This window comes from Oryza brachyantha, chromosome 12 (assembly GCF_000231095.2).
Source record: "Oryza brachyantha chromosome 12, ObraRS2, whole genome shotgun sequence".
Lineage (NCBI taxonomy): Eukaryota > Viridiplantae > Streptophyta > Magnoliopsida > Poales > Poaceae > Oryza > Oryza brachyantha.
The window spans coordinates 712,791-827,867 of record NC_023174.2 but is presented as its reverse complement, the minus strand read 5'-3'; the positions used below and the strand labels follow the sequence as shown (position 1 = coordinate 827,867).

At 41.0% G+C, this 115,077-nt stretch overlaps 17 protein-coding genes, 1 non-coding gene and 1 pseudogene across 29 annotated transcripts; 10 read left to right on the top strand and 9 right to left on the bottom strand.

Moving 5' to 3' along the window:
• Nucleotides 1-3,740: 3,740 nt before the first annotated feature.
• LOC102708666 lies at nucleotides 3,741-5,008 on the top strand. The gene has a single exon (XM_006663695.3). It carries the CDS (start codon nucleotides 3,994-3,996, stop codon nucleotides 4,672-4,674), a length of 681 nt encoding a protein of 226 aa, XP_006663758.3. The 5' UTR covers nucleotides 3,741-3,993; the 3' UTR covers nucleotides 4,675-5,008.
• A 648-nt stretch (nucleotides 5,009-5,656) lies between these two features.
• LOC102704935 (cytochrome P450 714C2) lies at nucleotides 5,657-14,516 on the bottom strand. Of its 4 annotated transcripts, none has more exons than XM_040529271.1 (9): nucleotides 13,926-14,516; nucleotides 13,403-13,814; nucleotides 12,662-12,888; nucleotides 12,289-12,536; nucleotides 11,279-11,642; nucleotides 10,764-11,160; nucleotides 9,541-9,788; nucleotides 7,702-7,816; nucleotides 5,657-6,730 (listed from the first exon to the last, which is right to left on the bottom strand). In XM_040529271.1, exons 2-9 carry the CDS (start codon nucleotides 13,707-13,709, stop codon nucleotides 5,955-5,957), a joined length of 2,682 nt encoding a protein of 893 aa, XP_040385205.1. In that variant the 5' UTR covers nucleotides 13,710-13,814; nucleotides 13,926-14,516; the 3' UTR covers nucleotides 5,657-5,954. The 4 variants fall into 4 exon arrangements, with proteins under 4 accessions (XP_040385205.1, XP_040385206.1, XP_040385207.1 ...); XM_040529272.1 differs by having other exon boundaries at nucleotides 14,371-14,516; XM_040529273.1 differs by having other exon boundaries at nucleotides 13,403-13,808; nucleotides 14,371-14,516.
• A 260-nt stretch (nucleotides 14,517-14,776) lies between these two features.
• LOC102707725 (cytochrome P450 714C3) lies at nucleotides 14,777-16,709 on the bottom strand. 2 transcript variants are annotated; one of them, XM_006663691.3, is made up of 3 exons: nucleotides 16,146-16,443; nucleotides 15,511-15,871; nucleotides 14,777-15,398 (listed from the first exon to the last, which is right to left on the bottom strand). In XM_006663691.3, exons 1-3 carry the CDS (start codon nucleotides 16,397-16,399, stop codon nucleotides 14,964-14,966), a joined length of 1,050 nt encoding a protein of 349 aa, XP_006663754.2. In that variant the 5' UTR covers nucleotides 16,400-16,443; the 3' UTR covers nucleotides 14,777-14,963. The 2 variants fall into 2 exon arrangements, with proteins under 2 accessions (XP_006663754.2, XP_040385524.1); XM_040529590.1 differs by adding an exon at nucleotides 16,489-16,709 and having other exon boundaries at nucleotides 15,241-15,871; nucleotides 16,146-16,393.
• Nucleotides 16,710-18,543: 1,834 nt separating this feature from the next.
• LOC102707444 lies at nucleotides 18,544-20,798 on the bottom strand. The gene is made up of 2 exons (XM_006663690.3): nucleotides 20,501-20,798; nucleotides 18,544-20,362 (listed from the first exon to the last, which is right to left on the bottom strand). The coding sequence occupies exon 2, from the start codon at nucleotides 20,286-20,288 to the stop codon at nucleotides 18,771-18,773; it is 1,518 nt and encodes a 505-aa protein (XP_006663753.1). The 5' UTR covers nucleotides 20,289-20,362; nucleotides 20,501-20,798; the 3' UTR covers nucleotides 18,544-18,770.
• A 302-nt stretch (nucleotides 20,799-21,100) lies between these two features.
• Nucleotides 21,101-25,479, bottom strand: LOC102704663 (2-hydroxy-6-oxononadienedioate/2-hydroxy-6-oxononatrienedioate hydrolase). Of its 4 annotated transcripts, none has more exons than XM_040529831.1 (7): nucleotides 25,240-25,479; nucleotides 23,648-23,893; nucleotides 22,979-23,453; nucleotides 22,549-22,891; nucleotides 22,167-22,265; nucleotides 21,948-22,068; nucleotides 21,101-21,769 (listed from the first exon to the last, which is right to left on the bottom strand). In XM_040529831.1, exons 2-7 carry the CDS (start codon nucleotides 23,787-23,789, stop codon nucleotides 21,549-21,551), a joined length of 1,401 nt encoding a protein of 466 aa, XP_040385765.1. In that variant the 5' UTR covers nucleotides 23,790-23,893; nucleotides 25,240-25,479; the 3' UTR covers nucleotides 21,101-21,548. The 4 variants fall into 4 exon arrangements, with proteins under 4 accessions (XP_040385765.1, XP_015698439.2, XP_040385764.1 ...); XM_015842953.2 differs by having other exon boundaries at nucleotides 23,648-23,880; XM_040529830.1 differs by having other exon boundaries at nucleotides 23,648-24,030; nucleotides 25,240-25,303.
• A 3,972-nt stretch (nucleotides 25,480-29,451) lies between these two features.
• On the top strand, nucleotides 29,452-32,845 carry LOC102704382. Of its 3 annotated transcripts, XM_040529453.1 has the most exons (7): nucleotides 29,452-29,580; nucleotides 30,222-30,404; nucleotides 30,509-30,634; nucleotides 31,134-31,322; nucleotides 31,566-31,733; nucleotides 32,140-32,201; nucleotides 32,286-32,845. In XM_040529453.1, exons 1-7 carry the CDS (start codon nucleotides 29,512-29,514, stop codon nucleotides 32,527-32,529), a joined length of 1,041 nt encoding a protein of 346 aa, XP_040385387.1. In that variant the 5' UTR covers nucleotides 29,452-29,511; the 3' UTR covers nucleotides 32,530-32,845. The 3 variants fall into 3 exon arrangements, with proteins under 3 accessions (XP_040385387.1, XP_006664286.1, XP_040385388.1); XM_006664223.3 differs by having other exon boundaries at nucleotides 32,140-32,845; XM_040529454.1 differs by lacking the exon at nucleotides 29,452-29,580 and adding an exon at nucleotides 29,692-29,752 and having other exon boundaries at nucleotides 32,140-32,845.
• Nucleotides 32,846-37,704: 4,859 nt separating this feature from the next.
• Nucleotides 37,705-39,699, top strand: LOC102707168. The gene has a single exon (XM_006663689.3). It carries the CDS (start codon nucleotides 38,149-38,151, stop codon nucleotides 39,136-39,138), a length of 990 nt encoding a protein of 329 aa, XP_006663752.2. The 5' UTR covers nucleotides 37,705-38,148; the 3' UTR covers nucleotides 39,139-39,699.
• A 5,302-nt stretch (nucleotides 39,700-45,001) lies between these two features.
• Nucleotides 45,002-47,210, bottom strand: LOC102704108 (L-type lectin-domain containing receptor kinase SIT2-like). The gene has a single exon (XM_006664222.2). The coding sequence runs from the start codon at nucleotides 47,208-47,210 to the stop codon at nucleotides 45,123-45,125; it is 2,088 nt and encodes a 695-aa protein (XP_006664285.1). The 3' UTR covers nucleotides 45,002-45,122.
• An 844-nt stretch (nucleotides 47,211-48,054) lies between these two features.
• LOC102703826 (L-type lectin-domain containing receptor kinase SIT2-like) lies at nucleotides 48,055-50,406 on the bottom strand. The gene has a single exon (XM_006664221.3). The coding sequence runs from the start codon at nucleotides 50,404-50,406 to the stop codon at nucleotides 48,364-48,366; it is 2,043 nt and encodes a 680-aa protein (XP_006664284.1). The 3' UTR covers nucleotides 48,055-48,363.
• A 6,876-nt stretch (nucleotides 50,407-57,282) lies between these two features.
• LOC102706892 (BTB/POZ domain-containing protein At3g08570-like) lies at nucleotides 57,283-61,711 on the top strand. The gene is made up of 4 exons (XM_006663688.3): nucleotides 57,283-57,427; nucleotides 58,310-58,376; nucleotides 59,326-60,474; nucleotides 60,981-61,711. The coding sequence occupies exons 1-4, from the start codon at nucleotides 57,333-57,335 to the stop codon at nucleotides 61,602-61,604; spliced, it is 1,935 nt and encodes a 644-aa protein (XP_006663751.2). The 5' UTR covers nucleotides 57,283-57,332; the 3' UTR covers nucleotides 61,605-61,711.
• A 2,148-nt stretch (nucleotides 61,712-63,859) lies between these two features.
• On the top strand, nucleotides 63,860-66,335 carry LOC102703540 (root phototropism protein 2-like). Its single transcript, XM_040529206.1, has 3 exons — nucleotides 63,860-64,203; nucleotides 64,324-64,393; nucleotides 64,533-66,335. Exons 1-3 carry the CDS (start codon nucleotides 64,022-64,024, stop codon nucleotides 66,180-66,182), a joined length of 1,902 nt encoding a protein of 633 aa, XP_040385140.1. The 5' UTR covers nucleotides 63,860-64,021; the 3' UTR covers nucleotides 66,183-66,335.
• LOC121056076 lies at nucleotides 64,880-65,016 on the bottom strand. Its single transcript, XR_005812979.1, has one exon. It is a non-coding gene; the product is annotated as a small nucleolar RNA Z248 (small nucleolar RNA).
• Nucleotides 66,336-68,038: 1,703 nt separating the features above from the next.
• LOC102706610 (mannan endo-1,4-beta-mannosidase 8-like) lies at nucleotides 68,039-69,994 on the top strand. Its single transcript, XM_006663687.3, is given in 5 exon segments — nucleotides 68,039-68,364; nucleotides 68,641-68,835; nucleotides 68,974-69,096; nucleotides 69,187-69,398; nucleotides 69,525-69,994. Coding segments are annotated over 5 exon segments (1,197 nt in total). The 5' UTR covers nucleotides 68,039-68,046; the 3' UTR covers nucleotides 69,874-69,994.
• A 198-nt stretch (nucleotides 69,995-70,192) lies between these two features.
• Nucleotides 70,193-72,255, bottom strand: LOC102706335 (annotated as a pseudogene).
• Nucleotides 72,256-72,482: 227 nt separating this feature from the next.
• On the bottom strand, nucleotides 72,483-73,783 carry LOC102706053 (methylesterase 17-like). Its single transcript, XM_015842705.2, has 3 exons — nucleotides 73,553-73,783; nucleotides 73,270-73,410; nucleotides 72,483-73,069 (listed from the first exon to the last, which is right to left on the bottom strand). The coding sequence occupies exons 1-3, from the start codon at nucleotides 73,781-73,783 to the stop codon at nucleotides 72,797-72,799; spliced, it is 645 nt and encodes a 214-aa protein (XP_015698191.1). The 3' UTR covers nucleotides 72,483-72,796.
• A 3,779-nt stretch (nucleotides 73,784-77,562) lies between these two features.
• On the top strand, nucleotides 77,563-81,954 carry LOC102705581. Of its 2 annotated transcripts, none has more exons than XM_006663685.3 (3): nucleotides 77,563-77,698; nucleotides 77,863-78,069; nucleotides 79,165-81,954. In XM_006663685.3, exons 2-3 carry the CDS (start codon nucleotides 77,958-77,960, stop codon nucleotides 81,663-81,665), a joined length of 2,613 nt encoding a protein of 870 aa, XP_006663748.2. In that variant the 5' UTR covers nucleotides 77,563-77,698; nucleotides 77,863-77,957; the 3' UTR covers nucleotides 81,666-81,954. The 2 variants fall into 2 exon arrangements, with proteins under 2 accessions (XP_006663748.2, XP_040385200.1); XM_040529266.1 differs by having other exon boundaries at nucleotides 77,841-78,069.
• A 297-nt stretch (nucleotides 81,955-82,251) lies between these two features.
• Nucleotides 82,252-86,890, top strand: LOC102705300. Its single transcript, XM_015842700.2, has 3 exons — nucleotides 82,252-82,476; nucleotides 82,795-83,076; nucleotides 84,299-86,890. The coding sequence occupies exons 2-3, from the start codon at nucleotides 82,965-82,967 to the stop codon at nucleotides 86,524-86,526; spliced, it is 2,340 nt and encodes a 779-aa protein (XP_015698186.2). The 5' UTR covers nucleotides 82,252-82,476; nucleotides 82,795-82,964; the 3' UTR covers nucleotides 86,527-86,890.
• A 4,973-nt stretch (nucleotides 86,891-91,863) lies between these two features.
• LOC102703265 (WRKY transcription factor 44-like) lies at nucleotides 91,864-96,002 on the top strand. Of its 2 annotated transcripts, XM_040529660.1 has the most exons (4): nucleotides 91,864-92,160; nucleotides 92,378-92,488; nucleotides 93,329-93,862; nucleotides 95,968-96,002. In XM_040529660.1, exons 1-4 carry the CDS (start codon nucleotides 91,886-91,888, stop codon nucleotides 95,972-95,974), a joined length of 927 nt encoding a protein of 308 aa, XP_040385594.1. In that variant the 5' UTR covers nucleotides 91,864-91,885; the 3' UTR covers nucleotides 95,975-96,002. The 2 variants fall into 2 exon arrangements, with proteins under 2 accessions (XP_040385594.1, XP_040385593.1); XM_040529659.1 differs by lacking the exon at nucleotides 95,968-96,002 and having other exon boundaries at nucleotides 93,329-94,024.
• A 12,092-nt stretch (nucleotides 96,003-108,094) lies between these two features.
• Nucleotides 108,095-109,723, top strand: LOC102702992 (WRKY DNA-binding transcription factor 70-like). Its single transcript, XM_015843082.2, has 3 exons — nucleotides 108,095-108,685; nucleotides 108,836-108,940; nucleotides 109,052-109,723. The coding sequence occupies exons 1-3, from the start codon at nucleotides 108,291-108,293 to the stop codon at nucleotides 109,500-109,502; spliced, it is 951 nt and encodes a 316-aa protein (XP_015698568.2). The 5' UTR covers nucleotides 108,095-108,290; the 3' UTR covers nucleotides 109,503-109,723.
• Nucleotides 109,724-115,077: the final 5,354 nt, after the last annotated feature.

Here is a 115,077-nt window from a genome sequence, read left to right as displayed (position 1 = left end):
ATATTTTTACCAAAAGATTTTGCCAACTAAACACCACCTTAGACATGTCTGACATACTCAAAAAAAAAAAAACTCTAGGTAGTACAATGTGTGGCAGTTATTTGGAATGCTTACACATTTTGCTAGCCGAAGGAGACAAATCTTCAGTTGCTAGTAGTCCTTTCATGTTGTTGAAGATGTTGGTGAACCCAGTCCATTTGGAGAATGCTTGGAGTTGTACCTTGTTGAGACATTGATGAAGGATAGCTCTAGGGACAGTTCCAGGCTCCTGAAGGTTCCAGCTGACTTGTCATAATGATTAACGAGTAGTTGAGTAACTAAGGCATTGTTTAGTTTAAAAAACATCACATCAAAACTTTAAACACACATTTGAAGTATTAAACATAGTCTAATTATAAAACAAATTTCAGATTCTGCCTAGAAACCGCGAGACAAATCTTTTGAGTCTAATTAATCCGTCATTAGCACATATTGGTTACTGTAGCACTTATGGCTAATCACGTCCTAATTAGGCTCAAAAGATTCGTCTCCCTATTTTCTTCATAACTGTGTAATTAGTTTTAATGTTTATATATATTTAATGCTTTATTTAGATGTCTAAAAATTCGACGTGATGTTTTTAGGAAAAGTTTTTGGAAGCTAAATAGGGCCTAATGTCAAAGTGAGGCTGCACTTGTGATTATGAACTCTACTATGAATTGGGACTGGATACAGGAGGTATTGGTGCCAATTTGTCTTTCCAGCTGAAACTTGAAAGGGGCCCATAGAACTTGACTAAAATGTTTTATTTGATGTGCTTGACAGGGGACTGCGTATGGGGTTGTAGGTTGAACTAAAAATAAACACTGAAATACTTACAGAAAACTCCCTTCCTGATATTTTATTGTAAGCTCATTGACTGAGGCAGAAATGCCAAAATGTCTTAACAGCCTTGAAAAGGAGTTTTATCCAAACTAGTTGATAGACTAAAATTACTGAACTAACAGTACGTTGCAAATTGAAGACTGCAGCAGTTGTATTCAATCATTTGTTTTTGAGACGAGGAAATGGATGTCCTTGATGTGGTTGTAACTTGTAAGTCAGATTTGCTTGGACCTGAAGAAGTGACCAAAGCACTGTTTGTGACAAACTAATCAGATGGTGAGGTATGTCGAGCAGGGTAATTCAGCTGCTTAGATGAACTTGTTTTGTAAAAACTAATTGTCCCTTCATTCCAAAATATAATTTTTGAAATTTTAATTTTTATCAAACATAAGTATTCGTGGCATTATTTATAATATTACTTGTCACATTAATCTCCTCCTATTCAAAATTCTCCATATTTATCCATATGTACCCTTCCACCCATCATTTTCTAATTTACTAAGAGACATCGTATTTTTTTCTCTATCTCAAATCATGTAAATAATTTGAAAAAATTTATATTTTAGGACGGAGTAGCACAAATTTATATTAAGGGGGTCTTTTAGATCCTCTTGACTTTTTTTTAAAGTCTTGAATGTTTGGACCCTAACTAGAAATATTAAATATAGATTATTAATAAAATCCAACCGGTATTCAGGACTATTTTGCGAGACGAATCTATTGAGCCTAATTAGTCCATGATTAGTGAATATGATGCTACAGTAAACATTTGCTAATCGTGACTTAATTAGGTTAAAAAAATTTGTCTAATGAAATAGTCTATATTTATACAATTAGTTTAGTTATCAGTCTATATTTAATACTTATAATTAATATCAAACATTCGATGTGACGTGGGACTAAAATAAGTCCAAACAGCCGCTAACATGCATATTGTGCAGGCAATCTGAAACGAAAACGAAAGTAGGAGTATGGATGTGTTAGGGCCAGCTCCTGTAGTACGATGGCCCTCTCGGTTGATCAAATATGGAAAATATGTTAAATAGGTATTAGCATAAAAAAATATGTTAACCACGTGTGCGCGTGCGTGCGGGTGTGTATTTTCAGTGGCTTAAAACGCTAAAGCTATGACGAAAACTCCCAAGAACAATTCTAGTATTACGGTTTTGTTTGTCTTTTTTTAAAAATTAAAATAATTTATGAATTATATATATATATATATATATATATATATATATATATATATTGATCTGAACTCAAAGTTGAAAAATAAACTTTGATGAAAAACACTAAATCGACTCTGAAAATTTAAATTTTAGATTATAAGTATAATGATTTTTTACCATTCTTGAAAAGTACCTCAAGATACCACACATTTTACATTAGAAAGTGTGATACCTTGAGATACTTTTACAAGGATGATAAAAACCTCTAAGTATAAGTACAAGCAAAAATGGGTATGCACTTATCTGTGAAAGATGGGGGGAATTTAACTTTTTGCCATCTTTAGGTTTGGCAATTAGCCAAATACCCTTCTTAGAATTGTACTTATTATTTTTATGACACTTTGTGTACTATAGGCTGCCACATGTGCATGTCAACATGGAATGGACATGCAAAATTACCAATCTACCCCTAATTGAAATCCTATATAAGCTCGGTTTAGTGGAGATAAAATTAAAAAATAAATTAAAATATAGAAAGTAATTGGTAAGATAACTAATAATATCATCTAATTATTTAATTTTAAAAATATCATATTATTATTATTTAATTTTGACATTATAGTATTATTATTTAATATTATTTAATTTTACACTATTATATTATCATCTAATTATTTAATTTTATCATATTATTAGTTGTGTTACCAATTACTTTCTATATTTCAATTTATTTTTCAATTTTATTTGCACTAAACCAAGCTTACATAATATTTCAATCAGGGGCAGATTAGTAATTTTACACGTCCATTCCATGTTGGCATGCACATGTGGTAGCCTATAGTGCACATATCAAGGATAGATTGGTAATTTTACACGTCCATTTCATGTTGGCATGCACATATGGCAGCCTATAGTGCACATAGTGACAAAAAAAATAGAAAAGCTTCTCTCTAATGGCAAATTAATAAGTGCAATTCTAAGAAGAGTATTTGACTAATTGTTAAACCTAAAGATGGCAAAAAGTTAAATTCCGGGCATGAAATTTTCCAATGGAGAAGTTGATTGCGGGACGGATACGAGTGTGGAAAGGGCAACCGAAGGTGAGGGGACTGATTAGTGCTGGATGGTGACACGCAACGGAACATGAAGACCGGAGGTATGAATGTGTGGTCTGTGCCGACTCCGACCCGACCGACGCTGATGCATTAAGGGGGGGCTTCCGATCCGCAGCTACATGTATATACTCCTGCTTAGAAGAAGGTAGTCGGTTGTTGTCATAGCAAGCAATCCACTGCTTTGTGCTCGTAATTATGTAGATGCAATTTCTGTTAAAACAGAAATAGAACAAGTAGACTGATGAAACAAAGTGTCCATGACATCTAGCACAAGCAAAGCCATGATGTAATTGTTGTTTAACATTAACAGCACAGCCAGCAGTAGTGCAGTATTTTCCACCGGTGCAGAAGCGAAATCAAGTGCAACGGCTGCGTCAACGAGAGGAGATTCACATTGATGCCCCAACCAAACACCCGCAAACTCATTAACTTCCTGCACTTTGCTTTCACGCCACGCGCGCAATGGATTCCCGAATTTCGTGTCTTTTAGTAGTTCTGTAGACGCAAATTCCGTTTAGCCGTTTCGAATTAAAAAAGAAGAAGTACTAAGAAGTAAACTGATGAAGCGTCCAGGATTGTATAAAAAAGAAGCCATCGTCGTTGTTTAACGGCGAACAGTGGACTAAAATTTCAGCGATGACGGTAAGGAAGAAGGCCAAATTCAGCCGAACGCAACGGCATCGCATCACATCACGCTGGTTACGCGTCAACACTCCTCAATTCCATTGATGCCAACCAACTCCAAACACCCGCTGCCTCATTAACTTCCTCCACGGAAGTTGCTCTTGCTTGCTTGCTACTCATATAATCCAATCCGATCCACGCGCGCCCAATTAATTCCCGACGACATGGCTATGGCTTCCACCACCGCCTCCGGCAACGGCAGCGTCCACACCACCACGGCGGCGCCCTTCCGAACCCACAAAGACTTGGAGGCCGCCAGGAGGCAGCGGCGGCGGCGCTGCCTGTGCTGCTGCCTGGTGGCCACCCTGGTGGTGCTCCTCCTCCTGGCCATCACCCTCCTAGTCCTCTTCCTCACCGTGCTCCGCGTGCGCGACCCCACCACCCGCCTCGTCTCCACCCGCCTCATCGGCGTCGCCCCGCGCCTCTCCTTCCCGGCGGCCTCCATCCAGCTCAACGTCACGCTGCTCGTCACCGTGGCCGTGCACAACCCCAACCCGGCGTCCTTCGCCTACGCCTCGGGGGGCCACACCGACCTCACCTACAGGGGCGCCCACGTCGGCGACGCCGAGATCGACCCCGGCCGCATCCCCAGCCGCGGCGACGGCACGGTGCAGTTGGCTCTCACGCTGCAGGCCGACCGGTTCGCGGGGGACCTGACGCAGCTCATCGGCGACGTGATGGCCGGGTCGGTGCCGCTGGACGCCAGCACCAGGATCCCCGGGAGGGTGGCCATCTTTGGGGTTTTCAAGCGGCACGCCGTGGCCTACTCCGACTGCCATTTCGTGTTCGGCGTGGCGGAGATGGGCGTGCGGAGCCAGCAGTGCAGCGACCGGACCAAGCTCTAGCGAGCTGGTTGATTCCATTTCACAGCGACAGCATGTGAGAGTGAGACAAGACGAGACGATACGAGAAGCCACTGCTGCCGTGTTCGCTTTCTTCTTTCTTTTGTAAAGGAGGAGTTCACGTGCATCCGCGTGTTGCACACCACGAATAACACGGGCGGCACGTCACGTTATAGATATCAGATCAGGAATTCATAGTTGTACAACTTTTAATTAATCTTCTTTGCTAATTTTGTAATTGATTTGATTCTATGTATAAACATATGGCACTTGTATGTCAGTTTGGATACACATCATGTATACATACATATACAGTACTATGCTAGGTTAAACTGACCTTTTCCTCAACAGTATGCGCACGGCTACAAGTTGACAAACATACAAATAACAAGTTGCCAACACAGAAATAGCGAACGATAACTTTTGACCAGATAACACAAAGTTAGGAATCTAACACAAGTACAAATATGAACGTTATTACAAGCTAGAAAAATAAATAATGAAACTGCATGTATAAACATACACAAAACAGTACTTGTTCAACGTATGAAGCCATCATGTTTACACTAGAGTTTACTCCGAGCTCCAAACTTCAGTTAAACATACCTTCCTGAGTCTGACGATCATGCGCACACGGCTAAAGCTGCCAACACACCCGAAGGGGAAAAAATAGCCTCTTTTCTCACCTGCTAATGCGAGTTAGGATCCCTCACACAATCAAATTACAAATATGAACATCATTACAAGTTGGTCAAATTTCGAAACAAATAATAAAACCATATCTAAACCAAACGATCTCTATTCACTGGTCTCTGTTTAACCACACCTATAACGGAGGCATCAATCAACTAGAGATACAGCGCATATTTGTTCACCGCATGGTTGAAATATTTAAGCACATCATCTCCCAGTTCATATGAACAGAAAAGGCAACTGATCCATATGAGCAACATCCAGACGACCCAGACAGGAATAATTAACCATGATGAAAATGCAACAGATTCACTAGTACAACCAGACATCTACTCATTTCAGACTTACAAAGGTACATGGTCAAATACCACAACTCTAATAGTATGACTTAAACTAACCCAGCTAAAAGGAAGACTGACAAAAGCTACATGTATAACTTAAACTGTCTCCTAATTCTTTTGCATTACTACCTACATGTTCAGTTAGCAAAGTTAACCATATTGGCACAGGGCAACTGAATTGGTAGCCAAAAACTGCCCCAAAATGTTGTTCCCGGGCAGATCTTCAGGGTGTCATGATAGGCAGGCCTATCACTTATTCTCTTTAGCGAGTAAACACCTTGGACTCACCGAATCAAAGTCAAGCTTTCGACAAATGCTTGGGCTAAGCTGCACCACTTTAAGAGATCGCCTCATTGGTGCATCTGGGCAAGCATCTGCGATGCCTGTAAGTAGAGGTTCTGATGAAGGGGTTTCACAGCTTCCAGGTGAACTAGAATCTAACAGATCCTTTCCATTTGTCTCTAGCGCTTGATTTGAGATAATAAGATCAATAAACATCTTGCAGATCCGTTCAAGAAACTGATCATCCTCCTCACAATCATCAAATTCATAACTTAACCTTTTAACAGGGTAATCACCTGAATCAAAACTTAGCTGCCTTCGTGAAGGAAGCTCCGGTGCCCTGATCACCTTCTTCTTTGGTGCACAAGCTACCTCCTCTGCTCCTGGCGCAAAAGGATCAAAGATGCTTTCACGAGGTGTCTGACATCCATATGAAGGATTTTCATCTGCAACCTTTATAGAGATAGAAGATTCAATTGCTTCATGCTTTGGTGAGGTAATGGCCTTAGCAACACCACTCTTGTTATTTTCAGGATCACATACTATGCCAAGGGATTTTGCATCCTCCTTATTTTCCAAGGGAGCCTGGACAGAAGATTCTTCACACACACACTTTTCCAACTTTTTTACAACAGGTAAATCACAGTTAGAAACTAGTGAATTTTCAACAACATTCTTGTCCACCCCTTGGTCCATTGGGAGTATTGTGGTGTTAACCCCTAGTGTGACTTGCAGATTAAAACCTGCAGCGAAATAAGAAATAGAAAAATTAAAAACCACAAATTACTCAGGACATAACAGAGAATGATTACCAAACAAACAAGGGACACTCAAAAAGAGTCCAAAACAGGTCCTACCACCCTAGGAGATACTAAAGCAAAATATGTGGTTATCAACGAAACACTAGCCCTGCAGGTAACGGCAAGTATTATGCACGTAAAAATTGTTCTGAAAGACCATGCAAGGCGCCAAGTTATTTGTCAGCCAATAATAAGCTGTACCCACACTTGTTAGAAACTGAGTGAAATTACTATACATCATCTAATATAATCAAAGCCATTTTTGTCGATAACAGTTTTTTGTTGGGGCCAAAGTTCAAACTGTTCAGCCATCACTCTGAGTCAAGTATAAATACAGCAATATACACATTTTTTATCATTCAAATGCCGAATATGTGTTCTTGAACATGCTGTGGACATCGAGACCTATTATAGTACTATTGGGACTTGGCAAATACAACACTGTGCGTTGGCCGCTAAACAAGAACCTAATCAAACCATTCTGCAGACAGATTAAATTAAAACATGCCCAAAAAATCCTCCAGGTGTATACACTACAGCAGCTAGAAAAAAGATGATTTTATCCCTCATCCTACAAACAAAAGAGAACAAGACTAGAACAACAGAAATGTAACCAACCTAACTATTCCTTATCAACAATAGCAGAAATCAAGCCCCAAAGTATTTGGGGGTCCAATCCAACAGAGGGGCTGAGGAAACGGAACAAAGTTTGCGAACCTGCAGAGTGGAATCACATGGTAAAAGAAGCAAATTTAGGAATTTAACAGGTGGAAGAAGCCGAAAAATCACATTAAAAAAAAAGGGAGACAAAACTAACTTAACCCTAACATCAAAAGGGCAAAAGGCTATTTACTAGATCTGCTGGGAGAACAAGATTAAGCAGCAGAAATTGTTAAGGAAATGGCAAGACACACCTCGCAGCTCAGTTTGGTGAAGACGGAGACGCGCTGCTCGCACAGCGCGAGATTTGGTTTTGGGAGTGCGACGAACAAGATGAGGCTGACACTCCTGCCGCCAGGAACAAATCCCCTATTAAAACAAGGGAACTTTTCAAATAACACCCTATAGAATTACTAATTTGCTAATGTCATTCCGGTGCACACTGAGTAAATAGATACAGCCTCCTCATGTTAAAAACAAAAAAATCTATGGGCTGGGAAATAAAATAGCCAGCGAGGGAGAACAAAAAAAGGGCGGGCAAAATGCGCGCGCGTGTAGCCTCCTTGCCGCGAAATAGGCGAGCTTATCATAATTTGGGTGAAAAATTACCATTCCACATTAGTACTAGACAACTTTCCTTTTTCTAAAGGAATAAAAACAGTTGCACTAATCTTTGGCAAATCTCTAGAGGTGAAAATTGAATCCCAAAATACCATATAATTGATCCACGTAATGAGAGAACAAGAGAGAGAGAGAGAGAGAGCAACGCTACATTGCTACCTCAATGACGTTGATTTGATCTGATCCGACATTATATGAAGTTTCATAAAGCAACATGCATACTGTAAAATTCTATAATTTGGTTTTTATGGTAAATTTATGTATTGTGCTGATAATATTTATTTTATTACAATTCAAGGTAAATCAATTTCTATTGTACCTAAACTTCCTGCTTAATATGCTCTCTAAGCACCTATTCAAATATGTACAGTAAATTTAAATTGCTAGAAGTAGAGGATAAACAAAATGTAAGAGGAGCCAGGAGGATATGGAAGTCATGCAGCATTGGTTATGGCGGTAAGATGTCAACTAAAGTAACCATGAACAGGGTGGCAACGGCTGCATGGATTAGGAAGAAGAAACGATGGTAAAGAAGATGAATAAAAACCATAACCGTAGCCACTGTGTTATGTTAAGCTAAAATATGGTCTGGGCAATTCAGATTAAAAGATAATTTATTCTATTGCTACAAATAGCACATTACAAACTGGGGTTATTCCATAATTGATCCTATTTTTGAAAGCTAACTGCAGATTTGACCCTATTTTTTTCGCTTTGCAGTTTTGACTCCGGTTTTCAAATTTAAAGAAGCCGGTTGACCCTAGTCCGTTAAGTGAGCATAACGGTGTTAAATGAGACATGAATGGATGTTTGTACCCTTGCATATTTGACCCTACTTTATAAATGTTTATTGCACATTTGGCCCAATTTTGTATATCTATCCCTTGTAACAAATAATTCTGAGATAGCACTAACAAAAGCATTAAACTCATTCTCAGATAACACAAACAAAAGTATCAAACTCATCAAAGTAAACTATAGCACAAGATAGTACTGGTTATAACGATAATGCAGGTAGCATACTGAACTTCATCATAACGCCATAACATGGATACAGTTATTAACAAAAATGTTTTTTTACCAGAAACGAGAAGTCAACATGGGGTTCAAACCCTTAATGTCAAGTCATGAATTTACAAGCAGGTATGAATAAAACGAACACGTCCAACTTCCCCGATAGGAACAGCTAGTCTGGGGAATCTCCGAACTGATAACCCGAACAAAGAAAATCAAACCACCAATCACTTGATTTTGGGCAGAAAGGTAGAAACGCCGAACCTTTAACCTTCACACGATCACACGATTCAAATGTTTAATCTGAGAACAGTTTCCAATCTGTAGTGCCAACCAGTTCCTGCCTCAATTCAACTGCCCTGCACCGTATTGTAGACTTGGCTTGCAAGAAGACAGCATGGAATGTGACACTGATATTAGACCTTGGCTATAATTTCCAGCAGATCCATCTCTCTTACCGCTGCTGCCGCCACGCGCGACGGGGCCGGGAGTCGGCGCCGGCCTCTCCGTTGCTGCTGCACGGCCTCCCACTGCCGCCTTCGCGCGCAGCGAGCTGCCGCCGTGAGCCGCCGCTGCCACCTCGCGCGCCCCTGCCCGCGGCCTCCGCGCGCAGCCTCCCCGCCGTCGCGAGCCGCCACCGCGCCTCTGCCTCCCCGCGCGCCGCCGCCTCCCGCTGCCCTCCGCCGCTCGTCAAGCTTCCTCCTCTCTAGACTGGGAGAGATAGATTAGATGAGGGTAGTTTTGTCGTTTTGCTTGTTATTTTCTTTTTTTCCTTGTTACTTACCGTATCCTAACACGGCTGCTTTAAATTTGAAAATCGAGGTGAAAAATACAAAGTGAAAAAATATAGTCAAAAATATATAGTTAGCTAAAATATAGTCAAAAATATATAGTTAGCTTTCAAAGACGTTATGCAATAACCTCTAAACATTTCATCAATCTTCATAGGCTGATACGTAGGGGCGGCAATTCAGGTACAGATACCGAGTAACTGTCGGTTACCCAACTCGATGGGGACAGGCATGAGTACGATTTTTTACCCGTGGGTACTACTCGGACGCAGGTATGGGTGCGGGTATTTTCCCCACCTACAGGTAACCCGTCAGATATCCAAACATAGCCCACATATTGAATTTTGTCTAAAAATTTATTATGTTATTCATGTAATAATATTTGTGATGCACTTTCGTTTAGCTAAAAACATTGATATGACATATGTCTTGAACTTTTGATGTGTGATGTAACATTGAATGTTTAAATCTGAACATCAGATAATGTGCCATGTGTTGTTATTATCGCTATGATTAATTTGTTGTATTTGTTGAAATATTTTATTATGAGCAATATGTTGTATTTGTTGAATTTTTCATGTGTGATGCAATATTGTATTATAAACAATATATTTAGTTTGTTTTATATGTTAAAATGGTTATTTTGATGTGCTCTTGACATGTAAAATGGTAGACCTAATGGGTACCCGATACCCATCTGGACCCAAAGGGTACGTGTATCAGATTTTACCCGTGGGCACGGGTACGGGTAGCAGGGCGGAGCTAGAAAATTAGTTTATCGAAGTCTTCGGGGTTAGAATACACTAATATTACTTATTTTTTAGTACCATCTTAGCTGCCTAAACTATATAACAATGGATTTCGTCAAAAGTCATGGGGTCGAGTGATACCTTCCCCAGGCTCGACGGTGAGCCTGAACGCAGGGCAATGCACATAGTTTGGAGAAAGCGTGAATTCAAACTTGGACAGCAGGAGTGACAGAACAACCTTGAGCTCAACAATGGCTAGATTCTGGCCGGCACATGTCCGGACCCCAACGCCGAAGGGCATGTACATATGAGGGGGCTTGCAGGCTCCCGCTATGCCGTTGGCAAACCTGTCCGGATCAAACTTGTCGGCACTAGGACCCCATACAGAAGGATTCCGGTGAGCCATTGCGATCGGGATCGAGATGTTAGTCCCTTTCGGTATGTCGATGCTGCCAAGTTTGATGTCATTCAGAGCTTCCCTAACGACGAAAGCAGCTGGTGGGTACAAGCGGAGCGTCTCATGGATCACCATTGTCAGCTGAAACAAGCATCATTAACACACAGCCGTTAGCTGCGGCTAGTATTTTGCTGCTTTAATCTAATGAACAATTGCTTTCTATTCTATTACAGGAAGAGAATCAGAGGAGAAAGCATACCGTTTTCAGCTTCCGTAGCATGTCAAAATCTAGTGGTCTCCCTTGACAAACGTCCAGCAATTCAACCCGCGTACGGGACTGCCATTCATGGTGTGAAGCTAGAAGCATCAAACACCATGCAGCCGTGGTCGAGGTTGTCTCATGCCCTGCGAAGCAGATGTTTTTGCAGTTGTCGACAATGAAATCCTCACGTGTGCATGAAGTGAAGGGGCCATCCTTAGAACCCTGAATGATGGCGTGCAGGAGACCCTTGTTCGCTGTGGTTGGTGAATCATGTTCATATTTCTTTGCTATGTTTAAAATGAGGGTACGGATGCTACTATCCAGATTCCAGATCTCTCTATTGCTCCTTGTTGGTAAATACCTAGCCAGTCCAGCACAAAAATAAAGGAAAAATCCTTAAATAATTAACCAATTACAATAAGATGATAAAAAATGAGAAACCACCTATTAACCCCATGAGTTTGTTACCATTTCCAAAACTTCATGGATGTAATGTTCATATAATTGTGTAATGGTTTCTATCGGAAAATACATGTTACAGAACTCTCTTGGATCTACTATCGTGTTTACGGTTTCTAGATAAAAATGTTAGGCTTGATATCTGTTTAGAATGATGCACGTGCACGAGAACTGACAAATTGCAGGTATATGATATCAGACCAAAATGAGAAATGTAAGTTACCCTAGAGAAAATAGAGGCTGTATATTTCTCTCCCCATAAAAAGTCAATCTGATACTGGAGCAAACCAAGAACAGTAACATATATTTTCTGACTTGTAATGATTTGAGAAAATCAATGTCCATTCTTTGCTTCGAATCCGAGTAAGCTAGTTGGATATTGAAAACGGTAAAAAGAAAACAAAAATACTGTTCAGAACCAAGTTCCAAGCACAAGTGCTCAACAAAAGAATTTGAGTTCAGTGACAGTATTTCTTTTGAAGTCTTAAATATTCTAAATATGAGAGACACACTATTATATGTGTCAATGTGTAGTTTCTGCAACATACCTACTTCCAGGAACACCAATAAACATATTTTGTTTTGCCATTGTTGTCTGAAGTTGCCGTATTTTTATAAAAATCTCCTTGCCTTCACTAAAGCTGCTTCCAAAACAAGCCCTTGATATGACATCAGCTGAAAAGTTTCTCAAGAACTCATCAACCACAATCTCTGCACTGCCTCCCCTGTCCTCAACATCGTTTTTCCACAAGTTCAACATTGGCACTGCAGCCTCCATCATCAAATTCACCATTCCCTATGGATGTTGTTTTAACAACAAATTTAGTTTTAGTATATGCTACATGTAGTAAATTGCTCCAGAAAATATTGTTCTTGGACAGATACATGGCCTGCAGACATAAGTATCAAAGTTTTAATTACCTTAACCTTGTCCATGAAGAGTTCAGGTGCGATTGCCTTTCTCTGGTGTACCCATAGGTCACCATTTGACGTCAAAATTCCCATACCAAGAAGAGCTCCACGCTCTTTTTGCAAGAAGCTAGACTTCCCGACATCCAAAGACTTGCAGTTGGCCAGCTCCTTCACAATGTTTGGATCAATCACACTTAAAGTTTGTATGCTTCCGGTGGAATACATGTAGATGGGGCCTAAACAACATCAATGTTTCAGGAACACACGAGCTTTAGTTTTAAATACGAAATGCAGAAGGCATCTCTCCATGTTATCAAAAGAAAAAAAAAAGCACAAGTCTACAAATGGTTATAGACCACATAACAAAATAATTTTCAGTAATTTAAATAGCTTAATAGCTTAAAATGAGAGAAAAAATGAGACCTTTTGACAAAATGAATATGAAACTGCAGGAAAGACCATGAGCTATCCATAAACAGGCCCTACTGAAAAACCATCTTTCGATGGTTGCGGAGAAAACTACCATCTGAAAATACAAAAGGACCTAAAACATTCTGATTATAAGCTTGTGTCCCCCCAAAATAAAAGCAATCCTGTCATGTGAGAAAAAAGAGATATTTTGAGGAAAACAGGTCAATATCAACATTCCTTTAGAAAGAATCTAATGAATTGCATTTAACATCAAACGTAAAGAGTCTAACAAACTTTCTTTTAATAAAGCTATTAAGCAGTAAAAGTTTCTTAACATACCGTATACTCTGCTCCAGTGGAGGAAGTAAGGGAAAAGAGTAGCCACATAATTTGAGGAAACCCGGTCACTAGTCCCTGCATCCTGTTCCTGCACAGACTTGGTCAGTTGCTGGATTCTCCTCATCTCTGGTATGTTTCCAAAGAGAAAAGAAGGCTTGGGACCCTTCACTCCTTGGCTCCTCAGTTTCTGCCTCAACCGCTCTGGTCTTAGCCACAGAATGGTGTACAGATAGGAGAAGAGAAGGATACAGAGGATGACCGGAGATAGAACCGGTAGCCATTGCAGCGACGAGAAGAAGAATTCCATGTGTGTGAGACAGAGAGATAGAGATTAGATGTTCATAATACCATTCATATTCTGACATATATTTGATGGGTGATACATGTCCATGTGTGCAGCTGGGGCCTGAAACTGAAAACGTACAAAATTGCAAATAAGCTCACCCACTCTGTAGTTTTTTAACACATGTATAAACCATAAAGCACTGCAAATTTACTAATATACAGGAAAGAAAACACAGACCTTTCAGGGAATCATTGTCAGCTTGCAATAGCAAAGTATTCGCACCATGTCATGACAAGAATAGGTCGGGACCGAATCAATATATCTTCAAGAGATGAGATTCTGGGCAATAAGATAGTACAGCTAGCAAAGGGCTTTCTTTTTTTGCCGGGTAGGCTAAGATAGCATACCAAATATATTAAGACTGGAAGCAAAGGGCTTTCCGCCGCAAACAAAAAAACTAAGACTTTTGGGCATGAAGTTGCGCGATAGTTTAGTCCCCCAAAATGAAACTCTAGAAGACTAGAAGCTGGATTGGAATAGTACAAAGAAATCACCAATTGGTTGGTTAAAGAAGTAGAGGTTTGTGCTAAGAGCGGAGATTGCTTTCATTCCCCGCCCGAACCCTAAAAATTCTGAAGGCTTCACTTAACTCAGATGAGATGAGTGAGGTGAGGGCACGCACCGTGGCATTAACGCCGCGGTCGACAGCTCTGAAATCTGACGCAATTCCATGAGAAGACCATAGTGAATTATTGATTGATGGGTTATCACCACCACCAGGAGACGAGAGGATGAGGAAACCGTTTTGATAGAGCGGCGTACGTTCCAGAAAAATACTGACTGATGAGTGCTTGTCTGTTTCACTACCAAAAGATATGGTACTACCTTCTTTAAACGTTTCAGGTTATAAAAAGTTTTGGTTTTTTATATTTATATAACTACTAATAAATTTGATATATAAAAAATAAGTAATTTTATTATTCTTAAAAAAATAAAGATGTACCATATTTTATAGCATAAAATTTGATACTTCTGAGTACTCTTGTATCTATAGGTATTTTTTTTAAAAAAAATAGTAAAATTGCCCTTATAAAACATATAGTTGTTTCTGCAATGAATCTATAAAATCATATAAATAGAGGGGTAGTACATTTCCTTTGGTTAGAATCAACGCACTTATAAGTGCTGAAATCAAGTCTTGCTGTCTGTGTGCTGAGAGCTGAGATGAATCGACCGCCCAGGCCCAGCTGTATAAACAAGTAACGAAGCACTCGCTCATGGCAGCCTCGCCACCATGAGCGGCAGGCCGAACCCGGGCTCAATGGTCAGCCTGAACGCCGGCGAGTGGCGGTACGTCGGCGACGGCGAGAAGGCGAACTTGCTCAGCAGCCTGGCCAGCACCACCTTCAGCTCCACCATCGCCAGGTTCTGCCCGATGCATGTCCTCGGCCCGTGCCCGAACGGCACGTACATGTGCGCCGCTCTGCACGCCGCCGCCGCCACGCCGTTCGCGAACCGCTCCGGCCGAAACTCGTCGGCGTCGGCGCCCCAGGCGTCCTTGTCCAGGTGCAACATCAGCCTGGGCACCTGAACGATGGTGCTGCGAGGCACGTCGACATCGCCGAGCCTCACGTCGTCTGTCAGGGCCTCACGCATCATCATTGACGCCGGAGGGTACAGCCGGAGCGTCTCCTGGATCACCATCGTCACCTGCATTTTCGACATCAATATCAACTGTCAAGTTGCAAGATGAACAACGTAGTTGATTAGTTTCTGTCAAGTTGCAGGATGAACAATGTAGTTTAGGTTGTTCATTGCTCACGATCTTTAGCCGGCAAAGGGCGTCGCCGTCCAAGGGTGTTCTTCCCCGGCAAACCTCCATTGCCTCAGCCCGGGCGCGTTCCTGCCATTCAGGGTGCGTGGCGAGTAGCATCAGGCACCAGATGGCGGTGACCGCCGTGCTCTCGTGCCCCCCGAAGTAGATGGTCTTGCAGTTTCCGACGATGAAGTCCTCGGCCTCTGCAGCGCTGCGACCATCCTGCGCGCCATCGATGATAGCGCTCAGAAGGCCGTTGTGTGGATCTTGGTGATGGCGGTGTTCCTTTGCGACTTCCAGGATCAGTAACCGGACTTGTTCATCCAGCGTCCGTATTTCTTGGTTGCTCTTCGTTGGCAGGTATTTCCTGCAACAGTAATATAGCATGAACCATTTTAGAAGCCGTGATCACATATATCTGTCACTGTGACATGTAATAAGTATCATGTTTAAACAAGAACAACGATTTAAAAACAGTTTATGGTGAGGTTCTCTCCCAATTTCTACCTACTACTCTCAAATTAAAAAGGAGTATACATAAAGACTCCTGGTTAATATATTGTAAGACGCACGTAGAGGTTCTCATTTCAAAGGGATTTCAAACTGTTCTCTTTTCATTGTGACTAATTTCATTTACTCACCACAGTGCAGACAAGCCAACAAACGCATCTTGTTGAGCAATTGCTTTTTGGAGCTGCCTAAGCTTGCAAAATATCTCTTCTCCTTTTGTGAAGCTACTTCCAAAGCAGGCCCTGGCAATTACATCTGCTGACAAGTTCCGCAAGTAATCATCAACAACTATTTCCCTACATCCTCCTGAATCGTCGATCATGCATTCCCATGCTTCTAACACTGGACCAGTTGCATCCTCAATCAGCTGTATCATACCCTGCATGCATTCAAATAAATATTGCAATCATGCATGATACAAAGTCTAAGGTTTTCAGTCCATGAAAATTATAAGCAATCACACTTCAATGGTACCTTAATCTTCTCCACAAAGAACTCTGGTGCAATGATTTTCCTCTGATAGGCCCACTCATCGCCATTCACTGTAAATAAACCTCCTCCAAAGAGGGCCTTGCGGGATTTCTTCAGATAAGTAGGCTTACCAAGCTCTGATGGTGTCCAACGGCCTAGGTCCTTTACCATATCTGGATGAGAAACTTGTAGTATCTCCATAGCTCCTGTTGAGTACAGGAACACTGGACCTGGTCAAAATTCACATGTTAAGAAGAACTTGAAATATGTATTCCCTCATATTTGACATGAATATAGGGAAAATGATACAACAAGCATAGTATTCTAAGATTGAATTCATATGCAAAATTAATGTTTCAAAGCAAGCAAATAATAGATATGATAGTTATTGTATAAAAGGCCCTAAGCAGATGAGATCTTGCTTACGAAATAGTTAGTCAGTTCAACACAAAACAAAAGAAAGCATATAAAATTAGTGTGTGGAAATTTTAATCACGGGTCAACTACTGAATCATTTATGACTGTCAAGAGTTGAAAGGCTATTATTATATTAAGCTGTAAAGGGCCCCATGATCTAAATAAGTTATTCATCAATACTTATCAATCTGACAAAAAAATTAGCAATGCTCAGTACAGCATGTTGGGCTTGTTTAAGAACTGAAACACAGTAGCTTCCAATGGAACTTTGTAGGACAGTAAATGGAAACCACAATGTAATAAAATAATATCAAAGAAACTTTTGTAAAAAGGATTATATTTATTTTAAAAACGTGTGATGATACCATTTCTTCGAAAATGGCTGTTCATAGAATTTGATATCCTACTAACAGTTGAAAAGGAGTAAAAACAGGAGACATTTAAAAAGTTAGTATGATTGCCCTCCAAATCCCTACTAAATGATCAAATCAGGCTTATAAACTAGATCTTTAATAGGAGGGACATTTTGGGGCCCTGATTCTCCATGGCAATTCATTAATTCACTTATAACAGTTGTATGGGATCACTAATCTCCAATATATGCCATTATTAAACATCAGGATCCGATCATCAGTCTGATCTACTCATGGACAAATGAGTAAAAGAGTCAATCATGGACAAAGTTAAGAAACACTAGAATACATACCATAAGTTTCCCTCCAGAGAAAGAGATGTGGGAAGAGGGTGGAGATGTAGTTGTTGGTGCCTTGCTTCTGCGAAACCTTGAGCTCTTGTTGGATTCTTTTCATCTCCCTGGTGTTGCCATAGAGCAAAGTAGGCTTGGGACCCCTTATGCCTTGCTTCCTCAATATCTTCCTTATCTTCACAGGCCTCAGCCATAGGATGTTGCACAAGTAGAACAGAGCAAAGTTAACAAGTATGACAAGAACACCAATGAGTGCAAGCAGTTTCTCCATGAAGGATAGGGAACCAGAGAGGCAAAGTATTTCTGTCAAATCTTCAGACATCTACATTAGGTTTTCCATAGACTAGCTTTATATATTTGTTTGACACCTCTAGCATGTGGATCTTTTGTTTGACCTTTTCTCCAGCAACTGATTGTTTTGTAGGTTGCTTTCACATATTGGGATTAACTAACAATCAGCTAAGACCTTCCAGTTCATGATAACACGAATTCAATAAGTGTATATTACTAAAAGAATATTATATTGAATCCCCGGTTTACCGATGAAAATTTAAGAATCAGTCTTAAGTTGTCATCCTGTGCTAGGCCTACTGCATTATGCAACAACCTAGTTTGGTTACCGGAAGCATTTCAGGAGAAAAAAACAATATACCATGAATTAGTAGATAGTAAAACAATTACCTCACCGCTAAATATTAGACATTTTCTTTTTGTAAAAGGAGGCCTGTTCAGTTTCCAGAGTTCAGACAGCAAATTTGAGGCACAAACCAATGAAACCTACACATGAGCTTCAAACAATAGGAGAAAAAAATTACCTCTCTACTGGGCTCTAGGTAAACTTCTGACAGAAACCATTGAATGCAGATGGAATCTTCTCTTCCATGGTGATTTAAATATATATGGCAACAACCAACAACAGAAGGAAACATAGGACATCCAATGACACACATATATTAAACAAACATCAGGTATCAATACACATTGCTGGACTGAGCAAAGTGGAAGAAAAAAGTGGGCACTAGAATTGTTTTACAACACTCAACCGGTCACTGCAACAACTACAACATTTGAATTTTTTTTAAAAAAATTACAGAAACGTTACTGTAAACAATCATGAGCCACCATATAGTCAGTTTGTCATCAGATGTACCCGCGGGACACTCTAGAACATAGACCACCAACTTCTTTTGGTGTCTACATGTACCACAGTGGCACTTGGGGATCTACAGTACGGTTGCCTTCTACCAATCCTAGGAGGATTTGTAAAGCATAAAACTAGAGCTAAACTAACAAGGCTTACAACTGGAGCAGCTGCAATAAAAAACCATCCACTGCGCCTGTGTGCCCTGTTTGGTTGTTCTGCAGCCCGAACACTGCGTTCACTTGAAATAGTCTCTCCCACTGCACCAATAGCCATATGACGAGTTACTTCGAGCTCTGGTTCATCAGAAATTTCATCCATGCTTTCCTGGAGATGGGTGTGATCCACAACCTGCATGTCTCTTTCATTGGTTGCAGTTCGCTTGGACCTTTCATATTCCGCATCATCTGTAGGAAGCTCATATCGGCAGACAGGACATGTATTCCTAGAACCAAGCCATGACAAGATGCACGATGAATGATATAGATGCGTGCATGGTAGTTGTTTTGCTCTTGCTCGGATAGGAATTGGGTCTTTGCAGACTGGACAGATCACATCACCATTTGTTTGATAGCCTGTGGAAATAATCACAGAAGGAAGATTTTCAACAAAGGATGTTGCAGCTGGCGGAGCTCCTCTTCTGGAATTGTTGTCCTCAGCAAATTGCTCAAGGAGCATCTCAAACTGCCTTGCATCAACATAATCACCTGGGTTCCCAACAAAAGCTGTCCTGATTTGTGACCCTTCCATGTCTTCTAGCAAGTTAGTCATATTTGCTCTTTGACGTACAGTCATACTCCAATTAAATGCATCTTCAGATTCGTCCTCACTCAATCCACTCAACTGAATATCACGTGATTGTTGCTGGTGATGGATCATGATGTCAACTGCTTCACCAAAATCAGAATGTTCCGATTGCACGTCTTCTTGGTCATCTGAATCCCACTGATCTAGTCTAGCATTCATGGGATCGATATCGGTATCTGTGTTGGCATAGCCATCATTGTCAAGTTGAATGGAAATCCTCCTGGCTGTCACACTATGTTGGTCTAGAGAGGTATCTGAATCACCACCATAGTCACCAAAACTGATGGTTGATTCAATTTCACCAAACACAAAATCAACATAATTGGGGCCATCACTCTCATCATTGGAAGCATGCCATCTTTGAGAATGGTTTGGTGTCGAATTATACGACACATTTTGCAGCACGACCGATGAAGAATCGGTATCGCCTTCACAACCTTGCCTCGCTAAGTTGATCAGCTGAGAGAACTCCTGCGAAAACGCATCCTCGATGGAATCAATACTTGCAGTCCTGGATCTCCGCCTTCTTCGTGCCATGTGCCGAGAAGTGCTGGTTATTTCATCGTCGACATTAAGTACTGTGGACTTGCAGTCCATGCATATGGCTAAAGCTTCAAAGGTATCGTTGACCTCGGCATCCAAAGCAAATGGTCTTGTACAAACTAGGCACTGAACATCTGGTTGTGTGGGAACCGGAGAATAATTCCCAGCGTGTCTCTGATGATCAGACATGGATAAAAATTGAACAAGCAAATAGGACACAGTGGGGTTGGTCAGCAATGCGGCAGGAGGTGGTCGAGGTAGACCTGCAAAAGAAATGAAAAGAAAAGAAATTGTGTTGCTAAGATGTTGTCGCATGTCATGTGATGAACAAATTAGAAAGAGGAATACCTAGGCTAGGAAGAGATTGCAGATCGAGAAGAAGTGTGAAACAAGGAAGCTACCTTGTGAAGCGTTAGTGCAACAGATCGAGCATCCGGTTCCTCAATCTCCCTTCATTGAATCCAGGTAGGATTGGAGCTAGGGTAAGGAGGAGGGACCTGGACTGGATCACCAATGGACGGGTTGATGCGATGCAGTGCAGGCGATCGACGCCAATCTTTAGCTGGAAATGGAATCACTCCGCTGTGGATTTGAGGATTTTTTTTTTCTTTGGAGGTTGGTTGGTCAGTGAAGTTCAGAAGAGGGATGAGAGGAAAATGAAGACGAGGAGGACGAAAGGGTTAGCCTCCTCTGCCAGGTGAGTCTATACCCCTCTGCCTGGTGGGCCCACCAGCAAAACTCATCCATCGCACTCAATCTCTCTCATTATTACTCACTAGATTTGCTATTCTCCCGTTTAACTGCGTTCTTTTCTTATTCTACACTTTTGGATTTGATCATTCTTTTTATTTATAAAAATTTCACAATTATTAGTTACCTTATTGTAATTTATTTTATCATTAAAGATATTTTAAACATGCTTTATAATTTTACGCAGTTACATAAAATTTTTTAATAAGATGAAATGTTAAATGTAGATCCAAATATCTAATGGCGTCCAATTAAAAAAGAAGAATCAGAGGAACAAATGCATTGTCTGAATCAACTGTGTGTATGCTCCTTGCTGGGATTATCATCAAAGTATCAAACTGGATTTTGTTGCTAGCCCCTATATCCTGTAAGTAATGGTAAACCACCAAGTCGATTCTCTCTGAATCAACACATACGTGCACCGCAGGTTTCCAGCAACATACAACAGAGATGAATTCGTTTCTGAAAACACCATATGTGATATATGGAGCTCTAATTTCACACAAAATAAGAAAAAAAGGGCAATCCAGTGAGTTCGTCACTATATACTTTCCTATATATATACATAAAGGTATACTGCTACTACATGACCAATTCGGCATGCTTATCATGTTTTTTCCTCTTTCACTCAAACCACTCTTGTATCTCAAGTTTCAAGTCCAACTCTCATCTGCTTCTGTACGTACTGGGATACTGATTTCATACAGCTGCTTGGAACATTTGATCTTGTTCGTTGGCTCTTCCAAAAGCTTTTCTTAGGAACCTTTCAATAACAGACACGAATTCTTCAGGTCGTTCCTCCTGGGGCAAGTGACCACAGTTCTTGATCACCTCAAATTCTGCACCAGGTATCGCACGTGCTACGCGCTCGGTGTTCCAACGAGGAACAAGGCGATCAGTGTCTCCACTCACGATTAGCACTGCGATGGTAAGACACATAGATCATTCAGAAAGTAACATCCTTTATGAACCATGTGCAAGATAATTCCAACTACTTCACATCTAGACTTATAAATAAATGCAAACATGGATAATAAGTAGTATTTCACTTATGTATATATCATCAAAGGAGCACAAAAGAAGTGTGTATATGAAAACCTGGGCATGAGATCTCAGAAAGCCTCTCTGAGACTGGCACTTTTGATGTGGATGTAGAATCCATGATCATGGATACAGTGTACTCCAAAAGAGCCATCTCCCATCCTCTGGATCTTAATGGCTGAACAGATAACGTAGCTTTTAGTTTTTGCATAAAACAACATAGTATATACTAATGAGCATCGAATAGTTGCTAAGTTTTCAGAAACAGATAATCACCTTAGTGTAACCTTGAATGACATGATCAGTCACTTTGCTTGGGTCGTACCATGCATTGCGGACAGCCAATATACCAAATTTATCCATGATCAATCTTACCTGTCGCAAAGACCAATCAAGAAAAAAATGCAACCTGATTTTTTTTTTCAATGCATAAAGAATTGCTTGTAAACTGTAATAGCCTGATATACAGTGAGGCAGTTAGAGTTGATTAAAGTTTCTTCTTTCAAGTTGAGTTTATTCATCTTTACTTGTGTTGATTTGTTTTAGATAATGAACTTGTATTGATGCATTTACTACCCCTAGATAACTAAAGTATACATTGAAGAGACTATGAACTAAAGCATTAGAATTTCCTTTCTCTTTTAAATAAAAAACTTACCAGCATCACTCCTAATGATGATCGAAGAACAGCAACAACAGCTTTACAATACAAAGATCGAATCAGGCCACCTATTGCGCTAATCATATGCATAAGAAACCCTGCAGTGCGCAAGCATAGCTCAAGGAATCCTTCCCGGATCCTAATGAATGAATTTGTAGGCAAATTTGAGCCATTAGAATCGTTCTTCTTCTGCCATTCTTGTTCAGCTGAACCATAGTCCTTCACACCTTTCCTCTTGAAAACCGGCACGAAAATCGATGGTGCAACCAGCACAAGTGCAGCTACCCTTTCTGGCGCCTCTAAGTATGCATCCACTGCTACAAGGCAACCAGCTGAGTGCCTGAAACCCAAACCATCACACTTTTTTCATTTATCAGATTAAGTAATGAACACAGATAGAACATTATATGTTGTGCTGCAACCATACCCCACAAGGACAACCTTGTTGGTACCAAGTTGGTCAATGAATGCCAATGTAGCTATGACTGAGAAGGCCATGGAGTAGGGGTTGAGAGGTTTGGTGTCATCAGCAGACCAGATGGTCCTGGACGTCAGACCAAAAGCAGGCCGATCAAAGGCAAGCACTTTGGCACCAGCAATGCGGGCTAGAGGGCGCATGATGTGGTTCCAGGAGAAGACTGAAGAGCCAAACCCATGCAATAGCAGTATTGGCAAACCAATTTGGTTTTGGTCAGCATTTGTGATGGCAGAGTCAAGAGATTGGTCGCTGGAATCCTCATGGCTGCAAACCTTGTGGTGGACCCTGATGCCATTGATCTCGTAGAAGCTGCTGTCTGGGTCGGCAAGGGCGTCCGGGTCAAGGAGATCATCCTGGTCGATGCCAGCCACACTCCGCCGGCGGCGCCGCCGTGGTGGCATCTGGGCACTGTCTGGAACTGAACCTGCATTAGTTGTAGAGTTTAGTAGTGCCAAAGCTGCGCTGCTAGTTTTAGAAAAATTCCAGCTTTTGGTGCGCCAGCCATTTTAAATGAGGAAAATCACATATTCTGCATATAGAGACCATATCAAGGTCACACATCCCATTTTAAGATCTATCCAAATGCTGTAAATTTTTCACAAGGGAGAAGATAGTTACCCAGGAACTCGGCAGAGGCAAAGGCTGGGGGAGGACCAATTGGCCGACGAGCACAGGGGCTGCAGGAGAAGGCAGAGGAATGTAGAGGGTGTTGAGCCGGGGGTGGGGTTTGGATGGAGGGTGGGAGATGGAGCATCTGCATTGACTTGATCAACCCCGGGGCAGGAAGCTCACATTGTCTGGACTCAAGAATTGCATGGGTCCCAACCGAAGAAGCAAACTGGAAAATCAATCTGCATCCACACGCTGCAAATTTGCTCATGTTGGATAACAACAAAACCTTGAGCAAAATCCTCGTCAAACAAAAAGGTGCTCCCCAAATAACTCATTCAATATGAGCACATTGCATGCTACCATGCTTGGCTCATACTCCTTGAAAGTAACTACATTAAACAAGAGTAGGATGAAAAGATGGCCAAAGAAGAAAGGAACACTTCAGCATGTCCAGTACTAAAATGTATGTGTAGCCCATTTCAAGAGAAAAATTGTGTGGAGCCATTAGAGGAACATGGGGCAGTACAATGAAATAGTGGATGTGTAAATTATGTTAGTATCATCGAATGGAAAATGGAAGCATTTTAGAACTTTGCAGAGAAAGTGTAAAACTAAAAGGCATTATGGATTTTCTATCTTCAGCAAAAGTATGAAGTAAATTATTCAGTCATTCCAGGTGGAAACTTGGACTTGATCAAACTAACTGCAAAGACAAGAAAGTTACAATTGTAGACATGTCGCAAAAGATTTATAGTGTGCTTCCTAAATTATAGCGCTGTCATAATCAGTGGGCAACAAAATATCCGGTCTTAATTTCACTAGAAAATATCCAATCTTGAAGCAAGCAAAACAACTGTGAGTTGAAAGCATGTGAATCATTCAAGTACAGAAAAAAATGATACTAAAATTGAAAAGTTTGGTTCTAGTAAACCTAAAGGGCATGTATACGATCTGAGACAACTATTATCTCCCTTGCACTATAGACCATGAATTAAATGAAAGTTACACTCATATACTACTAGTAGGCTAGTAGCTTTGTAAAACTTATGCCCTGCATCCCTCTCTTTTTTGATTCAGCTTATGCATATAAGCCAAAATTTGAATTTTCAACTTTAAATTTAGAGTAAATTTTGGAATTTTTCATCGTACTTTATTTTTTAGCCTTGGCTTTTATCGCTAAGAACACATACATAAAAGTTCTACTCACAAATTATTTTTCATTTACAAATATATTGTTTAGCTTTTTTCATAAGAAAGCCAAACAATCACCCCACTAGTCTTTTGTTGGCAAAGTCCTTATGGCCTGGCAGACAGTGCTCAAATATGATTTATTATTGCCTTAATTTGTCAATGTCTTAACAGTACCAGATTCTAGAAAATGCTAGTAGAGCATCAGTAAGCCCGGTCCCCTCTGTTGTGTGGAAATTGTAGGGTTGTAGCTGCATCGTGCAAGTTTGACCATTTGAGCAAAATCCACATTAGCATTTCTAGTGTGGCGATTGGTCTGAACCAGCTAACACAATTAATCTTTACGAATACACAGCAGCTAGTATTCGGGGAATCAGCTGAATAGAAAAGGAGACTAGTGGGAGGAGTACCTTGCAGTCCGCTTGCATCCACCGGAAGACCAACGGCTGCGCGGCCATGGTGCTTGCTCCTGACTGAAGTCAGAGCACTACCAAAATATGGTGGCAGAGGGATAGCATGCGCAGGAGCTGGCCGGCGTCGAGGGCGACGGCAGTAGAGGGCGGCGGCGGCGGCTGCGCAGCAAACCAACAATGCGTCAACACAAAAGAACAAGGCAGCACCGCAGCAGAACGCCAAACAGCCAAAGAAAACATCCACGTTGCAGATAAGGAGAGCTTTTAGCTGGGCTCTATCAGACATAGCTAGCCCACTTGCTAAACCCTTCGTTGGGTCAAATTTCAATTACATTCTGAATACGAGGAATCCTCCAACTATAACAGTATAAATCGGATCCTTCGGTAGCACCCACCTACGTACAAGGAACCGACCGTTGTTTGGGTGGCTAGCCACGTACCCGCCGCCCACGCGAGTTCGATTCCTAGATCAAAACTCGCATATCTCATTCGGGGATTTTCCTCTCACATGTATGTACACCCTAAAATTTTAAACGTGTAGTACGGATGCGCACGCGTGTGTGTTTTGGTGTGAGTGTGGTGTGTATTCGTGTGAGTTGTACTCTCCCAAAAATAGGACTTGACCTTGTTTGGATCTCCAGAAACTTTTTTTAAAGTCTCTATCGCATCGAATGTTTGGACACTAATTAGAAGTATTAAATATAGACTATTAATAAAACCCACCACATAATCTGGACTATTTCACGAGACGAATCTATTGAGTCTAATTAATCCATGATTAGTGAATGTGATGCTACGTAAATATTTGCTAATCGTGGATTAATTATGCTTAAAAAATTTTGTCTAATAAAATAGCATTTATTTATGCAACTAGTTTTGTTATCGGTCTATATTTAATACTCCTAATTAAATCTCTAGATCCAAACAGTTACTTAGTCGTCGTGCTATGTAGTACATACATGGAGCTTACGTGGCACCTAAGTGCAATTAAAGCCAATTAAACAAATAACAAAACAATAAAAATGGCTATAAACCCATATATAAGTTAGAAAAATAATAAAAACTAATGGACCCCACAAATTATATTCTCTGCTTGCTCTTCTCCTTTTTTTTTTTTAATGAGCCGACGATGTCCGTTGCTCATTGTATTGAGTGATGTGCATCTATGGGGACTGTAGGAGAGAAATGAGAAGATTGGAGGAAGGAAACCGAGAGAAGAGGAGAGAGTGGTGAGATGTGAAGGGAGTGAGACCAACTGATAGGTTAGTTCTACTATTATTTATTTATTCATGTAACTGTCGTGGATGTGTTTTATTTATTTTTTAATTTTCTTTCAATGTCATATAACTATCCTATCACTGTCATACTGTCATATGGTATAAAGGACAAACAAGCCATATTAACTTGATGTGCACTATTTTTTAAGGTTACGAGATACGTATATGGTTTTGTGGTTCTAAATGATAAAATAAATATTCGAATTGTATAGACATATTAGCTTAGCAACGCTCAAAAGGCTGGCAATTAGTTAACATTTTTAGTTATTGGATGTAAATGAATCTCGATCAATAGTTGAGAGGATGTATTTATACTTGTTTTAAATGAGCTAGTGGCGGTGAAGTGAATCTGCCATACCACCTCAACTATTGATCACTCTTTGAACTTTTTTATACTAAGAAACAATCAAATCCAAATGATAGCTACATATAAAATTAAATTAGGTGAAATATTCTCTAAAGAAAAAACGGTACAAATTTCATAAAAATGTATCTTTCTATTTTAGATAATATATATCGTTTTATGCATAGCAAATCGAGAGCGTTTAAGCTAGTTTTTGGACAAGATAGAACGCAGTTATTATGTTGGCCCGGTCCACGTCGGCTTGGGTACCTTGAGATGAGATGGAGCCCCACCTCCCAGATTCCAGCCCTCGCTGTTGCCAGCTTCAAAAGCAACCGGCGGCAGATTAGCAGAGTTGGCATTGTTTTTCCTTTTTTTTTCTTTATGTTTATTCATCTGCACCCACTAGTTCCTCGTATATATTGTTGCATTTGCAATTCTATATTATCTCAACTTTCATATATTTCATATTTCTATGAAACAAAATAGAATAAATAGGTGTTGCGCTAGCTGAGATATTCACCCTATCCTTAAAGGTACGAGATTTCAATGATGAATGGCCCATTGTCCAGGTTTATCTCCAGGATAGATTACATTAAAGGATCGAGAGAGTAGTACATATAAACAAAATATGGATGAACTGAAATGACCATGGTCAACCTACACGGTGTTTACCAATATATAATATTCCTTTTGCAAAAACAGTTAATGCATTCTACACCATTGACCAAACATAAATTTGTCCATTTTTTTAATATTACGATTTGCAACGGATATGTCCATGATAATGCTCAATTCTATAATATACCATCAAACAACTAATTTTGTTTCTTATATACCATCATCATTAGTAAATTCTGTGTAGAATACGAAAAATGTCCATTTACCCCGAGGGCATGTGTACCAACATGACTCACTAGTTTTCTTGTTGATAAAAATAAAATCACTTGATTTTTTCCATCATCCCAGATTATTCTGTGATATGTCATATGTGGCATGGTGCGAATATCTCAATTTTATCCCAGAGGTAAACGGTTGCTGACTAACGACGATGCCGCGTAATGATGTAAGTAAAAAACAAGTTGCTCCATACTATATCATAGAAATTGAGTTTTGTTAGTGGTATAGTATAGAACACGTACTTCGTCAATTGTATAATAAATCAACTCAAAAAAAAGATTAATTGCATCCATGCCACTGCTATTATGCCAGTTTAAAAATATACCATTACAATTTCAATATTCACATACATGCCATTATAATTCAGTTAAAATTAGATGGACGCCACTGTATACACCGGAATCGGCTATATTGACCATGGTTGACTGTCAGATTTTCTTATTGACCAAAATGCCCCTAGGGCGTGATGAAAAAAATCCCCATTCTGACGTGTTCAGCGGCTGTGGCGGCGGACAACCAACAACGGTGACGATGACGAGGTCGATGGCGCGGTGTGTTGCTGAACACGCGCTGATTCCCAGAGATTGACGATGACGAGGTCGACAATGACTGGACGAGATGCTCGCCGACGTGTCCGACGTCCACATCCCGCACATCAGCTAGCCTCCACTGTGCCGACCTCGTCGTCGACGTGCTCATCAAGAACCCAACCCCCATCCAGATCCCGCTCGTCGACATCATTACCTCGTTGAGAGCGACGACCAGAAACTCGTGTCCAGGCTCATCCTGGGCGCCGGCACCATCCACACCCACGGCGAGCAGACGGTCAAGATCTCCATCTCCCTTGTCTATAACCTCACGGTTCTCGAACAGAAGGCGGCAGTCCTGGCGGCCGGCGGCGTCCACCTGACACGAGGATGCTTCGGGGCAGTTCGCCGTGATGCCGCTCTTGTAGTTGCCGTAGAACGCCCACGCGCAGTACACCTTGTCGCGGTCGTCATACAACCGGTGGCGGACGGTCTCTCCGCTGCCCACGGCGAAGGCCTAGAAATCGCCGTCGCACTAGAGATAGATGGTGTCTCCCATCCTGTACGTTCTCCACATAGCAGAAGAAGACGACGGTGTTGTTGGCCTCCTCCGGGTCGGCGGCAGAGCACGGCCATCCAAACGAGCACATAGGCGGCAGCTCCACCAGTGGTTGTCTTCAACCACGCGGCTGGCGGCTGGCGTGGTGCTCTCCGGCAGCGCTCCCCTTCGGCGGCGAGATTGCGGCTAAGGGACTCTAGTCGTTGGCACGCCAGGGACCGGGGAGAGAGCCAGAGCTATGGAAGAGGGGCCCACTTGTCAGCGAGGTGAAGATAGAGATATTTTAGACAATACAAAAATACGGTGCCCTGCATGTGGATCCAATGGTCTCTAATACGTAGAAAATGGCATGTCTAAAATAAAGGAAGAATTGCAATGGTATGTATGTGAATAGTGGAATTATAATGACATATTTTTAAATTGACATAATTGCAGTGACATTGATGCAATTAACCCAAAAAATCCTGTGTCATAGGAGAAAAAAAGAGATTTTAAGAAAGGAATTAAGTACAGTATGGCCTGATTTCGGTAGGTAATTTCTCCATAGTGGAGGGTTTTTTATGCGAAAAGCAGCGACCATGGCTGGAAGGTGGCGAGGCATCAAAGTTGGTTGCTCCTCGCCCTCTCTCTTCTGGTTCTCCTCTTCCCCTGCGCCCCTTCACCATGGCCTACCGCCGCAAGCAGGGCCCCGTCGCCGCCGACGATCGCCGGAGCTCCTTCCCCCAGCCGCAGGCATGCACTCCACTTACTCTCCTCACCTCTCTCTTCTGTTTGCTTGATTCAGTACATAAAATTTCTTCCTAATACAGGTTCTAAATCAGTGTTCGTCGGATCAAATTAGATGGATTTTGCTGCCTTTATTCAACTTATTTTAGTAAAGGACTGATTCTATCTAACCAGTGAAGTAACCACTTGTCTTTGAGATTTAGATAATGAGTAAATGAGTAATCCGTTGTTAACGGCATATTACTTTTTTTTATTGTGAAGAAATATTTTGCCGGGAAGGCCAGAAGGCCAGCTGGAGAAATAACTGCAAGATTACTTTTTTTTTTGTTGTGAGATGATTATAGTACCAAATTCTTATAGGCTCATGCATCAAATCATCACATTTCCTTAAAAAGAAACATCTGATTGAGTGATTGACCATCTTCGCTGGATGGTTGGTCGCTTGGTCAGTTTAGCCCTTCATGTCCAAACTCCTTAAATCATCACTTTTTTTAATCTCCAACAGATAAACAAAACATTTGTTCCAAAATTTTGAAATAAATCACTACCTGATGTTTGTCATTAATGATTTTTCTTACTATCCATTAAGATTGTCTGTGTGAGTCTGACAAATGAAGTATCCTAAGCATGCCAATTTGTCTGAATAGGGTTCTTCTTCATCATTCAGTTACACATCAATAAAAAGTATGAACGAGCCCAAGGTTGGGCTTTGGGGAACTTTGGCAAGAAAAGCCAAGGGAATTCTTGATGAGGATGGCGTGGCACATAAGTCTGACAACTACACAAAAGAAAAGACCCCTCACAAGTTTGATTCATCCAGTGGAGCTCAGGTGTGGTAACAAGTGTTATAAGAACAAGCAGAATAATTTGGATATCTTGATGTTCCAAGTTGCATTTATGTTCACATTGTTTTCAAATTTGTTATATTTATCAGGAATCTCGATCTCGTTGGTCATTTGAAAACCACAAGAGGACAGGAGATACTGGGTCCCTGACAAGGTCAGAAGCTCTTGCTGCTTCTGTCAACCAATTTGGTGGAAAACTCAGAGATGCCTTGGAAGTAATGTCCAGTTTTTAGCTCTATCCAGCTATTTTTAGTTAGCATAGCTAATGGCAAAAGCGACCTGCTTGATTTCTTAACTCTACACTTCTCTTTGCTGTAGTTCTGGATGTTTCTAGGATTCTGCTCCAGCAAGTTCCCATTTTAGTATGTATGTATGTAGATCGAATTATCATGGTTATAGATCATGCTAAGAATTTGTGTTAGATGAAATAGGCTGTTGCACTATGTATTCTTTAGCTTTTACTACCTGGGATGCTTTAGTCGTAGATATCCAACAGTTTAATAGTTCTTAAGTTTTAAATTAATCAATTTGAAGTTGTATGCATCCAACGCTCTTAATTCAATTCCGAAATTCAAAATTAATAATTAGTGGGTTGTAAAGTTGACATATCGCTCTAATTTTAATTTAAATCTCTCTAACAACAACTAATGCATTTAAATATTTTTTCTAGCTCACTGGTTTCAATAACATCTTGTTCTCTTCTTTCTTCAACAGGAAGGACTCACAATTGTGGACAATAAGGCATCCAATATCATTGAGGAGACAAAGAAGATACAAATTAGAAGGAAGCAAGCCAATTCAAATTCTTATATGCCAAGCCCAACGTTCAATACATTCAGACCTCCTAATCTTTCACATGATCGAGCTGCAGCGCAGGAAACCCAATTAAAAGCTTCCCGTGATGTAAGGTGCCACATGTTGGGTCTGTTTGTAGAAAGTTAAATATAGAGAAACTATACCTTTTTAATATGGCAAAATATTTCTATGTTAAAAGGTATTGATACTTATTTTCGTTTTGCTAATTTCTTGATTATTGGTTTTATTGTTAATGTGGCTTGTAATGGGACATGTCTTTTCTTGCCATGCATTTGCATAAATATATTCAGATTACGGATGCCTTTCTCGTTAACTCCCAAAATTTTTCAGGTTGCTAATGCAATGGCTGCTAAAGCAAAACTTGTGCTCCGTGAACTAAAAATGGTAAAAGCTGATCTAGCTTTTGCAAAGCAGCGATGTGCTCAGCTAGAAGAAGAGAACAAGTTCTTGCGAGAAGCAAAGCAGAAATGCAGCAAAACTGAAGAGGATGATGACCTGGTATGTTAATGCTTTCCAAGCCAGTTTCCCTGGAATTATTTCATTCTCATGCTAAAGTTTTCATGAATTAGATTCTTCTTGAAGGTAAATTTTTTATGATATCCCAAAAAACTGGCTATGATCATTAAAAAGTTTGAAATTGCTGTTTTCCTTTCCATTTCTGGTCGAGTACTTGCATAATGTGGTCAGTTGATATGAAAGAATATTGTACTTTGATGAGAATTTCAAGCCACTATATCTTAGATGAGCTTTAACCATTGATACCTTAAGCTGGTCATCAAATTCATATTTAAATGAGTTCCATTTATCATACTTTATTTATTTTTTTAGCTATCATTGTGAAGTAATAAGTAAAACATGTTTTCTACATATGTAAAATCTCTCTGAAGAACCTGTTGTTGAACAGATTCGTGTGCAGCTAGAGACCTTGTTGGCTGAGAAATCAAGGCTGGCGCAGGAAAACTCCATGTACGCACGCGAAAATCGCTTCCTGCGTGAGATAGTAGATTTTCATCAATTCACCACCCATGATGTTGCCCCCTTGGATGATAGTGATATGGAAGAAGATAACAAACCAGGAGAAGATAGCAACCAAACCTACTCGGAAGATATGTTTCCAGTAGTTGAAGCTTATTTAGATCGTGAAGAACTATCCCCTGTCCCCTCCAGACCGGAATCTCCAATCCTCAGCTCGCATGAGTCGTCAGCCCCCAAATCCAGCAATTCTCAAATTAGTGCTGCCAATTTACCGAACAATGTCTCAAAGCCAAATCAATTGGTGCATGGTACAAATTGACGCATCTTATTGTCTTCTCTGGTTCTGGAATTGGTTTGGTTGCGACTGCTGTGCATATTTGTTTTTGTCTATTCTTTATCCACATTGTTTTTCAACTGTAGTTTAGATATAGGTTTCTGGTTTTGTGTATGGCATGGGTTCTGTGTAGTTTTGGTGAGATTGACTGGTGTGAATACATAGATAAAGTTTGCAATTCTCAGTATAGGGTTTGATGGCATGAATAGCCAAAATGAGAGGGAAAAAAAGGGTTTCAGGAGTGAGTTTACCACTTGTATACTGAAGTTGGTGCATCAAGCTAATGATGAAATGCAGTTTTTTGTCACTTCATGTTATACATGACTCTAGACCTTTGATTTATATTCTGCCATTTTGGTGTTCAATTTCCTGTTGGTTATCATATCAAGTGGCATGATCCGCTTGTTCTGTTTACAAGAACATACAAAGACCAACTGATTGCCGCTGTGCTGGCATTGCTGATGGCTGCAACCCGAATTTCCAAATGCAATTATGCAAGTATTGGGGCAAAAAGGAGAATACAGGACTAAAGGCCATATACATTTTTACACGTACTAGCATATTACACCTGCATTGCAACGAGATTTTTGTTAAAAAAACATTAGCATGTTATTAATATTTTTATATTTATCATCTCTTAATTACTGCTTATATTTGTTAATACCATATGAGATTGTGAGTCTATTAAAAAAATAGACTTAGTAGAGGTGGTTGATATATAGGTCTCTAGTTATTTTCTTTCTTTTAAAAATCAGAGAGTCAGTGGGCTGGGTGATAGATTACACACATGTGCGAAACGAAATACTGCAGCCCGTCCAAACCAAACACAACTGTTGATGAATTATTTGCCGACCGGCCGACATTCAGCACATCTAGAGGATGGATCAGGTGGAATATCAGATCGTTTGCGAAATCAAACCACTCCAGTGCCATGCTAACTAAACTAGCTAGGCTTGCCAACAATACAACCACCTGCTTACTTCCTTCACTATGTTTACCATCAAAAGGCCCATTTGTGCTGTGTTTAGCATACTTCCATCTTAATCAACTTTTAAGAGCAAAGAAGGCGATTGTTTGGCTTTTTCATGAAAAAACAAACAAACGCTATATTTATAAATAAAAAAAATCTGTGAATAAAACTTTTATATACATATCCTTAGCGATCTAAAAGCCAAGTCTGAAAAATAAAATACGGTGAAAAATCATAAAATCAACTCTAAATTTAATGTTAAAAATTCAAACTTTTGGCTTATAAGCATAAGCGGAAACGAAAAGATATGGTTGAAAGGGTTTTCTTTAAATTCCTCTCACTGTTTTGGTGGCTAGCTTGTATACATATTTATCATTTATGACTCTCACAAAGAACAAGAGGCATGTGATGGTCCTTGCCAGCGTGTATGTTTGAATCTGGCCAAGAATATGATAAATTGTGATCGATCACCCTGCTATTGCTAGCTAGCTAGTAGCTATAGATTGCACCCACAAGTCCACACATTGGGGATCAATGTATTTTACATTGATGAGTGCAATAACACACCACTATCAATTCTCCTCCTACACGTTCAGGACCAGTACTGCCGAATGTACACATGCGGTTGGAAATTTTACTCTCTAATGTCTGAATGGTTACAAAAGAAAAACCCAGTGCTCCTGAATATTGCATCTGACAAATTCAGTGTCTCCATTTCATAGATAAATTTCAGTTAGTTGTAATCCTCATATAGACATCGTGATCCGATCATTAGTTAGTTAATTGCATGAATAATTCAGCACGGGCGGCAAAGTAGGACCAGCTCCTGTACTCAACTGTCATTATCAAGAGCATTGTTGATGTTTAGGATTAGTAATTGATTGCAATAATTGGGTTTCATCAATGTCATTGACTTGTGTTTTCTAAGGGCGCTTCAAAGACATTTCTCCTTATCGCCCGAAAATATGATGCACAACATACCACACATGCATGGTACTAGAGGATAAACTAAAGTCTACAGTAAGAGCCTTACTGCAGATTCTCCACAAACCAGTACAGGGGGACTACCTGACTTTAGTTTACTACTACTGTAATGACCGTAGTTAAAGCTTTTTAGACAAATTAGCACCAGAGCCCCTCCAAGCAGATAAATTTTATGACTTTTACCTGTGTGATTTGAAACATTATTTTGCCTTTTTAACTACAACTTGTAAGTCTTAGCTGATTTTGAATCTTAGAACTTAATTTCTAGAATTAATTTATGAACTTTTTCATCATTTTTTTCACTTAGACTGAACTTTTTTACTGTTTAGTGGTACAAGTGCAATAAGTTTTGCTTTTGAAAGTGCATTATACCCCTAAGTACGTTTTGGTTGATTAATAACAAAATGGTGGAGGAACTAATAATTTGTGTGAGATAAGTGAAGAGATTAGTTCCAGGTATACTGGTATGACAAACCCCTTAGAATAAATTAAAGAAAGGTGGCAAAAAGACTAAAGCTTGTATAAATTTTCTGTCTTTTGTATTTGAGTCTTAACAAAGTCAAACTATTAAAAAATGTTGTAAACAGTAAACCAAAAGTTGACATTTGCTCGAAGATCATTCTTAGAAAGAGTGATGCAATTGCACTGGTTTTGGGGTTGTTGTTCTCTCTAGGGCTGAAAGTTCTGGTCTACCAAAGTTTGTCAGGTGCTAAGTGTTATCTGGAAATTCCAGCCCATAGATGCCGGAACCTCCGGTGATCGGGTCGTGACTAACTGCCAGCTAACGTAGGGTGCAGGGTTATTCACCCCTGGATCTACCTCTTGTGTTGCTTTTTGACGATTCCAATTTTGTTTTTCAACCCTCCCTTGGTTCTCCTAGTTAAGTACTTTGAACCTTTCACATATTGCTCTTGACCTTCTTGAGTGATTCCTTGTGAGAATAAAAAGTGGGTTGGGGCTAAATCTTGCAATAATGAAGGCTAGAGTGATCTTGAGTACATGTAAATCAATCTAGGATGTTGTTTGTAGCTTATTGCTCTTAGAGAGTGACCTTCTAGACGGTTAGACATCTGCACTGTATCTTTGAGTTGTGGATTTGACATGAAAAATTTACGACGGTGGACCTCGCGTTTGTAGGCTACTTCTTCATGCTTTCAGCTATAACTATTTTCATTGTATTGGTTAGCGGGCGAATCCAATTCCCGAGCAAGTTAGATGGCCTCCTAGGCTCCGCCACTATCACCTCCGCTACAAACATTGTTGATGTTTTAAAAATTAAAATTAGTTTATCAATGAAAATCATTACTAATTCCTCGGGTTTGATCACTTTGCTAGTTCTGCCACTAGTATCGGTGATGTGTCTTTAGCTTTTAAGTTGTAGTGGTTACCAGTGTTTCAATTAGTCTGTGGGTTGCAGCGCTTTATCGGTGTGATTTTTTTCCTGATGTAAACCTCGAGAAAGAGGACATAATGTTCCTGCTTTATTAGGAAACCGGTAAAAAACATACACAGATACAATTAATTAATGGATGTGAACATTTAGCACATACAGCTATTGTGTGAGTGCGTTAAACCTTTTGTCAGTGATGAGTGCATGATTACTCATTCTTTCAGGCCAAATGAACTATGGAATATGGTTCAAAAATGATCCCAATCGTAGCTATGCGTCTATATGCGCATGTTCCATTTGCTAGTAGTGCAGTCCCTTTTGATCGATCCCTTGAATACCAAGTGAACAATACTTATTTATTTATTAGCACTGAAAAAGGAGAGGAAAATCATAGACATGAGCAAGATGAAAGGAAGAGATGATGACAAAAGGCTGATTGCGTCATGGTTAAGACATCATCTCAGCATGATAGTATACATTGATAAGGGAGGAGTACATAACATTGTGCATGCTTGACAGCTTGAACTAGCTTCACTCCTGAGCAAATACCAATCTGAAAGTTGCAAAGAAGAGCAGTGGCAATCAAATAGATCATTTCCAAGTGCTGATGGTGTGGCCATGGTGGCATACAACCAGCTAGCGATGGATGGCACAAGAAGAAGGAGATGGAGCTAGCTTGTTGCCACATATGGTTGGAAGCACGTGTATTTTCCAAAAGACCCTCGACAGTAGACGTTGGGAAAGAGATTGTTGCAGTGGGCCCACAAGCCAGCGCCAAACGTTGTTTTACATCGGCAACAAAGCAAAGACAAGTAGGTGTTGCTGAACGTACTCCATGCTGGGCCTACATCTCAGTCTCCTCTCGACCTAGTAGTAGCGATCTTATAGTTTTGTCGTTGTAATTGTTTATAGGAAAAAAGTTAAATTTTAAAACTTAATTTTAAATTTGATTTTTAATCATGGCTTATTTGTTTATATAAAAGTTTTATCTATGTATTATCTTTTTCTTTTTTAAGAATATCATTCCAAATAGCGAAATGACGGGAGCTTAGAGCTATAAAGAAACATGGAAGAGCTTCCTCTGACTTAAAGTCAGAGAGACATTGAGGGATGACATGTGGACCTCACTGTGTATATGTTAGTGACACGAGTCCCCTGACTTTATGTCAGATGATCCTGTTCCAAGAAACATAGGGTAGGAGTAGAAGAAAGAAGCTTGAGTTGCACGAAAGCCCCTCGAAATAATCCAAACATTAGGAAGCGGGATATATCGGATTAATCATGTCTTTTAAACTCTTAACCTTTACATTTTTAATATTTTTCTCTAGATCAATGTTTTTTATTTATATTTGTTAAATTTTTATTTATATCATTACATAGTCATTATAAAAATTATTATTATTAATTTATATCATTAAATAGATATTATAAAAATGCTAACCATTTCATAGAACACTGAACGAGCGAGTGACATATTTACAAATAAAAATAATTTTTGAATATACTTTTTATATATGTTATTACTAATATAAAAGATAAGACCGTAAAATAAGATGTTATTCTAAAATATAATTTAAGATTAAAAATTTAAATTTTGTTACAGAAGAATAGAGGCAAAAAGCATAATCTCTCAACCCCTGACAACCTGGACCCCACCGCTCAGCGAGAAGAGACAATGAGGGAGACTCACGATTCTGAGGCGTCCAAAGGGCACAGCAGTAAATTCCGGCGGTGTGCCAACTGTATTCCAGCGTCTTTTACTCAGAAAACGTAAATATTTGCATATGAGCCCCTCTTAAAAATCAAGAATTACATCGAAGACCTCGTCACATCCCCACTCTGACCGCTGCCATCAAATCCCCCAAACCCCTCCCGAGTAATCGTTAATCCCTCCCCAAATTCTTGATTACTGAGAGATTTTCTCCCAACATTCATCGATTTGCTCCCTCCCAATTCCGATTCTTGTTTTCGTCTTCCTCTTCCTCCCTTCCTTCTTTACCATATCATCTTGGACTCAGTCCGTCCTGTGTTCTCCTAGTTTCCGTCGCCATTGTTGCTCCTTCTCCTATCTCTGTATCTCTTAAAGCCTGCTTCTTTGGAGCTAGCTCGCCCGCCCCGGCCCGTCAATGCGCGTCCGTGCTCATGGTCCCGCCATTTCCTGCCCCAAATCTCGTCCTTGCTACTCCCAGTTAAGACCTGCGGATTCCGGCCGGTGGTACGCGCGTCACCCGCGGTCGTAGATCATGAGGAGGGGATCACCATGATCGACTCTTCTTCTTCTCAAGCTCCCGGTTGCTGCTCCACTCCCATGGATTTCTTGACCTGCCTCTGTCTCCTGCAGCTGCTGTATCTAGCCTCTTCTGGAGTGGCGGCGCAGGCGGCCACGTTGCCGGCGAGGGCCCTGGACGCAATGCTGCAGGACTACGCCTACCGGGCCTTCGTGCGCCCGCACACCGGCATTGTCTACAACGCCTCCGTGCCGCCCAACCTCACCGGCGTCGCCGTCTCGGCCGTCCGCCTGCGCAGCGGCAGCCTACGGAGGAAAGGGTTCTCTCACTTCTTGGAGTTCGCCGTACCCACCGGCATCGTCGTGGAGCCGTACGTCGAGAGGGTGGTGCTCGTCTACCACAATCTTGGCAATTGGTCTCACTACTACTACCCGCTCCCCGGGTACACGTACCTCTCGCCGGTGCTCGGGTTGCTGGTGTACGACGCGGCCAACTTGTCGGCGGTGGGATTGCAGGAGCTCAGCCTTGTCGCCTCCGGGAGCCCGATTTCTATAAGTTTCAGCAATCTCAGATCAGTGCAACCAGGCGCGCCAGCTCCCCGGTGCGTGTGGTTTGATTTGGATGGTGTGCCACAGTTCCGGAACTTAGAGGCAAGCAATGTGTGTTCGACATTTCGCCGTGGCCATTCCGCAATAGTGGTGAACTCCAGCGAGATTGCTCCTGGTCCACTGCCTCCAGGCACCATTACCCCTCCGATACCGACTCAAGGAGTTCATTCTAAGGGCAGCTCGAAGGGGTGGAAGATTGCCGTCGGTGTTGTTGGGGGAGTCATAGCATTGGTGCTGTCGGCGTCACTTGTGGTGTGCTTGGCGAGGTACAAAAGAGATAGGAAATTGGAGGTGATGGAACGGAATGCCGAGGCCGGGGAGACATTGCGTATGTCACAGGTCGGGAGGTCACAAGCGCCTGTGGCATTGGGGACAAGAACACAACCGGTGATTGAGAGTGAGTATGTTGCATAGCTGTTTTCTAGACATTTCAGCAGAATTCAGGCAACAAGGCATAAGTGATGCCTAGATGCATGGAATTGCCAATTTGCCCTTCAGTTGGTAGTTGATGCAACAAATGTTCCATATCAATGAGTGCGTCGCGAATTGCTTGGTTGGCATAGCTTCAAGCTCATGCAGGCTCAAACATATTCTTTTAATTGTTTTGTTGGGAAGGTTATTTGTTCTGCAATGGCTCTGGTTGATGTTCATAGTGGGGAGCTCTTTTCATCTCCAAGCAAGCAATGGGGACAAAATGGTCGTGTCAGATTTGGGATCCCTTATTTTTTGGATTGCTGTATTCAAAAGGATTTGGGCTTGGCAATAAAGGTGAGGGATTCTATTGTGCATCACATGGTGCTACTTTGGTGAAATTCATTTGAGCATATGTTCAATTTCATTTTGTATGTGTTTTGGCTGATCATTTTGAGAGACATTATAAGAGATGCAAAATTGTACATGTTTACTTGTTTGACTTATTTTAACATGCAGTTTGTATGCAGTGACAACATTCCATTATATTATTCGAAGCATCTGCAGTCCTAGCTGTATATCTTCTTGTAGGTCAGATACTGTGTCCAAACTCTAAAGTAATAATGGAACTCTAAACATGCATAATACTCATTGGTGTCATTGTTTGCCACTAATAAGTTGTCCTTTTAGTTTCTGCTGGCCCGAGTTCTATAGATCGTGTTTCACTTTGTAAAGCAGAATAATAAGGTCTAGTATATGCTAGTATAGCCAGATGTTAGATGATGAGTTCATCGAGGGGTTTAAGAAAGATCTGTTCACAAAATGAAGAAGTTTGCTCTTTTTTTGTCTTGGTTTAATTTTGGTGGGCTGTTTTTGTCAAGCTAATCAGGAGCATTGCAGTTTCAACATAGAGGTATCATTGGGGCTTTGGATATCTTCAAGGAAAAATGCCTTTTATCTATATAAAATTAGTGGTAATATGTTACAAAATTCTTTTTCGTTTCTTATTGTCCATCATGTTCCCACCTCACTGAAGTACTGAACCATGAAAGGGGAAAATTTACTGAATTTGGTTGTAGCTCGAACAAAATGTTTGTCATGGAAGTGGAGAGTATCAATAGAGCACATGTACAATCTATACAATGAGAACCGGACAATGTTCTGATTTTTTTTTTCGGGGGGCATGAGCTGCCTTTTTTTTTTTTTGCATTTTGAAATTCATGCTGAACATCATCTTAGCAGCATGAAGAATGAGCTGTTGCTTGGAGATTGTCTTGTATCGGTGGAATGCGGTTCCCAATTCAAATTATGTGCCCACATTCTCAGAAAGGTCCTTTTTATAGCTGTACGGTGCTTGGGGTGATATGTAGTGTTTGGCAGATCTAGCAACCTGTAGTAGTAAATTAGTAGCGTCTGCTGGTCTTACAAGCATGTGTCTAGGGTAATTAGCTAGCCCTGCACACATGTGAATGGCATCTTTGATAGCCTTTTAATTGAAAGGCAGGTCCAGCCAGATATGCCAGCTGAAATGGATTATGGATCAAACAAAATGCTTGGGGGCCTAGGAAAAACAAAATGTATCAAGCTTCTGGTTTTCTTGTTTGGCTGGAGAAAACAGCAGCTAGCTAGAGGAATGTTTGTGCCAACTGCATAGTGGGTTGGTAGTTTTTGTGTTTGTATCAGGTAATTTTTGAAGGTGGTGCGTCTCAGGCTCTCAGCTAAGCAGAATCTTTTGCTGTCACACAAACTGATCACAGCTCACAGACCATGTGGCCGCCTATTTCGTCATGATTATGTGTGTTTTGTATTGTGACTTACCCCCTTCGCTTTGTAACGCTGTACTGGAGTGCTTAGTTAACATAATTCAGGTGTTGGAGTATGAGCTGTTCTTTTTGTGTGTTAAATTATCACTGCAGCTTGTTTGACACGTTGTTGGACAGACAATGAAACCATTGGATGGTAGCTGCGTAGTACCACAGCTTCAGAGATATATTTTTTTCCACAGAGATTCAGAGAGAAAAGGCGCCATCTTCTTCTCATAAATTTTCAGTAGTTTAACACATGGACTGGTTGGTATGGGGATAATTTGACAAACCTCGGATTGAAGATTATAAGGTCGGCCTTGTCTGATTGTGCAACGAATATGGAAATTAGTTTCAGTAGTTTAACTCATGGACTGATTGGTATGGGGAGAGACTTCTGTTTTGAAATTAGTTTGTCTGAAAGTATTAATGTGCAGGTAGTGTACGGTTTTTAATAGAAATGGACGGTGTAGGTGGAGTGATCCATTATGCTATCCTCAATGCAAGTTTCATGAAGACGATTATCTATAGTGACATGTCATCTAAAAAGTTTAAAATTAGGATGAAACACCCCTCTCTCAATGCATAATTTCATCTATTATTGTTTCCTAGGTTATATGCAAGACACAAGCTGTCTAGGTAACGGTGCATAGAAGGTTTTATCCCCATGAAACTCATTTCATCTCTCTCTTCATTAATACTTTGCTATATCATCAAAAATGCCTACGTGGCACTCTATTTATTACCTATGAAACTTCCATTGAGATTGGCCTTAGAGCAAGTTCAATAGTATAGTCAACTACTAGCTATAATTCATCTATAGTCAATCTAATAGTCAATTTATACAATAGTTATTTGCAAAACATTAGTACATAGTCCTATATGTCATACACACACTTTGTCTTGAAGTCCATGTTTAGCTAGCTACAAATTAGTAGTCAACCTCTTTTCTCTCTCCACTCTTATCTATTTAAAATATGCTTATAGCCTGCTACTGTACCTGCTATTACTATTACTAGCGGCAACAAGACAGTGAGGATCGTAGATTCGGAGTGGTTGTGCATTTAATTAACTTCACTAAATGATGAAGGCCTAAATTTTGATAGTTGGGTGAACCCAATTCTTCTTGTGTGCATAGGACTTGCCTCTCTTAACCTTTCTGGCCCAGATGACTTCACCTCCTGAAGTGGGCCAACTCTGGAGCTCCCTCTTCAACTATTTTGTAGCTGGGCCGATGCTAATAGATAGTTCAGCAGCTACTCATGGTAGTAAACCTGAGCAATATATGCCTATCCATTTCTTGAGAAGTGTCACATAAACACACCCTTCTCAACTGTTTTTTTAAAAATATATATATAGAAATTTATTCTCCCATCTTTCTAAAGTAGTTTTTCAGATAATATATGGTTTATATCATTAAATACCTATACCAACATATCTTTATTTTATATGTTATTTTTGTTCCTTTTCTCATTTAAACTTCTATCGATTTTATAACAAAACACCAACATCTAAACCATCAAATTAATTTTGTTAAATCCATCATAAAATATATTATGATAATACACTTAGTTATATTAGATATTTATTGGCGCTAAAGCTCTCCAACACCGTTGGTGCATTTTTTCTATAAATTTGTTAAGTTAGATAAGTTTGAATTACTTGAAAAATATTTACAGTGCACTATAATCATTATGCGTATGCACACCCGTTTTTATATCGCGCACGCACATGCACGATCTTACTACGCGCACACACTAATTATCTGAGACATTGAATTTGAAAAAACAACACTGGGTCTGATTACACCTATTCCTAATCCTAAATAGAATGTAAGGAGGTAGAGATTTCTATGTAAACAGAGTATCATATTTTCATAGGCTCGAATGACCCCTTCTCATAATAAGAATGTGCACGGTCTGGTCCTAGATCTGTAACACACATCATTTTCTAAATTATCCATAAAAGTTACAGATAACTATATGGTTAGCTATAACATTCCATATCAATAACATTCTTTATCCGTATCGGCTTCCAAATCCATTCTCCACACTTGGGAAATTATCAGCGCCTTCCTATGGAAATTTATCAACACATCGGCTTTTGATTCCACTGCAATGGTCGAAAATATTAATAACCACTAACGCTATCAAAATTTCATCGTTAATAGATTTGTCCTTTATACCTAAGTATTATTTGGATGTGTCAATATGTGAATGGGGGATAAACTGGGGTCTGGCTATATAGATATCTGCTATGTCTTTTTTAGATGGCATGGCTATATTATTTTTTTTCTAAATATACATCAGGTGTAAAGAAAAAGTCGTAACTAGTGATAACTACAAGTTAGGTTTTACAACAAACCCTTTAAAAAGGTGAACTTGACGGGTCATAGACTTGTAGCATACATGTCAAAGATGACTAAGGCCACGTTCGCAGAGAGGCTAACTTAGCGCCCTCGTTTTCCGCGTGCACGCTTACCGAACTGCTAAATGGTGTATTTTTACAAAATTTCCTATAGGAAAGTTATTTTAAAAATCATATTAATCTATTTTATATTTTTTAATAAGTAATAATTAATTAATCATGTACTAATCTATTACTATATTTTCCGTGCTAGGTAAGTTAACTTATATCCCTCCTCCCCGAACGCGGCCTTAGTTTTACAAGAAACCCATCAAAAAGGTGGAGCGAGTGCAGGCGAAAATTCCCAAAGGAGGTGAAGAAAACGTTTAATGACCTCGTGGTCTACACTGTCTGGGCAATTTGGCTAGAGAGGAACAATAGGAATTTTAATCACATCTACGATGCTCGACCGAGTGATATTACCCAGAAAGTGTTGGATCTGTATGATGAGAGACACTTAGGATGTGTTTGGTTCGTGGACGAGATGAGTTGGATTGAATCTATTCCTGGATTGTAGGATGGGTTGATTTCATTATTCTGTTTGGTTAGATGAATTGGTTGGATCCTATTTTTTTGTTTGATGGGAGGGATGAGATGAGATGTGTTAGACCTATTTTTTATTTGGTTGGAGGGATGAGATGTGATAAAGTTTACCTATCATATCCAAAATAAAATATTAAATACTGGGATTAATATATGAATAGCCTAAAGTAATTGGATGTATATTTATATAAGTAATATATTTTAAATAAATATAATAAATAAAATGGATACCCCCTCTGAGCATCGTGTTAATCCTGGGACGGATCCATCTCACCATTTTGGTGGGATGGGTTAGACCTAGATTTAAGAGGAATATTTCTCTACTGGGTCCAATCCATCTCACCCAGCCACCAACCAAACAAAGTCAGGGATGGGTTGGCTCTATCCCAACCCATCCCATCTCTGAAACCAAACACATCCTTCGCATTTGCTAGAGTGTAAATGACCATGTCTACTTCCTGGGGATGTACCGAATATTTCTCCTCCTTTTATTGATCGGCAGCGCTCCCGCCTCTTTTTCAAAAAAAAAAAGGTGAACTTGATGGGTCATAGACTTGTAGCATACCCATCAAAGATGACTAAGTTAGCTTTGAAAAGGATATAAATTAAGGCACATCCAAGGTAACGTACCTGTGACAGGTTATAATAATACAAAGGGCTTTTTTATCATCCTTGAAAAGTATCTCAAAGTATCAAGAATTTTAGTATAAATTTTTGGTACCTCAAGATACCACCCTTTTTACACTAAAAAGTGTGGTACCTTGGTAAAAAAGCTCTAATATAAAATATGTGGGTAATAACAGACAGACATATAGTAAGGTCCATCAGAGGTAACAAACATAAGATGCGCGATAATAATATAAAGTATGTTGGTAAGTGATTACATGTGATGGCCGTTTGCTATGGCCCGTTACATGCCACGAGGGCAAGACCCGTCTAAGATGAGCCTTTGGGCCTGTCATTGTTGGCATGTCCTGACGTAGTGTTTTCATCCTAAGTTTTTTTATATTTTGTTATGAATGAAAAATAAAAACAATGTGTGCTAATTTTTTTCACCATCAAATAAAAATGAACCGGCATAGCTTTTTTTTTTTTGGGGTCACGTGCTTGTCCAGATATTTTTAGACACGACTAAGTTAAACGGTTTTTTAACCAATATAGAGTATAATTCAAAACGTGCATGATTACTACATAATGAAATACATGAGACATAGAATGTTTAAGCCTTAAATTAATTTACCGGCCACTTGGCAGTGAGTCAGCTGACATGGACCCACAAGATGTCCATGTCATGGAGATTGGTGGTCCAAATAATTGAGCCGAATGATCTGTGCTGGATAACAGCAGGGAGTCATCCGGCTGCAAGGTCTCATCGCCATTCAAATAATTGCAAACCTGTCGCATGCTGGGCCGGGCCTCTGGGATAGAGTGGCTGCACATGAGACCCAACCACAGCACCAACGTCACCTCTTCCTCGTCGTATGAACCGTGTAGCCTTGGGTCCACAGCTCGGAGAAACTGCCCGTGGAAACCACAGTGACGAACCCAACTCACCAAGTTGTGTGTGCCGCCACCGCCGCCGGCGCTAGTAGGTCGACGGCCGCATGTGACTTCGAGGAGAAGCGCACCGAACGCGAAGACATCCGTGGCCGTGGTGGGGCGGCTGGTGACGGCCATCTCCGGCGCCATGTAGCCGATGGTGCCGACCACATGCGTGGTGACCGGGTCGGCGCCGTGCTCGTAGAGGCGTGCGAGGCCGAAGTCGCCAAGCCGAGCACCCATGTCCGCCCCGAGCAGCACGTTGCTGGCCTTCACATCACGGTGCACCACCACATGCTCCCACTCCTCGTGCAAATAGACTAGCCCAAAGGCCACACCTTTGAGGATATGGAGACGCTGCGCCCACGTCAGCGTCGTCGTCGTCGTCGGTGCTTCTTCTTCTTCTTCTTCCCTTTCCCTTGTCCCCTTGCCGAACAGGATCGCGTCGAGGCTACCGTTTGGCATGAACTCGTAGACGAGGAGCAGGTCTTGGCCACGCTTGCACCATCCCCGCAGCTCGACGAGGTTCCGATGACGCACGCGCCCGAGGCTCGCAATCTCGGCCACGAACTCTCGCATGCCTTGCCCCGCATTGCTGGATATGCGCTTGATGGCCACCACGTCGCTGGCGCCGTGGAGCACGCCCTTGTACACCTGCCCGAAACCGCCCTGGCCAATGAGCTGACTGTCGCTGAATCCCTTCGTGGCTCTGTGCAAATCCTTGTACGGGAACCTATGGGGGTGGTTCACTTCCCAGTCTTCCAGTGTCTCCGCTAAAGCCGCCTTTCGTCGCAGCCACAACACGCCAACCATCACCATGGCCATAGAAAAGAGTGTTCCTGCACAGGCAGGAGCAGCAATCCTGATGATGGCTGACCTTGGTGTCGACCGACCACGAGCAGGTGGCCGTGGTTTTGGGACATCTGGGAGACGGGAGAGATCAATGTCCTGCGCCGCTCCTTCGCTCCGGAAACTCCAGGCTAAGATGTAATGCGAACTTGCCAGCTTTCCGGTTGCTGACGAGAAACCAATATACATGCTTTCCCTGAAAACCGTTGACAGATCGAGCCTTGCTGATATGAGAGGCCGGTGAGGCTTGTGCGTCGATAGCGCAGCTGGAGCAATGGTGACATTAAGGACATGGGCTCCGCCGTCATAGTCTACCCATGCCTGAATTGGCTGTGCACTCTCAAGCTTTACCGCTACTTTCTTCTTGTCGTCGTCAGTGTAGTATGCAGCTGGCTCGGATACATTGGACACAAGGCTGTTTATGTCGACGCCAACATGGTTGTAATTCGTGTCGTTGAATCCCTGAACCGACAGCACCGTGTCGAACTCAATGGCGAACACATGGTTAGATGATCTGCCGTTGGTGCTAGGCCCAAGAATGCCAAGGTAGTCCTCGCGGGATGCACCAGGTAGCACCTTGGACGGCGCTACCACGAAAGCCAGGCCATAGCCGCCACCGGTACCCGTGGCAACAATGTCGAAAACGAAACATGTACTGAAGGACACGGCCATCTTGTTGATCCCGACCATACGCACCGGGGTGTCCAGGAACGCATGCCCCATGACGTTGTTGTTGCCGTCAGTGAGTTGGAGGGCTCCACTTCTGAGAACAAGCGCCGAGCCATCAAGGCTCAAGTTGGACGCTTGTTCAAAACTGTTGAACAAAAAGTCGGCGACTGACGAGGAATCTGTGCAACAAACAAGAAAGAGCAGCATAGCAAGATGGATCAGAGCAATGGATGGAGCTAGTGCTACGGAAGTATTCTTCTTGGCCATTGCTGTGGATATTAATTCACACACAATCAAGCGCAGCCTTCTTCTTGATTCGTAGCTTTATTCGCATGTTACATTCCAGCAATGAAGTGTTTTTTTTGTACATATGAGACGTATTCTGGTACCAACGTTGCCATTACTCATAAAACCGTAAAATTCACTGTCAGAATTAATTGTTCACTGTGAATCCAAACCAATGGGATAGCATCCAATGACCTAGCTAACAGGTCGTTTATCTGAAGGACCAATTGAGGGAGATGTAAGAAAATGATGCACCAGTATAGAAGGGAACCACTACCAATTAATCCGGCGTCACATCTATTATATATATATAAAATAATAGGAAAAGGACTCATCGTGTTTACTCTTTATGGGCTAGAAAAACCTATATTAATCGAAGAAAAATAAGACATAAAAAAGAAAAGATAATATTTTTTGGAATCACGCAAGCAAAGGAAAAAAATCCGTAGCGTTACGAGGATTAAACTGGCCACTTATACGGATAATACATGTATATCGCAATTAGTGGAAAACGATTTTGGAATTTGATGAATGTATATAATTTATTTATGTGTCTAGATTTATTAGCATATATATGAATATAGACAATGTTAGAAAGTCTTACATTAGAGATTACAACGATACTAGCCATATAAGATGCCACCATACTAGTTTTTCCTTAAAAGTCCCGAACACGAAATATGCCACCATACTAGTTTTTCTTTAAAAGTCCCGAACACGAGAGAAGTTCTCGTTGATGCATAGGTGGCCAACATGCAAAGCCAAATATGGATTCAAGATCAATACAAATAATCTGAAGAGTAAAAAATTAATAAAATTTTGGATATTATAGCATCAGCCTGCATACAGATTATTCTTTTGTCCTTCCTATCTAATCTAAGTATATCTACTAAACTTAAGTACCTTTTATACAATAACTTTTGTTGTTGAACGTTTGATTTTTACCTTTTTTTTAGAATACAAACATGAAAAAGGATTTCAACAAAAGATATATAAAGTACAATGCGCGAGGCCAAGCCAGGGCTCATGATGGAGTCGCATGCTCGCTCGTGACATCACTTTACCAGGTTTGTGGTACTAGTAACACCCAGTGGCAGAGGTTTGGAAGTCTGATTGCCCGAATTGGTAGGGCACATCACCGGCCATCTCGGAGTGAAGTGAACGACATGGTCCCACACGAGGACCATCCCAATCCCATGGAGAAGTCGGGCGTGTTGGAGAATATGAGCGCGGCGTCTTCTTGGACAGTTAGCTCACCATCAAGGTAGCGGCATACCTGGCGCATGCTTGGCCGGGCGTCCGGTTTATCCTGGCTGCACATCATGGCGAGCCACAGCACCAGCTTTGCCTGATCTTGCTCCTCGTAGCGCATACAGTGCAGTCTGGGGTCCAGTGCCAGCATCACGTCACCCCTGAGCGCCAGGCGTCGAACCCATCTGACCAAGGTGACGTCTAGACCGGTCGTGTCGTCGCGCTGGATGGGGCGACGGCCGCATGCGACCTCAAGGAGCAGGACGCCGAACGCGAAGACGTCCGTGGACGTCGTGGGTCGGCCGGACGCAGTCAGCTCCGGTGCCATGTAGCCGAGGGTTCCAACCACGCGTGTGGCGGTGGCGAGCTGGCCGGAGGAGGAGCCGTGGTCGTACAGGCGGGCGAGGCCAAAGTCGGCGAGCCGCGCGACCATGCCGTCACCGAGCAACACGTTGCTGGGCTTCACGTCACGGTGCACCACCACCTGATCCCACTCCTCGTGCAGGTAGGTCAGCCCCGAGGCGACGCCCTTGATAATCTCCAAGCGCTCGGCCCACGTCGACAAGGAGCGCTCGCCGTCGCCGAACAAGTGTTTGTCGAGGCTGCCGTTGGGCATCAAGTCGTAGACGAGGAACATGTCCTGTCCACGCCTGCACCAACCCCGCAGCTCCACGAGATTCCTGTGGCGCATGCGCCCCAGGCTCGCGATTTCGGCCACGAACCCCCGCATGGCCTCCCTCGTGTTGCTCGACGACATCCGCTTTACCGCCACCTCATCCCCGCTGCGTCGCAGCACGCCCTTGTACACCTGACCGAACCCACCCGCCCCGACGAGCTCACTTTTCTTGAACCCTTTGGTTGCCCTGTACAGATCCTTGTATGAAAATCTGTGGGGTTGCTCTAGCTCCCAGTCCTCCAGTGTCTCCGCAAGAGCGGCCCTCCGTCGCACCAGCAAAATCATAGCCCAAACTGCTGCTGTGACAAGTAGAGTTGAAGCACATGCCAGGGCAGCAATCTTGATGATGGCGGATTTGGGAGGAGACGGAGAGGGTCTCGGAACTTTTGGCAGCCGGGAAAGATCAATGTGCTGTGCTGATCCGTTGTTGGTCCGGAAACTCCAGGCTAAGATGTAATGTGAGCTTGCCAGTTTCCCGGTCGCTGATGAAAAGCCAACATACATGTTCGATTTGAAGACTGGAACAAGGTCAACTTGTGTAGATATAAGTGGGCGCTGAGGTTGTGGCATGGGTACAGGAGCAATGCTCACATTGAGGACGTTGGTTGTACCATCGTAGTCTATCCATGCTTGGATTGGCCGCCCGCTGTCAAGCGGCATGGCCACCCTCTTGTTGTCGTCTGTGTAGTACGAGGATGGCTCAGACACCGTGGAGACGACGCTGTTTATGTCTACACCAACATGGCTGCCATTCGGCTCATTCAGAGCAGCAATCGATTGTGTGTCGAACTCGACTGCGAAGACATGGTTGGAGGAATTCCCGTTGGTGGTTGGCCCAAGGACGCCAAGGTAGTCTTGATCGAACGCCCCAGGGAGCTGCTTTGATGGGGCAATCACAAAGGCCAGCCCATGGCCGCTGCCACTCTCGGAACTTGTCACGATGTCGAACACAAAGATTGTGCTCCAGTGGGTTACTTCCAACGTCGACTCGCTCTCGCCTTGGAGAATCTTGATTGGGGAATGGAAGAATGCGTGGCCCATAATATGGTTGCTGCTGTTCGTCAGCTGGAGAGCGCCACTGCTCAAGATCAGCGCTGAGCCATCAACGCTCAGGTTGGACGGCTGGTGGAACCCCTCGAAGATGAAGTCTACTCCACCGGGACAGGAGGAGGAAGCAGGACACTGAACTAGCACTAGGAGGAGTAACATGGCTACATCATGGACGTGCGCAGTGGGTGAAGCCCACGCCATGGATGGGAACCACGGATTACGGAAGGTTTGTAGACGTACACAGCAACAGGCCGGCTATATATCACGAATCACAGCACTGTGTAACCGTTAAACGAAAATTACATATTTCCACAAACATTAACACTTACGATATCGACACTGCACGGTCTCCAATTTACTACGTTGAATAATGATATCTTTTTAGTTACGTATTATCACAGTTTGTTTCATGTTAAATTCAGTAACATCATTCTTACGTTGTTTGTCTTTTTTTATTGGCATTCAAAGATAAAAAGATTTGATTTGCATAAACCTAAAACACTAATACTTGTGAAGTGGGGGACGGGGTGTATATTAACTAACTGGAATACTTTTCAGAAGTATTTAGAGACACTCAAATATGTGGATGTACCGATCCTGCCGATGAACGAGGTAACAGGCCATATACACGGCCTATAGCCTGCGGAGCACGCAACAGAGTGTGAATGAATTTGTTACTAACAAAAAGGATTAATTCGTTTCATACCACTATAAATATGACTATTCAGAAAAATATCAATTCATCTATTTGGATGGGTGCCACTACTATTTTCCTAAATTAGATCCATACTACTGCCATGACTTTTTCCATCCATCTGCCTTCCTCCTTCCGCGTTCTTCCCTCTCCTCCTTCTCCATCGGACTCATCACCACCTCGCAACCGTGGAGGTGAAGACGACGATGAAACCGGTGGCAAGCGGCGGGGAGGGCGGCGACGGCGAGCAGCGAGGCGGGATGGGACGGGACGGGGCAGGAGGTCGGCGATAGGGCGGGCGGAGGTTGGAGCATGCGGGACGGTCTAAGGCCGCCGGCGGGGCGGACTACACATGCGGAGGCCAACGGCGGGCGGGGCGGAGGCCGACGGCAGGCGTGCGGGGCAGCGGCAGCGGAGGCCAGTGACGACGACGACGTACTCCCAAACGGAGACTCTTGGACTATGGCGGCGACCGACTTCCGACTAGATCTGGACGACGAAAGCGACGGTCTAGCCCGACACGGCGGCGGTGGTGGCCTGGCCGGGTGGCGGCCAGACGGATGGCGACTTCGGTGGCGGCTAGGAGGGAAGATGACGTGGTGGATGGAAAAAGTCACGGCAGTGGCATGGATCCAATTTGAGAAAATAGCGGTGGCACCCATCCAAATACGCGAATTGTAATGACATTTTTCTAAATAGCCATATTTACAGTGGCATGAAACGAATTAACCCTAACAAAAATGCAGCGTAGATGCGAATTTAAATTTGGGTTTTCAATTTTCGAAATTGATAAGAGCATCACCAAAACATCCTTCAAATTTAATAATGCAAATAAGATATTATAAATTCTCTTAAAAGCAACCATATACAAATCAAACATTCAAATTTGTTTTTTATATCAAGCATTTATTAATCTGATTATTTAATCAAACTCTGACAAAATAACGGCAAACCACCAGTTAACGGTGACTATTGTAACTTTGCATAATAAATTATATGCTGGACCATATTACAATAAATTATAATTTTTCAAGTTTGGACGGTATTGCAGAACTTGCAAGACCAAGTTTATATACTATTTTCAAAAATATTGCAACAACAAACAAAAACAAATTGATGCACTAATTTCATAATCACTGCAATATCAAGTTCACACATTGCATAAATAATTTTAATTAAATAATTTATTCACATTATCTAATATTAACATAAAATTTAAACTCTATAAATCTAAATTTAATAAAAAAAACACTTTATACAAACATAAGTTGCATCCCATACAACTTTCCGTCTTATAATAAATGAAATTTTGTTGATTTTGTATATATCAAATAAACAAACTAACCGTGTAGCTCTTGAATAACACATAATTCAAATTCTAAATTTATTATGAGTTTAAAAACAATTTTCATCGTGTCTTCTTATATTATATAAAAAGATATTTAAATAAAGTGATTATATAATACCTAGCAAATATTTATCGCATGAGTTCTTTATAGTTTAAGAATATATACGCAATTTTTAACAAAGTGAAAAATACTAATGATATTTTTTTCATTAGTTGTGTTTACAATTCGTTATTATTAGGAGGCACACGTATCTTTTAGTGATTTAAAAAATATTTTAAATTGATGCATCATTTGACAGATGAAAATTTGTACAAAGTTGTTCTTGTACATGATAAATCATCCCAGTAAGTTTTAGTCAAATTTAGTAAATTTTTACTTTTAGGTCTAAGTTTATACATACTTAATTGGTACGAACAAAGTGGGTGAAATTAGTATGATAGTTAGAAGGATCGATCCATAGATTCTAGTTTATTAAGGTTAGAGCTATTTGGTTCATTAAATTCTAGAGACACCATTTTAAATCCATTAAAGCACATTATGAATATGGTCCAATAGATAAATGGACTGAACCTAATCATTCTCACCTTTAGGTTATGTATCACCACATCTTAGCCTGCCGATTCTATCGAATGGCAATGAAATGTCCGAATGCACGTTTCTGCTTCTACTCATAACTTTCTTTAAAGAAAATCTAAATATTACTCTCTTCGGTTGCAAATGTTTGTCGTTGAACCAACGGCAAGCAAAAAAGATAGGAGAGAGTAATTTATTTAAGGATAGAGAGTATAACTCTAAAAGTGCTATAGGCAACAACAAACATTGGATATACATATGTCGAAATTTCTGATAGGGGAAAAACGGTAGCAGTCTTGTTTGCCAGCACATGATCGAATAGAAAGGAGTGGTAACAACTGAGTAATGATGACTACCATATATTCGCTCTTACTTTCATTGATTTCTGTGCTCAACATGTCTCAGGCTCTCAGCTAGCGCGTCTGGCCTTCCAACATTTTATTAGGGCAGTGATATAAGTGTAATCTAAAAATTGTCATGTTATATTTATTTTTATACAAAGAATAGAGAAAATAAGAGATAAAAAACGAGTTACATATTTATAGTCAGTTATAACATTGCTCTAAGATAATATATTTGTATGAGAGGTGAACCATGCATGTACTACCTTCGTTTTAGTTTATAAAACTTTATAGATTTACCTAAATTCATCTATATATCTATGTATATGTTTTAGATATGTGTCTATATTCATTATCGCACAAATGAATCTAGGTAAGACTAGAAAGTCTTATAATATGAAACGGAGAGAATATATGTTTGTGCGTAAATATTGTATAAGTTAGGTCCTTGTTAATTATTAATGGCATAAAAAGATTTTAGAGCTAATAGTTAGCTCTTTATTGACCTTGCTCTTGCCTGGCTACGCTATTATCGACTTGTGGGAGTAACCAATCTATACTCCTATAAATTTCCTATTGGTGGTGGCTAGTGACAGTGAATTTGCTATAATCTATACTCTGCTTTTAAAAGAAAATAATTATAGATCTCACATGTCAACCACTCACACCAAGACCGCATTCGTGTGAGTGGAGGTAAGTTAACTTACCCCGGCACGAAAAATGTAGTAATAGATTAGTAATAATTATTAATTATTAAAAAAAATATGAAATAGATTAATATGATTTTTTAAAAACAACTTTCCTATAGAAAATTTTAAAAAATACACCGTTTAGTAGTTCAAGAAGCGTGCGAGTGAAAAACGAGAGTGATAAGTTAACTTAGAGGGGGTGAAGAACGCGACTCAACTCTACTTTTTACGAGAAAAAAGACCATGGGGCCAATAGATCCACATATCAATAACAAATATATGTAGCAGTTAAAAGATGATATATGCCAAAAAATAATGTTAATAATATATTAATAATATTTTAAAAATAAAATACCGTTACAACGCATAAACAATATGCTAGTTTCTATCAAGTATAAAGCATAGGAGTAACTGGCGGTATGTGATAGTAGTATATGTGGTTTTTGATCTTTATATAAAAAGAAAATGCAGTTTGTGATATGAGATTTTCTCCCGTACAGTTTTTTACCTTGCGGTGCAGAACAAAATCCATCTGTCCATACTCAGAAGGGCACGATTGGGAGAGATAAATCCATCTATCGAGGATTCCAGGCTGACGCTTGCCTCTCCGCAGCGACCAAGCCACTGTCAGCATTGTTGAACTTTTTCATGCTTGTTGTGCCTCATGTGCAGTTTTTCGTACATCATAGACAACACTTTATGGATGGCAAATTGAACTGATGCTTGATATGAGTAATTTAGGTGGCTGTTCAAAACTTGAAATAATTATACTACTATCTACCTCTGTCGTAAAATATTTAACGTCGTTGATTTTTTCATGGACGTTTGACCATTCGTCTTATTTAATTTTTTTTATAAAATATGTAAAGCTATATATATATGCACAAAAGTATATTTAACAATAAATAAAATAATATAAAAATAATGAATAATTATGTAAATTTTTTAAATAAGACGAATAGTCAAACATGTTTTAAAAAATCAACGACGTCAAACATTTAACTACAAAGGGAGTATAAGGTTCATGTCTCGTAGGTAATCAAGAACTAATTATGTGACTAGTTCGGGTGGAGACAGCCACCACGACCGCCGCCACCTCCCCGCCGGCCGCCAACGCCTTGCTTTCACTGGCAGGCGACTGACGACGGTGGAGCGCTGCTTGTCGTCGATGGGGTTCGTCGCCGGTGACGATGGCCGGTCGTCGCAGATGTGGGTGCTGATGTAGGTGATCTCCAACCGGGAGGGGTCATCGTTGGATTGCTACACATGCTTCCTCGCCGAGCAGCCAAATGACCATCTCGCTTCCGCCGGCCCAAAACCGACTCGCACTGCCGTCGCGGCCTCCTCGCTTCCACCGGTCGGGACCACCGTGACCGCCACCACCTCTCCGCCGGCCGCCACCGTCTCGGACTGCCGCCGCCGGCTCGCTTCCACAGTTCAGATTAGAGGGAAGCCGTCACCACGCATTAGATCAGAGGGATTGAAAACCCTAATTCCCTCACCTACCGCGAAAAGTCAAAAACACCCTTCCACCCGTCTATGTGTTCTAGTACAGCAACATGGGTAATTTTGTACCTGAAGGTACCACATAATTTCCTATCATCGGGTTGAGTTGTATGAACAGTCTAAATCTGGGACTGACCTGAGTGAAATGTACCTGCTGTATGAGAGAAAAGCTCTTGTGATATATAGGCGCCATGGAAATAGATAATTAAAGTTCGTGACCCTTATAGTGCATGCAAATTTCTTGTCTCAGAAAGTCATTTAAAAGCATTGATCGATCAGCAGCAAAAGAAACAGCTCAAAGCTTTTATCGGATTTTGCGTTTTGCTTTGCTGTCCTTTGATCCTTTCCCCATCTCTATCTAGCTCATCTCTGAAAAGAAAAACTTGACAACAAAGTTTGGAAGAGGGAAAGAACACACACGGAGAGAGAGTGTGTGATTGAGTGAATCATAGTCAATGGCCTGGATCATACTGTTGATGATCAAATGACATTCGCACGAGCACAACACTAGCCTGAATGCTTGATCTGCAAAATCTGTAGGAATGCAAAGCATGATCGCAATCTGTGAGAGGGTGCGAGAAATGAATCATCAATGGCAGGGTTGCGAGCTGGTGCTTCTGACGAGCAATGGAGCATGAGCAATGCAATGGAGTAATCGAGTCGGGTTGTCCCGTGGCTTTCCCATGGTGGACCTGACCAAACAAAGCTCTGACTGAGCTCTCCTCCTCCTCCTCGATATCCTCTCTGCAAAAGCAAAAGCAAAAGGAAGAAAAGAAAGAGCTGTCCATTCTCTTTTTAGTTCCTCTCACATCAAATATTTAGACACTAATTAGATCTATTAAATATAGATTATTAATAAAACCCACCTCATATTCTAGACTATTTCATGAGACGAATCTATTAAGCCTAATTAGTCCATAATTAACGAATATGATGCTACAGTAAATATTTGTTAATCGTGGATTAATTAGGCTTAAAAATTTGTCTAATGAAATAGTCTTTATTTATGCAATTAGTTTTGTTATCAGTCTAAATTTAATACTCCTAATTAACATTTAAACATCCGATATGACAAAAAACTTAAAAAAATCCCTAAATCCAAACAGCCCTAGTCTTTTTCTCTACTCTAGTAGGAGTAGTACAGTAGAGCAGTGGACAAAGCATCCGAATCATTTCTTTCACCGACAGCCTTCCACCCCACTCTTCTCTCCACTCTCCCACCCTACTCTCAACCAGCCAAAGCGAAACCTGCAGTTACAGCTGCTGCTACTACAAACCATGGATTTACTACTTGTAGCTACAATTACATGGTGCTTGAAACATACGGTAGTACATTGTGAAATGTGACCTCCTAAATCACGCACAAATGCAGTGCATAATATACTTTGGAGCCAGTAAAAATTAGACCCTCAGTTAGTTAAGGAGAAAAGAACGAAGAAATATGAGCAGAGTACAAACAACATGAAGCAAAGGCACTAGAGAGCAGGCCTTCCTTGAACCATCCAGAGTCTGACAGTAGGCCAGCCTTTGTCCCCTAGTCACCCAACTGTTCCTCCATCAGTCTCACTTTCTCAGCTAATCCAACACAGACATAACCAATCCTCCTTGTTGATTTACACCTTGAAAGATACAAATTTTCCTATCTGCAGACACGCAGACATGCAGGTGAGGGGCCTGTGCCCTGTACAGGAAAGGGAAAGCACCTGCTGGCAAATTGTAGATGAGTGCAATGTGCAGAGCGAAAAGAAGATGGAAGGATTAAAGAATGGGTTTTTGGAATGTCTGTCATTGAAATGAACAGTGTCTTAATGATTTGCAATTAAAAATTAGTAATCTTAATGATGCCAGGCCACACGTCCATGACTACACCGGCCGTTATTCTTTCGTTTCGTCCTCACTCATCGCCTCCATTGTCCACATTTCGAGCTTTTCTACACAAAGGGAAAGGAAAGAGAGGGGGTTTGGTAGCTGAGCAATGGGGTTGGCCAGCGACAGCCCTGCGTTTCCCTTCTCCACCGGCAAGCTCTCCGCCGCCAACTCGCCGCGCTTCTGCAACCCCATCAGCAGGAGGTACCATTTGCTGTTCCTTTCTCTTCCATTCCTGAACTCGGTTTTGACGTTGTTGCGGAAGAAAATGCAATGGCGAGTGGTAGCGCTAGCTCCTAAAGTTCTTATTTTTGCCCCCTCCTTGATCGAGTGATTCGAGATGCATTGCGATTTTGGTTAGCACCCTTGTCAGTTTAGGTTGGTTACAGGAAGTTTTCTTTGGTTTCATTTTGCTGGGCGTGTTTGGATTTTTCGTTTCATGTTACTGGTATCGGGAACTCCGACCTGAAATGCTTGCAATATCACGCAAAATCGCAAATGTCATCTCCATAATCTCAGATGACATCTGAATTTCTGAAGCATCCACTGTCGAACTGAAGAATCCAGTGGCAAACCTTAAAATGCTCGTCGGATGGTCCCGCCCGTCACAAAACTTCTTGATTTTTTTTTACTCTCGTCCCATGTCTTGTCTAGATTCAGGTCCCTACCAAAGAATCCCCTTTCTTATTAAGCATTTATGCTGTATCTGGTTCTGAAGTTCTGAACAAGTCAATGATGTTTTTTTTCTTTTTTTTTATGGAAGAGGATTAATGCAATTTTGAGAGAAGAAACCACAAGCATCCGCAGATTTAACTCCAAAAATATACTTCTTAATGTTTAATTAGTTTGTGATTGAAACCTACATTGACGGTATGTCTTGCTGGACTGAAAGAATCTGCTCCGGATATTTGATTGCTGTAGCAGTTTCCGCTGCCTTCTCCAATTCCTTGGTAAAAAGGGATGTAATTTCCAAGTATTGCATGTTCCCAGCAGAGTGTAGAAAATTAGTATCATACTTTATATTCAATGCTGCAAATGCAAATGAAGTTCTTGGTGTCTACTTAAGGAATGTTCCTTGCTGTGCAGGATATTTTCTGATGTTGCTGGGGATTTAACAGTATCTGTAGATGGCCAATCTTTTCTGCTACACAAGGTGCTTTATCTATTTTAATACCTTCATCTTACCCATTCTCTGCATTTTCTCTTTTTTTTCTGTTGCAATTTTTTTTATCATTAGTTATTTAGTTATCACCTAATGCACAACAGGAGCCTGCCAAGTATAGTTTTGGGGCTATTGCTCAGTTGGGCAGTTGGGTTTTCTTTGCAGGACGTTAATTACCTGACAATGTTACAAGTGGAATAGGAATCTAACTTGTCACTCTGTATTTAAAAATGATTACCCATGGTACCAATGTGATTGAAGTGAACAACTTGTTATCATTTGTGGACATAAAAAAAATTATAATGTGTATCCTTACTGATGTTATAACTACACAAGTATAGAATTCTGTAATCTGTATACCATGGCGTCTGGTTCGATAACCACAATTTCTTAAATGTAGTGCTCTTCAAAAGGTATAGATCTATTTTAGGGGTTTTGTTTGTCCTGGGATCCTGGCAAGGATTTCTGATCATAATAAAGGCTGAAGATGCTAATAAATATCAGTGAATAATTTTTTTGGTGGGGACAGAGTGAATAATTGGAGATGGGAGCAGTAAACAATTATTGGGCACAACAGTGGTTTGGCTTTATATGTTCTTTGAGGTGCTTTACAATGCTCTCGTAGAATCAATCTAGAATGTTTTTTTTAATCCAATGAATCATATATATTTATACTACCATGTCAACTACTGATAGTATAACTCATAAATCAATGGCTGAGATGACTTTTATGGGCAGCAATACATGTTTTGCACATTACTAATGCTTGTTGAGATTTAACAGGGAAATATTTTTTTATTAAAGGAGTTTTCATAGGAAGGTATTAGGGAGGAAAATGTAATTGATATTTCTCTCTGCATGATGAGTGTAAGATTTTATAGACTGAAGTAAAGTCGCAAAATGGGTTTAATCATAGTGTACTTCTGTAATGGTTTTGCAGTTCCCTCTAGTCTCTAGGTGTGGAAGAATACGAAGAATGGTAGCTGAAACCAAGGATCCAGATCTCTCAAAGTTGGAGCTAGTAAATGTACCAGGGGGAGCTTTAGCATTTGAACTTGCTGCCAAGTTCTGTTATGGGAGTAATTTTGAGATTAATACCGTCAATGTGGCTCATCTCCGGTGCATTGCAGAATACTTGGAAATGACAGAAGAGTACCAAGAGGAGAATCTCATCGTCCGGACAGAAACATACTTGAATGAGATTGTAGTGAAGAACCTTGATAAATCCCTAGAAGTCCTATGTGCATGTGATGGGTTGGATCCAACAGTGGAAGATGTTGGACTTGTAGACATGTGTGTCGATGCAATTGCGCTAAATGCAAGCAAAGAGCAGCTGGTTTCAGGCTTGGCTCATTTGGAATGTGATGTTGGATCAGGAAAATTTCGCATGCATTGTCAAGATTGGTGGGTTGAGGATCTTTCTGCACTGAGAATCGACTACTATCAGCGCGTTATCGCTGCAATGAGGAGAACTGGGGTGAGGCCAGAGAGTATTGGCACATCCATTGTGCACTATGCTCAAACAGCTCTGAAAGGTATAGAAAGGCGCCATGTGTGGGACTCTGGTCCTCTTGTCGGCGACAATCAACGAGTCATTGTGGAAACGCTCATCGATCTGTTGGCAACAGAAAAGATCACATCGGTTACCTTGTCATTCTTGTTTGGTATGCTGAGAATGGCAATAGAAGTTGATGCAGGCCTAGATTATAGGATTGAAGTTGAGAAAAGGATCGGCCTTCAGCTTGAGATGGCATCGCTTGATGATCTTCTGATCCCTGCTGTGCAGACAAGCGACTCAATGTTTGACGTTGACACTGTCCATCGCATATTGGTGAACTTCTTGCAAAGGATTGAGGAAGATGATTCAGGAAACTTGTCACCTTGCGGATATGAGTCTGATGATGGGCTAAAGTCTCCGAGCCATAGCTCGGTCCTGAAGGTTGGAAGATTAATGGACGGTTACCTCGCAGAAATAGCACCAGATCCATATCTGAAACTGCAGAAGTTCATGGCTCTCATCGAACTCTTACCGGACTATGCACGAATTGTTGACGATGGACTCTACCGTGCCATTGACATATATCTGAAGGTACAAGTCTCTCTCCATTCGATTTTTAGTAACTGACAGCATTGATTCCTGTTCAAACTTTGATCAATATTAATATTTATGTTCAAAATCATATAGTTAAATTCATGTTGCATCATACTTCCATAATACTCCCTCCGTATTTTCCATAATACTCCCTCTGTATTTTAATAGATGAATAGTGGTTAAAGTATTGGGAAATTCATTGTTAGATAAATAGTGGTTAAAGCTCAATCAGATTATTAAAGTAACAGGTAAAGTACAATTATTGGTCATCAGAAAAATTGGCATTTCTGATTACTGTGAAATGGCTAATCCAGTAACCGACAATGGCCATCCTAACAGCAATGGCAATGCTATTCCTTCTTGATGAAAATGTGACATTTTCTTACACTAGCAATTGCTAGATGTGATCACTAGAATAGTTTGCAATCTGTATAGTAGAATCTGATGATGTAAATACAGCTTGTGTTGTGTGTGTGTGACACTGACTGACTGATGACATACAGGCTCATCCGTCTCTGACGGAGTCGGAGTGCAAGAAGCTGTGCAAGCTGATCGACTGCCAGAAGCTGTCGCAGGACGCGTCCAGCCACGCCGCGCAGAACGACCGCCTCCCCATCCAGACGGTGGTGCGGGTGCTCTACTTCGAGCAGCTTCGCCTCAAGTCCACCGTCTCTACCACCCACCACACCACCACCCTCACCATGTCCGGCGGCGACGGCTCGCTGTCGCAGCGGATGATGCCGGGGGGCAGCGGGGTGCCGAGCTCGTGCGTGTCGCCGCAGCGTGACAACTACGCGTCGCTGCGGCGGGAGAACCGGGAGCTGAAGCTGGAGATCGCGCGGATGCGGGTGCGGCTGACGGAGCTGGAGAGGGAGCAGGGGGTGATGAGGCAGGGCATGCGGGACGGCCGCGGCGGAGGGGAGCACGGGAGGGCGCTGCTGGCGTCGATATCTCGAGGGATAGGGAGGATAGCCACGCTGGGGGTGGGGGCGCAGGGAGGGGAGAGCAGGAGGAGGAAGAAGAAGAAGAGCTCGCAGTCGCAGTGGTCGTCGGACGGTGGCGGGAAGAGCAGCAGGCGGAGGCACAAGTCGGCGTCTTCCACTGTCACCTACGCTGCTGCATCCTGAATCAAACTGCAATTTTTAGAGGCAAAAGATGACTTAAACTGCAGGAAAATTGTAAAATTATACATTTAGGTGACGATTAAAATGTACTGATAGTGCTCACTAGCTAAGCTAATCTAGTAGGAGCAGGCATTTTTTTGGTGTGGTTTTTTCTTGACGGCGTGGAGGCCGCCGCCAGCAAGGTTGAGTGATCTTGGACGCCTGTCAGAAAAAAAAGAACTACTAATGACGTGCTTGAACTAAGTGATGCAACAGAGGACGAAATGATGAACACAAACGACTCAATTGTTCAAGTCCGTGATAGGTTTTGGATGGCAGACAGAAGTCAGTAATTTGTAGCCTATGTCATTCAACCGTTGGTAACGTTGATTAGTGTGTGACGCTGGGTGATGAGTGGGGTTAAAAATGGTTCGGAATTTTTTTGGAATCCAGACCTGTTTTTAGAAACGGAACTCATCTGTCGAAATTTTTTGAAAACGGTATCAGAATCGAAATTTTTTTTGGAAATGGCAACGGATACGGTCAAAGTATTATCGTCGGAACTCGGAATACGGAGAGCGAGGAACCGAGGCGAGGAGGGTGCGATGCAGCGACGGCCGACCGTCGTTGGCTAGCGGCGTGCTGCCCTCTTCCAGCTCTGCCGCCCCCTCCCACCCCTGGCACCGGCGTTCCCGCTCCCTCTGCCGCCCCCTCCCATCCCGGTCCCCGACGCCGCCTCTACTCCAGCCACCGCCACCGGCCCCCGTCGCCCGGACCACCGCCTCCAGCCGCCGGCCCCTGTCGCCTGAGGCCGCCTCCAGCCGTCGGCCATGACGCCGCCAGCCCCCGGCGCCGCCTCTAGCTCCCTCCAGTCGTCGGCCACGACGCCACCGTCCCCCGGCGCCGCTCCCAGCTCCCTGCCGCCGGCCACGACGGTTGGTGTGAATTTGTGCAGGGAATATGAGAAATAAAATGAGATTGTCTCCAATTTTATTCTACAGTCATAAATGTTTTTTGCGATGGTATTTTAGAATTTATGATGTGTTGTTCTCTTCGTTACTTTGAGAAGTTAATATATTGTTTAAAAAAATTTGTATACATATTTTGAGGTATTTTTATATTCCGATAAATTTTTGATACCGTATTCGGTCCGCTTCGTATTTGATCCGTTGTCATTTTTGATATTATCCGATTCTGTTTTCTTATCCAGGGTTTCCGTTTCTGGTTTCAGTTCCAGTTCATTTCTGATCGGAAACTGACGTGTGGGATACGAAAACGGTAAAAATAATTTTCGTCCGTTTTCATCCCTAGCGATGAGTCAGGATTGAAAGCCAAGTTTGTTTGTGTAAAGTTGAATGAAAAGCGGCAATGCAGCAGGCAGTGAGCATCTTGCAGGCAAAGGAGAAAACTCCAGCCGAGAAGATGATGTCAGCGTCTGGACTCTCAATCTGCACACAAGTATTCGTTCGTAGAGAGTACGCAATAGAGGAGATTGGTGTATGTATCTTTTGCTGTTACCCCGTTGGATGAGAGGATACCCGTCCCCACCTTTTCCTTACGTGTCCGCCTTCGACTGGTGTACGGATTTTCCGTGGGACCCAGAATGTTATCCTCCGACGTGGCAACTCCCAAGCCACGTAGTCCCTCCTTCAATTCTTCCGTAGCTCGATGCGTTTGCGTACGTGGACGGAGATGAGCCTAGCGCCACTCCTAGTCAATGAACACTACAGTAGTACAGAATGCAATGCAACACTGTAGCTTTTGTCCGTGCAAAAACTATTCATTCCATTCCATTCCATGGTTTACAGGTGATTTAAAGACATATTTATAAACAAAAAATATTTAATAAATAAAGAAAGTTATATATGTATTTTTATTGATCTCAAAGCTAATGATAAAAAATAAATTCAGTAAAAAAATGTCAAAATAAACTTTAAATTTAAAGTTAAAAATTTAAAATTTAGCTTATAAACATAAACATAGGTATCGATCTCTAACGCTAAGTCTGATGCTGATGGCACACACCCGTGAACATGACCTGTTTGCAGTTTTTGACGGGAGTGTTGCCATCACCGAAATGGAGGCTAGCAAACAGTGGTTATCGCAAGAGTTGCACGAACCGGAAAGTCTCGAGACCAACTAAAAGCAGCAACAGCAACGTAATACTACGATGCAAGTACGTAGCGGCGGCCGATGCACGACTTGCTGACGAAAACGCATTAACACCCATGCAATTTTTGGATGAATACAGGAAATGGCGTACTCCTATTCTGTTCCACTTGTTATTGCCGGAGTACTCGAGGGAGTTCCAATATTCTAATGAGATGGACAATCTCTCTTTTTATACAAATTTATTTATAAAATATATTTTTGTTTATAAATTGTTTTGTTTTTTCTTTAAAAAGCCAAAAATCACCCCGGAATCTTTATAAATCCTATCAATGAGGATCAGATATTCAGATCACACCAACTCTTTCTGCCTTGTTTATTTATTCGAAATCTTTGATATGCCCAAGCTCACTGCGTTGCTATTGATGCAAGCTTCCAGCTTCAACGGCGGAGGACACATCTCTTCTCTTGCGCCTGCATCTGCTTCTGCTTCCATGGATCGGACGTGCCAGTGGTACGTGTATGCTCTACCTGCCTTTGCTCAATTGCTGCTCTTGTTGTCACTCTTTCATCTGAATTTACAATCTTAATTCTTTCTTCTTCTTCTTCCATCCAAATCGACGGATCAAACCAGGGTTTCGTCGCCGGATGCCCCTCCCGATCTTCTCATCCGGATCGCCCACGACGTGTTCCCTCTCCACAAGGTTACATTTTTTTTTCTTCTCCGTTCACTTCACTTGTTCTTTAATTTGTTCTTGTAAGAGCAAGAAAAGACTGCTTTGCTCTGTTTTGATCGAAGTCTGAACTCTGACGTCGACAAATCTTCTTCCTTTGTGCTGTCAGGCGGTGATGGTGCCCAAGTGCGGCTACATCCGCAAGGCCGTCGCGGCGGCGCGCGGTGGACCCACGGCCACCGTCGAGCTCGACCTCTCCGCGCTGCCCGGCGGCGTCGACTCTTTTGAGAAGGCCGCGCGTTACTGCTATGGCGCCAGCTTCGAGATTTCCGTGCGCAACGCGGCCGCGCTCCTCTGCGCCGCGGCCTTCCTCGACATGCAGCCGGCGGAGGGTGGCCTGGAGCGTCGCGTGGAGGAGTTCTTGGCGAAGGTCGGGCTCCGCACGCTGCCCAGCGCCGTCGCCGTGCTGCGATCCTGCGAGGGGCTCCTCCCGGCCGCCGAGGAGGTCGGCGTCGTGCAGCGCTCGGCTGATGCTGTAGCGCTCAGGATCGGCAACGAGGTGCTGTTCTCGACGAGGTCGCCGCCCGCGTGGTGGACGGCGGAGCTCGCGGCCCTCTCGCCGGCGTCGTTTCACAAGGTTATCACGGCGCTGCGCTGCCGCCGAGCGGAGCCCGAGGTGCTTGTCGCCGCGGCGACCGCTTACGCTGAGCTTTTGCTGGCCGAAGTGATCGCCGACGTCCATGCTGCTGACTCCGGCGGCGTGCACCGCGCGCTTGTGGAGTCCGTGGTGGCCGTGCTCCCTTCCACAGACGACGCGCCCATCCCGGCCGCGTTCCTCTGCCGCTTCCTCCACGTCGCCGTCACCATCGGCTCATCCGCCAAGACGTGCCGCGACCTGGAGCTCCGGGTCGCGGCGGTGCTCGACCAGGCCACCACGGGCGACCTGCTGACCCTCGCGCTCGACAGCGCCGGTGAGCGCGTCCAGAACGTCGACACCGTTCGCCGCATCATCGGCGCCTTCGTGGAGCGCGACGCGTCGTCGGGCGGCGGCGGGAACGGGCGGAGCAGGAGGGCGTCCCTGAGCGGAGCCGGAGCGCTGCAGGGCGGTAGCGCGATGCAGACGGTGGCGAAGACCGTGGACGAGCTGGCGGCGGAGATCGCGACGGAGGAGTCGCTGCCGATCTCCAAGTTCGTCGGCCTCGCCGGCGCGGTGCCGAAGGAGGCGCGGGCGACGCACGACTGCCTGTACCGGGCGGTGGACATCTATCTGAAGGCGCACCCGGCGCTGGACGAGATCGAGCGGGAGAAGGTGTGCAGCGTGATGGACCCGCTGAAGCTGTCGTACCAGGGGCGCCTCCACGCGTCGCAGAACAAGCGCCTCCCGCTGCAGGCGGTGCTCAGCGCGCTCTACTACGACCAGCTCAAGCTCCGCAGCGGCAATGGCGGCGGAGCCGGTGGAGACGAGAGCGGCGGGTGGGACTCGTATGGTGGGATGATGAGGTCGGCGCGGATGCAGGCGAAGGCGGAGGCGTCGCTGGCGAGGGAGAACGAGGAGCTGCGGTCGGAGCTGGCGCGGATGCGGGCGTACATGTCGGGCATGGGCGTGCAGCAGAGCAAGGGGGGCGGGTCATCGTCGAGGACGACGGCGTCGTCGGGGAAGAAGGGAACGACGAGCTTGTGGTTGCTGGGGTCGGTGTCGCGGACGTTGAGCCGGCTGAATCCGTTCAAGGGCGGCATCTGGGCCAAGGACACGTCGAGCATCGGCGACAAGAAGATGCATTCGGTGAAGCCCAAGAGGAGGAGGTTCTCCCTTAGCTAGGCTACCTTACATATGATCAGATCATGCTCGTACATGTGTCAGTGACAGTGAGTGTATATTGATTGGTTGGTTAATTACTCGCAAGAAACATTGCTGTTCTTGCGTAGTCTAAATTGTAATATTGTGCCGGCAAAACGATCATATGCTTGGTTATTGGATTGGTCCAAAACGTTTCTTCCATCTTGAGCATGTTTCCTGTCTGTGCCTTCCCAAGTTTTGTTCAAGGACAAGTAATATCCAACGCAAGATTTGTGCTTCGTCCCCATCCTGAGCCTTGAGGTGGGGGAGAGTAGGAACTCTGGCTGGTAAGGTAAAATAGATCAGATTTAGATAGCGGTATCATACTATATCTTATACCATATTTACTAGTCAGTCACACAGATATAGATGTACAAGTAAATTGTCCTAGATGTAAGAATTTATACGGACTTCACTCAAAAATAGATTGAAATTGTTAATTTTTATTTCTATATGTAACTAATACACCGTCAAGTCAACACTATGCAATAATAATAGAACACATGAGTTTTAAACATAATTTGAAAATTCGTAACATAATAACCTAACAAACATATTAATGTGTGACGAGAGGAGAGAAAGAAGGAAGGTGGTGCTTAGTGCATTCCTATGTTCCATCGGCGTCGGTGTATAGCAATGCTAACTACACAAGAGTGATCACGTGTATGTGAGGCGAGATAGTGACTTTAGGAGGGCCTAGGTTAACTGATGGATATTGGAGCATTGGATGGGCTGATCGATGTTGCATGGAGCAAATAGAGTAGTCACATGGATTAACAAAAATTTAGATTGTCTGACAATAGGCATATAGGATAATCTAATAAAAATGTTGTATCCATTTTCATTGGACTTCTATAAACTTCTACCATATCCTTTTGTGCTTTCAATAGATCTGGATCCTACTGTAGAGAAGCATTGTTCATGTGAGAGAAACAACGAAATAATGGCATGAATACTATTTGGACTTTGTCACTACAATACTTCTAAAATAATGTTCATTGTTGTAGCGATGAACCCAAGCCTTTTGTTTTGATCGGAATATCTCAAATGTCCTCTGTAGTAGTTGAGTTTGTTTCGCTTTGGATGAATCAAAGCGTCTTGAATCTGACACCTGCTCAATGATGAGTTGGCACCTCTCCATGTTGTCAACTACAAGGCTAAGCATTTAGGTGATGGACAACCCTATCTTTTCGCTTATGTTTATTTTATAAGTTAAAATTTAAAATTTTTAATCTTAAATTTAAATTTAAAGTTAATTTTGAGGCATTTTCATCACAGTTTATTTTTAGTCTTTACTTTTAAATTGCTCAGAACACATATATAAAAAAATTATTCTCAAACCATTTTTTGTTTACAAAAATATCGTTTGACTTTTTTCAATCACCCTAAAGAGTTAGCAGCGTCAACAACGATGTGAGGAGGGGATGAAGAGGGGTATGACTTTGAGTCGCATGAGTTGCATAAGGGGTAATTGTTTGGCTTTTATACGGAAAAAAAATAAATTATATATTTACAAATAAAAATAATATATATATATATATATGTGTGTGTTTATAGCGATCTAAATGTTAGGACTGAAAATCCACTGCAACGAGAAAATCTCGAAAACTACTCTAGATTTAAGATAAAATTCGCAGCAATTCTTGGAGTACGAAATTCAGAATTTCTAGGGAGTGAACTTCACATGGGAGTGGGTTGGTGGGACCTACGTGTCGGTATCTATCAGTCATACGAGCCCGGGATCAGAAGGACGCCGCGTTGACCACCGACGTTGACAATGGACGTGCAGACGAGCGCGACTGTGAGTATGGGCATGTGCCCCATCCCGTCGAGCTGGAGTGCGACGATGCCACGCCTTCTGCTCCTCCACCACCTGCTCCTCATCTCCCTCGTCTCGGACATGGAAGACGCACACCACTGGCCAATGGTGGAGCGCCGCGGTACTCACCTCTGGGCCTCCGGCCGCCCTTTCATCATCCACGGCTTCAACACCTACTGGCTCATGTCCTTCGCCGCTGACCAAGCCACGCGCCCGCGGGTCACCGCCGTCATCGCCGAGGCCGCCGAGGCTGGTCTCAACGTCTGCCGCACCTGGGCCTTCAACGACGGTGGCCACCGCGCGCTGCAGACGGCGCCCTTCCACTACGATGAAGAGGTCTTCCAGGTGAGAGCTGGACCCGGTGACTCCTTGGCGTCTGCGCGGGAAGCACTCCAGCTGTTTGATGAAATGCGTGGTCGAGGTGTCAGTTAGATTATCAGACAGTTAAATGTCTCGTCCTTACATTTACTAACAATCTTATATTGTGCCCGGCAATCATTTGATGAGATGGCTGCGTTGTTTGCATCCCTGGAAGATGGAGAAGTCTTGACAACTTTGATCTCTGCCTTTTTTTTCCCATTCAAGATACTGACATTTTATTACCATGCTATTTTCTGTCAGGCATTAGACTTCGTTATCAGCGAGGCAAGAAGGCATAACATGAGGTTGATACTGTCTCTTTGTAACAACTGGGAAGATTATGGAGGGAAGGCACAATATGTGAGATGGGGAAAGGAGGCTGGCCTAGATCTTACTTCTGAAGAGGATTTCTTCTCTGACACAACAATTAAGAGTTACTACAAAGCTTTTGTTCAGGTAAATGTTCTGCCTGAAATGACTAGCAAGTAGCAATGACCGCTAATAGTCATTGCAAAAATATATTTATCACTACTACTTCTATGATCGTACAACTGTATTATACACAAAAACATAACTTGAATACCATTTGGTTAGGCTGTTGTGACAAGAATAAACACGATTACAAATGAAGCCTGCAAAGATGATCCTACTATTCTTGCCTAGGAGCTGATTAATGAGCCACGCTGCCCTTCAGATCCATTGGGTGATACTTTGCAGGTTCTTATTCCATTTTGCTTTTGGTAAAATTTTGGTTATTCCATATTTTGTTTGGCCACAACATATTTTGGGGACACGGTTTTGTTGTAGGCATGGATAGAGGAGATGGCATCTTATGTGAAGTCTATAGACCCTGTGCACCTCTTGGAGATTGGCATTGAAGGCTTTTATGGTCCATCCACTCCAGAACTTTTCCCTGTTAACCCAGATGAGTATTCAGCTCATGCTGGAACAGACTTCGTTAGGAACCATCAAGCGCCTGGAATTGACTTGGCTTCTGTTCATGTTTATTCTGACACTTGGTATGTCATCAATCCTCATATCCAATTCCATGTTTTTAGTTACATAGCTGGGCAGCTACAAGAGATGAATTTTATGTATTATTGAAATGTAACTATTATCATGACTGGACTGAGATCATTTCCTAGGTTGCCTCACTCGATAGAGGAAAATCACCTTCAATTTGTGAACATATGGATGCAAAAACATATTGATGATGCAGCCAATTTACTTGGGATGCCAATTGTGGTTGGGGAGTTTGGGATATCAGTTAAGGATGGGAAGTTTGGTAGCGAATTTCGTGAAGCTTTCATGAAGACAGTTTACGGAATTTTCTTGAGTTCTTGGAAGGGAGGAGTGATTGGAGGAGGTTGCCTTCTTTGGCAGCTCTTCCCCGAGGGAGCAGAACACATGGATGATGGTTATGCAGTTATTTTTGCAAAATCACCATCCACATTAAGCTTACTTGCAAATCACTCAAGGAGTCTGGAGTCTTGAGACTTGAAGAGTATGGTGTTTCCTTTCGTTGTATATTATAGTGTCTGTTTTACTATATTTGTAAAGTGAAGAGCTTTTCTGTAAAGTTGAATATGTTTTAACTTTAACATATAAGGCTCTAGTTCTGGTCTTCCATTTTAAAAGAACAACCTGATTTCATCCAAATAAAATATATATATTCAATGTTTAAATGGAATTCCATCTTTTCACCATGCATTTATGTAGCCTCTTATTTGTTTTACTGACACCTATATATATATATATATTTACTTTTTAATGATTAGCAAGGATCTAATGGAAATATAATATTGAGTTGAGTTTATTGTTTGCAGATTAGAGTGCAATTATTTTTATTAACTTTTTTTTGCTTGCAACCATTCACCCTTATAACATGCAGATGTGCCATGATGATCCTCTAGAGAGCATGGTTCACAAAGATGATGTCCTAATCCAGCATAAGGTTGTTGTGTATACGCACTCGTACAATAATTTAGAGAAATTTCCCTGCCCTGGATGTTTGAGTTGTTTGCAGATTTACATCATAGGGATTTGACTATTAGATTAAAGAGTTGTTCTGGTGCTGAAAAAAAGGGGCTATGATCCGTATCTAGTTCCAAAACCTCACTGGGTGGCCATTTCTTGATCATGGAATCTTGCTGCTGAGGGTCTAGCATATGGTCACGTTCTGTCTTTATGAAAACCCGTTTGATTCGATTTAGTCTCTCATCATCTCCTTCAAAGCTTGCAGTGCTAATAGCTGCCACAGGCCACGGACGCATCAGCATTGAAGCGAGTACTGATTCCTGACCAGATAAAAAAACAGGTATGTATAAGTATATTTTTAATCATTGTTTACTTCATTTTACTATGATCTTTAGTTGTTGAGGAATTGGTTTCTCAACACATTTGAAAGGGGAATAATAATAATTTTTTCAGGAATTAGCTCTAATTTAGTACGGCAGAATCAACATTTTATGTTTTTAGGCATATTTCCCAGTTGATAGTGCCACCTAAGCTGAGCACCCTTAGATATTTTTCCATTCTTTGGTTCTGAATCCTCTTTCGCTTGATATGAGAGAGAGCACCTTGTGGTGCTAGCTGGAAAACCCCCGGGCCTTTCTCGTTCTGAATCCTCTAAAACAAATTCTGATATAGTCATATGGTATAATACCTCTTCAGGACTTTGTTGGGATAACCGATCTCTCTAGAATTCTGGTCTCAGGGCAGCAGTTGTTGGAGGATCATCTACTCCTGTGCTAAATGTCAACTCGATCTCATTCTTAGGCAATGTTGGTAAACCCTGTTAAACATTATTATTCACTATTAAGATGTTGCCATTGTTCATAAATAGTACTATGAGCTTAGAATTATGATATGCGAACAAAAATAACGAATATTGAACAAGAAAAAGACATTATGCTTATGAACATTACATCTTTCTTATCCTCGTCAGTTTGAAGTCCAAATGGTAGCATCGTAGCTGCCACAAAAATTGCTTGTCTAATCCTGTCAATAAATTGGTGCATTGCATGAATAAGACTCAGCCCTCCAGCACCATGTCCAACAAGAATAACCTGAAACTAGATTGAGTTGAGTTAGGTAGGTAAACCAAATCTACCTTTGATTTGTATCTGCAACTAACATTCTGCACTTTTGGTAGTTTTTCCTTACGTAGCTTCCACACTACCTTAGCATTTTGTACGCTTCAGAATTGAATGAGCAATGAATTTCTAATCAACATAAACTATTACTACTTCAGGTGAATACATGAATCAATATAGATTTATTCTCTGAAAGGTGTTTGATCCAGTATTTTTATAAATATGAAGAACACTGAGATTTAGTACAAACAAGTTTGATCTGAACCTATTATAACTATAGCATTTCATTTAGTCCAATTTCTCCATTGTTTAGAAAAAAATGTGTGGAATGATTATATTTTCATCATTTCCATGGAAATGTGGTGGTATGCTAACAGTAATAACATGCCATTTAGGTTGAACTAGATGGTCTTATAAATTCATGTGAATTGCATGAACACACAAGAGGGTGTACCTTCTCGCCCTCTGGCATGGTTGAGATGAGGTCCAGGAGAGGCTTGTCATAATGCTCGAATGATCGAACCGTGTTGGGGTCGGTAGGGTCGACACCACCTCCGGCAAGGTCTATGCATGTTACTCGGTAGCCAGAGCTCTCAAGGAGCCAGCGAAGTTTGAACCAGCACCAGGCACCATGCCCTTCCCCATGAACAAGCACAAAGTGCTCCTTTGCCATGGCCATTTGGTCTCTGCGTTTTGAGGCCAATTACCGAAGGATGGAGGGGAAGTATTTGATCGATATCCACCAGTGCAACTAAACTTGCACTTGAATGCCAAATGCCAAACCAAGCAGGTTGTTCAGTAGGTTCTATTTTAAATGATTCTCTCATAGGAGACGTCCACATTCCTGGCATGTAAAATGGCTGAAAATATGTTATATGGTTCAGGAAATAGCGTGCGGACCAGCTTGTTTTTCTCCCTGCATTGTGCTTGGCGTTCAGCCTCTTCTCCTAATGGACGAACTAACTTATCGGAGGATGTTTTCCTTTTTTCTCCTTACGATCCTCTTGCTGTTTTTTTCTCAATAGATGTATGCTCATCATGATAACAAACTCCCCAGAATACATATCCTGTTATTATTCCTGTGTGCATATTTTCCCCGTGATATATGTCCATGTTGATGTACAATAATTGGAGCGTATATTTTGAGGTGGAATAAAACGAATTTAAACCACTAGACCCTTGTTGATTTGCATGGTAACTGTCTTGACTGACATGTGAACATCACATATTGCAGAATTGTGTAAGACGAGTCCTGGGAGATCAGCAGTTACAGCATGCAGCAGAGAATTGTTTAGTTTGGATTGTGAATATGCAAGGCGTAGTCACAGCGACTTGATGATGAGGTTGCAGAGAAGCTCAGGCGCGGAGAAGGGGCTGTGGTCGGTGTCCATGGTCATCACCTCGCTCGGCGGCCACCGGCTGATCATCGCCTCCTGCTGCTCTGGCTTCACCATGCGGTCGTTCGCCGTCTTTATGTAGACGCGCGGCACCCTGTTGATGACGCTCTTATCGCCTTCACCGGCGGCGCTGCCAAACCTGGCCGTGCTCAGCGCCGTCGGCCATGGCCGGAGTAGAATGGAAGCAAGTGCAGAGTCCTGGAGAAAACCATCAACTAGACAATCATTGTGCAACAAGATTTACTCAGAGGAGACCAGGCTGATTACTCTAGTCAGTGCAAAGTGGAACAATAATAATAATGATTTTGGACTCATTTTTTGCAATATATGTGCCTACTACTCTAGTCAGTGCAAAGTGGAACGATAAATCGTCGTTGAGATAAGGAAAGATGAATCACTTCTTTGATGTCCTGTTCAGTCTGGTAACCGAACTGAAGCATGGTTGCTGCGATGAAGATTGCCTGCTTAATCCTGTCACCGAACAGGTGCATTGCATGGACCACGCTTAGACCTCCTGCATTGTGCCCAACCAAAACTACCTAACAAAGAAGACAATGGAGCATCAGTTTACATGGTTGACCGTTGACGTAAGTTGGAGTCGACTAAAAGATGTAGATGGAGCAGTGTGCAACGATGAGGATTAACAACATATACGCATGCAGCCTGAAATCAATCGCCTACCTTCTCGCTTTCCGGTAAGGCGGCCATGAGGCCAAGGAGCGGTGCGTTGTAGTCGTCGAAGGAGCGGACACCGTCGGCGCCGGCGAGGTCGACGATGGAGACGCGGTGGCCGGAGTTCTGGAGCAGGCAGAGGAGCTTGAACCAGCACCATGCACCGTGACCGGCGCCGTGCACGAGCACGAAGTGCTCCGTTTTCCTCTCGGAAAAACCGCCGCCCGAGACCGCGTCCATTCAACGAGTCAGAAACGTACCTGACGCGCTTGATTGTTTGCTCATGTCTACGTTTCTGTGATGTTTATATAGTTATTGGGTTGCATAAGTAACCGGCACGTAAAACGTAACAGTGAATTAACATATTAATAATTAATTATAAAAAACTAAAAAATAAATTGATATGATTTTCAAAATAATTTTTCTATATAAACTTTTTATAAAAAATACACCGTTTAACAACTTAGTAAACATACACCTGAAAAGGCATAGAATATGGCTTTTCAAGGCGATACGAACGAACGCGGTCTTATTACTTTTCAAATGACAAATATATGCAATTAAGCTGGCTGCCATGGATAGTGGATTACAGCTGCCACATCGCGTACGTGCGTCTCTTATTCTTTTAAACTTTTGTATCCTCTTAGGTTTTACTTATTTGTCAGAAAAGAACAACATGATTAATAAGTTGTAACTTATCGCTAAGGTTTCTTCGGTTTGAAAGATTTTTAAAGGGAAAATAGACAAATTAAACTATTTCATCTAAAAATCCTGTAAAATTCCTGTGATCCAAAGAAATCCTAACTATTTAAAAGAGCAACACAAAATATTACGAGGCTAACATAATTTCACTAAAAGGCCACGGAGTAACGGGTGTGGAGAGCATGAAGCAACTGGACACGGCCGGCAAGGTCCTTGGTTTCCTCCGATGAAATATCATATCTAGCTGGGTTTTGTCAACTCAAGCTGCTCTTTCTTGCACGTATGTACTCCAGGTCCAGCAGCTCACTGACGACACAACGAGATAAAAGGATCTTGCATCTCGACTTTGGTCATCTTTTCAATCTCATCGAGAAGAAGATATACATTGCAAGAAACACGATGATTGATCCGGTTTGGCCCATTAGCCAAAAGTTCGCATTAACTTAGGGGAGCCCAACATGGATTGATCTACTAGCATTTGACCTGGCCCATCCGGCCTGTTAAGTTTATTTAGGGCCCCTTTGAATAAAGGATTGAAAAGAAAATGGAGGAATAGGAAAAATATAGGATTCTGACAGGAATATAGGTGTAAAATAGAGGATTGCAAAACACAGGAAAAACGTAGAAATAGCCGTTTGATTGGACCATAGAAAAAACATAGGAATTTGATGAGAGATATAGACTTAAAGGATTTTTTCTATGAGGTTCAACCTCTTACTAAATTTCTTCCAAAACTTGTATAGGAGGATGCATTTCATAGGGTTCATTCCTTTGATTTAAATCCTATAAAATTACTTTGAATCAAATGGTGCCTTAGGCCATGTTCTTCTCACTCTCTTCCTAACCCAGATTACTTCATTTTTCACGTGCACACTTTTCGAATTACTAAATGGTGTTTTTTTTGAAAATTTTCTATAGGAATGGTTATTTAAAAATCATATTAATCTATTTTTTATTTTTTAAAACTAATAATTAATTAATAATGTATTAATCTTTTACTGTGTTTTTTTCTGCGCTGGATAACTAAACAGTTGCTGAACGCAGTGTTACTTGGCTTGGGCAGCAATTTGAGTCGGAAATGAAAAGGGAGGGCTCAAACAGAAAAGTAATGGGCTTCTATATATACTGCACAAACATAAATACGAAATCCTGAAATTTTCCATGAAATTTTTACGCTGCAATTAGAGCAAACCAACCAAATCGGGCCAGTTCCATCTCATAGTATGCACTATGAATATAGAGGTCTACTTTCGTTTGGGCTTGAGTGGCCTGTAAAGTGTAAACTGGCCGGAGAAGCTCGTCCTGTGACTATTTGTGCCATATGATTAAAATTCATTTTTGCACACACATATATATATTTGGCATGAACTAGCTCTCAAAGTACCGACCAGAATTAATGTCCTCTACCAAATGTATGGGTTGTAATGTCGCGCTCGCCAAAATCTTGAGAAGCTAGAGATTGCGAGGACGTGGACAGTAGGTGTACAAACCTGAATGAAACGCCCGATTATTCTCCCACAAGTTGCACAGATTTAATTTAGTGTCGGCACCAACTAACTATCAATTATTCAATCTGTGAATGTGATCGATGAGAGAGAGAGAGGGGGGGCACAACTGGATTATTGTCAAACGACATATTACTAAGACTAATAAGGGCGGAGCTCCTACACTCCATACTCAATATATATCAATATATATACGTATTCCTAAAAAACCCCAAATAAATACAAATACGTGTTACTTAGTGTATATATATCGTTCAAATCATGTTATTAATTTTACAATTGTTACCAATTTGCTAAAAGGGATTTAGGCAGATATATTCTTAGCTAAAATCTTATATTCGTCACTGATATTTGTAAAATAAAAATTATTTATGTATAAAACTTTTATATACGCATATTAGCAATCTAAAAGTTAAGGATGAAAAATAAACTTTAATAAAAAGTATCAAAATCAACTCCAAATTTAAGATTAAAATTAAAATTTTAGTTTATAAGCATAAGATGGGGTGAGCATCGTCACTACGAAACACATGCACGAGGGAAGCATAGTAGGGCCGCGTTGTTTCACCCCTCCAAGTTAACTTAATACTCTCGTTTTCCACACGCACGCTTTCTGAACTGTTAAACGGTGTATTTTTTAAAAAAAAATTTATAGGAAAGTTATTTTAAAAAATCATATTAGTCTATTTAATAATTAATTAATCATGTACTAATCTGTTATATTTTCCGTGTCAGGTAAGTTAACTTTCCTGTGCCCTGCCGAACACGGCCTAGTACTTGCTTACCAACTGCTAGCAACACCGAAAAGACTTGCATGACTTGCACAAACAGGGCAGAGAACTCATCATGGTCCATAGGCCATAGGCAGTTGAGTCCCCATCACCGTTCATCACGCATCATGCTTGTCTTATTCCCAACACCTCCTTTCGTCCTCTTCCTTTGTCCTTCCAATCTTCTCATTTCATTAATCCCTCTCCTTCCATTTCTCAACCCTTAATCCTCACTCTGGAGTCTGGTCCTTACCAGGTACACCAACTTGAGCTACCCATTAATGCCCAAGTAATCTTCTTTACCTTTTGCTTCTCGTACCATTTTGCTAACTGATTATTACCTACAAAGTTAAACTTGTTTAATCCTTCAAGCCAATTGACGCCAAACCGGTGGAATGTACTCTCCCAATTGTTTTAATTTTGCCGTCAAGTATATTGCTCCCCCGGTAACACAGTACTCCATTCGTATTTTAATAGACGAAATTATTGATTTATTGACATACATTTAACTATACATATTATTTAAATATTTTTGTGTAAACATAGGTAAATATAAGTTATAATTAAAATAAATTTAGTAATAAATCAAATCATAATAAACTAAATAATAATTAAATAAATTTTTTTAATAAGACGAATAGTCAAATGCGTGGCAGTAAATCAACGAAGTCATTAAAGTGAGTTTTTGTTAGACCAAAGAAAACAAAGTATTGCTTCATACATACTCCCTTAGTGCTGGTTAAAAGTAAATCATGTGTTCCAACATCGTTTCAGTACAATATCTGTTACATATTTTATACAATAGTAAAATTTTAATTTTACAGTTAATTGTTCATCAAAGTTGGGCTTATATATAAAATAAAAAAAGAACACGATGGGTAGTACTAGTACTTTTTATCGTAATATGTAGGCATTTTCTTGCAACGTCATTATAATCATACCAGCCACCGGAAAAGACGGTAATGCCCCTGCCTTTTTCTATTGAATGTAGCCAGATCAGTCTCCCTCACGTATCTTTCTTTTCTCCGTGGTCTGTCTCTCCCGTAGGCGGCAGGGACAGCCGTCGGCGAGCTCCCCTCTCCTCCCCTCCGCGCTCTACCTCGCGGCTGCCCACCACGGGCTTCTCCTCCCGCCGCCCGCGCTGCGAGCAGGGGCGCTGTCGTCCTTCATCCTCACCGGTGAGCATCCATCCACATCCTCTTTTTTTTTTTCATCTCTCTATCTATCCACGCACTCTACTTTGTTCTCTTCTGAAAATCTGCATCATGAACCCTAGATAGCCTCTCTTCTGGATCTGGCTTAATTCGCCCTTAATCACAGGTTCGTTTTTGTTCCACAATAGATCCGCCCCTGCAACGAATCAGAATGATGGATGCCATTTTGTTCAAGTGCATCTCTATTTGACCAGCTGCTCAAGAGTCAAGCGAGGCTATTTCCATGGAAGCCCCTAAGCTTCGCTTCGTCAGATGCCCAGGGTGCCTCCAGCTTCTTGTGGAGTATCCATCCATTGCCGTCTACCAGTGTGGTGGCTGTGGTACTGTTCTTAGAGGTAACTTTCATTTTATCTCCCTTCAGTTTCCTCGCTAGATATACTAGTCATCAACCCATGCACATGCTCGGGCTACTGATCTAGGACTATATACTTTTCTATGCTATCAACCAATATATTTCATTCCTCGCCAATTTGATTATTTAATGGAAGATATGGGCTCTCCTTTTTCTTTCCTGATGAGCTAATACTTCATGCATTGCTTTGATCACAGAACATGGAGGAGCGTATGCTTCATAATAGTACATGAATTTTCTTAGGTTGCACACCAATCTACAATCTCTTTAAGTATGCTGAACTTTGAAAAAGAAAATCCGCAGTTCACATGGTTTTTTTATGTTTGAATGCAGCATCTTTTGTTTTTGAAAAAAATTAGTTCCAAATTTACACTACCATTATACTTTTAGTTATTGTATGAAGTCTTATCTCCAAATTGAAACTGCATACAGTACCGGTTCACTACTTGATTGACAAAACATTTATTTACTTCTTTAAATGGAAGATTAATAAATTAATTTCACATACTTTCCATTGGATTACAAATTCAGCAGCAAATTTTAGTTAGAAATAATTCTGCAAATACAGATTGCTAAGGTATTTGATTCCTGTGACATACCTGGCAGTATGCTAAAAATTAGCTTCAAGCATGTACGTTTTGTTGTCCAATCATGTTAACTTGGTTGAGCAGAGCAGTTGTTTTGTTTTCATCTAGATACGTACATAGCAAGATATAACACGCTGTAGATATGTTATTGTTCCACAGTTCTAATCACGTACGTACTTACGCTTACTCATAGTGAGCTGTAGCTGGCATGAATTTTTCTTTTAATATAAGCCTTAAGCTGTACAGCACACCAAATTGAGGAGATTGATTCTATACTTAGTATATACCTGTTAAATGGATTAGATGGTTACGGTTTTCTCTTTTTCTTGATTAATGTGGAATTTCGATGGATTTTAGCTTAACGTGACAATGTGTAGCCTTTTATCCATCTAGGATTAATGTGGGAGCTTCTAGAAGGGCCTATAAGTAGTATATGAAATATTTCTGTTTCTCGTGTACAATTTTGATAACTACTGGTATCTATTGTGCAGCAAAAAATCGAGTTGTGCCAGTAGTGAATACTAATGTAGAATCTGGCGAACACAATGAATTCTCAAATAGCTCAACAGGGAATTCTCAGAACAACAAATTGATCTGTATAGATGGGCAGACAATTTTACCATCCTCCAATGCACAACCTGGTGTGGTGAAGGAGAAGATTACCTTTGCTAGCGAGGAAAGTACTGTATCGTCTAGCAACAGTATCGACTCCAGTGAGCATGTTAACATTGATTGTCTCTTAGTTGATGGGGATGCCAGCGATCCTGATATGAGGATGGAACGCATAAATGATGAAGATAAAGGAACTGTGTCTAATTCGGGTCCTGAATCAATGAAGGCAGAGAATGTTGGAACCGATGGAAATGTCAATAGTGAAAAAAGTTCCTTTATGGATGATCAGAGCATCATCAATGAAGTTGCTACCGCCCAAAGCATAGTCCACATGGCCGGAGGTGGTTCTAATAGTAATTTAAGAGAAGCACAGAGCTTAGCTGGGGAGAAGTGTACTCTTAGCAATAATAATGTGAACTCCCAAGAGATAGTTGCAAGTTGCCGACCTGATGATGAAATTGAGTGTAAATCAAATAATGTATCTGCTGGTGCAAAAGACAGATTTCAGCCATATGAAGGTTTGCATGTAGAATCACATGAAGATCTGATTGAAGAATTGGTGAGGTCTCTTTCACTCAGTGATGACGAAGACAACTTTGTGGATATAGAAGAAAATAGTGAACTTAATGATGCTTTACGTTCTCAAATGGGCAGCTGCAGATTTTCATCAGGGAGCAAAATGAATGATGCCCCTCGAACTGATCCTCATGGCCGGTTGATTGAGGAATTAGAGATGTCTTTTAGTGATTCTGAAGAAGTAGACCAAAATGTTATGATCCAACACAATGACATTGTAGAAAAGGTTACTTTGGATGAGGATGGTAAAGAAAATCACAATTTGGAAGAGGATGGTAAAGAAAACAACATTTTGGATGAAGATGGTAAAGAAAATCACATTTTTGATAAGGATGGTAAGGATAACTGCATTTTGGAAAAGGATGGCAAAGAAAATCACATTTTGGATGAGGATGATAAATATAACTGCATTTTGGAAGAGGATGGCAAAGAAAATCACATTTTGGATGCAGGTGGTTCTAATTCATATGAAGAAAGAGTACTGCCAATGGATGATGGGGATATCAAATCTGGACAAAGTTTCCAACAAAATGAACTGGCAACTGTTAACACAGAAGAAAAGGAGGAGGAACATCCGGAAGAAACCAACGTGCTCAACCATGCTGAGGCAGACAGTGGAACTGGTGCTGTTCTTTCCAGTTTGTCAGATGATAAGTTTTATGCTAGTGCCATACTGCCACCTAGCTGCAATAAGAGAAAAGAAGAAAAATCTAACATATATAGAGGTAGAGAACTACGCCAAGGATTGTCACTGGATTCTGAAGACTTCCGGTCAATCCAAAAATTTATCGAGTCTCAAATGGATGGGACCTCAAGTTCTCTTTCGAGTGGCTCTCCGAATCATGGGGACCTGGAACGTAATACATCAAACAGATTCAAGAAAATTGATCGATTTGAGCGGCTAAAGAAGATGGATGATCTAAGAGATCAGTTAAATAGGCTTTCTAGCCAGAAAGGGTTAGGAAATAGGTACAAGAACAAAGGCCTTGGGCACCTTCAGCAGCAGAGTAGCTACAAACACATTGAACTACATCCTTGTGGTTATGATGCTGATTCTATCCTTGATTCTGATATTATTGATTCCTACTATGATCATGGAAATCTACCAAGGTACCCACCACCAGATGCTTTCTCACCAACTCATTCACACTATCATTGTGGACATGGGCAACCCCATATCCCATATAACTGCAGTGCATGGGAGTTCAATTCATATTATCAGCCATCATATGCGGGAAGCACAATTCTTGAACATGAGTCACTTAGTTCGAGCTACAAAGAGCAGAAACGTGCTGTGAGGAAAAGCATTTTGCGTTCTTTGTCTGGTGCTTCCCCATTTACCATCTGCAATGGCTGTTTCAATTTGGTTCAAGTTCCATCAGACATCTATGTATCAAAAAAGAAGATTGCTAAGTTCCAGTGCGGTCGGTGCTCCAAGGCCCTTGTATTATCATTTCCTGCTACACATAGTGAAGATACAAAGCTTAATCAAAAGCCACTCCACTATACAGTTGATGGGATAGAGGGAGCTAATTCTTTTTCTGCTGAACTGCGTGGGGATCCTATGAGGATAATCGAAAAGTATGGAGCTTCATCTTCAAGAAGCTTTTCTAGTAGAGCTAGACCAGACTTTGATGCCTCAACAAGTGGAAAAAAGGCATCAGATTCGGCACTTCACCGGCTCATGGGGTATGATTCAGCGAGCCAATTGTTACGTCACAGCAGAGTGTTTGATGATGGATACGACAGTTTTGAATCCATGGTACCAGTTTCTAACAGAGTATTCAGAAGAAAGAATTTGTGATATATTTCTGTAGCCTTTTGATTCCTGCCATGGATAGGAAGGGCCAGCAACTTTGGAGTTTGGAGGATAATACAAAGTTGTGATTATGTAGAAAGAATGACACTTTGCCGGCAAGTTATTATTATTTTGTCTTTCAGAAGATTTTGTTCTTTCAAGTCTGGAGTTTTGTTATTCTTTGATTGAGGTATATAGTAATTTGTTATTCTTGCTGTAAAGCTGTGTATATTTGGTGGGATAAGATTGTAACAGTTACTTGTGCCATATGTTTGTTAATACATACTGTTTCTTTGCTCTGTATACATTTTGCACTGACCAAATCGAGCGGCACAATCAGTGCCCCTGATCTTTTGTCTGTTTTGTGTGAGTACGTTGGGCAACTCAACAAGGCAACAGCTCTGAATGCAAGTGTAACCATCATTTGGCTGGTGTAACAGGTGAGGTGCAGGCCTGCTGCTAGTCTTGGATCTCTTCTTCTCTATCAGGCAACTAGTCCCAATCAATCTGCAGTTCAGACTTCTCTTTCTCCGTGTATCTCCTGCCATCCACAAAAGAAGAAAATAACAAGGAGCAGAATTGATTTGGTCCCTGTCCATGCTGGCTGATTGCTCCTCGTTTCTCCTACCTTTTAGTGTGGCCACTATAAGCTTCTCTTCCTTGTGCCCCCCCGCCGACAAAAATGCCCTTCTTTTCCTCAGTGTTATCTCAAGTTCGTCGTGTTGAACTGTTGGTTCTTGCTCCTTTGGGGCTGAGGACAGGTGGCAAAGATGTTTGATTCTTGAGAAACCAGCTCCGGAAGATCTGCACAAGAAAGGTGCGACTTTTACTTCTTTCTCTTATCTGGTTTCAATTCCATTGCCCCGAACTAGTATCTCCTTTAGGTTTTGAACGGCTGCATGAACTTGACCAATCCATGTATCCTCTCTCTTGCATTGGATGGCTGATGTTCTTAGGTTCATTTGCCAGCCATTTTTGATTACTCAACCTAATCTAGCTTCTGTGGACTAATTGACCCCCGATATAATTGTTTTCCCATATATTTTCTAGACCATGATACTGGTGCTGTGTTATTTATTATGCCATTTAATTCTAACATTTTTAATCCTAAAAATTTCCCTGCTTGCTTCTGTAGATTACTGAGCCTAACATGCGAGGAACACTTAATGGAGTTCCTATAATCCATGCATTCCTGCACCTTGCCAAATGCCAAGGAATGGATCGATAGCTCAGAATGATGGATGCCATTTTGTCAAGTGCATCTAGTTTCTATATTTGACCAGTTGCTCAAAAAGTACCATTTCCATGGAAGCTCCTAAGATTCGTTTCGTCAGATGCCCAGGATGCCTCCAGCTTCTTGTAGAGTATCCATCCATTGCTGTCTACCACTGTGGTGGTTGTGGTACTGTTCTTAGAGGTAACAATCATTTAATCTTCCTTCAGTTTCCTCGTTAGATATACTACTCATCAACCAGTAGACCGCACAGGCTACAATTATTTTTTGACCGTGTGTGGGCTAGAATTTATAAAAATGGTATATGTTATTCGTTCAGAAAAATAGTTTTTAGAATTAGTTTCTAAATTATATATATACACACACACACACACTATCAACATTATTTTGCATTCCATAGCTGGATACAATTCTGGTTATGTGCCAAAATTTTAAAATACTTTCATACATGGTGGGTTTTTTCTTTGTATTGTTTGGTGGCTCTGCATATACGCATGGATAACTGAGTATTACACCTTAACTCATGACATTATATATCCCATAACCTCTATTATTTTTTTCACCAAAATCAAATTAGATTTCAGGGAGTTAATTAGGTAGCTCGATTATTGCATTTGTGTTGGAGAATACTATACAACACATGAACCTTTTAAATTTAGTTAACATCACTATTTTAACTTTTTAGAGAAATTAAGAATATCATTAATATTTATCTTAACATATATTCGTGATGAGACAAAAATAGTTTCACTATTTTCTCTTTTCACCATACAAACATGCTTTCTTATGTGCCACATCCATGCATATTTGTGCATCGCCATGTAGGACCGCAGCACAAACTTTTTTCTGAACTTTGCAGTAGTGTATGTTGATAATTAGTAGTTATTGAATTAAGGAACTTCATGCATCTTATGTGCCCATGAAGAACTGTCAGTTTTGAGTGACATGTAAAGTGAGCTATGACTGTAGCTTGGATGCCGTTTTTTCTCAGCTTGCAATAATAGCGAGCTGTCTGGTCTCATGTCATCTTCAGCATCTAGTACTATCTTTCTCTGGTACTAACCGATCGGTCCGTTTGTACCAGAGTCTGATTCAGATATATCTTGCATGCAACCAGAAGGCCAGCAATCATACGAATCCTGATCAAAGTAATTCTGCAGTAAATTTGTATGTATTCAGTCTGGGCTATAGGCTACAACTACTACATATAAGCAAAGAATTTGACAGTCAAGATCTTTCCTTTTATCCATGAGATTTTCTAGAATTTTTGATTGATGTGGGAAATTCTAGCTATTTTATCTCTTAGGATTAATGTAGTGACTTTTAGGAGAGCCTCCAATTAATACATATAAATATTTCTGTTTCTCGTGTACAATTTTTATAATTATTGGTATCTAATGTGCAGCAAAAAATCGAGTTGCATCAACAGTGAATGCTAATACAGAATCTGGTGAACACAATGGATTTTCAAATAATTCAACAGGAGACATTCAGAGTGAAAAAATGATTGGAACAAATGAGCAGGAAATTTTACCATCCTCCAATGCACAACCTGGTGTGCTGCAGAAGAAGATTGCCTTCTCAAGAGAGGAAAGAATTATGTCCGCTAGCAATATTATCGACTCAAGTGAGCATGTTAACATCGAGTCTTCCTTAGTTGATTGGGATTCTGGCAATTCTGATATTAGAATTGAAGACATACATGATGAAGATAAAGGTTGTTTATCTGATTCAAGTCTTGACTCAATGAAGAAAGTAGAGAATGTCGAAAATGATGGAAATATCAATAGTGAAAAAGGTTCCGCTACGGATGATGGGAGCATCAACAATGAAATTGCTACCACCCGAAGCATGGTGTACTTGGACGGAGCTGGTTCTAACAGTAATTTTACAAGAGAACTAGAGAGCTTAGCTGAGGATAACTGTACTATTAACAATAATGTGACCTCCCAAGAGGTAGTTGCAAGTAACCGACCTGATGAAGAAACTGATTCTGAAGACATATTCCATCCGTATGAAGGTTTTCATATTGAATCACATGAAGATCTAATTGAAGAATTGATGAGGTCTCTTTCAATCAGCGACGGCGAAGATGAATTTGTGGCTATAGCAGAAAATAGTGAACTTTATGATGATCTATGTTCGCAAATGGGTAGCTGCAGATTTTCATGGGGGAAAAAAATCAAGGACGCCCCTCAATCAGATCCTCATGGCCGATTGATTGAAGAATTAGAGATGTCTTTTAGTGACGCCGAAGAACCACTAGACCAAGACATTATGGTCGCACATGACGATATTTTTGAAATGGTTACTTTGGGTGGGTATGGTAAACAAAATCACATTTTGGATGAGGATGGTAAACAAAAGCACATTTTGGATGCAAGTGATGCTAATTCATATGAAGAAAGAGTATTGACATTGGATGATGAGCATCTCAAATCTGGACAAAGTTTCAAACAAAGTGAGCTGGCATCTGTTGATACAGAAGAAATGGAAGAGGGGCATCCAGAAGAGACCAACATGGTCAACCATGCTGAAGCTAATAGTGGAACTTTTGCTGCTATTTCAAATTTGTCAAACAACAAATTTTGTGCCATGCTACCGCCTAGCTGCGATAAGAGAAAAGAAAAAAAATCTAACACATATAAAGGTAGAGTACTCTGTCAAAGATTATCACTTGATTATGAAGATCTTTGGTCAATCCAAAATTTTATCGAGTCTCAAATGGATGGGACCTCAAGTTCCCTTTCAAGGGGCTCACCGAGTCATGGGATCCTGGAACATAGTCTATCAAACAAATTCAACAGAATTGATCAACTTGAGCGCCTGAAAAAGATGGATGACCTAAGAGATCAGTTAAATTGGCTTTCTAGCAAGAAAGGGTTGGGAAACATGTACAATGATGAACATTCTTGTGGTTATGATGCTGATTCTATCCCCGGTTCTGATCATATTGATTCCTATTATGATCACGAAAATCCACCAAGGTACCCATCACCAGATCCTTATTCACCATCTCATTCGTACCGCGATATTGGACATAGGCAACCACCTATCCCCTATAGTTACAGTTCACATGAGTTCAATTCATATTATCAATCCTCATATGCGGGAAGCACAGTTCTTGAGCAGGAGTCACTTAGTTCGAGCTATGAAGAGCAGAAACGTGCAGTGATGAAACACATTTTGCGTTCTCTGTCTGGTGCTTCCCCATTTACAGTCTGCAATGGCTGCTTCAGTTTGGTTCAAGTGCCATCAGATATCTATGTATTGAAAAGGAAGTCTGGTAAATTCCAATGCGGTCGGTGCTCCAAGGCCCTTGTACTATCATTTCCTGCTACACATAGTGAAGATACAAAGCTCAGTAATGAAGAAGATCAACCAAACAAGCCTGTCCACAATAGGGTTATTGGGATGGAGGATGCAGATTCGATTTCTGCTGAATGCTCAAGAGGAGACCCTGTGAGCATAAGCGAAGAATGTGGAGCTTCATTCTCAAGAAGCTTCTCTGGTAGAACTAGACCAGCCATTGATGACTCAAGAAGTAGAAAGAAGGTGTCAGATTCAGCACTTCACCGGCTCATGGGGTATGATTCAGTAAACAAGTTGTTAGCGGCACATCAGAGTGTTTGATGATGGATACGATAGTTTCTGAATTCATGGTGTTAGTTTCCAACAGAGTATCCAGAAGAAAAAAATCCGTGACCTTTTGATCACTACCAGGCATGATAGGAAGGACCAGCAGTTTTGGAGTTTGGAGGAGAATACAAAGTTGTGACTATGAACAAAGAATGGACATATTTGCATGCAAATTATTATTTTTGTCTTTTAGAAGACTTTAGACCATTAATTCTGAAGCTCATTGGTTAGCTATTCTCTAATTAAGGTATCGTAATCTTTTATTCTCGTCATAAAGCCGTGTATATTTGGTAGGACAAGATTGTAACAGTTATTTGTACTAGATCTTTGTTTACTCCGTATATATTTGCACACAACGGGGGTCATCTTTTCGCTTTTAAATAAAAACCAAACGATATATTTATAAATAAAAACAATTTACGAATAAACTTTTATATACATATTTATAACTATAAAAATCAAGAGTTAAAATAAACTATGAAAAAAATCTTAAAATCAACTCTAATTTTAAAGTTAAAAATTTAAATTTTAGCTTATAAGTATAAGTAAAAGTTAAAAGACAGTGGTGAACAGATATAGCGGCACAATCAGTGGCTCTGATCTGGTGTCTGATTTGTTTGAGTAAGCTGGACAACGCAACAAGCCAACAACTCTTCATGTAACCATCATTTATTCATTTGTTACGTGTAATGGACAATATAATGTCGTTTGTCTTTCGTGAAACTGTCAGATGCATCTGCTCTTGTCACTCGCCATTGTAATGGGCATGGATGCTATATAGTGGACCAGGTTCTACACTACAAGATATTTTTAATCTATTTAGAATTGTTACATTATAAGATTATTTTAATCTTGTTTAGAATTATTAATAAATTAATATATATGTTTAGATTTATTAGTAAAAAAATGTTATAGTGTGGAACGAAAGGAGCATGTGACGGTGTAGCTATGCAGGGTCAGGCTGTCGACAGGCTAAAAGCCTACAGTAAAGCACAGGAAGGCATTATTAATGGTTTCCGGTGACATTTCAGCAAGCCCATGCAGTAGCAAAATAAAAAAGAATGATTTCACTTTGACTCCCTCAAATATATGTCTAATCTAATTCGTATTTCTTGACCATAAAATTAAATATCTTGACTCTCCGAACTACACAAACCGGTGCAAAGTAACTCCCTCGGTAGTTTTGAAGGTGGTTTTTGCTAATGTGGCTCGTTTACCTGGTCAATTGGCTGAGTTAACACGTTGGGTCCATCTGTCATCATCTCTCTTCTTCCATCCCCTGGCTCGTCTTCTCCATAGCGCTACTGGTGGTGGGACGATGAGGGAAAGTGGCGACGGGTTGGTGGCGGTAGAGGGGTGGCGTCCTATAAGACCTAGGGACACTTCCTCTCCCCACCATTGCAATGGTTCAGATTAATCAGGGGCAGATCTAGCAAAAAATAGTAGGGGGTCTGACCGGATGACCAAAACAGTCTAACATAAATTGAAACGTTATCTCATATGTTTTAATTTTTCTAGATACACTTGGTAACATATCCATGGAAGAAATTTATAGAGGGTATTAGGGGGTCTCTATGGTTCCGGCGCTTGTAGAGGGGGCTAAAGACTCCCTGCCCACACGCCAGTTCCGCCGCTGAGATTAATATAATATGATCTAACTCATTCAAAGCTTTTCTTAGGTTATTGGGTGACTAAAGATTCTGTGTTCTTAGGTACTTCAAAATAGTTATCTATCTTTGCCATTTCTTTCTATTTGTATCCCTAGTGCATTATGGGAGGTCACGTATATGCAGATACAGTCTAAATTAGTATGACACATAGCCGCGGTATTTATGTCTAAATTATCCAGGCTTAGTGTGCAAGGTGGGTTTTTAGCTAAGATCTTTTATTTCCTCGATAATGTGGGAATATCTAGAATTTTTTTATTAATATATGAATTTCTAGCTATTTGCAACTTTTAAGATTAAAGTGGGTGTTCCTAAAAGAGCATCCAATATATTTTTTTACTTCTTAAAAAATACGGATATTTCTGTTTTGGTACCTTGTACCATTACGTAAATTTTAGACCAATTTGACCTGCTAATGTGCGGTGACGGCGACAACGTTATCCCACCAGCAGCACGCGAGGCCACAGCCCACAACGGCGCGCTTGGCCCAGCAAGGCGTGAGGCAACCAAGGTGCACCGGCGTCCAGCCCATGGCGTGTGAGAACTGCATATCATGATCATAATCACTGGAAGCTTCAATCTGTGATTGGCACAGCTAGTTAGACAAGATATATTACACTCACCCTTAGCTATAAGCGATTACTATAATATACTATCTAATATTATCGTCTGCTAGTTATTAAAACCTTTTCAGTTAAAAAAACACATACATACGTATTATGCGCACACACCACTCTTACGGACTCACCTAGAAGTACGCAATATAGAACACACTCAAAAGAGATGGAAACCAAGGTCATATTGATAGCGTAGCTTACCACGTACGTAAAAGTATAATACGATATTTCCATACGTTTACTTTTATAACTAGCTACACCACCGTTAAACGACCTTGTTAATTGAAGGCCATTCACCGTAGAGTATGGACGTCAGAGGTCTTGACCGGGACATCTGGACGAAGGCCCGTTCCCAAAAACTTTTTATAAAATATCACATCGAATCTTTAAATACTTAAATGAAACATTAAATATAGATGAAAATAAAAATTAATATACAGTTATGGAGAAAATCGTGAGACGAATCTTTTAAGCCTAATTAGTACATGATTAGCCATAAGTGCTACAGTGACCAACATGTGCTAATGACGGATTAATTAGGCTCAAAAGATTCGTCTCGCGGTTTTCAGACGAGCTGTGAAATTTATTTTTTCATTCGTGTCCGAAAACCCCTTCCGACATCCAGTCAAACGTTCGACGTGATCTTTTTACCAAAACTTTTTGGCAACTAAACGATGCCTAATTAATTGACCAATATTAACAGACGACTGAGACATGCATGTGCACTGTGTCGATCTGCTAGCTTGCTTATGTCAGCGGCATGACGTCAACGGTGTGTAAACCTGTCGATCTATGTACCCACAGTGTGGGAGTACACACAGTACGTGCCAACAAGAATGACTTATTGAAAGATGGACTAACTTATTAGTTGACTCAAAGACTCAACACTACCTAGTTGCTTGCCAGTCTTCTTGGATGTTAATTGTTGATCTACATCTAGATGAATGATGGAGCCAATATGCACCCTCATATTTTGACTTTAGATTGTGCTTATAACATAAAATTTAATTTTTCAACCTTAAATTTAAAGTTGATCAATTTTAAGATTTTTTACTCAAGTTTATTTTCCAGCTTTGACTTTTAAATCACTATGAATACGTATATAAAAGTATTACATATGATGTTTTGACCGGTTGTGTTTTTCACACATTTTTCACTACGTACGACTCGCAATCTTTTCTCGAACGCGCAAAATAATTGCACGTCAATAAATTAGAAGATAAAGAGTGTTGATACACGACGCATACGGCCAGACTGGCCTCCAGCAGGGACCACCAAGGAAAACAACGCAGGAGAGAGAGCCTAGACGCTACAAGCTAATTTCCCAAAAGAACGCCCAAGAGAGTGAAACACAGTTGTTACGGTACGCTAATCTCCTAACAATGTGCCAAGGGGTGCTATCCCATCGGAGGACCACAGCAGGCCCTCCGAACGGATGGCTTGGAGCACATCCTAGAGGGAAGAAAGCTCGTGATCGAAAACCCGGCGATTGCGTTCCAACCAGAGCTGCCAGGAGATAAGAAGGACAAGGGAGTCAAAACTGGCCTTCAGATGCTTCGGAAGGAGGGCTCTCGACGATGGCCACCAGTCCTGAAGATAGGCACCCCTAGATGGAGAGATGGACGATTGTTAGAACCAAGAGCCAGATCTGTCTAGCGAACACATAGTCGATAAGGATGTGGTTCGCTGTCTCAGAATACTGGGCACAGAAGGGGCAGGTGGAGTGGGAATCAAAGCCGCGTCTAAGGAGCAGGTCCGCTGTCCAACAACGGCGCTGAAAGGCGCCAAAGAAGAACTTGCACTTTGCTGGGCCTTTAGCATGCCAGAGCAGATCAGCGCAAGGGAGGAGCTGCTGGCCGAAGAAGAAGGCCTGGTAGGCCGAGCGCGTCGAATAGCGTTGGTCGCGGGTCCACCGCCAGTAGAGACGGTCCTGAGACCCCGGCGAAAGCCGGATCTGATATACCGCATCCGAGAGAAGGAGAAATTAGCCGATGACCGGAACAATAAGTGTCCCGCGGAGGTCAGAGATCCAAGCGTTGTTCACGACTTGCAATCTGATTAGTAATTTAAATATCGCTCCTCTGTTGTTACGTAGAAATTACATAAAAAACGTGATCCGTAGGATATACCTTGGTTAGCGAGATTGGACGGTTATGATGTGTGACAATTAACGCGTATCGAGGTGATTGATCAGTTCGAACGTAAGCAGTAAAGGTGTCAAGATATATCGTGTGAATATGCATGCCCGCAGTTCCCTTGCCAGAAATTAAGGAGGGAATATAACAAGGATATGATAGATGCAGGTACCACGTGAGGAACGAGAGGCAGATCCATCCATCGAGACTGTTTAGTTTGTAAAAAAATTTTACAAAAACATCACATTAAGTTTTTATATATATTTGAAGTATTAAACGTAGTCTAATTACAAAACAAATTTCATATTCCGGTTGGAAACCGCGAGACGAATTTTTTGAGCCTAATTAACCCGTCATTAGCACATGTTGGTTACTGTAGCACTTATGGCTAATCACTTTCTAATTAGGCTCAAAAGATTCGTCTCAAGATTTCTTCCGTAACTGTGCAATTATTTTTTTGGTTTATCCATGTTTAATGCTTTATTTAGGTGTCCAAAGATTTGATGTGATATTTTTGAAAAAAACTTTTGGAAACTAAACAAGGCTTAAGCTGCGTTCTTTTACGCCGTTTTTTTTCTCATATTTTTTATGCACATTTTCTAAACTACTTAAACGATATATATTTTTTTTGAAAAACTAAACTACTTAAACGATATACTTTTTTTGAAAAATAATCATATAGAAATTCATTATCTTACAGTTTTAAATTTTATAGTATCTAATTCTACTATTATACTATTAAATAGCTATAGAAAGATCTTTTACTTCATGTGCTGCCTTCTTAATCGCAAAAAAGAAAAAGAAAAAAAAAAGAAAAACCTGATCCACGCCAGCCCAGTCCAGGTTGCACCGTTCCAGCACATATATATACAACCACCCCAACCAGCAAAAATTGATCGAGCAAACCGATCGTATACAGGAATCGATCGAACAGATGGAGGCCGCCTACTGGTGCAGGGTGGTAGGGAGGGAGAGGGAGCTGCAACACCTGCTCTTCCCGACCCCGACGACTGCTGCTGCACTCGCCGACACCACTGCCGTCGGCGGCGAGCGCTTGCCGCCGGGGCTGGCAACGAAGATTGTGTCCCGGGGAAGGAAGAGACTCCGGGACAAGAATAATATTGTACTGAAGCTGCGCCTTGACGACGCAGATGATCAGGAGATGGCAGCTGATGGCCGCGATGAGCCTCTTCGTTGCAGCAAAACAAGGTAATTAATTAACTCTTCAAGCTCTCATTTCTAGCTCGCGACTCGATTAATAGCATGCACACCGCACAACCTTTTGTTTTCCCCATTTTATTCGAAGGTAAAATGCATGGAACAATTTATACACGCTGACCGTTAAACGGTAATTATTCGTCTCTAGCTAGCTAGCATATATAATATGTATGTATGGTCCATCATTAAACGTTACGTATATTTGCAGGAGGAAACAGCAGAGTACAACATCGACAATGGTAACGACTGTGCCAGATTTCGATGGGTATCAGTGGAGGAAATATGGTCAGAAGCAAATTGAAGGTGCCAAGTACCCCAGGTATACATAGCAATCTGTTGATGATCCATATGTATGTAATCAGTACTAGCTAGCGCATTCATTCAGTGTTTGCAAAATTCGTACTTTCCTAGCTAATGTTATGATCAAATTTAATTAGATTCAGTCGTAGTACGTACTAGTCCGTTTTTTCCCCAATTTAGTTTCAGAGACTAACTAAGCTCGATATCATCGTTATATATATGTTTACGACGTGTCGGTGTCCACACAGTGGGTGCTAGCTGGGCTTTCCCTCGGATACGGGGAACAATCCTTTGAATTGGACGTATGCATGTGTAGCGAGTGCCCACTATATATTGGACCTATTTGAAGAGCTTCTTCCCACTATAGTTTTTCTTAAAAACTGTTTCTGTCAGAAACTGTTCTAAATGGTTTACAGTTTCAATTACAGATTTTAAAAGATGAACTAAGAATCCAGAAACTAGGTTAAGAGATTTTTTAGATTTTTAGAAGCTGGCTACCAAACAGTTGCTTCTAAAAATCTAAAACTCCTCCAAACAAACCCAATAAGCTAGCTTGCTGACCACTACTGAATTCGTCGATCAGCTTGCTTGCTGGCATGTCGTGGTTCACGACTTCACGGTGGAGACAATATATGCATCCAATTAAGACGAAAATAACTTGCAGTGATGATATCTATCCGCTGATTGATTGAATTACATTTTGCATATGCTTCTTACATCTCATCTCTCAGTCAATCAGCTAATTAAAATCTCACGTGTTAATCAGCAACTGTATACTTGATAAGTAAGCTAGTTGCAAGTAATGATATGATATATGGATGCACCTAAATAATTAACTAGCATGCAAATTAAAATGCAGGAGTTACTACCGGTGCACCAACAGCACAGACCAGGGCTGCGGCGCCAAAAAGACAGTGCAGCGCAACGACGACGGTGGCGGCGGCGGAGCAGCACGGTACACGGTGGCGTACATCTCGGAGCACACCTGCAAGTCCGTCGAATCGGTCGCGCCGGTCATCCTCGAGACCACCATCGTCCCTACCGCCGGCAGTGCTGCTGAATCTGTATCACCGCCGACCTCGTCTTCGTCGGATATCATCACTACTACATGGAGCAGCACTGGTAGTAGCGGCGAGGCAAGTTGGAGTGGTCAGCACGGCGACTTCTGCCGGCAGTTGATCGCCTCCGGTGATGACTGCTGCTGGGACAATACGTTTACTCCGACGACCGCCACCTCGGCTAATTCTGCTGTGGTCCAGGAGATGGACTTGACCGGCCCGATCAGGTCGCCGGTGCACATGGCAGTGCCGGACGGTAATTGGATGGGCTATTTGGTCCTTAATAATGATCTTATCGACGATATCTTCGACGGAAGCATCAACAATTTGTTCAGTTTCTAGACACATATGACTTGTCACACATCCATCCATGCATCAACTCCCTCTTGTACTACTGTGTGTATTGGATGTTGCTTTAATTTTTTTCCCTCTTTCTTAGAGGAAGATGAGATTATTGTTACTTTCTGACCATGACTAGCATGATAAACTACTAAAGATCATGGAGTGATCTACATGTTTCTATGATAAATAAATTGGTGGTTTGCGAGTTAAATGTTTTTATGAAAATTGACCGGGCGATCAGACCGTAGTTATATGGGTGGTCAGACCTTTCAGATAACTGTGGTCAGACCGTAGGTATCTGGGCGGTCAGACCGGCAGGTCAGCCTCGAAAGTTTTAGCTTTCGGTTTTCTTTTTGGTTTTAGATTTGTTCTTCGTGAATTCGACTTCTAATTGGTTTCTATACGTATGGGTACTGTTATTTTGCTAATCATGAGTCATGTTGGAGATAGTTTGGTCTCGGAATATGGTTTCTTTGTTTGATTCATGTGTAGGTGACTTGATGCCTTGGGAGAGTGTTGCCGGTGATGGATCGGGAGTCAACTTGAAGATAAGTTGACGTCCGGCGGTCGAGATATCATGTGGGATACTTAGGCTAGAGTTCAATGCACGTGGTGGTGAAGATTCCATGTGGCATACGATGGAGATATTGTGTGCGTATGGGATATGGAAGTTGAGTTCGGATAGAGTCCGGATTTGAGAAGATTTGTTGCATTAGAGATAGAGATATGGTTAGTTATGGTTAAGGATATGTTTCCCATGAGATTGGGAGTCCTAATTCGTGCTAGATACGTGGGCCTTGTATATCCATGTCGAGGTTATAAATAGGTACCGAGGGGTAAATCTACAATTGAAGCATCTGAGGCCGCGTCAATCGAGGATACACGACAGAAGGAATTGCTAGTTCACCTCACCTTCCCTAAGCGCGGGTTTCCTTTACTAATTTGGTTTTCTCTCGGCGAACCCCCGTTCTTTCTCGTAAGACAGGGGATGTAGGTAGGGCTAAAAAAAAATAGTCAAATCGCACCATCTCTATAATAAGTAAATGCCCTTTTTTCCCCTGAGGTTGTCGGAATTATTCGCAATAAAATATTGTTATAAATAGGTACCGAGGGGTATGCCCCCGGAGAGCTTTTTTGTGCCGTTTGAGAGAAAAGTTAGGGTTTCGACTCTATTTTGATATTAGATCGAAAGTTTTGGTTAGGAGTGCTTTCTTATGCACTTTGTAAACACTGGTTGATCAATAAAAGTCGAGAGATTCAATCTACATCTTGAAGCTTTATCGATCGGCTTTTTTCCAGGATCCCGAAGGTCTAACCGCAGGTAGGCTGGCGGTCTGACCGACCACTCAACGTTGGTCTGACCGAGGTTATGCAAGCGGTCTGACCGGTGGCATAAACGCAGTGCGACCGGAGACCTCGGTAAGGCTTTTGTGAAGGTAATCTTTTATTTCCGCGAAAAGATTTGGTTTTTGATCTACCTACCATTCACCCCCCTCTGGTAGTTCCTTTACTCTGTTGCGATCTTACAAAAGTGATTTTAGCCGACGGTATCAAAAAAGATAGCTAGTGGACTGTAAGAATATGCGCTAGTGATGTTCTGGTCCATGATAAGAGAAAGGGCCACCAGCGATAACAAATTAGCACTGGTGGCCTAGTAATGTGGCAGCACTTGTGGCTAAGATGAAGCGACACATGTTCCTAGTGCTTCCGTCTTTGCTAGCGGGTAAGTATGGTGGTCCATCGGTGAAGATGAACTGTTTGCCTATATAACCCACTCCCTCAGTCGTTTCGCCTCACTACATGGATGAGGGTACTCGTTTGACCCGGAGGCAGCGGCCTAGGTACCGTGTGAGGTGCAAGTGGTCTGTGTGGCCACGTAATCGGCCCTAGTGGCCGATGCGGTAGCAGGACATGCCTCAGTTTAGAGCGGGGGTGGATGTTAGAGATATAGATATATACGGTTAGAGATAACAGAGTTCAATAGAAACTCTAGAGATAAAGATAAAATCTTAGAGAGATATGATAGAATATTTATCTTGTACTCTAATAATGATCTTATCGACGATATCTTCGACGGAAGCATCAACAATTTGTTCAGTTTCTAGACACATATGACTTGTCACACATCCATCCATGCATCAACTCCCTCTTGTACTACTGTGTGTATTAGATGTTGCTTTAATTTTTTTCCCTCTTTCTTAGAGGAAGATGAGATTATTGTTACTTTCTGATCATGACTAGCATGATAAACTAATAAAGATTATCGAGTGATCTATATGTTTCTGTGATAAATAAATTGGTGGTTTGCGAGTTAAATGTTTTTATGAAAATTGACCGGGCGGTCAGACCTTTCAGATAACTGTGGTCAGACCGCAGGTATCTGGGCGGTCAGACCGGCAGGTCAGCCCCGAAAGTTTCAGTTTTCGGTTTTCTTTTCGGTTTCAGATTTGTTCTTTGTGAATTCGACTTCTAATTGGTTTATATACATATGGGTACTGTTGTTTTGCTAATCATGAGTCAAGTTGGAGATAGCTTGGTCTCGGAATATGGTTTCTTTGTTTGATTCATGTGTAGGTGACTTGATGCTTCGGGAGAGTGTTGCCGGTGATGGATCGGGAGTCAACTTGGAGATATGTTGACGTCCGGCGGTCGAGATATCATGCGGGATACTTAGGCTAGAGTTCAATGCACGTGGTGGTGAAGATTCCATGTGGCATACGATGGAGATATTGTGTGCGTATGGGATATGGAAGTTAAGTTCGGATAGAGTCCGGATTTGAGAAGATTTGTTGTATTAGAGATAGAGATATGGTTAGTTACAGTTAAGGATATGTTTCCCATGAGATTGGGAGTCCTAATTCGTGCTAGATACGTGGGCCTTGCATATCCATGTCGAGGTTATAAATAAGTACCGAGAGGTATGCCCCCGGAGAGCTTTTTTGTGCCGTTTGAGAGAAAAGTTAGGGTTTCGACTCTATTTTGATATTATATCGAAAGTTTTGGTTAGGAGTGCTTTCTATGCACTTTGTAAACACTAGTTGATCAATGAAAGTCAAGAGATTCAATCAACATCTTGAAGCTTTATCGATCGGGGTTTTTCCAAGATCCCGACGGTCTAACCGCAGGTAGGCTGGCGGTCTGACCGGCCACTCAATGTCGGTCTGACCGGCCACTCAACGTCGGTCTGATCGAGGTTATACGAGCGGTCTAACCGGCCACATAACGGCGGTTTGACCGGTGGCATAAACGTAGTGCGACCGGAGGCTTCGGTAAGGCTTTTGTGAAGGTAATCTTTTATTTCCGCGAAAAGATTTGGATTTTGATCTACCTACCATTGACCCCCCTCTGGTAGTTCTTTTACTCTGTTGCGATCCTACAAGTGGTATCAGAGCCTCGTTTTCTTCTTTGGATTTTAACCGATCTAAAGTTTTTTTTGATTGTAACCGATCTAGAGTTTTATTGCCATGACTCACAAATTTACTACGAAGCCTCATGTTTTTGATGGATTGGATTTTCCTTATTGGTGTGATAAGATACAATCTTATATTATGGCTGAAGATTATGATGTTTGGCAAAAAGTTGCTCAGCCATATGAGATTCCTGGACAGATTAATACTCCTGCTTTGAAAACCGAGTTTAGCAACAATTGCAAAACTTGAAATATTTTATTAAGTGGGATTTCTCGTTTAGATTTTGATCGCGTTTCGCATCTTAAAACTGCTAATGAGATCTGGAATGCTTTGAAAAACTTTCATCAAGGAACAACTAACATAAAAGAACTTCGTCGAGATCTTTTCAAAAAGGATTATATCAAATTTGAGATGAAACCTGGAGAAACTTTGGATGATTATCTTGCTAGGTTTAATAAAATTTTGAGTAATCTTAGATCTGTTGATTCTGCCTATGATGTTACTTATTCTCAATCTGAGATCTCTCGTCACTTTTTGAATGGTCTCGAAATGTCTGTTTGGGAGATGAAAGTTACTACTATTCAAGAATCTACTGACATGTCTACTTTGACTTTGGATTCTCTTTACACAAAACTCAAAACACACGAGATGAATATCCTCTCTCTTAAAATTGATTCTAAATCTAGTGCTTTGTTTTCTCCCTCAACTTCATTTGATGTTAGTGCTTCACCATCTAATTCTACCGCTCTTGCTTTGATTAATGCCATGTTCGATGAGAAACTCGTACAATTCGAGAAGGAGGATTTGGCTTTGGCTGCTAACAAGATTTCTCGAGCTATGAACAATGTCAGGTACAGGAGAAGAGGAGGACCAGCTCATTGCTTCGAGTGTGGTATGCTTGATCACATCCGCTCGCATTGTCCTAAGCTCGGGAGAGGCAAGAAGGAAGATAATGATGGAGACAAGACCAAGGACGATAAGTCCAAGTTCAAGAGCACATTCCAGGGAAGGAGGACCAAAGAGAACCTCAAGAAGATGCTGAATCAAGTCTACGCCGCTTTTGAGCCTCTAAGCGATGTAGGTAGAGAGAGTGAAGATGAAGATAAAGCAAAGAACATCTCTGGTATCTGCCTCATGTCGCGTGGTGAATCAGATTCAGAATATGATGACAATGAGGTGAGTTCCCTTGAAGAAGCAATTCATGTCTTGAGTGCAAAAAATAAGAAGTGTGAGAAAATGTATAAAAAACAAGAATTTATCATTGAATCTCTTAATGCTGAAATTTATAGATTAAAATCTCTTATTCCTAATGATGATGATTGCAAAAATTGTGAGGTTTTGATGCATGAAATTTCGAAAATTAGAGATGTCAATGTTTCACATGATTTGAAAACTAGATCTTCTCTTGCTCTTGGTTTTGCTTTGCTTACAAGCACTTGTGATGAGTTATTTTTAACTAGAAAGATGTTGAAAAAAAATATCAAACTGCTTTTTATGCTAGTTCGATGTTTAGCATGCTTTGTGCTAAAAAGTTAAAACAACACCGTGATGTTTCGGATTGCTCAACATGCACATCAAACAAGATGAAGCTAAAATTTGCTTTAGCTAGTGTTGAGTACATGGAAGAAATTGTGAAAACTAATGAAGTGTTGTCTTGCCCCAAGTGTCGTAATAGCAAAGGTGTCAAGGTTGATTGCAAAAACTGTGCTAATCTTGAAAAGGAGGTTTCTTATTTGAAAAGTTCTTTGAAAAGATTTTTTGATGGTAAGAAACAACTTAACATGATTTTGAATCAATCTAAAGTGACTAGCTGCAACAAAGGTGTTGGTTTCAAGACTTTGACAAAACCCAGTAATGAAAAAACCGTGTTTAAGTCTGCTGGTTTATGTCCTCTCCTTCTGAAACACAGAAAGAAACAAAAACAAAAGTTTCAAAACCATCTATTTCTAAACAAAAATATAATTGCTCCTTCTGTGGAAAAGATGAACTTCTTGTTGGTTTTTGTTTCAGATTAGCTCGTAAGCAGAAAAAGGAGAGAGAAATGGCTTTTGCAAAATCTAAGCTGCAAAAATCTGTTTTTTCTTCAAGGAAACCGGTCAGACCGCAGTGGGTTGCACGGTCAGACTGAGGACTGGTCAAACCGGCTACTGAGCCACGGTTAGACCAGACACCGCTTAGACCGAAGGTTCAAAAGCAGGCAGACTGGCACCCGGTCAGATCGGCTACTGCACCTCGGTCAGACCGGCCTCGTAGAGACTTTTCGAAAAATTCTCAAACTGTTTTTGCACGACGATATATGTCTATTGGATCTACTGGTCGTGTGTCTCAGTACTGGATTCCTAAATTTCTTTTATCTAACCCCAGTACTGAGGCTTCGACATCCTCTCTTGTGTAGGCTTTGGTGGTGAGGAAAATTGGTTCTCGGCGTTTTTCCAGGATCCCAACGATCTAACCGCAGGTAGGCTGACGGTCTGACCGACCACTCAACGTCGGTCTAACCGAGGTTATGCGAGCGGTCTGACCGGCCACATAACGACGGTCTGACCGGTGGCATAAACGCAGTGCGACCGGAGACCTCGGTAAGGCTTTTGTGAAGGTAATCTTTTATTTCCACGAAAAGATTTGGTTTTTGATCTACCTATCATTCACCCCCCTCTGGTAGTTCCTTTACTCTGTTGCGATCCTACAAAAGTGATTTTAGCCGACAGTATCAAAAAAGATAGCTAGTGGACTGTAAGAATATGCGCTAGTGATGTTCTGGTCCATGATAAGAGAAAGGGCCACCAGCGATAACAAATTAGCACTGGTGGCCTAGTAATGTGGCAGCACTTGTGGCTAAGATGAAGTGGCACATGTTCCTAGTGCTTCCGTCTTCGCTAGCGGGTAAGTATGGTGGTCCATCGATGAAGATGAACTGTCTGCCTATATAACCCACTCCCTCGGTCGTTTCGCCTCACTACATGGACGAGGGTACTCGTTTGACCCGGAGGCAGCGGCCTAGGTACCGTGAGAGGCGCAAGTGGTCTGTGTGGCCACGTAATCGGCCCTAGTGGCCGATGCAGTAGCAGGACATGCCTCAGTTTAGAGCGGGGGTGGATGTTAGAGATATAGATACATACGGTTAGAGATAACAGAGTTCAATAGAAACTCTAGAGATAAAGATAAAATCTTAGAGAGATATGATAGAATATTTATCTTGTACTCTAAGTTTCTATCTCCTATATACCCTATAAATATACCCAGAGGGTCAGTGCAATATACAACAGATCATAGATTTCTCTCCTCTTCAATATTTTCCACATGGTCCTCTCTACCCTAAAATATACTTTTATCTTTGGGATTCAAATTTGTCCCAACATAACTACTTGGATTATAAAAACTGTTGTTTTCACTTACTTTTGAACCCTACCGCTAGCCATCTATATTACATGAACTCCCTAGGCCCCGTTCGGCAGCCAGCTTAGATATCTAAGAGCCCTCGTTTTCCACGCGCACGCTTCCCGAACTGCTAAACGATATATTTTTTGCGAAAATTTTCTATAAGAAAGTTGTTTTAAAGAATCATATTATTCTATTTTATATATTTTTAATAATTAATAATTAATTAATTATGTACTAATCTATTAATACGTTTTTCGCGCCGGATAACTTACCCTCTTCCCCCCTCGGCCGAACACAGCCCTAGTCCTGAACTATTATAAAAGGTGTTTTTTAATTCTTGGATTATAATTCTTAATCTCTTAAAAACACTTTCTACTGTATCCATTTCAAAATAAGATCATTTTTTGCTCATACTTGTGTTCTTAAAAAAAATTTATTTATGAGTAATTATTGCATTAGAGTTTATAAAAGTAAAGAATAAATAGATTAAAAATAGATAAAATAGAAGATAATTATACTGAGATTTAGCTAAAGTAGATAGCTTTTTATCGTGGACACATCGACCAAAACAAAAGCAGGGCTGCCTTTATATGCTTGTCAACTCACGGTACGACGGTCGCTCTCGCACACGAGTAGCACGATTTGTGTCCATGACGTCACAACCGCTGACGTCACCTAGCTGTCGTTCGCAGCTTCTTGTCACCGCAGAAATAACTTTCAGCTGACCCCTGGAATTTAATCCGAACAAGCGCGCTTTAATCTGCGATTAATACACTAGCCGTACGTACGTGTCAATTTCATCGGTTGGCCCCATGTACTGATTTGAGTATATACGCGTGTGGACTCATATGTTTTTTAAGCTGGTCCAACATTGGCACTGCATGATCTACGCATGTACATATGCACAAGTATATATATTGCTAGCATACAATTAGGTAGGGAACTTAAAATAAAATTAAAGGTTTCTTCATATCACAGGAATTTTACAGGAATTTCAGAGAAAATAGTTCAATTTCTCTAAAATTCCTCTAAACCAAAGATGCCCTAAAAGAGTAAGACTAAGCTATTGTATTAACTACTTTTTAAAATTTATATAATAAATTTATATAATTTTAAAGGAGGTGATGGACTTAGGCCTAGGGCCGTCCATACATACCACATATGCCTACATATATATATATATGTACTCAATCAATGATATCGTTGCATATGACCCGTGGTTGAATAAACTCTATTGACATGTTCTCCTTCTATGACCCATGGAAATGCACATAGAGTATTTAGGTGTGTGTAATTATATGTTTAATTTTTGTTAGCTTAATTTGCTTCCTTGTTTAGGGTTTAGGGAGTAATATACTTCCATAATTGCCTGTTGACAAATAGTTACTTCATACTTTTAGTACATAATAAAAGCTATATTTAAACTAAGTGAATTGCATTAAGTTAATACATTATTTATCGTTATATCACGGCTTTGCATAAGTAGAATGCATACATCTAAATAGATTATTCATGCTTTCGGTCATCTTCAATGAACCGTACTTACCAACGTTCGTTTTGCACCAAATGCAACCATTCATGAGGTATAGATGCATAATATGAATGGGCTTCTATAACTCTGTAGAGAAAACTACATACACACATGTTTTAGAGATACTAAGAAGCCTATAATTAAGGATTTTTTTAATGTACCATCCAATGATTATTCGATGTGAGCCGTCCATTGCTATGGATTTAATAAATTTAATTTTATTATACTACACCGCTAATATGTGTTGGAACTAAAATATATAACTCTATAATAAAATTGTGTGTCATATATCATTTTAAAATAGATAAATTGATAAATATATCTTACCATAGTTTAAAATAAAATATTTAATATACTTATAAAAATACATAGTTAGATATAAATTTTACTATTGTCCATAATTAAAGGTAGTTATCAACACAATCTACTTAGCTTTCTTTCTAAATAGCATAAAAGTTATTGTGAGATCATTTTCCGTAGAACTTAGATTAAGTTGAACTAATACAAATAGATGTCGGCTGTCCAATGAATCTTTAATAATAGCCCTAACCACATTTAATATAATAACATGAGCAATTTTACCATCGTACTATATTATACTTTTTAGTATAAAATTTAGTTCTTATAGTTGTTTTATACCTCGAGATACTAAAATTTTAATATCTAGAGGGCTAGAAGTACTTAAAGATGGTAAACTGTCCTAATAACATTGTGTAATTTTAAGAAAAAAGTATCTCTAGTTATTAAAATTTACGCTGAAAATTTTAATTTCAGTACCTTGAGATACCAAGTAGCTGATTCACTAAATTTTATGCTAGAAGATACAGTACCTGTTCATTATCAAGAACGGTAAAATTGCTAGTATTAGTATTTGACTTGACAGTAATATAATGAATATTCATTTGCTTGATCAGTCCTCCTGGTAAGTGATTTATATATATATATATATATATATATATATATATATATATATATATATATATATATATATATATATATATGCTCCTATTTTTTTAAACTTAGCTGATATACACGCGGCCATTATATTTTTGAAACTTAGCCAAATAGAGGACTTAGCCCCTCAATTATCTAATCTAAAATTCATATACTTCTATAAAGATTTAAACTCAAGACTTTAGGTACTACTCAGGCCACTGCACTCGGTTGCATACTTTTTATCCTGATAAATGATATTGTCTTCCGATCAAGTACATACCAGCTGATTGCTAGCTAGCTTGATCTTTCGAGATGAAAGGGAATCGGTTAGCCAATTAATATATACGGAACAAGTCCAATTAGTGGACTTTGAATGCTGACTCCGGTCCTCGATCCTGTCATCGTGATTCTTGCAGCCTCCCCTAATATATCCTAAGACTCATGACCCATATATACAGTACTCATCATGCACAGGATCGAGGACCCGAGTCAATATTACAGGAGGACACTGTGTCATCAATATTACACGAAGAAAGAGGAAAATTAACAAAAGTCAATGGAGATTTGCTTCAGTTTAACAAAAAGTAGCTTGAGATACCGGTATTTCGTGATACCAAATTATTTCTAATCGTTAGATTTAACAGTGCACATCCTGTTTAGCTAGATTCAATGGTGAAAAATAATTTAGTACCTCGAGTGACCGGTATCTCGAGATACTTTTTGTTGAACCAGAGCAAATATCTCAAGTCAATGACTGGTTATAAAAAGAGATATACAGTGCTTTCTTTCTTAGAATTGGAATAAATAAATATATTCTATGTTTCTATATATTAATTGGTCAACTAAAAACATTTCCTTGAATTGAAGTTCTCTTTAGTCTTTGAACAGTTGTCTTAGGTTCATAATCTCATTGAAATTTTATCAAAAAGGATTGTGAAAATTCAAATGTCAAGCAAAGATCATATTACTCATCCTATGTGCTCTGCCCCCGTATGCAAGGGGTGACTTGATTCTGATAAAAAAATCCTACGTTCCAAAATTAGGCCTAAGAAATGATGCATAATTTGAATATTTTTTAAGGAAATGGCATGAGCTCTGCCATTAGCTTATATTAAGAAGAAAAGCATCATGCAGGGATCTAATCTTACAATACAGAGGACAGAAGGGGGTAATTTGCAATAATAAATCAGTGTGGTGATTAATTTCTTGATGTTTCATAGGAAATTAAAGAATGTGTATCATCAACTAATATATAGATTAGAAATTGATCAAACTCTTCTTTTATTTTGAATGTAGGAGAATTAATGAAGAACAAGCCAGATCACTATAAGTCTATAACTGATACACCAAGCTATGAGGGTCACCATTGGAAGAAACATGGACAGAAGTACATCAGCAGAGTGCCGTATCCCAGCCTTCCGAGGTATAGATGGCTTTCGTCTTCGTAAAAAATATTGTTCAAAAATGAAAGGATTGTATACCCTAGACATGCGATCAACAATTGTTTTCTTTTTCATTTTAATTGATTTATGAACGCTGCCCACAATTTTCTTACAGGAGCTACTAAAGATGTGCCTACGGCAAAGAGCAAAACTGCCCAGCAACCAAGACAATTCAGCAACAGGGCAGCAATATTTTCATTAGGAGCATTTTTCCCATCCTTGAGTACGTAGGTATCACTATTTTTATGTAAAATTTGATATCTTCTAGTATCTAAGATACCAAAAGGTACTAGTACCTTATAGTATCTCCTTAAGGATGAAAAAAATGCTCTTTCATTAGTAATGATGTCACACGATACATTGTTGTATACTACGTCTGTTTCACAATGTAAGGCTTTCTGGATGCTAATGAATTTGTACATATATCTAACCAATATACAATAGAGATTTGCTTCAGTCCAATAAAAAGTACCTCGAGGTATTGGTACCTTATGATACCAAATCATTTCTGATCGTTGGATCTAACAATGCCCACACTACTTAGCTAGATCCATCGGTGGAAAATGATTTAGTACCGTGAAGTACTGGTACCTTGATCGAGATTCTTTTTGTTGGACCAGAGCAAATCTCTATACAGTAATATATATAAAGAGCTTTATTCCCATCCTTCTTGTTGTAACGCGAGATACTAAAATTCTTACTCGTGCTATCCACTTCATGATCAAGTTGATACTAAAATCCTGACTGTTGGTGATGATAGATCGAACAGTCACGATTGCATAGTAACTCGAGGTACCAGCTTAGTCGTGGGGTGGATTGCATGAGTTAGGATATCAGTACCTCGAGGTACTGGTACCTCGCAGTACAAAAGAAAGAATGAAAGTAAAACTCATAGATAAATATAAGCATAGTCAAAACATTTTAGAATACGAAAGGAAGAAACACTATGGAAACCACGTCTACCAGAAGGGGAATGATGAGCAATTTTCATTGTATAATTGGCAACACAAAGACTTCAAAATGTATTCATGACATCTGAACTGATGGAATAATTGTGAATTTTTATATACCAAGTAAACTAGATGAGTTAATGAATGACTCAACGGTGGATCCACAAATATACTTGGATAATTGATGTAGTGGCAAGTGGTTCAAGTTACATAGGAGGATTATGTTTCTAGGGGACCCCTAGAGTATATATATGTGGATGGATTTTTATTACGATATTAGAATAAAATATTGTAAATGTTGGTTCTGTTAGGCAACGGGAAATAGTTAAGCATCATACATTCAAATATTTTTTCTTTAAAATACTCATTTTTCTAATGGTTTGATTGAGATCCAACGGTTCATTTCTCCATTGAAGTACTATTTTTTCCTCCTCATAACTACCACCCCCAAACACTACCAACGATTTGAAAAACCAGTTGGTTTGCGCAATAATCGGTGTTACCAGCCTGGCCCGATACCTGTTTCTGCTCGAATTTTCGGATGCCTTTTGATCTAATTCAAATTTAATGTATACACTTTCGTTCATTCATACATATCCATCACATGTTCGAGCCAGCTTGTAACATTTTTTTTTATTTTTTTTTCGCACCCTCTCTCTTGTTTTCCTTGCAAATTCATTCTCTGATCAGAATTTTGACAACCCAGTTCAGTTTTCCCAAAATGTTGAATGAATTTCGTTGGTCAGCAACTGAAACTCAGGAAGTCAATTTTTTTCTTGAATTTCATGCGAATTATAGCGTATTTTAACTGGTTATTGTAAATTTTGTCATACCTCCATGGGGTGGGGATTGGGAGCTCTACCGGAAATTTAAACTACACACTACCACCCTTCAACCTGATCAAAATTTTTGCATGCTTCTTCTAGAAGCAAGACTATAGTAATTCTGGCTCGACTGCTGAAAATCATGCACATGTTTCTCCGTTAAATTCATTATTTCTTTGCTATACATCAGAGATGGAGCCACTGAAAGTGATGCACATGTTCGAAGGCCCTACTTTGTTGTTTCTTAATTAAGGGGTTGCTTAGTTTGCAAAAGATTTTTGCAAAAACATCACATCAAAACTTTAAACACATATTTGAAGTATTAAACTTAGGTCACGTTCGGTAGTATGGGGAGAGAGGGGGTTAGTTATCTGGCGCGGAAAAGGTAGTAATGGATTAGTACATGATTAATTAGTTATTAATTATTAAAAAATATAAAATAAATTAACATGATTTTTGAAAACAACTTTCTTATAGAAATTTTTTGCAAAAAATATACCGTTTAGCAGTTCGGGAAGCATGCGCGCGGAAAACGAGGAAAGTTAGTTATCTAATTAGGGGTGGCGAACGCGACCTTAGTCTAATTACAAAACAAATTTCAGATTTCACCTAGAAACCGTGAGACGAATCTTTTGAGTCTAATTAATCCGACATTAGCACATGTTGGTTACTGTAGCGCTTATGGCTAATCATGTCCTAATTAGACTTAAAATATTTGTCTCACTATTTCCTTCATAACTGTGTAATTAGTTTTTATGTTTATATATATTTAATGCTTTATTTAGATGTCCAAAGATTTAATGTAATGTTTTTAAAAAATATTTGGGAACTAAACAGCCCCTAAATGCTACTGGACCATATATACAGATGCCAATTATAATTATGTTCAGGGCTACCTAGGGACTATGAATTTACCATGCAACAAGCATGCCAGGGTGACGAAATTAATTATGGTGACGTGAGCTTTAATTCAGTCGGCATGACCATTGATGGGCAGACTTGCAAGCTTCACCAGTCGATATATATGTACTAGCTCCTATGTGAGTACATGGTACAAGAATTATATTTTGCAGTAGTGTACTCTTCTTTACCCAGCCTAATTCATCCTCAAAACTAACTCGCTAATCTCCTATGCAGTAGTATGTGTGGACGAAGTTAACACCGTCTCTAGTGTATATAGTGCATAGTTGTAGTAGAGACTTAATTAGTAGTAGTGGTAATTTAGTTGCAAGTTATATACCACACGGTTGGAGTATAATCTGCGGTAGTGATTCATGACAAATTAGTGGTCCAAAACTGAACCGCGTAAAAAGAGTCCAGGGTGATTAATTAGAACTGAATAGACTTTATATATATAGTTGGTGTTGGATTATATACCTGGTGATGATCTATCACGCTAGCACTAAGGAAGAAGGTAATTAAGTTCATATCAGCTCCATTTAGCATGCGTGCGACTGCAGTTTAATTTAGTTTATGCAGCACTGCAGGATGTATGAAGGTTCTTCTTCTTATATTTTGTATATTAATCTAGCTAGCCAACTTGCAAATTAGTCTATGTTCAAACTTATTCTACTGATAGTCCAACATGCATGTGCTGATCTCCCCCTGTAGTTGCCTGAGCAGATTATATTAGGACACAAGTTGGCTTAGATGAGGTATTTGCAGGGCCCCACTGTACACCATCGTTCTGCACATCCCATGTATATATATATATAGCCACATTAAAGTAGGCCTCAATCGAGCACACTCTTCTGACAAACTTGGTTAACCATACTGCCACAAAGCCAGGTGATTATCTCCCTTAATTAATCACCTTTAATTCCATTCTTCCACACACCCAGCACCGATTAAGTTCATCTATCAGACCATATATATAGCTAGCTAGCTTGATTGGATTTGGATAGCTTGTCAGCTGAGAGCTTGAGATCTTAACTGGGAGATTAGAAGATGATGAAGAGCAGCAGCAGCAGCAAGAAGAGGTCTCTAGTTGCTGATCAACATCCTTCTTCGGTTTGCTGCGACCACCTGGCGGCGTTGAGGGAGATAAGCAGGGGGCAGTCTCTGGTGACGCAGCTCCGGGCCATCGTGCTGCCGGTGCTTCAGGCCGACGAGCGCTGCGGCATCGCGGCTCAGATGTTGGAGGACATCCTCGACTGCTCCAGGAAGGCCATGTCCCAGCTGCAGCCGCTTCTGCTCTCCTCCTCAGATTCTGCACATGATCATGTGGATGACAAAAGGAGAGTTAGCAAGATTTCCTCCTCTTCTGATGACGATGATGATCACTGCAGCAGCAAGGCAGCTCAGGATCACGACGCCAAGCCCCTTCGCCAACACAAAAGAAGGTACAGCAATTTGTTTTTTCTCTCATCTTTTTCAGTCCTAATCATTTGCTAGCATGTACTCTCCATCTAGCTATCTTGGTGGCATCACGTTAATTGCTTCTGTCCTTGATTTTAATGATTTTTTTTCCCTTGCCGATTGATCATAAACAGGAGATTTGGTGACTCGGTGTCGCTTGAAACACCTGTGCCGCACTACGACGGTCACCAGTGGAGGAAATATGGACAGAAGCACATCAACAACTCCAAACACCCAAGGTATGTATGAAAAACAAATATAGTTGCAGACATGCATAGATGGATTAATAGTTTTCTGCAATTAATAAACTCCCTTAATTAATCAAGTTTGTGTCAATCTGAACTGTGCAGGAGCTACTACAGATGCACATACAGGCAGGAAGAGAAGTGCAAGGCAACAAAGACGGTGCAGCAACGAGAAGACCTGAACTACGCCAACAATGGTGATCATCCCATCATGTACACAGTGGTCTACTACGGCCAACACACCTGCTGCAAGAGCCCTGCAGCCGATGATCATGTCGTCGTGGAAGCATCACAAAATAGCACGGAGACCCATTGCCAGAGTCCGAGCAGCAGCAGCGATCAGCAGCCTGTGGCACACGCCGGCGACAGAAGCCAGTGCAGCAACATCTCCGTCACCTGTTCATCATCAGCCATTGTTGAGGACTGCAACAAGCTTCTTGACATGCTGCCGGCAGCTGATGAACTGACCACCGATGTGCTGTTCGATCTGACTGCGTATGCACCCTTAGATTTGGACATCAACTGGGAAATGGATGCAAATGCACTGTGGGTTTGAAAAGTATGGTGACTGCCAATTAAATTGATCTATGTGTAACACATCAACAAACGAGCTAATTAATTAGGACATACATTTTGTGCAGTGATACCATTTCATAAAAAAGAGAGAGAAGTTGTATCATTATGTACGCTTTTGCGCTTACAGACTGAATTATTTGCAATTACAAGGCACAGAAATAAGCTTGCTTTCCTTCAGAAAGCAACATTAATCAAACGATTTAAAAGAGAGACAGAAACTATATGTTAGCTTAATTTTAGTTCAAATGTCTTATCTCTTGGAATATCCAGCGTGCATTGGATTCTGCCTGCTCCAGATCTATCTATTTCTCTCCTTTTCAGACTCGCATAAACTAGTTGTGCTAGCTCTGTTTATCGTACGATACAACAATACCCTATTTGGGAAATCATATGTTTAATTAGAGTGGCATGCATTAGGTGCACACGCTAACAGCAAAGCAACAACTACCAGTAATTAACAACTCCTAGGAGCTGCTAGCTGATCGGGGCTACGTACTAATTAATTATTGTACAAAGATGTATATGTGACTAAACAAGCAGAGGATCTGACCCACAGCCGCCACAGGTTTGTCGCATCTGCACTTAAATACCACGAATCTATATCAATTGCCATATCTTGTAGTTAAACACATGCAATCTGCAGTTGCAGCTACAGATTATATTAGGTACCTGGTCATTGGCCAGGCATGACCCCCACATCTACTGACGTTGTAGATAATGATGCCCTATATATTTATTTATTTATGTGTGCAACTTGGATTCAGCGATGGGAAGCTTTTGTCTACTATAAATAGTTAGCACCAATCTCATTAGAGTACGAGGTTCTTACTATTGATGGATCAATTAGTTTGCTAATTCACCTGCCATTTCACCAAAAACCTGACAGGATCTAAGAGAGACAATGACTGCGTTTATTACATCCATTTGCAAGCACCTTCAGCCAACAAATGGCGTATGCAATAAGCAATAGTGAAAGGAAGCCGTAGTGTTATGTATATCGCCGGCACCCTCTTTTTCTAGATTCTAGTATGTTAAAGTTGCATGTATTGATTAGCTGCACCTAAAAGCTTAAGTTTTTACGTGAGACTTCCGGCGCACTCTGTTAGTATATTCTAGTATGTTAGGAAAATTCACTTTATACACTTCAACACTCTCCTCACTGAGATCCCTCAAGTTTCAAGCATAGAGTATTGGAGTGGACTATAATTATTTTATTTAATTGCACGCTAGCTAGGATTTGAACTTGAGATATTTGGCTCTGATATCATGTTAAGTTACATGCATCGATCAGTTATACCTAAAAACTTAAGCTAACAGAAAAAGATGGACAATTCATTTTATACACTCTAACATAGTATTAGTTTTGCATACCTTTATTTTGAAATCAATAAAAAATAATGATATATATGTACTCCATCATTCTGCTGCTATAGTACTAAAGGTTGACAGCATCGCCGTTTGCTCTTAATAAGCATAAGCGAGACTACTAATTAATAATTAAAAATAAATTTATAGATAAAGTTTTTATATGTGTTCTGAGTGATCTAAAGTAAAGGCCGTAAAATAAAATACGATGATAAAACACAAAATCAACTTTCAATTAAGATTTAAAACATAAATGTTGACTTAAAAGTATAAATATAAAAAAAAGGCGAGTGTTTGAGTATGTCGTAGTACCTCATTTAGAATATTCGTTCAATTTTTTTTTCTGATCTAGACATATATGTATCATTATCAACGTTGCTACTACCTAGCTTTACTATGGATTTTGTGAGGATCACCGATTTATACCAAGCCTCTTTTGCCGAATCAATTTTATGGAATAGATCATGTTCTCATGTGTCTGTGTGATGTACGTGCAGATGCCCCCTCATTGGAAGCGCAAAAAGGAAAAAAAAAACGAAAACGAGAAAAGATTCATTAAGCATTGTAAGTGACCATGCAATTCAAGAATGAAGAAAAAAATCGATCCCATCAACTAAACCAAATAATTCAAAATAAGTAATATTCGTATTCTGATAGCGATTCAATGGACCCGGCTGGACATCAATCATAATATTGTAGGACAAAAATATAAATTATCAAATTGGGTTGAGGATTGGGGATTTTAGCCATGTGGCTTACGCAAAGCAGCAACCACCACCATGTAGTGTCTGAATTCCTTGGCCACCTTTTAAGAGATGGGGACTGCTCTCAACCTTGTCTAAATTTTATTTGACGGCTCCTCTGCTGACCTGAAACCTGAACACAAGAGCATGTATTGCATTTTATTAACTCTATTTCATGTCATAAGATGTTCTGATTCTTTCTAGATTTATATCGATTGTAATCAATCAGGACACATATCGATCCTATGAATAAATCTAGATAGGATCAAAAAGTCTTACAATATGTAAGAATAGCCATGAGTTAGCGCATAGGTAATTTGGGGTTGACTCCAGTTCAACCAAATAAACTAACTTATCTAATTTAATTGAACTAAAGTTAATCCTATAATACCGACTCCAAACTAAGTGTGAGCTAGCTTCTGCGAAAGCTGAAGAATAGCTCAAAACTATTTGGCTAGTTTGGTCAGCTCTAGAACACATGAAAGAGAGAATAGAGGGTAGGTTGACGTTAATATCCTAGCCGCCAGTCATGCCCATCTGTCACCGCTGGCCATGCTCCGCCTAGCCATCTCCTCCGTGCCCCCTAGCCGTTGCCCGTGCACTGCCCAAAGCACGCACCGGCCGATCGCATAGTCACAATGAACGGATGGTTCACTAAATTCAATCTATCAAGCATCTCCTCTGCACTTCCATAGTTTTCAAATGCAACCGAAAAATATATACATCTAATGACCTCATTTGCTTAAGCAGGAGCTACTACAGGTATGCCAATAGTAAAGTGCAAGGTTGTCCTGCTACAAAGACAGTGCAACAAATGGATTCCAGTGGAAATGGAACATCAAGGCTATTCAACGTTGACTACTATGGCCAACATACATGCAGGGGAGATGGCATGGCCAATCCATATATTGTTGAGACCATCCATCACAGTACAGAATCTATAAATCAAACCAAATGCAGTAGCCCTGCACTTGAACACGAAGGACATGGAGTTCAAGATGAAAGATTGGAAAATTTGTGTATGGTGCCAACTATTCCAGAGTATTCAATAGAATATGAAATGGAGAGAGCCTTCAAGTTTAGTATGAACTCACCATTGGATTCTGAGCATTGGTTGTTCGATGATTCAATAAGATGTGAGCAAAGTCCAATATGCATATGGGGATGATGACTTGGTGTTTTGGTCATGTTTTGTTAAACTTGTTAGCCAGTGTCCCCAGCAATACCTTCTTCCGCTTTAATGAAAAGTGGGGCTACGGCCTTTTTCTAAAAAAATGATGACTTGGTGTTAGATATAAGCTAGCTTGGAGTTCGTTCAGGATGTATTGTTATCATAAGTTGTTACCTAGCAAAGAAATAAAACAAAAAGAGAAAGCAACTTGCTCACTACTAAGTAAACTTGAAAGAATCATGTGTATAATTAATACCTAAATTAGAAATCCTATATGTGAGATACTTATGTTGCAACGCTAGTACAGTGTTGGATATGGAAAAGTGATTTTGAGTGAGGTTTGCGGTTATTGTACCACATAAAATTCCGAATAAGATATTAATGGAATGGATATAAAGGATGTAAACACCTTTAGTTTTAGGAGTAAAATATTTGACGTTTTCTTGCCTTGTATAATTTTCCAGCTCTCCACTCTTTCCCCAGTTTTATTTACAACCAACTACTAGCTAGAGTCACAATCACTAATATATTTTCGTGGATTGCTTTTCTGATATGAATTGGAGAAGCATTTGCAAGAACTTGAGCGTGCATTCATCTAAATTTCACGCACGCAAGAGATGGCAATAATGGATGCAAACGCAATCACTGGTGTGTGTGTGTGTGTGTGTGTTGATAACAAATCCAAATATCCCATTGTCAGTGAAGATGTAGCTAGGTACAGTATAAGTAGACAGGCAATCGTTGACAATGGATGAAAAAAGTACCCTATACACACATGGTGACACAGATACAGGGCAGAAGGGTCAGACAACAAACCAGGATATGTTGTTCTGAGCTGAGCTTGAGCTAGACCGCTCGTGCAGTGCTTACTTAGTTTAGTTTTCAACGCTCTACCGTAGTGAAATTATTGAGAATTTAGATGAAAAAGTTGCAACCTGGATGGATTGACTGTTGCCATGTGTGCTCATGCTCTTGTCTTGCCCACCACCAAATCTACCATTACAATACCAAAAGGAAATTTCTTCAAAAAAACAAAATACCAAAAGGAAAAGGAGCAGGATGTGTTCTCACCCGTTCCAGGTTGCAGCCGTCGGAAAAGATCAGCCCTGCGGGCAATCTGCTCCGCCCTATACACATAGTTCATGAATCAGATGTAGACAGGAACAATCCGCTGTGACCCTACCGAACTACTCCTGAGTTGGGTAAAAAAAAAAAGGCAAATTCTGGCCGGTGGGTTTAAGGGTTTAGCGGAGAGACCATAGGGGAGGAGGGCGGGAGAGGAAGGCGCGGCGATGCATGGGCGTGGTGGTGGAGGTGGAGGCGGGGGAAGAAGGACTGCAGGGTAATAAGATGGAGAAAGGCAGGGACTGATACATAAAATGGTAGGAGTACTGGGTCAAGATGCAATGCAAGCAGTGACGGCCATACCAGTGGGCTCTAATTGTGGGCCTCTGTGGGATGGGCCTATTTACCAGGCTAGAGCAGTTGGACCTTAAGAAGGAAAAAGTCCACCAAAGATCCCTCAACTTAAATACGAGTCTGTTTTTTCGTCTCTTAACTGGAATACTAGAAATGTATACCTCTAAACTCGTATAATCCGTTCAAAAAAGTCTATCGGCAGTTTTGACTTAATTTTTAACTAGTTTTTTCTAATGTGGCGTTTGATAGGTCTCACATGTGAGGGTTTTTTTTTTTTGTCTCTCCTCTTCCTTCCTCTCCTCGCTCTTCTTCCTCTCTTCTCTTCTCCGGACCGCGGCCGGCGGGGGCGGGCTTCGGCCGTGCGGCGACCGACGCAGGCGTGTGACGGGGGCAGGGGCGGTCTGTGCGGCCAGAGGGCGGGGCGGTGGTGGCCGGGGTGGAGCACTAGGCGAAGGGCGAGGGCGTGCAGGGAGCGGGAGCAACTGGACGCACTCGTGCGGCGTTGATCGCGACACACACGCATAAGGACACATTCTGTTGATCGTGTAACACATATGTGTATGAGTGAAACTGCAAAATGCGTTCCTGGATGCTTCAGAGTCCCATTAATTCTATATAAACGATAGAAATATATGTATACTTCAAGAAGAAAGGAGCCCAATGTTGTGGGAATCCTTCTTCATGACTTGAGCACCAGCGCCTCCTCCTCGCTAAAGCTCACTACCACTCCTCCTCCGGACGCGTTGTTGCTTTCCTCCACGACAGACTCAGCCATGGCTTGCTGACCAAATTCCTTCCTGGATTAATTGCTTTCTCTGCTTAACACATCGACCAAGCTCTCAGAGCAGCTCTCGCTT

What these genes read in the sequence shown, in the direction of transcription:
- LOC102708666 (XM_006663695.3), top strand. Translation starts at nt 3,994, where the DNA reads ATGGCTATGGCTTCCACCACCGCCTCCGGCAACGGCAGCGTCCACACC.
- LOC102704935 (XM_040529271.1), bottom strand. Translation starts at nt 13,709, where the DNA reads ATGGAATTCTTCTTCTCGTCGCTGCAATGGCTACCGGTTCTATCTCCG. An exon ending in CCACTGGAGCAGAGTATACG is followed by an intron (nt 12,889 to 13,402) that starts GTATGTTAAGAA and finishes GATGTTGTTTAG; the next exon opens with GCCCCATCTACATGTATTCC. An exon ending in ATTGGTGTTCCTGGAAGTAG is followed by an intron (nt 11,643 to 12,288) that starts GTATGTTGCAGA and finishes TGGACTGGCTAG; the next exon opens with GTATTTACCAACAAGGAGCA.
- LOC102707725 (XM_006663691.3), bottom strand. Translation starts at nt 16,399, where the DNA reads ATGCAGGGTATGATACAGCTGATTGAGGATGCAACTGGTCCAGTGTTA. An exon ending in GTTGGCTTGTCTGCACTGTG is followed by an intron (nt 15,872 to 16,145) that starts GTGAGTAAATGA and finishes TTACTGTTGCAG; the next exon opens with GAAATACCTGCCAACGAAGA. An exon ending in CCCTTTGCCGGCTAAAGATC is followed by an intron (nt 15,399 to 15,510) that starts GTGAGCAATGAA and finishes TCGAAAATGCAG; the next exon opens with GTGACGATGGTGATCCAGGA.
- LOC102707444 (XM_006663690.3), bottom strand. Translation starts at nt 20,288, where the DNA reads ATGTCTGATCATCAGAGACACGCTGGGAATTATTCTCCGGTTCCCACA.
- LOC102704663 (XM_040529830.1), bottom strand. Translation starts at nt 23,909, where the DNA reads ATGAGCAAATTTGCAGCGTGTGGATGCAGATTGATTTTCCAGTTTGCT. An exon ending in TGCCTCTGCCGAGTTCCTGG is followed by an intron (nt 23,454 to 23,647) that starts GTAACTATCTTC and finishes CAACTAATGCAG; the next exon opens with GTTCAGTTCCAGACAGTGCC. An exon ending in TCATTCAAGGTTACACTAAG is followed by an intron (nt 22,069 to 22,166) that starts GTGATTATCTGT and finishes TTATCTGTTCAG; the next exon opens with CCATTAAGATCCAGAGGATG.
- LOC102704382 (XM_006664223.3), top strand. Translation starts at nt 29,512, where the DNA reads ATGGCCTACCGCCGCAAGCAGGGCCCCGTCGCCGCCGACGATCGCCGG. An exon ending in ATTCATCCAGTGGAGCTCAG is followed by an intron (nt 30,405 to 30,508) that starts GTGTGGTAACAA and finishes TATATTTATCAG; the next exon opens with GAATCTCGATCTCGTTGGTC. An exon ending in AATTAAAAGCTTCCCGTGAT is followed by an intron (nt 31,323 to 31,565) that starts GTAAGGTGCCAC and finishes AAAATTTTTCAG; the next exon opens with GTTGCTAATGCAATGGCTGC.
- LOC102707168 (XM_006663689.3), top strand. Translation starts at nt 38,149, where the DNA reads ATGATCGACTCTTCTTCTTCTCAAGCTCCCGGTTGCTGCTCCACTCCC.
- LOC102704108 (XM_006664222.2), bottom strand. Translation starts at nt 47,210, where the DNA reads ATGGCCAAGAAGAATACTTCCGTAGCACTAGCTCCATCCATTGCTCTG.
- LOC102703826 (XM_006664221.3), bottom strand. Translation starts at nt 50,406, where the DNA reads ATGGCGTGGGCTTCACCCACTGCGCACGTCCATGATGTAGCCATGTTA.
- LOC102706892 (XM_006663688.3), top strand. Translation starts at nt 57,333, where the DNA reads ATGGGGTTGGCCAGCGACAGCCCTGCGTTTCCCTTCTCCACCGGCAAG. An exon ending in TGCAACCCCATCAGCAGGAG is followed by an intron (nt 57,428 to 58,309) that starts GTACCATTTGCT and finishes CTTGCTGTGCAG; the next exon opens with GATATTTTCTGATGTTGCTG. An exon ending in CCATTGACATATATCTGAAG is followed by an intron (nt 60,475 to 60,980) that starts GTACAAGTCTCT and finishes GATGACATACAG; the next exon opens with GCTCATCCGTCTCTGACGGA.
- LOC102703540 (XM_040529206.1), top strand. Translation starts at nt 64,022, where the DNA reads ATGAGGATCAGATATTCAGATCACACCAACTCTTTCTGCCTTGTTTAT. An exon ending in ATGGATCGGACGTGCCAGTG is followed by an intron (nt 64,204 to 64,323) that starts GTACGTGTATGC and finishes GGATCAAACCAG; the next exon opens with GGTTTCGTCGCCGGATGCCC. An exon ending in ACGTGTTCCCTCTCCACAAG is followed by an intron (nt 64,394 to 64,532) that starts GTTACATTTTTT and finishes TTGTGCTGTCAG; the next exon opens with GCGGTGATGGTGCCCAAGTG.
- LOC102706053 (XM_015842705.2), bottom strand. Translation starts at nt 73,783, where the DNA reads ATGGACGCGGTCTCGGGCGGCGGTTTTTCCGAGAGGAAAACGGAGCAC. An exon ending in CCTTACCGGAAAGCGAGAAG is followed by an intron (nt 73,411 to 73,552) that starts GTAGGCGATTGA and finishes CTTCTTTGTTAG; the next exon opens with GTAGTTTTGGTTGGGCACAA. An exon ending in CTGAACAGGACATCAAAGAA is followed by an intron (nt 73,070 to 73,269) that starts GTGATTCATCTT and finishes GGTTTTCTCCAG; the next exon opens with GACTCTGCACTTGCTTCCAT.
- LOC102705581 (XM_006663685.3), top strand. Translation starts at nt 77,958, where the DNA reads ATGGAAGCCCCTAAGCTTCGCTTCGTCAGATGCCCAGGGTGCCTCCAG. An exon ending in CTGTGGTACTGTTCTTAGAG is followed by an intron (nt 78,070 to 79,164) that starts GTAACTTTCATT and finishes TCTATTGTGCAG; the next exon opens with CAAAAAATCGAGTTGTGCCA.
- LOC102705300 (XM_015842700.2), top strand. Translation starts at nt 82,965, where the DNA reads ATGGAAGCTCCTAAGATTCGTTTCGTCAGATGCCCAGGATGCCTCCAG. An exon ending in TTGTGGTACTGTTCTTAGAG is followed by an intron (nt 83,077 to 84,298) that starts GTAACAATCATT and finishes TCTAATGTGCAG; the next exon opens with CAAAAAATCGAGTTGCATCA.
- LOC102703265 (XM_040529660.1), top strand. Translation starts at nt 91,886, where the DNA reads ATGGAGGCCGCCTACTGGTGCAGGGTGGTAGGGAGGGAGAGGGAGCTG. An exon ending in CTTCGTTGCAGCAAAACAAG is followed by an intron (nt 92,161 to 92,377) that starts GTAATTAATTAA and finishes GTATATTTGCAG; the next exon opens with GAGGAAACAGCAGAGTACAA. An exon ending in GAAGGTGCCAAGTACCCCAG is followed by an intron (nt 92,489 to 93,328) that starts GTATACATAGCA and finishes ATTAAAATGCAG; the next exon opens with GAGTTACTACCGGTGCACCA.
- LOC102702992 (XM_015843082.2), top strand. Translation starts at nt 108,291, where the DNA reads ATGATGAAGAGCAGCAGCAGCAGCAAGAAGAGGTCTCTAGTTGCTGAT. An exon ending in CTTCGCCAACACAAAAGAAG is followed by an intron (nt 108,686 to 108,835) that starts GTACAGCAATTT and finishes GATCATAAACAG; the next exon opens with GAGATTTGGTGACTCGGTGT. An exon ending in AACAACTCCAAACACCCAAG is followed by an intron (nt 108,941 to 109,051) that starts GTATGTATGAAA and finishes TGAACTGTGCAG; the next exon opens with GAGCTACTACAGATGCACAT.